General features: G+C 38.1%; 10 protein-coding genes across 12 annotated transcripts; 4 read left to right on the forward strand and 6 right to left on the reverse strand.

Annotated features, from left to right (window-relative positions):
* Positions 1 to 17,132: 17,132 nt before the first annotated feature.
* Positions 17,133 to 20,717, reverse strand: LOC106925652 (cis-aconitate decarboxylase-like). The gene is made up of 6 exons (XM_015000094.2): positions 20,598 to 20,717; positions 20,109 to 20,163; positions 19,799 to 19,986; positions 19,534 to 19,626; positions 18,973 to 19,178; positions 17,133 to 18,514 (listed from the first exon to the last, which is right to left on the reverse strand). The coding sequence occupies exons 1-6, from the start codon at positions 20,613 to 20,615 to the stop codon at positions 17,590 to 17,592; spliced, it is 1,485 nt and encodes a 494-aa protein (XP_014855580.2). The 5' UTR covers positions 20,616 to 20,717; the 3' UTR covers positions 17,133 to 17,589.
* A 69-nt stretch (positions 20,718 to 20,786) lies between these two features.
* LOC106925651 (uncharacterized) lies at positions 20,787 to 25,927 on the forward strand. The gene is made up of 10 exons (XM_015000093.2): positions 20,787 to 21,966; positions 22,053 to 23,555; positions 23,640 to 23,732; positions 23,815 to 23,919; positions 24,032 to 24,141; positions 24,236 to 24,427; positions 24,532 to 24,694; positions 24,817 to 24,982; positions 25,093 to 25,187; positions 25,276 to 25,927. The coding sequence occupies exons 1-10, from the start codon at positions 21,810 to 21,812 to the stop codon at positions 25,359 to 25,361; spliced, it is 2,670 nt and encodes an 889-aa protein (XP_014855579.2). The 5' UTR covers positions 20,787 to 21,809; the 3' UTR covers positions 25,362 to 25,927.
* Positions 25,928 to 37,801: 11,874 nt separating this feature from the next.
* LOC106911330 (uncharacterized) lies at positions 37,802 to 45,402 on the reverse strand. Its single transcript, XM_088009667.1, has 9 exons — positions 42,982 to 45,402; positions 41,404 to 41,517; positions 39,661 to 41,331; positions 39,466 to 39,565; positions 39,234 to 39,382; positions 39,021 to 39,133; positions 38,853 to 38,942; positions 38,637 to 38,759; positions 37,802 to 38,534 (listed from the first exon to the last, which is right to left on the reverse strand). Exons 1-9 carry the CDS (start codon positions 43,034 to 43,036, stop codon positions 38,451 to 38,453), a joined length of 2,499 nt encoding a protein of 832 aa, XP_087865793.1. The 5' UTR covers positions 43,037 to 45,402; the 3' UTR covers positions 37,802 to 38,450.
* Positions 45,403 to 45,507: 105 nt separating this feature from the next.
* LOC106911332 (glutamine amidotransferase-like class 1 domain-containing protein 3, mitochondrial) lies at positions 45,508 to 48,760 on the forward strand. The gene is made up of 5 exons (XM_014978113.2): positions 45,508 to 45,609; positions 47,666 to 47,778; positions 47,882 to 48,053; positions 48,153 to 48,354; positions 48,435 to 48,760. The coding sequence occupies exons 2-5, from the start codon at positions 47,671 to 47,673 to the stop codon at positions 48,625 to 48,627; spliced, it is 675 nt and encodes a 224-aa protein (XP_014833599.1). The 5' UTR covers positions 45,508 to 45,609; positions 47,666 to 47,670; the 3' UTR covers positions 48,628 to 48,760.
* A 1,469-nt stretch (positions 48,761 to 50,229) lies between these two features.
* LOC106911331 (uncharacterized) lies at positions 50,230 to 53,162 on the reverse strand. The gene is made up of 7 exons (XM_014978112.2): positions 53,132 to 53,162; positions 52,523 to 52,711; positions 51,194 to 51,446; positions 51,030 to 51,121; positions 50,794 to 50,933; positions 50,589 to 50,693; positions 50,230 to 50,493 (listed from the first exon to the last, which is right to left on the reverse strand). The coding sequence occupies exons 2-7, from the start codon at positions 52,650 to 52,652 to the stop codon at positions 50,407 to 50,409; spliced, it is 807 nt and encodes a 268-aa protein (XP_014833598.1). The 5' UTR covers positions 52,653 to 52,711; positions 53,132 to 53,162; the 3' UTR covers positions 50,230 to 50,406.
* Positions 53,163 to 58,042: 4,880 nt separating this feature from the next.
* On the reverse strand, positions 58,043 to 61,674 carry LOC106925655 (cis-aconitate decarboxylase-like). The gene is made up of 6 exons (XM_015000096.2): positions 61,508 to 61,674; positions 61,170 to 61,224; positions 60,594 to 60,781; positions 60,260 to 60,352; positions 59,760 to 59,965; positions 58,043 to 59,039 (listed from the first exon to the last, which is right to left on the reverse strand). The coding sequence occupies exons 1-6, from the start codon at positions 61,520 to 61,522 to the stop codon at positions 58,115 to 58,117; spliced, it is 1,482 nt and encodes a 493-aa protein (XP_014855582.2). The 5' UTR covers positions 61,523 to 61,674; the 3' UTR covers positions 58,043 to 58,114.
* Positions 61,675 to 62,558: 884 nt separating this feature from the next.
* On the forward strand, positions 62,559 to 66,711 carry LOC148157112 (uncharacterized). Its single transcript, XM_088009668.1, has 10 exons — positions 62,559 to 62,769; positions 62,856 to 64,355; positions 64,440 to 64,532; positions 64,615 to 64,719; positions 64,832 to 64,941; positions 65,044 to 65,235; positions 65,339 to 65,501; positions 65,652 to 65,817; positions 65,927 to 66,021; positions 66,110 to 66,711. Exons 1-10 carry the CDS (start codon positions 62,613 to 62,615, stop codon positions 66,193 to 66,195), a joined length of 2,667 nt encoding a protein of 888 aa, XP_087865794.1. The 5' UTR covers positions 62,559 to 62,612; the 3' UTR covers positions 66,196 to 66,711.
* A 14,452-nt stretch (positions 66,712 to 81,163) lies between these two features.
* On the reverse strand, positions 81,164 to 85,276 carry LOC106926318 (uncharacterized). Its single transcript, XM_088009669.1, has 9 exons — positions 85,210 to 85,276; positions 84,574 to 84,687; positions 82,834 to 84,501; positions 82,639 to 82,738; positions 82,407 to 82,555; positions 82,199 to 82,311; positions 82,033 to 82,122; positions 81,826 to 81,948; positions 81,164 to 81,745 (listed from the first exon to the last, which is right to left on the reverse strand). Exons 1-9 carry the CDS (start codon positions 85,262 to 85,264, stop codon positions 81,542 to 81,544), a joined length of 2,616 nt encoding a protein of 871 aa, XP_087865795.1. The 5' UTR covers positions 85,265 to 85,276; the 3' UTR covers positions 81,164 to 81,541.
* Positions 85,277 to 85,744: 468 nt separating this feature from the next.
* Positions 85,745 to 87,374, forward strand: LOC106926320 (glutamine amidotransferase-like class 1 domain-containing protein 3, mitochondrial). 2 transcript variants are annotated; one of them, XM_015001155.2, is made up of 5 exons: positions 85,745 to 85,830; positions 86,256 to 86,368; positions 86,488 to 86,659; positions 86,759 to 86,960; positions 87,041 to 87,374. In XM_015001155.2, exons 2-5 carry the CDS (start codon positions 86,261 to 86,263, stop codon positions 87,231 to 87,233), a joined length of 675 nt encoding a protein of 224 aa, XP_014856641.2. In that variant the 5' UTR covers positions 85,745 to 85,830; positions 86,256 to 86,260; the 3' UTR covers positions 87,234 to 87,374. The 2 variants fall into 2 exon arrangements, with proteins under 2 accessions (XP_014856641.2, XP_087865796.1); XM_088009670.1 differs by having other exon boundaries at positions 85,769 to 85,830; positions 86,280 to 86,368.
* A 3,481-nt stretch (positions 87,375 to 90,855) lies between these two features.
* LOC106926319 (uncharacterized) lies at positions 90,856 to 96,904 on the reverse strand. 2 transcript variants are annotated; one of them, XM_088009671.1, is made up of 7 exons: positions 96,578 to 96,904; positions 93,466 to 93,616; positions 92,970 to 93,113; positions 92,674 to 92,802; positions 92,073 to 92,273; positions 91,740 to 91,865; positions 90,856 to 91,515 (listed from the first exon to the last, which is right to left on the reverse strand). In XM_088009671.1, exons 1-7 carry the CDS (start codon positions 96,754 to 96,756, stop codon positions 91,288 to 91,290), a joined length of 1,158 nt encoding a protein of 385 aa, XP_087865797.1. In that variant the 5' UTR covers positions 96,757 to 96,904; the 3' UTR covers positions 90,856 to 91,287. The 2 variants fall into 2 exon arrangements, with proteins under 2 accessions (XP_087865797.1, XP_014856640.2); XM_015001154.2 differs by having other exon boundaries at positions 96,593 to 96,902.
* Positions 96,905 to 143,304: the final 46,400 nt, after the last annotated feature.

A 143,304-nucleotide genomic window follows, 5' to 3' on the forward strand; every position in this document is an offset into this window, starting at 1 on the left:
CATTTCACTGTGCCGCTATTTCCTTATCAAATATTTTCTTGAGATTAGGCTCTCCTTTTTACTTAGTGATTCAAGAGATAAAAGTATCTTTATCTCATATTCCACTGTCCCTTGTGTCATTGTGGTGTCATAGTTTCCTTTGCATCTCATACTCGTTTAACAGTTTCTGGAGAAATTTATGAAAGTACCATTGCCAATTGTTTGACTGTTTTTGTGTGTGTTTATAACAGTATTCATAGTTAGAATTTTATTATTATTATTATTATTATTATTATTATTTACAAATTTTATCAATCTGATTAAGTTATGCAAATTCAAACACATCAACAAACATTTAGGGTTCAGATACATGGTGATAAATCAGACATTTCACTGCTGCTAAATTTGAATGTTCTGTGATTAACCAAAAGTTACAGATCTGTTTATTTTTTTATTTTTTGCTATTTTCTTCTTGTTACCGTCATCTGAAAATTTTACCACCACCAAACTTTTTTTAATCAATCGCAAACAATAAATACAGCATATAACCAAAGACTTCCCCACTCAATTGTTGTTGAGCAAGTTACATTAAATTAAACATGAATGTTCTGATTGCTGTCAGCTTTGACATTTAAAGTAAAAAAAAACTGAATAAAGTAAAGATGGGTGGATAAAATGTGATACTTCTTTGATCTAACCTATTGTTCACCCCGCTCTGAAACGTGTGTGTCATAATGCTGTTCCCGGTTTTCAGGGTTCAAACAGAAAATGAAAACAACTTGATATGCCATTGTTCTCCATTGCTCTGGAGACACATAGATACTCATCTATGTTTCTCAGCATGTTGGGGGGTTAAGGAGAAAATGAGATCATTAATGTCTACGTTATTGTTTAACAAGATAACAGTGGCTTCGGGTTCATTTAAGACCTGGCATTTCCCTCTACTCTGGTTTTTTTTTCTTTATAGACTTCCTTGTGATAAATCCCCCTATTAAAGTCTTGTGTTGGTCTTTATCAGTCCCATACTAATCTGTTTATAAAACGAATTTCTGTACCACTGTGTGAGCATTTTAAATATGTTTGTTAAGTCGCAAACTTTTTGTCCAACAAAATTGCATTCAGTCTATTACACTGGTTTCTCTTTTTGAGGAATGAAGCAACGCTCTTCCCAAATGTTCTCCTTTACTTTGTTTCTAAATGTTGCTACAGAGTGGTGCCTATTGTACAGGTCTGAGTGTTTAGCTGTGTTTAGCTCGAGTTAGTCAGGAGATATGAATGAATATGATCCTTTCGCACAATGAACAGCCAGATTCCCTTTTTGCGGCTCAGGTTTTGTGGCTCAGCTTTGCTTCTTCTTCAAGCCTCTTTTTGATCTCAGTGTGTAGTTTGGTGTCAGAACTGGGTGTGAAACAGTGTCCTCTCACTTTTAATGCAGTTTTAATGATAAATCTGTTTGATAATGTCCATGCAAGTCTCTTTAGGTCTATATCAAACACTTGGACAGAGTTACCAATCCAATAGTGGCTAACAAAGGCCCCATCAACAAGCCTGCCAGTAACTTGTTTAATTTCTTGATAAATATCAGAGGAATCTTGTGGGTGTGTTTTATGCTTCAGAGTTAGTATCTAAAGGAGTTGTTCTGTTTTCTAAAGGAGGGATTTATTGGAGGGTTTATTATTACATCTTTTTCTATTAGTTTCTTTTCATTTCTTAGGTAAAGATCTAAAAGTGTTATTATATATTCTACTTCCCTGTTAAGAGATTTCTGTCTTTATTGGACAAAATATGGATAGAAATATTAGTTAAATAATATGAAAAATCTTACAAATGTGATTAATTCATTTAAGTTAAAAGGGTCTAAAGATTGTGAAGTTTGTGTTGAATAATGCCCATGTGGCAATAACTGCAGCACATGGGTCATTATTTTCATGACCTCGTGGCCGTCACTGTTTTCAATTTTGATTTTCTAAGAAGTAAAAACACAGGTTTGCAGTTTATATTTAAATATTTTCTCTCAATGTTTCATTGATGTATGCATCTTTGTTCTTGACTGCACAGCATTTATTTTGGTAATAACACTTTCGGTTTCTGATCTTTTAAGTCTCCAGAAATTATTTTTGGATGTTGCGTATTCCCTTTTGACAGTTTTTAGGTTTTTACCTTTTCATAATCTGGAACCTAGCGATCAGTTTAAAGGTAAAAATGCAATAAAGCTTTTAAAGTGTAAAATTCGAGACTTCCTGAACTAACAAGTTATTTAACTTTCCCCGAAAGGTTATCTACCAACCAGTAATATATTAAGCACACATATTGGTTGTTTGTAGCAGGCTAAAATGAGAGGTTTTATAAGACTCTTTATTTTGAGACACATTTAATGAAACTAAGAGCATTTTTTTTAAAAAATGAAGATCAATTCATTTTTGTTTTTCATGATTTTGCCTGGAGGTTGCAGGACTCTGTTGTTTTCCACACAGAAAAAATGTACGTAAGAAGTTGTAAAGAAACGCATAGGGGAAAATTCTTGCCTGTTATTGACAAAGACTTTTCTTTAAGTGTTTCAACATAACACTAGTTGCACAGAGGCTTCCAGTCACTTGACAAAGCAAACCTGATCAGGTATTGTTAGGTGGAAACTCCATCTGTGTCACAGCTGCTGGCACATTGTATATTTAGATAAAACTTATGTTGCACCTCTGCTGGATTGTCACATGTGAGAGAAACATTATGTTTAGCCCTGTGATGCCCCTAATGTAATACTGGTACAAAATGAAATAAAACACCAATAACACCTTTTAATACCTGGATTTATATATATATAATATAAATCCAGGTATATATATATATATATATATATATATATATATATATATATATATATATATATATATATATATATATATATATATATATATATATATATGCTAAATGCTCCAAAATTTCATTGTTTTGAGTCATTTCCATGAGCTCCTAGCCCATTTCTTGAAATATAAAATCAGTGTTTTGAACTGAATTTACACATTTTTTTTTTTTTAAGAAGCATTGGAGTTCATTCTGCTGTGTTTCAGCACACTGTACCGTACTGTACTGTCCTAAAAGCTGTCAACTCCTGTATCATGACTTTAAAAAAAGGGTATATACTCATGTAAACAGTTTAATACGTTCATATATTTTTTTCTTGTAATCTAAAGTTTGGTTTTGAGTAAAAGTTGCATAATCAATTAAAGCTGCAAGCAGCGTTGGAGGCCTAGAAAGACATGAAACGTTCACTAGATGAACGTTTAGATTTACCCTGCTCTGCTCAGTGGCAGCACTTGCATGAATGCTGCTGTGGGAAAGTTTTTTTTTTCCTTTTTTATTTGGTTAATGATTTAATTGTTTAACTTTCTGCTTTTTCATTAGAACATTTATAGATTTTGTGAACCTAAGTCAATGCAAAACACTCATCAGTGATCAGAGGAATTAGAACCATCATAACCATCAGGAGAATGATCTATCAAGGAAGTCATAGTGGTTATCCAATCTAGTATTTCTAACATTTTAATTTACACAATAAATGCTTTCATATTTGATATTTTTATTTTAAACCAAACTTTTGCATTCAGGTTGAGTTCAAAATTGGCAATAGCAGCATTTCCCCTCCATTGGTGCATTTATCTGATTTATTCATTTAATGTTTTCCCTCCGTTAGTCATTTTGACAAAGACAAATTACTTAAAGGCTTTGCCTTGTTCTCTCCTGGAAGAACTGTATGGAATACATCGTTCCACTTTGCCATTCTTTTCTTCACTTTACTGTCTTTAGCTGAAACACTCAACCCGTTTGATACATTAATATTCAGGGTACACTGTGACAACCCCTGTAAAATTTACAGTGGACTACTGGCAACAGGAGTGCCAGCAAGTTATTGTAATATCTGCGGTGAACTCATTGCTGCTCTATGTTACTGGTAAAGCTCAAGTTTTTAAGGATTTACTGGTGATTTTTGATACATAAACCTGGATGATGTCAGCTACCAGTTTCTCGATAACTAACACACCCTGTGTGACGGCAGTCCGTGCGTAAAAGACGCATACCTTTCCTGCCCTTATCTATCAATAAATAAGTCTGCCGGCATGAGAAGAAAGCTGAATAGGAGCAATATATCTATCTTATCTTGCAGATTTGTGTCTGAGATCAACATTATTTGCTTCCCTACAAGTTCAGCATACTTTTTTCCTTATTGTCACAATTACGTTCTTCAGATAAATTTTTATTGTCAGACAAAGATGATCTACATATAAAACTCATTTCCTTAAAAGGTGATTGTTTTCCCCACAAACCAAAAAGAACAAAGAACCTTTTTACATTTTCAAAGATATTAACTTGACCATCAGGACTTTTGGAAAAACATTATTTGGGCTGAAGATAAAAAGAAATAAATAAAAAAAAGTGGAACATCTGATTTAAAATTCACAAGTAGCCTTGTCAAAGTCTTGGCTTAGATTTGAACTGGATACTGCTGTACAACCTAAAACATTCTCTTCATGTTTCAAAATCTCCTTATGTGGTTCAATAAAAATAATTTAGCTGCTACGAGAAGGCCAAAATTCTTCCATAGTGATACAAAAGTCTCATTGCCAGTTGATGCCACTTGTTACCACAATGGCATCTAGAAAAGAGGGTTAGGGAGCAATTACATGGAGCTAAGTTGGTTAAAATACTTAATTTCCCAATTGAGAACTCAGAATATAATTTTAAAACTACGTTTTGTTTTCACTCAGATTGCCTTTTTTTATTGTCTCTATTGAGCCTTACTGCTGCCAAGGAACAGACAGATTGTGATTTAAAGCAACCTGCCCTGTTAATCATGTTCTCCATTTGCTGTTTCCTTTCCTGCTGCAAAACACATCTTTATGTTATGTTTCTGTTTATGAATAGAGAAGCAACCCATTGCTTTTTAAATGATCCTCGTTTCACATTTCAAAATGTAACTTTACAATGAGCATCTTAAGTTGATTGAAAGGTGGATTTCATTTCTCCTATTGATGACTTTTCCTGGATGTTGCATGCAGAAACACAAAGGAAACTTTGTTCTCCTTGTAGTCTAGCAGTTTTCTCCAACTCAGAACCCACCCCTTGGTTTGTGTATTATTCATGCGGGGTAAAAGGTCACCACCTCTTACCCAAAGACACCTGCCTGGGTACTGTTAGATGGAAGCGAGTTGTGTCACAGCTTCAGGTACATGATATATAGAGACTCAGGTGCTTGGAAATCTGATGTTACGACGAAATCTGATGTATTGTGTTGAGTGTGTGAGAGAAACATTTGCATTAACTATGTCACAGTGACGCTTCTGGACTCCCCCTGGGCGAGGTCCCTTCTTTTGTGTCCAAGAATGTGACAAGAGATTTATTTGACAAGAGATTACTTTTTTCCTCTTTTGTCTGGAGTAAAAGTTGCCTTTAAGGCAAAAAAAAATGCTTTAGAATGATTAATGATGCTCAAAATGTGCATTAAAGAATCTTTAGTCAGTGACACAGAAGAAACTGTGAATGATCAAATTCCTTCCATGTCTAAAATAAGCAAACAGATCTCCTCTTTCCAGTCATTTCCAAAAAATGTCTCCAGTTTCTGTTGAAGGTCAACATTAAGAAGCTTCTCAGTTACAAAGGCTTTTACTGAGTCAATAAAATACTTCCTTATGATCCGAATGCCCATTGAAGTGAAACCTTGTGCAGTCAGCTGACCATTTAGTCAACACACCGATCCTTAGATCAACAGCAGTAGCCCAGCAATTTGTGGATTTATTGGAGCAATTAAATCGTTTTTTATTTTCATTTTATTTTATTTTTTATTTATTTATTTATTTTTTACAATTTCTCACCATTCATCATTTTATAGCTGGTTTTCTCTCAAAGACAAGTAACTGATTTCCCTGTGGGATGCTGGAAGTGTTTTATAAGGTCCTCGGTTTAAGTTAATATACGTAGCTTGTCTCAACGTGAATTAGGTTGAAATATCCCAAAAAGCAGCACATCGTGCTCTAAAGTAAAGATATTCAATGAGAAGCAAAGTCTGGAAGGGTTAGTAACCTATTACAAAGATGTTGGCATTTGCAGAAAGACATTGTGGAAAATAAGGAACAGAAGTGAACTTACTTACCAAAATTACTCCAAGAGCACATTAGAGACTCATCTATTAGGTCATACATTTCTTGATGAAAACGTCTTGATGAGGTCAAAAGCTTTGGGGAAATTATTCTGTGGTCTGAGGAGACAAAAATAGATCTAGTTACAAGATGTGGGCAATGTTCCATCTGTCTGAATCAGTTTTACATGATTTTCTTAAAGCAAAAACAAATATTTCAGTGTCCTGGTCAAAATCTGGACTTAAATCGGACTCAGATGCTGTGACATTATCGTTTATGCGTGGAGACAATTCAATGTGACTGAATTACACAATTCAGCAAAATGCGATTGGGCTGAAATTGTTTCACAGCCTTTTAAAAATCTCTCGGCTAGATATTGGACATCCTTAAAGGAAGTTGTGGCTCTCAGGTTGGTGGTCCATGCACATTTTCTTTTCAGGGCCAGGCTGATAGTTCAATTTGAATCATAAAGAAAAATCATCATTAGAAAACAGATTCTTGTGTTCACTGAAGTGTTTGTCTTTGTTTCATATTACATTAAAATATTTGATTGTAGTCCTTAGATGTTTAAATGTGACATCAAAAAAAAAAAAAAAAACTTAAGGGGGTTATACTTTTTCTTAGTTTTTTAAAAGCAGCGACTGTAATCAAGAAAGGTTTTACGATCGGGCATGACTGTAAAATCTGCAGATTCATTGTGTATTAAAAACGTTGGTGACCCATCAACAGTGGCATTTTAAAAATGTCTTCCTTTTAGTCATTTGACGTCTGAATGAGTAGCTTAAGCTGACTGTAAGGATGAGTTATTTTCCCTTATTCTTATTTATGACTTTTCTTGGGTGTTGCAGAACGAACCCTAAGGGAAACATCACTCATTATGTAAGAGTTTTCATGTGGAGTGGATCCTCTTTTCTTCTTTGATAATTTTGTGGTTAGTGTTGAGTCATGTTTCAATAATAGACCTGACAAAAGCAATCTGATCAGGTATTGTACTGTGAACCACTGCTGCATTGTTCTGACTCTGTGGGAGAGACTTTGTTTTAATAACTGTGTTGAAGTGTTTCTCCGTTTATTCTGTAGTGTGAAATGATAAAAGATGGGTGGATAAAATGTGATACTTCTTTGATCTAACCTATTGTTCACCCCGCTCTGAAACGTGTGTGTCATAATGCTGTTCCCGGTTTTCAGGGTTCAAACAGAAAATGAAAACAACTTGATATGCCATTGTTCTCCATTGCTCTGGAGACACATAGATACTCATCTATGTTTCTCAGCATGTTGGGGGGTTAAGGAGAAAATGAGATCATTAATGTCTACGTTATTGTTTAACAAGATAACAGTGGCTTCGGGTTCATTTAAGACCTGGCATTTCCCTCTACTCTGGTTTTTTTTTCTTTATAGACTTCCTTGTGATAAATCCCCCTATTAAAGTCTTGTGTTGGTCTTTATCAGTCCCATACTAATCTGTTTATAAAACGAATTTCTGTACCACTGTGTGAGCATTTTAAATATGTTTGTTAAGTCGCAAACTTTTTGTCCAACAAAATTGCATTCAGTCTATTACACTGGTTTCTCTTTTTGAGGAATGAAGCAACGCTCTTCCCAAATGTTCTCCTTTACTTTGTTTCTAAATGTTGCTACAGAGTGGTGCCTATTGTACAGGTCTGAGTGTTTAGCTGTGTTTAGCTCGAGTTAGTCAGGAGATATGAATGAATATGATCCTTTCGCACAATGAACAGCCAGATTCCCTTTTTGCGGCTCAGGTTTTGTGGCTCAGCTTTGCTTCTTCTTCAAGCCTCTTTTTGATCTCAGTGTGTAGTTTGGTGTCAGAACTGGGTGTGAAACAGTGTCCTCTCACTTTTAATGCAGTTTTAATGATAAATCTGTTTGATAATGTCCATGCAAGTCTCTTTAGGTCTATATCAAACACTTGGACAGAGTTACCAATCCAATAGTGGCTAACAAAGGCCCCATCAACAAGCCTGCCAGTAACTTGTTTAATTTCTTGATAAATATCAGAGGAATCTTGTGGGTGTGTTTTATGCTTCAGAGTTAGTATCTAAAGGAGTTGTTCTGTTTTCTAAAGGAGGGATTTATTGGAGGGTTTATTATTACATCTTTTTCTATTAGTTTCTTTTCATTTCTTAGGTAAAGATCTAAAAGTGTTATTATATATTCTACTTCCCTGTTAAGAGATTTCTGTCTTTATTGGACAAAATATGGATAGAAATATTAGTTAAATAATATGAAAAATCTTACAAATGTGATTAATTCATTTAAGTTAAAAGGGTCTAAAGATTGTGAAGTTTGTGTTGAATAATGCCCATGTGGCAATAACTGCAGCACATGGGTCATTATTTTCATGACCTCGTGGCCGTCACTGTTTTCAATTTTGATTTTCTAAGAAGTAAAAACACAGGTTTGCAGTTTATATTTAAATATTTTCTCTCAATGTTTCATTGATGTATGCATCTTTGTTCTTGACTGCACAGCATTTATTTTGGTAATAACACTTTCGGTTTCTGATCTTTTAAGTCTCCAGAAATTATTTTTGGATGTTGCGTATTCCCTTTTGACAGTTTTTAGGTTTTTACCTTTTCATAATCTGGAACCTAGCGATCAGTTTAAAGGTAAAAATGCAATAAAGCTTTTAAAGTGTAAAATTCGAGACTTCCTGAACTAACAAGTTATTTAACTTTCCCCGAAAGGTTATCTACCAACCAGTAATATATTAAGCACACATATTGGTTGTTTGTAGCAGGCTAAAATGAGAGGTTTTATAAGACTCTTTATTTTGAGACACATTTAATGAAACTAAGAGCATTTTTTTTAAAAAATGAAGATCAATTCATTTTTGTTTTTCATGATTTTGCCTGGAGGTTGCAGGACTCTGTTGTTTTCCACACAGAAAAAATGTACGTAAGAAGTTGTAAAGAAACGCATAGGGGAAAATTCTTGCCTGTTATTGACAAAGACTTTTCTTTAAGTGTTTCAACATAACACTAGTTGCACAGAGGCTTCCAGTCACTTGACAAAGCAAACCTGATCAGGTATTGTTAGGTGGAAACTCCATCTGTGTCACAGCTGCTGGCACATTGTATATTTAGATAAAACTTATGTTGCACCTCTGCTGGATTGTCACATGTGAGAGAAACATTATGTTTAGCCCTGTGATGCCCCTAATGTAATACTGGTACAAAATGAAATAAAACACCAATAACACCTTTTAATACCTGGATTTATATATATATAATATAAATCCAGGTATATATATATATATATATATATATATATATATATATATATATATATATATATATATATATATATATATATATATATATATATATATATGCTAAATGCTCCAAAATTTCATTGTTTTGAGTCATTTCCATGAGCTCCTAGCCCATTTCTTGAAATATAAAATCAGTGTTTTGAACTGAATTTACACATTTTTTTTTTTTTAAGAAGCATTGGAGTTCATTCTGCTGTGTTTCAGCACACTGTACCGTACTGTACTGTCCTAAAAGCTGTCAACTCCTGTATCATGACTTTAAAAAAAGGGTATATACTCATGTAAACAGTTTAATACGTTCATATATTTTTTTCTTGTAATCTAAAGTTTGGTTTTGAGTAAAAGTTGCATAATCAATTAAAGCTGCAAGCAGCGTTGGAGGCCTAGAAAGACATGAAACGTTCACTAGATGAACGTTTAGATTTACCCTGCTCTGCTCAGTGGCAGCACTTGCATGAATGCTGCTGTGGGAAAGTTTTTTTTTTCCTTTTTTATTTGGTTAATGATTTAATTGTTTAACTTTCTGCTTTTTCATTAGAACATTTATAGATTTTGTGAACCTAAGTCAATGCAAAACACTCATCAGTGATCAGAGGAATTAGAACCATCATAACCATCAGGAGAATGATCTATCAAGGAAGTCATAGTGGTTATCCAATCTAGTATTTCTAACATTTTAATTTACACAATAAATGCTTTCATATTTGATATTTTTATTTTAAACCAAACTTTTGCATTCAGGTTGAGTTCAAAATTGGCAATAGCAGCATTTCCCCTCCATTGGTGCATTTATCTGATTTATTCATTTAATGTTTTCCCTCCGTTAGTCATTTTGACAAAGACAAATTACTTAAAGGCTTTGCCTTGTTCTCTCCTGGAAGAACTGTATGGAATACATCGTTCCACTTTGCCATTCTTTTCTTCACTTTACTGTCTTTAGCTGAAACACTCAACCCGTTTGATACATTAATATTCAGGGTACACTGTGACAACCCCTGTAAAATTTACAGTGGACTACTGGCAACAGGAGTGCCAGCAAGTTATTGTAATATCTGCGGTGAACTCATTGCTGCTCTATGTTACTGGTAAAGCTCAAGTTTTTAAGGATTTACTGGTGATTTTTGATACATAAACCTGGATGATGTCAGCTACCAGTTTCTCGATAACTAACACACCCTGTGTGACGGCAGTCCGTGCGTAAAAGACGCATACCTTTCCTGCCCTTATCTATCAATAAATAAGTCTGCCGGCATGAGAAGAAAGCTGAATAGGAGCAATATATCTATCTTATCTTGCAGATTTGTGTCTGAGATCAACATTATTTGCTTCCCTACAAGTTCAGCATACTTTTTTCCTTATTGTCACAATTACGTTCTTCAGATAAATTTTTATTGTCAGACAAAGATGATCTACATATAAAACTCATTTCCTTAAAAGGTGATTGTTTTCCCCACAAACCAAAAAGAACAAAGAACCTTTTTACATTTTCAAAGATATTAACTTGACCATCAGGACTTTTGGAAAAACATTATTTGGGCTGAAGATAAAAAGAAATAAATAAAAAAAAGTGGAACATCTGATTTAAAATTCACAAGTAGCCTTGTCAAAGTCTTGGCTTAGATTTGAACTGGATACTGCTGTACAACCTAAAACATTCTCTTCATGTTTCAAAATCTCCTTATGTGGTTCAATAAAAATAATTTAGCTGCTACGAGAAGGCCAAAATTCTTCCATAGTGATACAAAAGTCTCATTGCCAGTTGATGCCACTTGTTACCACAATGGCATCTAGAAAAGAGGGTTAGGGAGCAATTACATGGAGCTAAGTTGGTTAAAATACTTAATTTCCCAATTGAGAACTCAGAATATAATTTTAAAACTACGTTTTGTTTTCACTCAGATTGCCTTTTTTTATTGTCTCTATTGAGCCTTACTGCTGCCAAGGAACAGACAGATTGTGATTTAAAGCAACCTGCCCTGTTAATCATGTTCTCCATTTGCTGTTTCCTTTCCTGCTGCAAAACACATCTTTATGTTATGTTTCTGTTTATGAATAGAGAAGCAACCCATTGCTTTTTAAATGATCCTCGTTTCACATTTCAAAATGTAACTTTACAATGAGCATCTTAAGTTGATTGAAAGGTGGATTTCATTTCTCCTATTGATGACTTTTCCTGGATGTTGCATGCAGAAACACAAAGGAAACTTTGTTCTCCTTGTAGTCTAGCAGTTTTCTCCAACTCAGAACCCACCCCTTGGTTTGTGTATTATTCATGCGGGGTAAAAGGTCACCACCTCTTACCCAAAGACACCTGCCTGGGTACTGTTAGATGGAAGCGAGTTGTGTCACAGCTTCAGGTACATGATATATAGAGACTCAGGTGCTTGGAAATCTGATGTTACGACGAAATCTGATGTATTGTGTTGAGTGTGTGAGAGAAACATTTGCATTAACTATGTCACAGTGACGCTTCTGGACTCCCCCTGGGCGAGGTCCCTTCTTTTGTGTCCAAGAATGTGACAAGAGATTTATTTGACAAGAGATTACTTTTTTCCTCTTTTGTCTGGAGTAAAAGTTGCCTTTAAGGCAAAAAAAAATGCTTTAGAATGATTAATGATGCTCAAAATGTGCATTAAAGAATCTTTAGTCAGTGACACAGAAGAAACTGTGAATGATCAAATTCCTTCCATGTCTAAAATAAGCAAACAGATCTCCTCTTTCCAGTCATTTCCAAAAAATGTCTCCAGTTTCTGTTGAAGGTCAACATTAAGAAGCTTCTCAGTTACAAAGGCTTTTACTGAGTCAATAAAATACTTCCTTATGATCCGAATGCCCATTGAAGTGAAACCTTGTGCAGTCAGCTGACCATTTAGTCAACACACCGATCCTTAGATCAACAGCAGTAGCCCAGCAATTTGTGGATTTATTGGAGCAATTAAATCGTTTTTTATTTTCATTTTATTTTATTTTTTATTTATTTATTTATTTTTTACAATTTCTCACCATTCATCATTTTATAGCTGGTTTTCTCTCAAAGACAAGTAACTGATTTCCCTGTGGGATGCTGGAAGTGTTTTATAAGGTCCTCGGTTTAAGTTAATATACGTAGCTTGTCTCAACGTGAATTAGGTTGAAATATCCCAAAAAGCAGCACATCGTGCTCTAAAGTAAAGATATTCAATGAGAAGCAAAGTCTGGAAGGGTTAGTAACCTATTACAAAGATGTTGGCATTTGCAGAAAGACATTGTGGAAAATAAGGAACAGAAGTGAACTTACTTACCAAAATTACTCCAAGAGCACATTAGAGACTCATCTATTAGGTCATACATTTCTTGATGAAAACGTCTTGATGAGGTCAAAAGCTTTGGGGAAATTATTCTGTGGTCTGAGGAGACAAAAATAGATCTAGTTACAAGATGTGGGCAATGTTCCATCTGTCTGAATCAGTTTTACATGATTTTCTTAAAGCAAAAACAAATATTTCAGTGTCCTGGTCAAAATCTGGACTTAAATCGGACTCAGATGCTGTGACATTATCGTTTATGCGTGGAGACAATTCAATGTGACTGAATTACACAATTCAGCAAAATGCGATTGGGCTGAAATTGTTTCACAGCCTTTTAAAAATCTCTCGGCTAGATATTGGACATCCTTAAAGGAAGTTGTGGCTCTCAGGTTGGTGGTCCATGCACATTTTCTTTTCAGGGCCAGGCTGATAGTTCAATTTGAATCATAAAGAAAAATCATCATTAGAAAACAGATTCTTGTGTTCACTGAAGTGTTTGTCTTTGTTTCATATTACATTAAAATATTTGATTGTAGTCCTTAGATGTTTAAATGTGACATCAAAAAAAAAAAAAAAACTTAAGGGGGTTATACTTTTTCTTAGTTTTTTAAAAGCAGCGACTGTAATCAAGAAAGGTTTTACGATCGGGCATGACTGTAAAATCTGCAGATTCATTGTGTATTAAAAACGTTGGTGACCCATCAACAGTGGCATTTTAAAAATGTCTTCCTTTTAGTCATTTGACGTCTGAATGAGTAGCTTAAGCTGACTGTAAGGATGAGTTATTTTCCCTTATTCTTATTTATGACTTTTCTTGGGTGTTGCAGAACGAACCCTAAGGGAAACATCACTCATTATGTAAGAGTTTTCATGTGGAGTGGATCCTCTTTTCTTCTTTGATAATTTTGTGGTTAGTGTTGAGTCATGTTTCAATAATAGACCTGACAAAAGCAATCTGATCAGGTATTGTACTGTGAACCACTGCTGCATTGTTCTGACTCTGTGGGAGAGACTTTGTTTTAATAACTGTGTTGAAGTGTTTCTCCGTTTATTCTGTAGTGTGAAATGATACATATTGACCTGCACAGGTTTGTAATACAAGCTGGTCCTTTTACAGCTATTCTGTGTTAATGTTATGAATGTGCCAGGTATGCTTTATGTATGAAAGATCCTACATCTACAGGGGTGCAAAGATATGCCAGGTGAAACCTCTTCATGATAAACCCACTCAGAAACTCCATCTCCAACAAACAAAAGCAACTTTTTCATCCTTTGTTGAAGGCTCCGTCTACGTCAGAGGTTTAGTTCCACGGGCGCCCACGTTTTTGTATATAATTTCACTTTTTCAACTCATTTTCTGTGTTGCATGTGGATGAAAAAAACAAAACAAAATAAAACAACAAGAACCATTCACGTGCAGCTCATTACTAACCGATAACCATTATCTCTTCTTTCCTTTTGTCCCAATGGAAATGGGTCCAGATTCTGTTACATCAGAACACAGCATATTTCTTGCTCTGTTTTCTTTTCATCAAGTATAAATACATCCTGATGTTAAAACACAATATTTGAGAACACGTGTCCCAGTCCACAGCCTGACCTCCTGGACCTCCTGACTAGTGTTTCCATGCCATTGGGTGTGTGCTCATTTTCCTCTTCGCCTGTCGTCACGTGTGATCACTCACACCCAGCCTGATTCTGACGGAGGTTTCTTCCCGTTAAAAGAAGATGATTTATTCTTTCAATTGGTAAAATGAATCATTGGGTCATTTTCTAATCGTTGTAATGAACTAAACTTGGTCACTTTGTATAATCAGACTGTATTTCATTTTCCTCAATTAAATGATCTGGGAAAAAAAAGAAAAAGAAATGAAAAACCTTGTTTCATTTTCTAATCAACATAACCTCACTCTTAGCACATTTTGTTGAGTAGAATGGGAACACAGACTACCTTTCATTTGTCTTTGGCGGTGTTTATGTTATTTTACATATTTTATCATATTTGTAGCTGCATGCTACTGGTGACTGGTTTCTCCCACAGTTAGCTGTTATAGGCCCACATTTAAATGTCCCAACACTGTCAGCTCTTCATTCACATGCATTTAGAGTATTGTGGAGTATTGTGATGTTTCTCTTCTTTCTTGTTGCCCTGAAAGTTTTTTGCAGGTATTTCTGGTTCTGGAGACGGATACCTCTCATCTGTGTTTGCTTCTGTTATTTTAGAAATTCTCCTCATGAAATTGTTCAGGAGTTATGGACGTACCCCTTAAGTCTTTACTTGTATGGATTGTACTTTTTTTAATGTCACTATTTTGCGCTCTCTTCCTCTATAAGCTCAACGGAGCAGAAATCTTCTGTTTCTGTTTTGACACAACTTTATTGTGTAAAATATCATCTACAGAAAAACTTAACATGAAGTGAATCATAGTTTCAATTGTATAATTTTCAAAGAAATTTATCATTAGCAACACTTAAGGTTTATCTCATTGATATGATAAATAATGAATACAGGAAGTAGCTAAATGTTTTGCTCACGTTAGAGTGTTTTTCTTTAATCAATAACACCCAAAAGTTAATAATTTCTAAGTTTTTTGTTTTCATTCCCCCTTACAGTTGTTTTTCTTTCAGAAAACCATAAAGAGGCTTACGTATATTTGTTCAATAGCAGCCTTTGCAAGGCTAAACTTGGCAGGTGAATGACGGAGACAAGCAGTAACTGCAAAACTCATTAACTTGAGTTTATCACAGACGGGAATTGGGAAGTTCCTTGATTTCTCTGAAATACTCGGAGCCCTATGTGGGCACTGAAAATGTACACATGCAAACAAGTCGGTCAATTCTTCAGATGGCCTGGTGATAAAACCCCAACCTGCTTCCTTTGAAATGATTTACAAAAAGCGATTAACCTACTTGACAGATCAAGGTGGTGCAATTACAAATGTCACAGGAAAAATCCCCGTCTTTTGACTTAAACAGGGAAGCTTTTTACGGCTTTTTCTGTATTTACTCAGGTTGTGTTAGACTGAGATTAAAATGTGTTTGAAGATCTGAAACATTTATATGTGACAAAAGGGCAGTGAAGAAAGAAAACTGTAAGAAGGACATAGTTTTCCCACAGCACTTTATCTCGTAGAGAACAGACATCACTAGTATATTTTAGGTCAAATAAATCCAGTTTTAATATTTTTTTGGGGAAATATCTTCAACATTTTAAAAGGTTTTAGAGGACACACAACATCAAAGCTTATTTATTCAGTCATGGTCTTTTGACTGAAGCTTAATTTTAGTCCAAAGACCAAAATAAAGTCATTGAATCATCACTTGTCATTTTTCTTTTGCAGACTAAATTTAGTAGCTGAAAGTCATAGAGGGATTTTTTTAGGTAATATTACATCTTTCAGGAAAACTACTTCCTTAACTATGGGTGAAATAATGCTTTGATGGTTAAGTTAATGCTTTGACAAACAAATTGATTACTTCCATTTTAGCCAGACGCTGCTTACTTTCTTGAAACTAATGTGAGTTTCTGCTCTGGGTCCAGTCAGCTCTTCTAGCTAGAAGCATCATTAGCCTCACCTCAATGCTGTTTACTCAGAGAATGAAAGGGCTCTTAGATGTTTGCATGCGCATTTTCCTCTTTGGGATTAAAATGAAAGAGGGTGAATCAAAACGGTGCTATTGAATTTTAAAAATGTTGACTTTATTGGACAAATGTTTTGGTTCCGAACGTCGGCTGGTCTGCCAGTCATTATTTTCCTTTTTTTTTTCCACTCTCAGGAGTCTCACACAGAAGTTAAGCAGCATTTTAGGAACTTACTTACAAGGGGAAATTGTTATACCTTCAATGATTTAGGGCAATGTTTTAAAGTCATATTACCAAAAACCTATTTCAAAATTCTAGGTCATAATAATAAAAGATGAACATCTGGTTAGGCATATGTATGTTACAGGTGAGAATTTTGGCAACACTTTATTTGACGGGGTGCAAAAGACTGACATAACACCTGTCATGAACATGAAGGAGTCTTTATGAATGTCTATGACTGTCATGAAGACGGACTGACAGAAAAACAGTTCAGTGTTTCGCCGAGAAATATTTCACTTTGATGAAAACTACGGCGTATGGCAAGTTCCCACGCCGCTCTTTGGCTTCTCATTACACAGTTTCTGGTGACGAAGTCGATGCACAGCTGCTAAACTCTGTATGGAAAAGTATGAGAGGAAGATGAAGCTCCTCACAGTCCTCTTATCGTCTCCATCCATCCATCCATTCATTGATCTGATCATTTTAATCAGATTATCAGTCTGGGATCAAGAGGCTAAACATTTTTGAAGCAGCCTTTATTATTGATGAATTGATGAACGAAAGATGTAACAAATACATGACTGGAAAGAAGATCAGAAGTTCATTTTTGACTGGAAAATTACACACCCAAACAGCAATTTAGGAATTCAGCGAGTTTATTAGGATGAAAACAAACAAATATGCTACATTCGCCAAGCACAATATGTGAGACATTGCCTTAAACAAGTATTTCAATAAACAACTGATTTAGCCATACAACATATATAAATATTAAATAGCTGCACTTTATCACACTAACACACTCACTTCAGAACCAGTCTATTCTCCTCTGATGATTTAATTACATTATTTTTTCATTCACATTATGGATTTTCTTTCTAGACTAAATATTTTCCCTTTGTAGATTCAAGAAACTCAACCTTAAACACCAGCAAGCATTTTAATGTCCTTCTTCTTTGGTAAAGGAAACTCTTTGTGATAATAAAACATTTTTAATATAAATATAAAGCTCAACATTTTTTTTTGTCGCATTTTGAGGTTACTTTGTACTAAATAGTCAGACTCTGTTATTTTGTAGCGTAGGTTTGCATATCTTCATTGCAGCTGTGAGAGCAAGTGCTGGCAGTCGTCAAGTCTGTCCAGCTCGTCCACCGCCTCGATCAGCCGCTCAACCTTCGCCGATGGAAGCACCACCTCTGCGTTGTTCCTGAACTTCTTCCTCAGGCTCTCGTTGGACAGCGGGTTGCGCCAGTGGCCGTAGAAGGTATCACAGCGTCCCTTCAGAATGTCTCCTCCCACAAGCGTCACCTGGACCTCCCCGTACATCACGTTGAAGTTTGCGGGGTTGTCGTGGGGATGCTCCAGCCGAACGCGGCTCAACAGAGCGCGGAGCTCGGGGCGGCTAATGGCGCCTGGCGTGAAGGACTGGATGGTCACCTCACCATCCAGGAGAGCGGTGCAGGCGTTAAACTGGAAGGAGTGGCGGGCCTCATGCTCCGACTCAGGAAAAGGCCTGTTGATGTATTTAGAGAGGGGAACTCTGAGCAAGATGTCCTGGACTTGATCTGGAGAGACCTTTCCAGGACCAACGCCCACTAGAAGCTTATGGACGGAAGCTGCAGCATCTGCCACCCAGTGCATCCCCAGATGGGCGGGGAAGCGCTTGAAGCCCATGTCCTGCTCCTCTAGCAGGAATGCATGGCCATCATGGGGTGAATCTAAAGCCTGTGGCATGTAATCTTCATAAAAAGCACTAAAGCCTGCCACTCCTGCAACAGCATCCAACACCAGAGGACTGGCCTCTAGGCCTCTGGATGCCAGAAGGGCAGCTTCAAGCCCAAGGCGTGAGGCGTTGCCGATGTGGAGGGGCTTAGACTGAGTGGCAGCGTTAGCCATGGGAGCTCCAGCCAGGGAAGCAGCTATCGCCAAGGCATGGCTGCACTGAGAGGAGTCCAGAGACAGGAGGCGAGCACAGGCTGCTGCACTTCCCATGGGACCGACCACAGTGGGAGGATGAAACCTGACGAAGGACAAACAGAGACCTTTTTGTAAATAAACATTCTTGTGACTAAATTAATATTTTAGATTACATATGTTAAAAACATACTAACAGAACAATCAGACCTCTAGCTAACGGACAAGGTGTTTTGTTTATTTGACTTTTTGGTATTTTATGAAGAAAACAAGTAGAGGGTGTGAAGTCATATGAGTGTGCAAATCACACAGTATTTTTCCTAGACTTGGCTTACTGTGCTAAAGCTACACAGCCCATGTTGTTCCTGAGATTAAGATCATTACGTTCCATTCTGAGCATAACAACAACTGCATATAGCACCTCAGTGACCAATAGTACACTTCTTGATCAGCACAGGAAGTCTATTAACTCATGGATAAAAGTAGAATAAGCTACATACAAGAAGGTCTGTGCTGAGTAAGTTTTATCTTGATGTAAGTTGACTCCAACTCTGAAGAACTGACCTTTTAGGAATATTGTGGGCCTCATTGGAGAACCTCATCAGGCGGCCCTGGATCTCAATGCCCACGTTAAACGCGAGTAAGAAGTCCAGACCGCTGGGCTTCCTGCTGGCCGGCATCATGTCGCTGAGTGCTAACACAGCAGGAAGGACGGCTCCTGATGGGTGCGTTGCTGGATGCCAGGTGTCGTCAAAGTCCATGGAGTGAGTCTGGAAGCAAAAAGACTTTATTCATTAGATGCTGTTGGATCAGAGTAAATCTGAAAGCATTTATAGCTCAGTTGACTCAGGTCACCTGTTTACAGTCTTAGTAAAGTGCGTCTTTGTCTGGGCCTGGTGTGTTTAAAATGTAAAATTACTTAAACTGCTTTCTGAAGAAACAAGCTTGATATTCCGGTGGCTTCTCTGGTAACAGATGCACTCATGGAAATATTTAGGGTGAGGTGGCTTGTTTTGATTTTTGTAAACCAGCCGTGTTGCTTGAGGAGCCAGACTGCAGGAACAGCTGAGTTGAAGCAGTTCCTGTAACCAGAGACCAAACTTGGCCTCTTGGTCTCATACTCACCGCCACTCCGTTGACGAAAGAAGCCAGGGTTGGGGAAAGCCGGATGTTGCTGCGGCCGTACACAGAGCTGATGAAATCAGGTGCGTACATGTGCTGAAATGAAAAGACTTTAGTAAATGAGCCATTCTTGACCAAATCATTTTTAATAGCCAGAGATCTTTTACTCCTTTGATCATTTATCTCCACACTGAATCTCCCCTGACTCAGCATTTCTGGTTATACAGAGTCACTGATTTGCACGTTGTTAATAGAGAGTTTAATTTACCTGGCAGTGCTGCAGGGCCAGATCAAAGACATCTGTTGTGCTTCCAATGAGGCCGACCCCGATGCTGTCCAGCACCATCCTTTTACTGCGCTGGAGGACAACGGGGGACAAATGCTGGGGCTTGATTTCACTGATGAACTGCCCAAAACTTGCTGTGACTGTGTCCTCTGGAGCTGGATGCTTCAGGACTGCAGCGAAGACGAGGAGAAAGAAATGTTGGTTTGTGTGAGCTCATAAATGTGGTGGAACACCAGCCAGCTTTTTTTTTTTTTTTGCAACAGAAAATGAGAAAATAAGCAGAAATCCTTACTCTTCACTGCAGACTGATGCACTCCTCTGGCAGCCTGAACTGGCCGGATGGTTTTCTATAGGTTAAAGACAAAACGTTTGCTTAGTTATACCTCAGGCACCTTAAAAACAGTCTATGTTTTGTCATTTTTTTGTTTCTAACATTTAAAGTCTTAAACAAGAAACCGAGACCGTTGCAGTTGTTTTTTTTTTTTCTTTGACCCTATGTGTCTCAGAGTGAACTTCACTCAGGTTGTAACTTCAATGAACAACAATCAAGACATTTTCCTTCTCAAAGAGCTGCTGTCTCACAGCTGTGACAAGTCTGGCTTAACAAAAACTCCTTAAAATATATTTTCTTTACCATTTACTCTCACTAAAAGGACTCAAAATAATATCATGGTTAAACATGAGAAAAGTTTAGTCATTTAGTAGATTTATGATCTCAATCAGAAGGTAAAAAAAGTTTAATCCTTCTACTTCACAAATGTAGAAACAGCTTAATTCTTACCTGTAGCACTGAGAACATGGCTTCAACTTGCTTCTGTCACAGAGATTTTCTTTCTTTTTCCTTCCAGCAGCTTTTTTTCCCCAAAGGATGCTGATGCTTCTCTGGTGGGAGGTAAATCTGCCTACCTTATATAGTCCAGGACACACAATGACCACAAAAAAAAAAAAAAAAACCGGACAGGGCAGGGCAGGTGTATCTGTGACAAGTTTTCATCGAATCAAAATGCAGTTTCCATCATTGTCCCCCATTGTCTCAGAAGGCATCATCATGGGAGGAGGAAGCAAGAGTCTAATCTTTGTACAAGGTGCAAACAGTGATGTCACCCTCCTCAGCATGAAGTCTGTGTCGTTGAGTAGGGGAATTTTCATGAACTCCTCCTACAAACTCCTCCTGAGTCTTATTTAAAACAAACTTTCACTCTTGCTGCAGCACAAATCAACACCTCATCTGTCTGAGGCACTTCACCCGGTAAGACATCACTTACTTGTTTTGATACTGACAAAAGCTAAATCTTTGTCACAGCAGGTACCCTGGAGTCTAAAATTATTAATACCACTGGCAGATTTAAATTTTGAATTATTTTCATTCAACCAAGAACTTTGTTTTTACTAGGGAATGAGTTAGTCTCCTTTCAAAATATAATAATTCAACACAAAAGAGCATAATTTAAAAAAAAGTGCAGATTTTTATTTAGATTATGATTATTTATCTTTCTTCAAGTCTTTTCAAGATTCTCTCAAATGGTTATACTACTTAAAATAAGACAAAACTTGTTGGCAAAAAAAAAAACAAAAAAAACTTTAAGCCTACTTTTGCCAGGGATAGGAATAGTTTGTTTTTCACAACAGTTTTTAACTTGCTACAACAAGAAAATGACAGCATTCACAGTTTTAAGGGGAAATGTTTTACTTTGGAGTAAATAGTTTCTGTCATTTGTAACTCTTCAACAATGGCTCTGCCCACTCACAGCTGGCCTCAGATCTATGTGATCATGCACATAATAGACAACAATAGACGGTATTATTTAGAAAGGATTCCTAGAGGACTTAAGAGAGAGTGTAAAACTATTCTGTGCCCTAATTAGTGAAACATTTTGATTCCAATTGATGCTTTTTGTGCTCTGGAAGATGTTGGTTTTATGATATTTATTGTCTGGTATTGTTTTTTTTTTGTTTTTTTAGGTTTTATTTGACTGTAGATTAAGGACAAAAGATGGCTGCATCTGATGGGTTTCCTGCCAGCTTCTACGGGGAACCGGGAGTTTTAGGCATGTTGTCAAATGGGATCAGTGCGTTCCTTGTACTTCTCCAGAACTTCAACACAGCTCACAATGGCAACGCTCCAGTTGGAGTAGAGAACATTCTCGCAGGTAAAACTGGATGTAAAATAACCAAATTAGGCACAGTTTAAACTTCTAAGAAGAGAGCTTACCCCAATTTGCAACATTTTTTCCAGGTGTACATCTCATCCTGATTGGCGGCGTTTGCCAGCTGGTGGCTGGGCTGCTCTCCTTCCGTAAATATGACCACCTGAGCGGCACCGCCTTCATTGGCTACTCTGCTCTTTGGGCTAGTTATGGTGCAACTAGAATCTACTATGGTGCCCTGCCTGAAAATCCAAATATGACATTAACAACAGATCAGATGATGAGCAATTCATCCACCAACATGATGATGAGCAACATGTCTCTTAATAACTCCACGCAGTGCTATTTATGTCTGTCCATGGAGGAGTCAGCGATTGCCGGTCTGGTCCCCTACATCATCCTGTCCTTTCTTCTTGCGTTTTGCTCTGCCACGGTCAACTACATCATGCCTTTTGTCTTTGGAGCCATCACAGCCACCTTGATCTTTGAAGCAGTAGCTTTAGCTGCATATTCCTGGGCTCTGATTGTCTCTGGGGTTCTGGAGTTGCTCATTTTGATCTTTGCTATCTATGGTTCAGCGGCTCTTCTCATCAAAGGTCTGACTCAACGTCTGGCCCTGAAAGGTTTTGGTACCCCACTCTTTAATGTTCTCTTACTAGGAACCCCCAACTCAGGAAAAGCTCAGAGTGGAGGCCAGGAGAAGAAGAAGAACACAAAGTATGCAGAGCCAATGGCTTTGGGTTTCTTCTGCGACTCCGTTGCTCCATTCATCTTTGCTTTCTATAGCTTTGGGTACATGAAGTCATTTGGTCTAGGTGTTGCCTGGGTATCAATCATCTCAGTTGCCCAGTTGTTCTCTAGCTACTACGCCCACCTGCGTCAAGATTGCTACCACATCACAAAGTTTGGGCTGCATGCCACATATTGGTTGATCAAAGCTTGGGAGGAGTTTGTTGTGTCTGTTTTAATAGTAGAGGATGGTAAAGTTGTCTCTGGAAGGGAAGCAATGGTAGGAGACTGGTTCTTTGTGGTGGCAGCCTTGGTGCTCTGTGTAGGGAGCCTGAATATGGACGTCCTGGAATTGATCCATAACTTGTTCTTTGTCCTGCTCACAGTCTCCACAGTCCCTCAGATCCCCCTGCAGGGTTACTACATCTTCTTTGGAGTAGCTTGTTCTCTGTTCACTGCAGTCTCCATCTATGGCACCTTCACCCGTCTCATCAACACCATTGCAGAAAAGTCTCTCATACCTGTAGGACCACAACCAGTGTCTTCTGAGAAGCTGATTAGGGCTTTGAGATGTAGAAGGTCTAAGCAGGGAGATCAGGATGTGCTTCCCCCAGGAGATCAGACCTCAGACGCTCTGTTCTATCTTTCAAATGGGGTTGCAGCTTTGTCAGCTCTTCATTCAAGGAGCATGAGTACAAACCCTTCTCTCCTGCACCTGACCATCCCCTGGGTCCTGATATCTGGAGCTATCATCCAGGCCTACGTCAGCAGGTTGCAAGTCACAGGAGGCGGCCGCTTTGGATCAGTCATCTCTTCCATCTATGTTGTTGTCTGGGCAACGTGGACATGGTTTAGATTTGCAGGTATGTTAGCGCTAATATATGAACATAATGACAATATCTGTTGCAATTTAGATGGGAGTATAATCTCGAATCCCTTTCATTCAGGTAACCAACTTCAGCTCTCGACTGAGGCAGGTTATGGTTTTACTGCAGGAGCCATCGCCTTCCTTGTCATCAATGCTTTCCTTATGCTGATTGGTAAGTTGTATATATGCATTTTCTGTTGTCAGTATTTCTCTTTGTTTTGATTGTTCTGGTAATCTTCTGTTAACTGGTCCAGCTGCTTATAGAAACCTGGTTCTTCTGTTCCTTACAACGCTGATGGAGGTGGTTCTTGTTTGCTTCCTTCTCTCCACCCTGAACAAGCTGCCATATGAACTTGAAAGTAAGTTATCATGAGCCACATATGATGACAAGCATTAGGTACTTAAATCTTGATGGATCTTTTCACCTTTTCACTCAATTTATTCACCTTTTGACATTATTTTTTCCCACAGTTGCCATGCTGGCATTGGTCTCTCTCATATGCATATATGGCACTTTGGCGTCACTAATAAACTACATGTTCTCACAAAGAGTGATGCCAATGGGGCCTCCTCTCTTTAAGGTAATAACTTTAATGACAAAATGTTTGATCCGCTAAGAATTTTCAACTACACATAAATTATTTTGAACATTTCCTGTATCATCTGTAATTTTAGGAAAAAATGAAGTCAGAAATATCTGAGGATCATCCCTGTCCGGTGGCCAGCTCTCGCCTCACAAGCGGCCTCTTAAAAATTGCTCAGCTTCTGGAAGAAGGAGGCGTGTGTGGTATTCCCACAGACACTGTGTACGCTCTGTCTGCCTCCTGCAAGAATCCCCAGGCTATAGAGAAAATCTACAACATTAAGGTAAGACAGGAATACCTTTCAAGCGCAATGTGACATTTATTTTTCCACTGTGTTTAATTTATGGAAAAGTCATCAACATAATGTTAAATATGTCTTTCCTCCAGGACCGGCCAGCAGAGAAGCCTATATGCATTTGCATTTCTAGTGTAGAACAGCTGGTGGCAGCCAAGCCTCCGTTCAGCCCTCTGCTGTGGGAGTTCATGAGGAACGTTTATCCAGGAGGCATCAGCTGCATCGTCAGCAAAGGAGACTGGCTATTCAAACTAGGTAAACATTGTGAAGTTGTTTTGTTAATGCTTGTGGACTGAAATTTGCCTGGTTTTAATGATAGTTTGCTCTCAGATCAACAAAATAAACCCTCACCTCCAATGTTAACTTCTCTTCTGCAGGAGTTGGAGCAGCTTATGATCGCGTTGGCACCAGGGACAGCATCATGATCCGTGTTCCTGACCACACCGTGACGTGCCACTTGTGTGACATGACTGGACCCCTCGCTATTACGTCTGCCAATCCCAGTGGAGAACCAGACAGCACCCACCACAGCATGGTCATCAAGTAAGATACTTCAAAAAAGAACTTTAATAAATGCTGGGTCACACATCATGGTACTAAAACCATTGCTTTCTCAACATATGCAATATTTTTCTACTTTCTTTGAATCGCAGTCGACTGGGGCACAAGATACAAGGGGTCCTCTGTGACGGAGACTCCAATGAAGTTGTTGCTTCAACTGTGGTCAACTGTCTGAGGATTGATGAAGGTATGTGTAAACAATCAAAGTCTCTCCCACGCTCATGTTAGTTTTACTCAGCACACTCTAACGGAAGTTGCTCTCACTTTTCATTTAGGTATCATCACCATTGTAAGAGAAGGCTGTGTCCCTGCGGTTAAAGTTCATCAGATCTTCGAAAGGCTGAAAAACACAATGTTGTGAGCGAATCCTTCCAGAGAACTTCTTCGTAGCTACATGTGTGGGTCAGCGCCAGAGCCAATATTTAATACCAAAGCTTTGTTTATATTATATATATGTAAGTGTAGCAGCCATTGCAGATGTTTAAACTCAAGTTTAAACATTTCTAGGGTCAAGACACTTGACCCTAGAACACACCCTTATGTGGAACACACATAAAATGAAATCACAAAGCCTTTTTTTCAGTCATTTCATTCATATTATATGAGTGACAAGAGTGTTCTTGGCCTGTACATGCTGCTACATGCATTCAGGGTCAAGACACTTGACCCTAGAAATGCAATGTTTACTTTGACTTGAAGAATTTCCCCTAAGATATCCTAACTTATTAAAAATAATGTTTCTCTGTCATGCTATTCTGAAACTGTTTTATTATTGTTTGAAATAATATCAAAATATATTTAAAAATACTTTGTAAATATTTATTCATGTATTTAAAATATTCCATGGTGGCTTTTTGGGCTATAAAGAACAAATGTATGTAATAAGATCCATTGTGTGTTGTTGCAATAAAGTATTTAACTACTGCAGTATCATAGTTGTGTCCAGTGTTGTGTTAAAGACCACCTAACCCGAGACCAAGACAAGACCAAGACCAGAGTGCAGTGTTGTGTTCAAGACCACCTAACCCGAGACCAAGACAAGACCAAAACCAGAGTGTATCGAGACCGAGACAAGACCAAGACTTTTAGGGTACAAGACCAAGTCAAGACCAAGACCGAGGGAAGTCGAGACCGAGTCAAGACCAAGACCAGCGGCCCGTGCTACATGACACAATAAAATGTAAAATATGATCAAAATTGCTTTTCAAAATAATCTGAAAGATCCATATTCCCATAAGAACACCTAGATATTAAATACTTAATACATTTTACCAATAATAAATATTCCATTTCTGTGCTACAATGTGTGATGGTCTCGTGCCATCCCTAAAAACATAACATCCTGGGCATTTGCCCATATTGCTCATGTAAGAAACCACCACTGTCTGCACCATTAAACATAGCAATTGAGGCAATGCCCTGACGGTAAATAACGCTCAACTACGAACACTGACCAAGGAGCAACAAGCAAGAAGTAACCAAACAGAAGGTGCTCATCGTGACTGTTTTCACTCTCTATCCCAGTACATGAAGCCAGGTAGTCTGACACCATGGCAGACATTACAGCTGCCACTTTGAACAAAAACAATCAAAGAGCATTGTGCATGCTCTGCGTGCTCTTTCGTTCTTGTGTTTTAGTTATTTGTTAATTTAAATATCAACGTACATAATTAAATAAAATAATGATGCAGTGTACACAGAGCATTACAAGAACAAAGAACGGGTGTTCTGTCAGGTCAGATCGTCATACACTTAGCACGAACTCATGGTGTTCTGTCAGATTAGCATACGTTGTCAGATAGTCGTACGCTTAGCTCAGACATGCATACGCTGTCATTACCATATGATTTTATTTAATCAGCAACATAGAATCATGACGTAGATCATTATTAACAGTTATTAACAGTTGTATGGCATCCAGCTGCATCCCGACCTGCTTTAAATACACTTTGAAACCACGACAACGTATGTATATCTATCTAGTTATCATATTATGTCATATTATAAACAATTTAATGACTTATTTTCGTCATAACTTGTTGCGTATGCTGAACTGACAACTCCACTGACCGTTGGACTTCTTACTGCGCATGCGCTGGCATGGTACTCACTGCATGTATGCTATTCTGACAGCATATGGCTATCTGATAGAACAATGGCTACATCTGTCAGACACGTCATTACCATAAGATTTCATTTAATCAACAACATAGAATCATGACGTAGATTGTCATACACTTTGTTATTAACAGTTGTATGGCATCCTGACTTAGCGGTTAAGTGAGTTTTACATGGGTGTGTGTTTTAGTTGACTCCAGCTGCAGCCAGACCCTGCTTTAAATACACTTTGAAACCATGACAACACATGTATATCTATATAGTTATCATTGAAAACTATTTAATGACTTATTTTCGTCATAACTTGCTGGGTATGGTGAACTGACAACTCCTCTGACGGTCAGACTTCTTAATGCGCAGGCATGGTACTCACTGCATGTTTGCTATTCTGACAGCGTATGGTAATCTGATAGAACAACGGCTCTCAGTGAGTGACACTCCAGTCCTATCTAATAAGTAAAGAGCCGTGGAGAAGAATCGACTGTTTCTGAATGTCACATCACTATATTGCAGACTTTTGGACATAGCGTTGTCCCATATATGCGACAAGTCAGTCAACACCTCCGCACAATAATTCAGGCAGTGAGTGACTTTTTTTCATCACAAATTCTTATGTGTCTCTGTACAGCTAGCTTTGCTAACATCACGTTATCGGAGCTAACCTTCTTTGAGCTACTTTTCTAAGTGACGAAAAAAGTTAGACGTTGTCCCCACCGTCTGTGAAAGCGAAGCGATGTTGAGTTAGCTGTGGCTATCAGATTTCTTACTATTTTTGCAGCGATATTCCATAACTGATGATTAGACAAACATTTTCTGCCGCTGAGAGAAAACCACTGCGCATGTCCTGGAGCGCCGTGCGCAAGGGGAAGGTGGGGAGGGGAAAGGAAGGGAGGGGGAGTAGCAGAAACACGAAGTTACTTGGATTTTAATCGGTGTGTTTTGCATCCATTGAAAACAAAGATGTTAACAAATAAACTGGACAGTATGCTGTACGTTTAGTGGTATTTTCACAGTTGCAGTCTCGACTGGTCTTGAAATAAAATGCCGAGTCCTCAGAACCCGAGACCAAGACAAGACCGAGACCAAATGCGGTCGAGTCCGAGACCATCAAAAAATGGTCTTAAGACCGGTCTCGAGACCAAGACCAACTTCGAGTACCACAACACTGGTTGTGTCATGATTGATCTTGAATATTTGAGGATGAGGATATGTTGGACATGTGTCAAAAATAAATACATTTAGAAAAATGGTGGAAATGTTGTGGAACACACATAAAATGAAATCACAAAGCCCTTTTTTCAGTCATTTCATTCATATTATATGAGTGACAAGAGTGTTCTTGGCCTATTCATGTTGCTACATGCATTCAGTCTCATTTCAGTCTCCTTGGAGGCTGGTAGACATTTGCCCTGCTTACAAAGAACACCACTTTGGTTGTTTGAAACTATTTCCAGTGGCATAAAACACAGACATATTGCAGAAACTAAAGGAGTGAACCACTGTCACTATGATTAAGGTCAAACTATTTCTAAACTACCATTTGCAAAGCATGAGTGGCATGTCACTGCAGCAAGGCATTTTGGTTATCAGGGCAGATGTCATGACTACTTAAGCCCTTAAGTCCTAAGGGTGGAAAGGTAAATTTCCACCCTTAGGGTGGAAATTTACGTTTTGCCTACAAATTATTTTTTGTGGGCAAAAACATACAAAAAATAAATCACTAATAGCCTCACAGTTATCAGATTAAAGTGCAAACTTTTGGTACCTCTGTAAAGGTAAGACATCAAAGAATGGTTTCCTGCTGTCAGCACTATTGTAGCTTTTACCCTGCCTGAATTAAATACAACAAATTTTGCATTTTTTTAACCTCACCAAAATGTTTTTATAAAATTAAAGTTCACCAAATTTGGACTCAATCAGTTGAAAAATATAGTTTTTATAAATGTTTTACTGAGAAATGTCCCAGGTGGAGAGGTCATTTCCAAATAATGTTTTGGAAATGTAAGGATGCTAAGGTGCAGGCTCCCAGTTGCAACATTTTTTTTTAAATTACATTTTTAATCGACCTGACCCAGAACTTTGTCATTATCATCTGACAAAAATAAATATAAAATATTTTTAATGACCCTATTAGTGATATTTTACTCATTTTTACAGACAAATGCTTCTCAAGAAACAAAATAAAGATATTATTTAAAACAAAAAACAACAAAAAGTCCATCTGGCGGAGTTGACTGCATGACGGAGTTGACACGGAGCTGAAGGTTGTGACAAACTAGTGAGTAAAATGAAAAACTTGATACATATGAAGTAATGCAATTTATGTAAAATACATTAAAATTAATTAATTGCACATTTAAGTGAGATTTGTCAACAATTTCACTGAAAGAGTCACAAAAACTCTGATGGAGCTGACAAAATGCCAAACTACCTCAATTTATATGATGTTATTCTGAAGGAGGCCATATTGTAGCTTATCAGGTCCATAAAATCTTCACAGTTTACCAAAATTAAGCATTTACTTCACAAAATTTCATCAAAGTTTTGTAAATTGTCAGTTATGGAGTTGACACATCATGGTTGTGACGAGCAACTTAGGAATAAAACAGAAGAAAAAACTAAAAACTAACCAGAGCTAACTAGCCCTCTTAGCAAAGGAAGAGAAAAGTCGACGTCATGGGGTCCTCAGAAGTTCTGGTGCCCCTCAATAATGCCTGATTTTTTTTTACATTCTGTTTATATCTGACGGTGTTGACAAAAACTAGGGACAAATTTCAATGGAGTTGGAAAATATATAAAAATGATTTTTAATTCGATTTATTGATACTTTTATAATTATTTATGTGACTACTTATACTTAATTGTCATAATATATAATTTTCGTATTTCTTTAATTGTTTTAAACTATTATAATGTATTGAGTTCTGCTCATGGATAATGGATTTTAAAGACACCAGCCACCTATTACAAAAAAAAAAAAAAAATTCAGCAAACACTAGGAAAATATACATTGTTGTGCTCACATGACCCAGGTTAGTTTAGTCAGATATTTGAAACAATTACATTTTGTGTATATTTTATTCAAATTGTGTGCTTTATTCATAGGGCCTGTTTTGTCCCTATTCTCAAGAATCACTGAAATAAATAAATAAATAAATAAATAAATAAATAAATAAATAAATAAAACCAAAACATCAAATATTTCGTGTGAAGTTGCTGGGAAAAAAATTACACATCACCGCAGGGTCCCAACTACATATTATTCAGGTGGATGCGAACACATAAATCGGCGACCCCCCACCCCCCGAAGGAAGGTAAGTGAGGGTGAAGGAGCACACGCTCTACATTTCTCAGGTCGATGTGTACACAACATAGGCTCGCTCTACATCCCCCCCCCCCACCCCACCGAAGGAAGGTACGTGAGGGTGAAGGAGCACACGCTCTACATTTCTCAGGTCGATGTGTACACAACATAGGCTCGCTCTACCCCCCCCCCCCCCACCGAAGGAAGGTACGTGAGGGTGAAGGAGCACGCGCTCTACATTTCTCAGGTCGATGTGTACACAACATAGGCTCGCTCTACATCCCCCCCCCCCACCGAAGGAAGGTACGTGAGGGTGAAGGAGCACGCGCTCTACATTTCTCAGGTGGATGTGTACACAACATACCCTCGCTCCACATTCCCCGTCCCCCAACCCCACCCCACGAAGGAAGGTACGTGAGGATGTGTACACAACATACGCTCGCTCTACATTCCTCCCCCTCAACCCCCCACTCCCCGAAGGAAGGTACGTGAGGGTGAAGGAGCACACCCTCTACATTTCTCAAGTGGATGTGTACACAACATACGCTCGCTCTACCCCTTTTCTCACTAAATGACAAAAACTTAAAGCGTGGGTGGCTTGTATCATCCGCTTCCGTTCCTTGAATAGTATTTTCCTCATCGTAAAAAAAGCAAGGTCTAAAAAAAACAAACATACATAAAAAAGATATGTGACTCATTAGATCACATCCCAGAAGATGTCTCATACTTTAAAAGGTGTCATGTACGTAATATATTCATAACGTCTCAAATTAGCTGTGAGGACTAACACTGCTGGTCACTGCTTTGATTTTAGCTGCAAAGTCTTGAAATCATACAATTTTTATATTTGATCAAAAAACTCATTATTCGATCAAAATTGAATTATTTTAACATACTGTTTCTTTTAAGATCAATCTCATCTTTATTATTTGGATCACCATTGCATGTATTTGTCAAATGCTTAAGATTTTGTAAGCTTGTTTTAAAGCATTGAAAATATTCAACAATTATTCAACAGGCATGACATAGCAAATAAACAAACAAACAAAAAAACGGATATGTCTGTGTTTAATATTTGCAGAAGTATTAACTTTTTCGGTAACACTTTATTTGAAGGGGGGAGAATAAGACTGACATGACACTGTCATAAACACCTGTCGTGAACATGAAAAAGCCTTCATGAATATTTATTACTGTTGTCATAAAGTGTCATTTGGTAAATAATGACACTTTTAATACAAAGTTGACATTATTCAAAATGTCTTTGTTGTGACAACTTGACATTAACCAAGAAATAATTACTGATATAAATTTGTTATAAAAGTATTACTGATTGTACTTTAAAAATGAGGTAACTTTATGTTATTAAAGGTAAAGTTTAAACAGTAATGATTTCTTGGTTAATGTCAAGTTGTCATGACAAAGACATTTTGAATCATGTCAACTTTGTATTAAAAGTGTCATAATTTACCGAATGACGCTTTATGACAACAGTCATAAATATTCATGAACGCTTATTCATGTTCATGACAGGTGTTATGTCATGTTTATGAAAGTGTCATGACAGTCTTATTCACCCCCTTCAAATAAAGTGTTACCACTTTTTCACATTCACAACCACAAACTTTGATCTGTTTTATGCAACAGACCAACAAGTAGTCTATAAATGTGAACTGGAAGAAATCTCTATTAAGTCCACTTGTGTGTGATTCCATCTCAGTGTAAACCCACTTTTTCTATTTAGGCCTCATATATTACACATATTAATGAAGTACCTGGTTCTTATTGATGCCAAAATAAATTGACTGAGCTTAAAGATAATGATATTAGCTTTTGGTAACAGCTTTTGTATACAAAAACTGTTTCTTGTTATCATTTCTTGTTACCAAACAAGAAATAAGACTTTTATATTATAGTATAAAAATAAGTCTTATTTCTATCTTTTTCCTAAGGCACCTTTTATTCCCAAATAGTTAGATAAGTCCTTTTAAATCACAGCAGTTTTTTTTTCTTTAAATATTGCTTTAAAATCTCAAGTCTCTGACACACACTCCTCCCTCTTTAGCTTTGTTAACAAGTACTAGGTAGTCTCTCATTTGAGGAGGTTAGATGACGCCACCTTGTTTCCTTGAACATTTGATTTGTATGTTCAAAAAATCAATAAACAGAAGAAAAAAGAAAGAGCGTAGAGTTAGAGAATAAATAAAAATGATTGTCTGATTGGTTAATGAAAGATGGCCTCACACATACCTCATGAAAGACAGTGATGTTATAAGGTCAAACTTTTCACTACTTCCTCTAAACAGCTTCACAGAAAAACAGCTTAATAGACGGGGTTTATTATGTTCAGAGTACATCATGTCATATAGAAATTAGGCTTTGCTTTCAGGAGCATTCAGTTTGATCACCACATAGATCCCAATAAATGCAAAAACAATCTAACCTAAACTGCACAGGTCACATGGCATCGATGCTACAACAAATCAAACGGTGCAGCCAATGATAAATGAAGACAGTTCCCTCACCTGGAGTACCAGGATGCATCAACCTAAAAGTGAAGCTTATGCAGTCACTAGGAAAAAGGCGTGTAAGAAAATAGATGGATGAATAGTCACATTCTTCTTTTGTTTACCCAAATGTGTGATATTGTGGATTAGTTACTAAACTAATTTAGTAACAGGATTTTCCCACGGAAAGTTTTCTTAAAATAGAAAAATAACTGATGATGTATGGGAGATTTTCTCTGCCATAATTCAAGAGCACACATTTTCAGTCTCAAAACAGGATTTCATGTGTTTTGTTCTCAAAACTTTTAATACTTTTGCTTACATTTTTATTTGGAAAGTAGGACTTCATATCTTTCTTCTCAAAACTTTAATGCTTGTACTCAAAACTTCTCCTTCTTCTCACACTTAGTCGCTGCTCGGACTCTGCTCACTTTTGGAAACGACTTTTGGCTGAGAGGTTGTCATCAGTCACTCCTGCTAGAAGGAAACAAACACACCCAGTACAACGCTTTCATCCTGTTGGCAGGGAGGTTGCGTGGCGACTCTGCCAAAAGGTGGTTCCATTTTTGTAAGTGCACAGAGAAAAATTCCACCAAGCGAGCGGAGAGTTTTGCAAGCGAAGATTTGCTCCGAGCAGAGGCTAAGTGTGAGCGCGAGGAGAAGCTTGAGTGCAATCATTACAAGTTTTGAGAAGAAATCATATTTTCTTCACATATTTTCAGACTGAAAATATGTGCTCTTGGATTATGGCAGAAAAATTCCCCCTTAATGATGTAGTATATATGAGTGCATGTGGTGTGTGTATTACACAGAAGAATTAAGGGAAATAAGGACATTTTTTTCAATATAATCAAAACAGTTATCTATTTTAGTATAGAGATGAGTGGGAGGTTGCAATGAATCAAAGTTTGCTAATTAAAACAGGATGTCTAAATATAATGTAGGTGAAAATCCCCTAACACGTGGACTTTTAACATCTCAGTGTTATAAGTTCACACAATAGGTTGGATATTGAAAATCTACATTGTGATATACTTCTTTTGGCTAAAACAGATAAGGATCAAACTAACAAAAAGAAAAACATCCACAGTTATACAACAATATAACCTCTTCCTCATCTGCCAACATGGGCAAATACATTCAGTGGAATTTCCCTGTTTAGATCATTCATACTTTTAATCTGCCCATGTATTCTCTACAGATCTTTTGTCCTTGTAATGTGAAGAGCTTTCTAAATAAAACTGGACTGGTTTCGTTTTGCTTAGAAAACGTGGTTACGTTTTTCATATTAATTTATTTGCTCTTTATGTTCAATCTGTTCAGTCGAATAACGATGAGCTAATGAATACTTTTCCAGGCTCAAGTATATTTTGACTGACTTTCTGAAAGAAATTAAAGCTAAAAGAAGAAAGAGAAAGAAAACCTCTGCAAAAAGTGGAACAGGAAGAAATGAACCTATTGCTCTCAGATTCTCCAGAACTTATTTCTTGGGTACTAAAGTTTGTGTCATTGGGTGTGGACCTCTTTATCCTTCTGCTCTAAAAGTAATAAGAAACCACATGTGGGTCAGTTTACAAAGCACATCTTTCAGTCTAACATACACCGTCGGTTTTTTCAAAGCTTCGGGTGGAAGGGAACAATTTTCTGAAAGTAAACAGCAAAGCTGACCGTAAAGGTGCCTAGTTTTTCAGTTTCCTTCCTGGTAATTGCTCACTTATATGTTAGGTAGGACAGCTGAACACAAAACGTTAACACTCAAGGAGTGTTTTTCAGACTGATACTCACATAATCATGAAGCATGTTTTTATGGCGTTGCCTGAGTAAAAAGTTTAGGTTTCGGTTTGCTTAATGCCACCTAAAGCTGAAACTCTGTGAAATTTTACTACAGCTGATAAAACACTGTGTTTCCTTTTGATTCTTTAAACATCAATAGAGGCCTCCTCCACCCTGTCTAAAGTCATGCATCTATTAGGAATAATCCAGAGGTTTCTCAAGTGATGAAGTATTCCAGCAACTTGAAGTAATTATTATCAAAAATACATTTTCCAACTCAAACTGTTTGGATGGTTTCAACAATCCTAAAACAACCTGTACCATAAATTTATGGTATTTTATCTATTTCATATCACACTTAAGCCAACAAAAGCCTCTGCCACCCAGTTGTTAGTTGTTGTTAATCTAATCATTTAGTTGACATGCTGGTGAATGATCATGCACATTAATAATACTGATGATTAGTAAGGCAAAAAAAATTGGATCTGGCTGAGTTTCGCTTAATTGTGTGTGTCGTGCAGTAAACACCTCAGAGCCAAGTCGCCATTAGCCAAATTGGCCTGAACCTCTCACAGGTGGGTTGTCAAGTGAGCGAGTTTATTTTTGTGGAGCATTCTGACATTCTTGCATGAGCTAAGAAAACATGACATTTGTTGAGTTATCTGTCAGTAAAGAATAATGTGTTGAATAATGTGATTGTTCTGTTACAAAGCTTTAACCAGTAGGTATTTATGATTTTTTTTTCATTGAAGCCACATCAGATCTTGCATTCTGCTTTGCTGTGTTACCTTTCTGGCAGGTGGCTTCGGTTGATATAATGCTGTCAACAACTCAATGTTCTCTTTATTCTGCTATTAACTTTCTGGTTTTCATTAACAGAGAAAGTACTCAGTATGAGGGATCGCTGTAAAGTCACTGACTCAATGCAATCTGCTGGGATTGCTTGGACAGAAAAAGTTTGTTAAACTAATTTGAAAAATCAACTGAACTTGATGCATTGTTTCATAACTAGAATGAATTGGAATCTAGGATTGGATTTAAATAATTTTTTTTCCGAGTGTCTTGAAATGACATTTGTTGTGAGTTGGCAACATATACATAAAAAATGAGTTGAATTGAATGTAAGATGTGAATACAGGTTTGTGAAGAATTGTTTCCCATCTTACATATTTCTTTTGTTTTTGTAGCATTTTCAGATTATTAAACAAATTTTACTTTGGATAAAAATGACCCAAGTAAACAGAAAAGCAGTTTTTAAATGAGAATTTTATTCTGTAAGGTATCCAAACAGACCTGGCCCTGAAAATAAAGTCATTCCCCTCATAGCTAAATCATAAATTAACTGTGGTTAAAATTTAGATTTTGGAAAGCTGAGCTCAGTTTTACATAACGTGCAGCAGTGATGAGCCTTCCAGCGTGGTCAACCAAATTTACTCCTGAAGCACAATGACAATTCAACCAGGAAACATCCCAGAACAGAGACCTCATTTGCACAGTTTTGGTCAGAGTTTAAGATTTAACAATAAGAAACTGTGACCTGAACTCACCAATTGTGATGTTAAAGTCTCATCAGTTATTGGTCAATAGGTTGAATGAGATCATTTTGTCAAAAAGCAATGACTGACAGCTGGTTATTATTTACCGACATGTATTTATAAAACTGAGTTCAAATACAAATATAGCATCAGACTATAATTATGGTAATACAACAATCAAACTATGAAGATGATTCTTTGCACCTTTACAAAGTAAACTTTGTAAAGGTGCCAGTTAAATTTTACATTTAAATCTTTTCATTTATCTATGCTGAAACTATTAAATCAGGCTTAATAGCATTGTCATTATCATTTAATTAATGTTAAAATTCTAGATCCATGGTATGGGCTAAAACTCATGCATTTATAGTTTTGGGGGCCTTAAGCAGCTAATACTTTTACCTTTGCTTTTGGCCAGCTTTGTCGTCATCTCATTCCTTCTTGGAACATTACCTGTCAATCACTGACACTATAAGCAACACTTACTTATTTGCAAATAATAATAAACAATATTATTTGCAAAAGAAAACTACAAAACCAAAAGTTGCTGCTAAAATATTGAGAAATAAAATTGAAAGCCCTCCAGAAAAATGTAGCAACAACTGTGACCGTTTCTGTTTGGTGGTCTTAGGCCTGCTCTCTCCACCAAACATGGTTGATGTTGCTCATTGCAGATTTGGCGAGGTCAGCATTGTTTTATTTTTCTAGCTTCAAAATGTTTTTGTTGTTATGGGTCTCACATATTATTGCACACCAATAATATGCTGTGGGGAGGTGAGAATGCTAACATGAACCCTGCACAGAATATGGAAAAAATTCTTCTTCCATATTCTATTCAAGGACAATTGGCAATTCTTGCATAGAAAATGGGAGACAATGACCTAGACTAGTCAATAGACAGACAGAGGACAGAAAGCTCAGATAGTAGTTTTACAGTTAGATTCTTAAATTATACTGGCCACTTTATACACACACACACACACACACACGCACACACACACACACACACACCCCCACACGCACACACACACACACACACACGCACACACACACACACACACACACACACACACGTGCAGTCTGTCAGGAACTTTTCTACCCAGTCCGCCCCCATACATGATACAACCTTCTCATATTACATGACATTGCAGCTGTTTTTTTTTTTTTTTTTGTCTAAAGGTTTTGAACTAAATGCCGTTTTTACAGGAATGAAACTTTTTTGTTTATCCCAAAAATATAGTCTCTTTCTGTCTTTTCTTATGTAATATTTTATGGTGATGGAAATCACACAACAGATATAGTTTAAGGACCTGGTTATCTCCTCAAGCACCTGATAATCTGAAGATGGGTGAAGGTTTTCTGGAATAATCTGATATAGTGGATCAAAGCTACAATTATGAACAATGTGATATTTTGTCTACATTTATGCAAATGTAGACAATGTAGTTGGTATATCTAGTTTAGTTTAGATATACCAACTACTCACTATTGGCTTTTAATTTTTTTTATGGAAATATGGTACAAAATGAATTCTTAAAAATGTGTTACAATAAATGATCACTCAAACATTACATGCTCATTTACTGAAACATTAAATGATCACTCACTCAAACATAAAAAATGTTATAACATGCATTTACAGTGTTACTACTGTGCTTATTGGGAAGCACCAGTGTTGTTTTTTTTTTGTTTGTTTTTTTTTGTTGTTTTTTTTGCTTAATTTATTTGCAGTTATTTTAGCAACTATAAATCCAATCAAGCATATTTCACAGCATACAAAATGTTTGAACAATGTTTTCAACAACTGAGTAAAGTACATATGTATAGTTTAAAGCAACAAAACCTGAATTATTTAAATATACTGTATATATATAATATAACAGACATTTTATCTATACATCACAACACCTAAACAGTTAAAAATGTCATAAAAAGCATAAAAATTTACATTCAGTACAAACAAATAAATTACTTATGTTGTCTGTTAATATTATACATCATTGGACACTATACAACATTTCTTTGGGTAATTTAGCAGCTATTTCTGTTTATCAGAGTCTTGATCAGTAGCCACCACTATGAGCAACACTAAAAGGGGCTATTATGAGGCATTTCCTGACTTCTTGACTGTGGTTGTATAACTATACTTTTAAGTTTCCTGGTCCTCTTTTTGACACTGTTGTGCCTGTTGGACTTTGATGTCTTTGCATGTCTTAAAGGGGAACATCGTATTCAAATCCTGGATTGGTATGCCCTTGTCTGTGCCGATTTCGAACCTCTTCAAATATTTGGAGAACCTAAGGGTTAGAGGAAAATGAAAGACATCAGCATTAGAAAACATAATAAATAAAACAGTTTCATCTACATTAAGAGGACAGGAGCAATGGTATATTTATTACCTTGGATTTTGGAATGAGGCCCACTCTGAAGAAACCAATTTGTCCAGTTTCAATCTTGGTGCAGTCAACCACAGTAGATGCAATATTTTCTGGGGAGGCTCCATCACACAACACTCCTTCAACCTTAACAAAAAATCCAATATTTAGTAGATAAACACAAAAAATGTTTTTTTTTTAAAGCTGAAGTTCTTCTTAACACTAAACCATGGTTATTACCTTTTTTCCCAGTTTTGCATAAACTTGGTTATGGTGAGTTGTATCTGCCTCGCCTGTTGGGTTGGCTGAGGTTACTGCAATTGGACCCACCTTTTAGAAATAGAACATGATCAATCAATGAGGAGTATGTAACATTATTTTTTTTAATCACAGTAAAATGGAAATTACCAAATTAATAAGATGTGTAGCTACTGCACAGTCTGGGCTTCTGATGGCAATGCTTTGTGGAGTCCCGATGTGTTTGGCAGCGTCTCCCAAACCAAATATGTCCAACCACGGTCCTATCAAAGTCAGCCAACAATACCCATTAGATATTCACATGAAGCACATCATGAACTCAGTTTTCACACAGTTTTCCCATGAAAATAAGAAATCACTCACCTCTGGGGATGACCATGCTGATAGAGGAAGGCCATGCAGCCTCCATGAAGTCCAGGAGCAGGGGACTCAGCAGGTGTCTAACAGGCTCCAGCTGCTTGACAGAAGAGATCCACATGGACATGGGTCGGTCCTCAGCCTGCTTCTTAACCCTGCAGCCAAACAGTAATAATCAGTGACAGAAAAACAAATAAAAAAGTTGCTAAGAGAAGGTTTTTACAACAATGAAGCCTACTTGTAAGCTTTGATTACTGCATCTGGTCTGTTGCAGGCAGCCACCAGCACATAGACAGTGTCAGTTGGCATTCCACATATGCCTCCATTTTTCATGATTTCTACATCATAGAAATACAGAGCAGAAAACAAATATGGACATCAGGCCATTCATGTAAACAGATCACACTAAAAACTATCTACATGATCTTCTCACCTGCAATCTGCTGAACTGATGTTGCTTTGCGAGCTGGTACATGCGGACAGACCCCTTCCCCTCCTGCGACCCCACCCAGATTGACTAAAGGTCTTCCTAAGGGGATTTGAGGAGACTGGAAGGTGCTGTTGAAAATGTGCGCCAAGAAACAGTAAAAACTAACAAGACCAAAGATGATTGTGACGCCAATATCATAACCATAGGGCAGTGCACCAATTGCATCCAGCAGGAAGCTGATGAGGATGAGCTGGAAGGTGAATGCGTAGACAAACCAGGCAACATTAAGAAATATTGCTGCAATTGTCAACAGGAGGTTAAACATCATAAAGCTAATAATCCCAACAGCGACATTGAAGCCTCTGGTCTCACTGTAAAGACCACCAAATCGTGTCAACCCCCACACCGTCCACATCAACCCGTAGAGAATAAAGGCGGTGCTCTCAAGAGTTTTACCCCGAGCAAACGCCACCGAACCGCACAGGAGCTGCAACACTCCACCAGCCACCACTGCCCAGGGCAAAACCAGCACAGTCAGAGGATTCCTGTCCCCAATCGTGGCTGTGATGGCAAAAGCTGCCAGAACATTGCAGGCATGGCCCAACACTTCTGCATCTGCATATTTGGAGTATCCAAGGTGAGGTGTATGCCGGTCTTTATCCAGAGCCCTGAGAGTAAGACTGCTAATTCTGGTTACTAAAGCTTTGAAGTGTCCCTGCCCAGTAGGAATTTTGGTACTGGAGACCATGTTGAATGTTGTAACAAAAAGCACTCCAGCAGAAGCTACAAAGATAGCTCCTTGTACACCCTGAGTGCCACCTTGGAAGAAGCCTTGAGGTTGGGCTGCGATGGAAATACAATAGGCTACAAAGAATAACTGGTAGAGGCCATCCAACAAGCTCTTCTGACAGCTGAACAGTGCCAGGACAGAGAAAAGAACCGCAAAGACAACAGGGAAGGGAACCGGGGAGAACGGCTGAATGGAGTACAAAGATAACAGAGCGCTGTAACCCTCAGCAAATTTTAGCAGAGATGTAAAACCATAGAAAGTTGCAGCTAATGTGTCCATTGCTCGGTAACAGAGGACACACATGCCAAGCTGGAAGACTCCAGCTGTCCAGAGCCAGGGGACATGGCCAACAGAGAGTTGGGGGACCACGCCTACCAGGGGACAGGCTAATACAGAGGCAGATAACAAGTTCATCACCAAACCTACACTCATTACATCACTGCAGCTCTGGTTTTGCTCTGTTTTCAGTTCAGATTTCATGATTGTTCCTGGGGGTTTCACTTTACCCTGTGTGATGGTGTACAGCAAACGCCCAAAGCCGAAATAGGCACACACAAGACAAACAAGGAGGTAGTTTGCAGCAGTGGCAGACTGACCGAAGTCTGAATCTGACAGAGCAGCGATTTGATGAGCACAGGCTAAAGAAATGCTGATAGCTATGACCAGGAGAACTGGTGTCTTCACAAAGAGGGCTGCAGTGCCAATGATGAACAGGGCTAAGGTAAATGCTGCCAGCCCAGGAATCAAAGAGGATTTTAGCTCTGTGAGTGGCACCACTCTCTGTCCTACCAGGATGTAGACCAGACCCAACCCACACCACAGCGCAGAGATGGTCAGACACAGAGTGGAAAACAGCCGGGAGTGGGACAGACTGTGACGGACACCTAGAAAGATACAGGACAGAGTCAGGAGGCTGGAAAAAAACAGGGAATTCAAATCTGTGAGGTGAAACAAACCTGTGTAAGCTATCAGGGCAGCAATGATGAGGAGTAAGATTCCCAGCGCATTGTGGGGGATGAAGTCTTTTTCAGGAGTGCTGGCATAGCTGTTCACCAGCAGCAGGAGAGAGCCTGAAAACGAAATCCACAGCTATTATTTGGAACTAACTTAATCAAAGCAATGCTCCCAATTAAAAGAAGAAGTAAAAACTTTATTTTCTCCTAGAATAAAGACAAAGGCTTATCCACCATAACAGCAAAAGTATTGATGTCCACAAACTGTGTTTAAACGAAGCACCAATAGACCAAAATTTTTTAATCATAAAGTTGAAGTGACACATTTGTCTAAGTGTTTTGAATTTTCAGTATTTATGGTGATAAAAATACAAAAAGTAAATAGATTTTTGATTTTCCATATCACATTTGAACACACCTTTACAATAAATAAAGTAATAAAGTCACTTTTATGATTTAATTTGTGTATTTCTGGTGGACTGGTAATGCTGTGATAGACTGTGAATCTTTCCAGGGTGTACCCTGCCTTTCGCCCAATGATTGCTGCTCACCAGCCCCCCGCTCGCGAACCTGCAATAAGCAGGTAGACGATGGATGGATGGAGGGATGGATTTATGAGATGCTTTCTCGTCATGTGAAATTCTAAAACAACGCCATAGATTTATTCAGATATTAAATATCTATTTTTGAATCACAATGCAAAGTCACTTTTGCATTTAAATTATATAATTATTTGTGTAACTATTTAATAAGTAACTTTGAAGAATCACATCTTCAAAGATAATTTGAAAAGTGAGACATCTCACGCCAAAATATAAAGAAAGAAAGAAAGAAAGAAAGAAAGAGAGAAAGAAAGAAAGAAAGAAAGAAAGAAAGAAAGAAAGAAAGAAAGAAAGAAAGAAAGAAAGAAAGAAAGAAAGAAAGAAAGAAAAACCCGACAATCACCCAGTCAAAGCCTTTTCTTTGTTCCCTCCTCCTGGGTCCAGAAAATACTAAAAAGAAGTTCTATTGAAAACAACCATAAATATATCAAAATACCATTTTTATACGAATAACATTATCAGTGTTATAAGTTTTTACATAATGAATTTTAAAAAACCGCTAAAACACCAGTTTCAGCTTTTGAAATGTATTTTTTCTCGGAAAACCAATTTATATGTTTATTAAAAAAATGGCACACAGTCATTCTTTTTTTATTTTCATTAAAAACTCTCGTCATCGAGCTGAAAAGGGACTGAACCTCCAAGGGTCCCAGGCCAACAGAGGAGGACTCACAGGAGCCACTGGGTCCAAACACCATCACCTCTGTTTTCTTTTCATTAAAATTTAAAAAGTTCAAGGCCAACCAAGCTTTAATATCACCTAGACATGCCAGGAGATGTTTGATGGAATGGAACATCTGCTTCAGGGGTAAATAAATCTGGCAATCATTAGCATAACAATGAAAAATCCCTATATATATATATATATATATATATATATATATATATATATATATATATATATATATATATATATATATATATATATATGTGCCATGTTGCGTACAGTAACGGACGTGATATAAACTTGAAGGCTTACCTCCTAAAATGCCCAGGATGCCGACGGACACATAAGCTGAGTTGAACTGAGCCATAGCAGCAGTAGTGCTGCTCTGACGACGTGAGGAGGACTTTTATACGTAACACTCCCCGGACGGTGAATAGTAGAGCTGCGCCTACCTGGGAAAAACCCACAGCCCCACTAAAAAAAAAAAAAAAAAAAAAAAAAAGCGGTGGGACGACAAGAGGCTGTTCTCCAGTGTCAGGTAGCCCGTTTTCCCGTCAAATAAGCCGACTGAAAAATGTGATACTAGTATTTGGGTATAGTATCACATTTTTCACTACTACTACTACTACTACTACTACTACTACTACTACTACTACTAATAATAATAATAATAATAATAATAATAATAATAATAATGTTATGAAATCTTTTGCTGATTTCCTCTTGAATGGCAGAACACATGCTCCTAAAATTAGAAGTTTTGTAATTTTGTGACGCTTCTTGATTCATTTCCTCTTTACTAAATCATTTCCTTATTACTAAACCCTTGCGTCCAGATGGATGAGATTAATGTCTTTTTATAGCATCACCACAACTGGGAGTTCATAACGGACAATGATTCGGCATTTTTTAGGTACAAGGCAAGGGCGTAGGAACGAGTCTGTCATTGGGGGGGACGCATATCGGAAACCTGACAGATCAGTAAATATCTTAAGCAGAAATGTCAAACTATTTATGCCATCAACATATCAGTAACGCGTTACTCTAATCTGACCCTTGTTTCAGTAACAAGTATTCTAACATGTTACTATTTACAATCCAATAATCAGATTAAAGTTATGCAGTATAATGACCGTCATTCCAGGATGAACACTCACTTTAGCATTTGCCTCACAACTAGCAAGCTAAATACTCTGGTAGCACAGACAGGCTAACAGATTTGATATAAATTGACTGGTAATTGAACTGGTTCTAGCTCTTTCTAAAACCAAAGTAGAAAACAGCTCATAAAATAGGACTCAGCAGTTTTAAACTCAATACAGCAGTTTGACCAACAAAAATAAAATCTAAACAAGTTTTGTTCTTCTTGAACATCTCTCTACATCAGTGCAACAGTTTGATCTACAAAATAAATAAAAATTATACTTTTCACGTCTAACAGACACCTTAGCTCCTCACTGTTAACTCAGTCTCACTTTCCATCCCTGCATTCAGTAACTTACCAAAGATCCATTAAAAACACTGAGGCAAAAAGCCTAAATGTTTATTTCCCTGTCATATTCACCCGCAAACATTTAACTAAAATATCTACAGATATGTGTTTCTGTCTCTGCCTCCCTCTGACTCTCTGCAGCCTGATGTTCCTGCATGGATTCATGGATTTATAACAGACACTACAGTAATGTACAGTGTCAGAATGTGAACTAAATATAAAAAGTATGTTTTTATCATACAGAATGAGAATTTACACAACTTAATTTTCAGATGTATACATTATTATTCATCTCAACTCTATTTACTGTGTAGCACAAATTTTCATTAATTTATTTTTAAATCTCTCCTCAAGCACTTTTTTATTGTCTCCTAACCATTAACCTATGGTGTGGAAATAATGAAAAAAATATTGAAACTTTGAAAGAAATCAACCTGACATCAGTCTCCTCCTGTTCTCCTTTCTGGTTTTATTGAAATTAATATAAGTTTTATATCTTCACACTCTGAAACTCCAACTGGCTCTCCTATGTCTTCCCTGACCTGCTCCTCTCATAATAAAACAGTTTATTTAAAAATTAAAAACAGTTAATACATATTTCAATAAACTAAATGAAGACCTCACCAGAGCTTCTTCACCTTTCAACATCATTCTATCACTGCTGTTCTCCTAAATATCTAAATAATATAATATAATATAATATAATATAATATAATATAATATATAAATACATGTTAATTGGTAGAGTATGATCAGATGTTGCTCACTTTAAATAATAAAAAGGCTAATTTCGCTGCTGTTTCAGTCTCATTCTGATTAAATAAATCATTGTAACTAGACTAGCTAACTGTTAAACAAAGTTAGCAGTAAAATTTTGGACATGTGACTATTCCAGAATTAAAACGGCTTAACCAAAAAGATTTAGTTCTATATATGAAAGTAAACTGACAACAAGACGTTATAAACGAGCGATATTCATGGCAACATTCCTGACAGACAGTTTACCTCCTTCAAACGGAGTTTCTCTGCTGTTGCCTTTACTCTGAGCCGTTCAGAGGGGGGAGGGGCAGGAAGCGCTCCGCTGAATGTGCTGTTGTGCGCCTTCAAAATAAAAGCACGCGAGTGGAAGATTTTAAAATTCTTCGCAACTGCGGTGAAATTATTGGGGGGGACGAATGTGACTCTCTCCAATATTGGGGGGGACATGTCCCCCCCGTCCCCCCCGCTTCCTACGCCTATGGTACAAGGATTAACTATTGACACTGATTTTGGTAACTTGATGCTTGTGACGTCAGCGTCTTGAGCAGCGTGTTGGTTGGACGGAAAAACCCAGCGAGCAGGAGGGGATTATAAAGCCGCTCTGCTCGGAGCTCAGCCTTCAAACCAACCCTGAGGAGCTCCGCTGCACGCCGTGTTCAACAGGAGAAATACGACAAAAGCTGAATAAGGTGAGTAATATATTCTCTTGATCCGTTTGCCTTCAATGCATGTTAAAAAAAAAGTACACGCAGTAGATTACAGGTTTAAACCAATTAGTTTGTATTTTTTTTAACAGCAAACTGAATTAAAAACGATTAATGTCTAACTCTGTGGCTTCCTAATAGTAGCTTAAAAATATCACATAAACTGTCAGAGAGTTAATATTTGTGCTAAAACTACTTATTTAGTGTAATCAATGATCAGATAAAAAAACACATTAGTAGACATTTATCAACAAATCGATTATAGGAATATTTTTTCCTAAGTCCAATAAGTCCCGTGATAGGTAATTTCCAAACCTACATAAAAGAACCACAGACGACGTATATGAATTTTATGGTTGAACTTTTGCAAAAGGAGAAGACTCAGCAAATTGCTCCTCCAGGCCGTTCACAGAGCGTTCTGCCCTCTCTCTGCTAGAGCAGGCCTTTTATTTGGGAAAACGATAGTGAGAAAAGATAAACAGCAAAAACAGATGGCAAGCTCTATCTACACACACAGGTCATCTAGCCCTTTCCCTTGAGAGCGATGTCTCCCAAGGGTGGAGGGAACAATCAGTTCCAAAAGTATTCAACACAGCAAAAAGTCTTCACACAGACAAGAAAATCACGTCAATGCTGATTAATATAAAACTGATTAATGAACTAAAGTAATAATCAAACTGATAACATAGAAAATCCCCAACATCCTGTTTCTATTGACCTAATACTGCCTGCCTACATGTGATTGCTTGCTCAGGTTAGTATTTGAAAATCCAACATCATTCTGTTAACACCCTCTACTGACATGTACTACAAAGGAACAGTAGAAATATATATTTTTCTATTTTAAATCCAACCTCCTTCACCTCTGATTTGCTTGTATTTTATTGGTCGCTCTTTCATGATCTGTTGAATATCAACAGATCATGAAAGAGCGACCAATAAAATAGAGTTTATTTTAGATGCACTTATAAAGAGACAGAGTAATGTGTTCCTTTGATTTGATAGGGTATTTTTCTAGGCACTGTGAGGCTGACAGTGTGATGGGATGGCCGGAAGAATTGCGTAAGAGCACAGAAATTAAAAGTGACTTCCCCATTAGATGGTGAATGGGTTACAAAACCTAAAAGCAGGAGGGGCATCCTGCATGGTTCTCCTCTGCATTTTTTATGAAGGGAGTCTGTCATTAACCTGCTCCTAAGATTATCTGTTGTATGTTTTTTTTTTTGTTTTTGTTTTTTTTTTCCTTGATACCTGCATACCACAGTGCTACAGCAAAAAAGATGGTGCATCTCACAGGCAGGTTGTAACATACAACAAATAACCTGAGTCGAGCCGGCTCAGATCCTTCTTGTACATGGCGTCCATCTTGGCTGACCAGTCTAGCTGATTCTTCAATTATTCTCCTAAATATTTGTAATATTGATTAACATTGGAGAGGGTGGGGAATTGTTCCTTCTCAAATCTATCTCCAGAGATTTCCAGATGAGCCTCCTCACACCATTTCACAAAGTAGACTCACCAAATTCGTCCTCTCTTCCATTCGCCACACATAAAACTTGACTTCTAGTCCTTGAATCCGAATCACCCCTCATACCTTTAGAGCTGGACTCTAAGCCGAGTTAAAAATGTTTGTTTTTTGGAGACCTCACCCCTGAATAAAGACAGGAAAATGTCTACTTAATATGTACGGTAACATCAGAGAACATATATCACATTTTTGTTCTCGTCAGAGCATCTTTGGTTTACACTGCAACACTGAAATAAGTGTTGAAAGAAATATTTATTTGGACAAAAACCACATTTATTGCTGCCAGGTTCTGCTGCTACCTGCAAGCAGCAGCTGCACTCCTGAGACTTGTTTCTCACCTGGCTTTGTAAATGTTTTATGTGAACATGCAACAGGTGCCAAGTGGCTATCACCAGTCTGACTGTACTGCCAATGGGGAAACAGAAATTCAAACCTCACCATGAATGATTAAGAACCAACTTGGCACCTTAAAGAGTCTCCTTCTGACTGAACATGTCTTTGTGCATTTCTTAGCAATCATGGTGAAGCGTGTTGCAGTAATTCTGTCCGGCTGTGGCGTCTATGACGGCACAGAGATCCACGAGGCCTCGGCCGTCCTGGTCCATCTGAGTCGCGCTGGAGCAGAAGTAAGAACAACAAAAAATTATTTTTCTGTCAAAAACATTGTGTTGATAGAAAACCAGCAGGAGTCAATGATTTTTAGTGACCATATTGGCCGTTTGATCTCAGGTGCAGATGTTTGCCCCAGACGGTGACCAGATGCATGTTGTAAATCACTGCGTGGGGAAACCTACTGAGGAGAAGAGGAACATCCTGCAGGAAAGCGCTCGTATCGCTAGGGGCAACGTGACAGATCTGGCCAAGCTGGACGTCTCAGCGTTTGATGCTGCCATCATTCCAGGTGAGTTCATCTTGCATAAACTCAGAGGAACCTGTGTGAAGCTCCTCTGTTTAATGTTTCAATGTAGGTTTCTGAACAAACCCCTATTTTCTCCATCAGGAGGGTTTGGTGTGGCTAAGAACCTGAGTGACTGGGCTGTAAAGAACAAGAGCTGCACCGTCCAGCCACATCTGGAGAAGATCATCAAGGATTTCCACAAAGCAGGAAAGCCTCTGGGCATGTGCTGCATTTCGCCTGTCCTGGCTGCAAAGCTGCTGCCCGGCTGTGAGCTCACCGTGGGGCAGGACAAAGAGTGTGAAAAGTGTGTAAATCTCTGTTCACGTTAGGAAAATGTTAGTTTAATGGATTTTGTGTGATCATTCACTTGGTTTTTATCTTCAGGTGGCCGTTTGCTGGGACAGCTGGAGCTTTGAAGGAGATGGGCTGCAAACACGTGAACAAAAACGTGGATGAAGCTCACGTTGATGTCAAGAACAAGCTGGTCACCACCTCTGCCTTCATGTGCAACGCTCCCTTTCACCAAGTGTTTGATGGAATCGGCGTCATGGTTCAAGAAACGCTGAAACTTGCCTAAGAAGATTGTTATATGTAATCAGTTCTATTTATTTTCACCAGGAAATCATGAGAGATGCTGCAATATTTAATCAGAAACTCTAATTAAACAAATGTCAGAGTGAAATTTTAAATAAAGCATTTTGTGGAACTTACAGCTTTGGACATAATTTTCTTCATACATACAATGACGCAACAAATTTTGTATGAGACAGCAATCTTTCATTGCTCTTCAATGTGTGAAGTGAGTGATTATTCAGATAATTTAGCTTTTTATAATAAATTTTGTTTTATTTTTTGCATATATGAACATAGAAAAAAGCTTATAGATAGCGTTGTTAATTGATGTTTGAGTGTCACTGCAAAGCTCAGAGACTTGTTAAACCCTCCACTAGTTTTTCTTAAAGTTAATGACTTGTGTTTAAAGAAGATGCAGTTAATTTTAAAGATTTTTCTTTTTGCAAAATCATTGGTGCCAGACCTATTGAGATCCCTATAAATTAATAGTTGTGGAAACATTTCTTTACATTACATTGCAGCTTACTTTCTCAGTGTCTAGGATCTTTAAATCAATAATCCATGACTTCCTGTTCTAGTCAGGTAGATATCTTCCACCTAGACTTACAGTCATTGGATTAGCACCAATTGAAAAGTTTAAAAAAGCTGGAAATATAACACAAGACTGGACAAGTTGATGTTGCCACTACATGCAAGGTGAGGAAAGTAAAAAGTTTCAGAGTGCCCTTTTAGATTCATCAGGTCCAAACAACCATTAGGTGACATCCGGTGGGTCTGTCATGAAATAAAAGATGAATCTGGAAAACCTCACGCCCAAAATAAACCCTTCTCAAAAAAAAAAAAAAAAAATAGCTGAGACTTGAGACTCAACAACAGCAATTCAAAGCATATGGTCAAACTGACCAAGAATTGAGTCAACTAACACACATACGTGTTCTTTCCTCACCATCTCAGTACTCAGCAGGTGTGTGGCACTGCACATCTTTGAGACATCTTTTTTTTTTTTTTTTAAAGGGGAATTAGTTATTTTCCAAGTTGTCGTCACATGCAAAATCTTTGAAAATCTGCATTGTCGTAAACATTTCCAAATTTTACCATGGATACTTTGGTGGCACAGATACTGGGGCATGAGCAGTTAGACACGAGGTGATTCTAGAACACCTTCCCTTTTCAATCTTTGCAAAAAAAAAAAAGCCCTTTTTCAAAATATTCTTACAGTGTATTGAGTGCGTTCCAAAGCATTTCTGAATTTTAAAGCCTGCTGCTACTAAATATTTTTAATAAAGTCCTGTTCAGTGAAAGTGGAGCATGTAAATTAAATTGTATTTCTATGTGTAGAAACTTGATACCATGAATAGATTTAACATGTAAATAATATATCACAATATGAACATGCAGAAGTGTAGATTCTTCTTCTTCTGTCTGGCCATATCCTGTGCTGTTGGTTTCATTTTGATGCTACCTGGAGGTTTGTACTCAAATATGTATGTTTTCAACTTCCTTTGTCTTCAAAGGTTGAGTTGCGTAAATTTACTGATTTTTAAACCACATGCAAATGTGAAGGAACAAAAATGTGATTTAAGAAAAGAAAATGAGCTTTTCAACCTTGTGTTTTTGTTCTTTTAATAATATTTAAACAGGCATTAGCAGCTTAAAAGAATAAGTTAACAGACAATGCTTTAATTTAGAGTCAGATGATTTATCATAGTTCATATACATAAATAGACATTTGATTTATCAAGCGAGATGTTAAAGCAGTTGTTGTGAAGTCTTCATTAATCCTTCATGTGCTTTTGTTGGAGAAATGGTGGAACTGGTCCACCCCACAGACTAACTCTGTTGCATGAAATTTCCTGGGACGATCAGGATCCTTAAATTAAAACAGACAAAAAAAAAAAAAGTTATTAGAAATGAAAGGTAAGTTTTCTAAAATAACCTCTGGCTAAGAAAATAGGATTATCTCACCTCAGTGGGGTGGGCACAGGTGGGAACATAACGGATCACAAATCCACAGCGCCTCCTTTGGGAAGTGTTGGCATCACTTGCATGGACAAGAAGTCCATCATGAATCTGGAAAAAAAAAAAAAAAGATATATTTGATTGAGATAAACTTGTCTTTAGAGCATTTTATAGCTGCAAGGTTTTATCACAAAAAAACAAATAAACCTACCGACATCTGTCCGGCTTTCAGAGGACAGAGCACAGCTTCGTCCACCTGCACCAGCTCCTCTGGGATCTCCTGGTTGACTGACAGTAGGTTTCCAGGGCGGGTTGCTTGGCGATGGGGCAACATGCCAGAGCAGTGACTTCCTGTAAGGGACTGACGTCAAATACGTGGAGCATACAGCTGGCTTGGACTGCCAGTGATAACTTAGAAAATGCAAATAACTAACAAATTTAGCTTACCTGGGATGACCTGAAGGACTCCGTTTTCTTTTTGTGAATCATCAAGAGCAAGCCACACAGACAGAACAGGTCCACCGGCAATACCCCAGTACCTGTGAACACCGCACTCTTAATCATGCAACACAAAAAATAAACTTTATTTTCCTCTGGTAAGTTATATTCACCTCATGTCCTGGTGCCAGGCCACATAGGGGAGCTCGTCGTCTCCATCAGGTTTGCTTTGATCTGTTTTGCTCTCCTGGAGTTTGGCGGGTTTGATTGTCGGGTATTTACAGATAAATCGAGAGTCCAGCAGAATGACGTCAGGTCCCAGGATGGCTTGGATCACTCGCAGGATGCGGGGATGCTTGGTCAGGCTCATCACCCAGGGGTACTGAAGATGAACGTTGTGGAGGCTGTACTGTGTGTACGCTGTACCTGTTTGAAACATGAAAATACACGGTTAGAAAAAAAAAAGAAAATCGGATTCATCTGCTGAAACAAAGTGTTGGATATGTCAACAGTTTTCTCAGAGTTTCTTTCGTCAAAGGAGAAGAACATTAAAATGATTGCTGGTGTGCAAAGTGAAGCTTCTTAAATCTACAGAAAGTATTTATTATGTAAGAAAATATGATGTAAATGAAAAAACAACATGATTAAACTAACAGAGGAGAACAGACTGGGTCTGAGCTGGGTGTCTCCAAGTATTACTGTAGTTATTTAATATTTGTATATGAATAGATCAGCTGTTTATTGAAACATTTGTTTAATTTAATCACTCACTCATCACACTTGGTGAATGTAGCATGCGGTATTTGCTGGTGTTTTTATCTTGATATTATTAAATTTCCTTACTGTGTAATTTTCAAGTAAAAAAAATGAAACTTTTCTTCTGTAGCACTGAACAAACATACACATTTTCCTGTGATCAGTTTGTTACATTTCTGTTGCAACACCACAAGCATCTGAAATAACAGAATAGAAGGATGTTCCAAAATGGTTTCATCCCAAACAGATCATCTGATTCGATGGATGAATCATTCTTCAGAGGAAAAGAGGAGTGATTTTCAAACAGTCAAGTGAACTCTGACCTGAAATCATACGAAGCTGCCAGAATGGCTCAGTCAGTAGCCAGTAATGGCTTTTCTACTAAATAATAAATAAATGTTATGTTCTCTATGCTGTTACAATTTTTTTTCCATATTTGATATATGAACTTATTGTTTTTGGTTTCTTTGTACATGTGAATTGCGAGGCACCTGTTGTGAAATTCATATGTCTACATCCCATTACAGCTGCTTTTACTGAGAAAAGTGTTGCTGTGCTTCTACAGAAATAAACCAGTGAAGCAGTAGCACACTGCTTCACTGTGTACTACTCTTTAGTTTAGTTGAAACTATATTAGACAGTTTAGTTTCAACTGTTTCGTCAGTTTCATTTGATCTCAGTTCTCTATATCTTGCTCAATCTCTGAATTTTTCGTCTAATTCCCCCTCCCTCTGTTTGTTACCTACCAAATTCCTCCTCCAGCTTAGCGAAGGCGTCTCTGGCCTCCCTCAGCTCTGTCTCGTCCAGCACGGGCAGCGGTGACAGGAAGCCCTCCTCATTGTAGCGCTCCTGTAGTTCAGCTGGAGACGTAGTCATCGTTGCGTTTCCCTGCTGATGTCTCTGGCTTTCTGCTTCCAAGGTTGGTGAGATGTCGACTGAAGGCGAAATTTAAAAGTTGAAAAGAGCTTAAGTTTAGTCAACGCCATTAAAGGTGTGCCTTCACACTGACCTGGCTTTAGTTATTTGCTGGTTATAAAGAACATACATTTCAAAATAAGCACACCGCAGCACTTGTGCTCAGTTTATAATTTGTTACACGCTTGAATCAAGTTAATTGGACTTGTAAATATAAGAAACTCTATTTCCGTGTGCACTAAAAACAACTCTGAGACTGCAGAGATGTAAAACTCTCCAAAAATCTTTCTGTTGTTCAACAGAAAGCTGAATAAAACACTGCTGATTTACAAATATTGATGGAACATGGTCAAATGGGGTAATGTTTTTCTTTTTGTTTAGGTAGAATATTATTCTCCAAAGTCTAAGCTTTAACTACAGCAGAAGGTGTCTCTCCATACCTGTTGTCTGCTCAGTCCCCCAGTAAGTCTGGATTCTGTCTGGCTCTTGTCTGTCAGTCATTATATACCCTTCAGCTTTGGAAACTCCTACCATTATGTCATCATTTTAAAATTCATAAACTTTAGACCTATGTCCTCATATTCCAGGGAAACCACCATCCCTGAAAAGTACAAGACAGTGACCTCATTCAGGTGTGTGGAGGCTATTTAGAAACATTTCTTTGTTTGATCTACATGCCTTTTGTGTTGTGTTATCTCTGACTTTTTACGTTCTGCTCTAGTAATGGAGAATGCATTGTGACTGATACAGTTTCTGTTGAAATCTGAAACAATAGAGGTTATTCTGTTAAAGCCTGCTAGATCCAGCTTCCCTCACCACACCCTCATAGTAAACTATTTATTTTCATGTAGAGTGAAAGAACAATTAGTGACTAATGAACCCACCAAAAAGTATAAAGATGTTTCATTATGAAACTGAGGAAAGAACCATCACGAAATGAAAGCAGAAGTAATTAAAGGAGTGTGTGATCTGGTGACTGCTGGAAATCTGGTGACATGTCACTGTTTCAATGATCAAAATAAAATGGATCGATTAACGTTGTTTTATGATGACATTCATTGTCCTTATATACGCTCATTTTAATATATCCATTCATTGAATATAGAGGGTGGGCCATAAGTTTCCATTCATAGAAAAAAATAAACATTTCATATTGTTTATATAAAATGTTTTTATTTTTGTTGGACTCTGTGTAATCGCTGCACGTCTTGGACCACTTCATGGTTGATCTGCAACACTTCCAGTTTTCTGAAACTTGGAAATACGTTTTGCCACAGTGCTGTGTGTGTGATGCTCGGTCCATGTTTTCTGCTAGTTTTGTGCATCTGTTTCCCGATCCAGCCATCGGTACAATTTCAATTCTTTGCTCTTTTGTCAAACTCGTCTTCTTAGCTATCTGAAAATATAAAAGAAATATACATTTTACATTCTCAGATGTATGGAAACTTATGGTCCGCCCTGTACATCAATTGAACATGCCTTCAGTGAGCAAGTTTAAAACTGCTGTGAGGATACCAGAGTCTTCACGAAACTGTTGTCTGACAATATGTGAGCATTTTGGGGGTTGACAGTTCAAAACACTGAAATTGATTTGCATTGTGAACAACCTTCAGTGTCTGACATCTAATTCAATGTTTTTGTTTTTTTTAATATTTGGATATAGTTGGTCACTCATATAGTTGATTCTTATTAAGACAGGTTCTGATTATTTAGATATGCTTAAATGAAAAGGAACATTTTCCTTTTTGCATATTCCAAACAAAGGTCTGTAATGCATCAGGTTCACACCAATAACACAGTTATTATTATTATTATTATTATTATTTTTTATTTTTTTGGCATTTACAGATTAATGATGCTGGATCACTTCTCTCAACAAATAAATGATGAATGACAAATTGTTAACTTTTTACTTTATTTTGCTTGTTTTATTTGTTTAAATTTTGGTCCTTCTTCAGCTAAAATAAAATCATACACAGAAGTCAGAAATTTAAGAAAATCTGGGAAAACTGTAGACCCATCTTTATTGTGCAAACCTGTTCAATATATATACAATATATGTTTGCCCAGCAAAAGTGTTTCACATGAGATGTTGAAGGGTGATATCCAGTTTCCAGTTTATTCCAGAGTTTTTCTCACACACACAATCAGGTACAAATAATCAATATGCTGAATTGGTTCTACATAGCATGACGTTAGCCTTGTTATTGTGAAAAAAAACACACAAAAAATCAGAGCCATCAATCTCCGGATGTCAAAGATGATAAAAGAGAACCAAAGTCAATGTTCGACTTGTCAAATGTGCCACCAGAGACCTTCACTTCTGTTTTTTGCTTGTTCAAGTGTAAAATGACCGGTATTTTCACAAGGAAATACTGTTGACCATAAATGCTGGTCAAAAGGAAAAGCTACGACATCTTTTACCGTCAGAACCAGGAACCTTGTGAATATTCGGAGAAAATAGTTTAAAGAAAAATTCCCCATCACCTCATTCTGCTCACCTTGATTCTTTTGCTTATTGTTTTACATATTCATGACCTGCTACCAGGAAACAATTGCAGAAATCTCTACATCAACAAAGCAAACATCAACAGCCCTTTTCAAAACTAATTACTCATCCTTTCCTCTCTGACGTTATGACATTATTCCAAACATATGTCATGAAAAAGAAAATGCAAGATCCTTTCTGAGCAATGCTTGCACAAACAGTAATTATCAACAGAATTATAATTGACCTCTGCAACAATAGGCTTAGTGTGGCTATGAATAAATATTAATGGGTGTCAAAGATACATATTAACAAAGTTAGTAATTGTGATCATAATGACCAAGTCGAGGTGGCGCCTAATTATGAGGAATTAATATCCAAAAAGCTCTCAGTTTCAGTAACTTACTGGTTTCTGAATACCTTACTAGTGACGTTTGGTCTGAAATGTCACTAGTTCTGGATTAAGTTCTGGACTGACATTCTCAAACAGCAAGCTCTGCTGTTTGAGAATGTTTGTTCTGTATTAAGAATACAGAATAAGCACACACAAATTATTTCTAAGATATCAGAATTTGTTAACAAAACACTTCAGCTTCCAGTTTTTGTGTGTTTCATGTAACTGAAACAAACAAAGACCAGCCTGGATTTAAGAGTCTCAGACGGAGCGCAAGAAACAAAAATAAAGCAATGCTGCCTTCTTGATGCAGCAGAGTCTCATATTATGCTGCCATGACATAGAGATAGTTTTAACAAACAACATATTTTTATAGAAGTCACATTAGGCATCTTGAAGAGATGCAAAAGTGAGTAAAATAACTTTAAAACTGACGTAAAAGAGGCAACCAGTGAAGTACAGTCATAATGAAGGTAATGTTTCCCAAAATAGAGCAGGTTACAGTGATCCAGCCTAGATGTAACAGTTTCACAAAGCTGCCTTGATATAATTGGCTTCATTTTGGCTAATATATGTAGTTAGTAACACATACTGTGTCAGAGAACCAAAATCTATGTTCGAGGTGTCAAATGTGCCACCAGAGACCATCACTTCTGTTTTTTGCTTGTTTAAGTGTAAAAAATTCGAAGCTATATATTTCTTTACGTCATCGAGACAGATGAACGATGAATCCAATGAGAAGCCTGTGGCTTTTTAAAGATGGAGGTAAATCTGACGAATCCATTATTCCCCAAAAGATCCTTTTTAAAATGGGCTCTTTGCTACATTTACTTTTGTCATGACTGGTTCATCTGTCTCGATGACGTAAAGTACTGGATGGCTTTGAATGTTTCTGATAAAAATGTATATGTCAGAGTTCAGTGATTTAACAAAAAATAAACAAATAAATAAATAAATAGACACAACCGTTATTTTAAAAATGGTCAGAGGCTGGTCTGAAAACAAAGCAAAAAAGCAGCTTCAGTTTAAAGGGGAACTTAAAAGACTTTCAGAAATGAATACCAAAACATTTAGAATTTAATGCTGATATTTTTAAATAGATGAATTTGCTTTATTGTTACTCAGATACATTTAAAGATACCAGCCATAAAAATAAATGTGGACCTGGAATGACTCATAGTGTGTTAAGCCTGATTTTCCACAGTTTTCTGAGAACTAAGAGGTTTGTGTTGCTTTTTCCTGCTGACTTTTCATTCTCTTGTCTCCCCCTAGATGCTGCTGCTCATTACTGCAACATAAAATATCTGTCAGCATGCTCCTCTCACTTTAGACTTCACTCCGCTGAAAAAAAATAACCCTTGAGTTATAATGAATTCTTGTTTTCTGAAAATAGCCTTCCTTTTAACATTCTTTTGCTCACATCACTTTTGCAGTTATCAACACAATTCAGAGTCCTAAACAGTAAATACTAATTTAAAAATGAAAACTTATTTAAAGACAACTACTAAAATTGTTTAAATGCATGAAGACTCATTAGTTTGAGCACAACCTGAATGCAAGCTTCATTCGGTAACAAGCAAAATGTTTTCATTTTGTGATTCCATCCGGCTCAGTTTGCTGCTGTGTGTCTTTGTGTTTTATTGCATAATTTTACTGTCTGATTTGCAGCAGTGTAACAAATTGTAGTTATATTGGAACTACATTTCCTCCTGATGGTGCAGTTCTCCGTCTTGTTGAGATTTGTTTTTAGGTAATTAATATTAATATACTGTAAGATGAAAAATATCCCTCCATCCAGCGTCTTCAATCATTTACCCTGGGGAGAATCGCTGAGATCTAATATTTCAGTTAAACAGAACAAGCTGAACTGAGTTCATGGTGTTAGAAAATATAATTTATGTCAGCTAATCTATAATGGCTTGTAAATAAGTGCAATATTTGCCACTTTTTCAACCACAGAGAATGATTCTCTTTCAAGACGTTTTGGAGAGGGGTATTTTTTTCCTGATGATCCAGCCATTAATTCATCCTCTTTGTCTCCTATCCTTGAAGGGTTTCAAAGGACTGGCGGCTTCATCAACATAAAAAGGTAGGTCCAGGAAAGCACACCAGGCCAGTTTTATGTTTACGACATATGATTTATATGATAATATTCAGAGAAGAACTGAGGCAAAATGAAAGAGACAGTTCCACATACTGCAAAGAGTGCAGAAAAAATATAAATACTATAACAAAGTGTTATGACAGCAGTTGTTTGCACACAACTCTGTGGCTTATTGATAGATTTTTGTGATACATTTATCTTTCTTATATTTGAAAAAATATTTTTTACACAGCAGTATGATGTACACAAATAGATATATCAGCTTACAAGAACTCCAGAAAAAGAACATTTTTGCAAACGTAACTCTCAAACAGAATAATTTGAAGTACAGAATATATACAATTTAAAGAAGCATGAAGATGATAAAATGTACAAATAAGTGTTTATTGGTGACAATGAAACTCATCATATATATTAAATATATTTGCAATATATCTTCATTGCAGCTGTGAGAGCAAGTGCTGGCAGTCGTCAAGTCTGTCCAGCTCGTCCACCGCCTCGATCAGCCGCTCAACCTTCGCCGATGGAAGCACCACCTCTGCGTTGTTCCTGAACTTCTTCCTCAGGCTCTCGTTGGACAGCGGGTTGCGCCAGTGGCCGTAGAAGGTGTCACAGCGTCCCTTCAGAATGTCTCCTCCCACAAGCGTCACCTGGACCTCCCCGTACATCACGTTGAAGTTTGCGGGGTTGTCGTGGGGATGCTCCAGCCGAACGCGGCTCAACAGAGCGCGGAGCTCGGGGCGGCTAATAGCGCCTGGCGTGAAGGACTGGACGGTCACCTCACCATCCAGGAGAGCGGTGCAGGCGTTAAACTGGAAGGAGTGGCGGGCCTCATGCTCCGACTCAGGAAAAGGCCTGTTGATGTATTTAGAAAGGGGAACTCTGAGCAAGATGTCCTGGACTTGATCTGGAGAGACCTTTCCAGGACCAACGCCCACTAGAAGCTTATGGACGGAAGCTGCAGCATCTGCCACCCAGTGCATCCCCAGATGGGCGGGGAAGCGCTTGAAGCCCATGTCCTGCTCCTCTAGCAGGAATGCATGGCCATCATGGGGTGAATCTAAAGGCTGTGGCATGTAATCTTCATAAAAAGCACTAAAGCCTGCCACTCCTGCAACAGCATCCAACACCAGAGGACTGGCCTCTAGGCCTCTGGATGCCAGAAGGGCAGCTTCAAGCCCAAGGCGTGAGGCGTTGCCGATGTGGAGGGGCTTAGACTGAGTGGCAGCGTTAGCCATGGGAGCTCCAGCCAGGGAAGCAGCTATCGCCAAGGCATGGCTGCACTGAGAGGAGTCCAGAGACAGGAGGCGAGCACAGGCTGCTGCACTTCCCATGGGACCGACCACAGTGGGAGGATGAAACCTGACGAAGGACAAACAGAGACCTGAATGTCTACTGAATAAACATAATTAGTATTTTAAAAGTTAGCCATATTTCAATATCAAGTGTGTCAAACATTTCTAGTTGCAGAGTTCAGAGAACCTAAAAATGTGATGATGCGAAGGAAACTTATGAATCTAATTATCCCAAAAAAGCCTCCAAGCTAAATATGAAGAGTTGTTTTCTCTGCTCGTCCAGTGTTTTTGTGTACCCAAACTGAAAGTATTGAAACTCTGTGCATCATCATAATTTTTGCTGATGAAAACCACATTTCTGTCCTGACTGAACCTGGGATGAGCTTTACCTGTTTCAGGAAGGAGCAGTGTCAACAGAAAAAGCTCCAGTTAGCCAAAGGAGCCAAAAGTACCACAGTTCAGAGACAAACCCAAGCACAAAAGTAAGCAAAACATCTCTGAGTTTCTGTGCTGAGGAGGGGAAAAACACTATGCAGCTATGAAAGGCCTCACACATTTGAAGTGTGTGAGGCCTTTGTTAGGTTCACTTTGCACAAACTACGCAGTAAAACCTTCCAAAACAATTTTTTTTCAGCATATACACTTTTAACTTTAAAAGGAAATATCATCTGCAAAGACATAAAAAAGTATATGATTCAAACCATTAACAAAAATACATATTTTGTATTTCAATTACAAATAGTCTGGAAGTTCCAGTGCGAATGCAATCCAACTCTGAAGAACTGACCTTTTAGGAATATTGTGGGCCTCGTTGGAGAACCTCATCAGGCGGCCCTGGATCTCGATGCCCACGTTAAACGCGAGTAAGAAGTCCAGACCGCTGGGCTTCCTGCTGGCCGGCATCATGTCGCTGAGCGCTAACACAGCAGGAAGGACGGCTCCGGATGGGTGAGTTGCTGGATGCCAGGTGTCGTCAAAGTCCATGGAGTGAGTCTGCAGTGTGATTGAAAAAAAAAGAAGATTTTTAATTATTTAGTAATAGAAAAAGGCATCTTTCTTAGTGGAATAAACAATGTCTAAAATGTTGTGAACTGTACTTTTTCTTTTTGATTTGGTGATACTCCTTAAATAAACAATGTTGGACACTTTTAACAAAGTTACACAAAGGATCACTTTCAAAATTTTATCCTGATTGTGCTGGTTGGGATTTTTATTTTTTTTATTTTATTTTATTACTGATGTAAAATACTAGCAGTCTATTTGTAATAGTAGCATAACAGCACTTACCGCCACTCCATTGACAAAAGCTGCCAGTGTTGGGGAGAGCCTGATGCCTCTTTTTCCGTACACTGAGCAGATGTTATCATGGCCGTACATGTGCTGGGGTTTAAAAGAATACAGTTAATTTTGGTTACAATAAAAAATTTACATGAAATATTAAGTTAGAGTTGAAAAAGAAACATTTATCTTTCATTAAGATTAGATTTTGAATATTTGAATACATGTAAAATGTAGTTTTGAATTTGTCCAATTCTACAAGTTTGCTACAAGCTGAATAAAAGAGTCAAATAGTGGGACTGTATCAACCTATATACATATTTTGACATTTTCTATTTCCTACCTTGCAGTGTTTTAGCACCATTTCAAACACCTCAGTTGTGCTACCAATGAGACCAACACCAATGCTGTCCAGTACCATTCTTTTACTGCGGTGGAGAACCACAGAGGACAGGTGCTCGGACTTGACCTTACTGACAAACTCCCCAAAACTAGCAGTGACTGTTTCCTCAGGAGTCGGGCTCCTCAGCACTGTTGAAAGGAGGAAAAAAAAGATTTCTCTTTTACCTGAGGGTTAATGAGGATGTGAAGAGTAAAGTTTAGAAAGTCTATCTAAAGTAAAATATTAACCTAAAATGGTGACAAGAGTTATACATTTACAATGTACAAATATACATACAGAATGCTGATTTTAGAATCACAAAGATTAAAAAGAAGTTTAGTGATGTTTACGTCAAACACATTAAGCCACACTAATAATCAAAAGTATTCAAATGCCACACACTGCAAAGAAAGAAAAGGAAAATAATATGATTATGAGATATGCAAAAGAAACACTTCAACAATTCAACCACAAAGAGTTACATAAAAAAAAAAAGTCTAAAAAGTAAAAACACTATAATGAGTCAGAAATTCTCACCTTCCACAGCAGAGTTGTGGATTCTTCTGGCAGCCCAGATCGGTCTGACGGTTTTCTACAAGAGAGTAAAATGTACAAATGATCTCATGCAACTGTAAAAGGCTTATCTGATCTGTTTCTGCAGGCTATCTTTGTCAGGCACGCGTGATGTGAAGCAAGTGTCTTAGAAGACAATGGTTTTATAGTAACAAAGGGTTCTGTTGACAGCGGTAGGTAGTTTCTGTAACAGTTCATGCCACAGAAATGAAAAGTATGTTTTAAGGTCATTAAAATGTCTCAAATGCAGTTATGATAGAAAACATTTTCATAGATTCTTAAATTATATGAATATTTCTTACCTGCAGCCTGAACATGACGCCTTCTGTATTTTTTCTCGTTGAAAACCAGCTTTCCCCTCAGTGCTTCTCGCATTCACTGTGCTGTTAGCTCAGAGTGTCTGAATGATGCTGCTCTAATATTGGGAAGGGTGTCGCCTTATATAGCCCAGGTACCAAAACTTGCCTCACAGGAACAAGGAACGAGGTAGGAAATTCCAGGTTCCTGTGTTGTTCATTGTTAAAAAATTTTAAGACATACTATTATGTAATTGCCAAAGCAAAGAAAACTACTAGTTGATGACTTAAGCTTGAAACTCCGCCTACAAGCAGAAAAGTCTTATACTGGATAAACCTTCATCTGTGCATCAGTAGCACTGAGCATTTCATCTTTGAAGCATCTTGACCAGGTAATGCTTCATTTTTATCTCTTATTGTTTTGAGAACAAACTTATCTCTTATTGTCTAAAAACATAAAAAGGTACATTAGTCAAAAGATTCATAGTTTTAAAACACTAGATTACACATTTAGATGTCATATCTGTTAATGTGACTAATAATTGCACTTTTCTGGGCAGGATATAAACAATTTTGATTAGGAGTGGTTAAGTTAAGTTTGTCTAAAACAGCAATAAGCAACAGGCAATAAAAGTTGTTGTAAACTGTTTTCTAACAGGGTGAAGTATATCTTAACTATCAAGTTATTTCATGTTAAAGGACTGAAACTACCCAAGAAAAACTGAATGGAATAGGTTGTGATGAATCGCTGCTTTGCATCAAATGCAATTGCTTGTTTTAGATTATACATTATATATTAAAATGTGTGAAAATATTGACAATATTTTCTCTTTATGCTAGGATATTTTTGTAATTTATGAAAATGATAAAATGCAGATATACACCTTAAAATAATGTATCTAAAATGTAGACAATAAATGTATCCAAAACATCTGTACAAGCTAATTTGTGTATTTTAAGAAATATATGGTATGGATCTTAATGGGATGGTACAAACTTAATCAATGAAACATCTTAAACAGTTGGTCAGTGTGTTGATTTATAGACTTGGTGAGGAGTATATTCTCTGTGATGTACTTCATCAGAGCAAGAGTCTGTCACTGAAACCATCATGGCTGCATCTGATGGGTTTCCTGCCAGCTTCTACGGGGAACCGGGAGTTTTAGGCATGTTGTCAAATGGGATCAGTGCGTTCCTTGTACTTCTCCAGAACTTCAACACAGCTCACAATGGCAACGCTCCAGTTGGAGTAGAGAACATTCTCGCAGGTAAAACTGGATGTAAAATAACCAAATTAGGCACAGTTTAAAGTTCTAAGAAGAGAGCTTACCCCAATTTGCAACATTTTTTCCAGGTGTACATCTCATCCTGATTGGCGGCGTTTGCCAGCTGGTGGCTGGGCTGCTCTCCTTCCGTAAATATGACCACCTGAGTGGCACCGCCTTCATTGGCTACTCTGCTCTTTGGGCTAGTTATGGTGCAACTAGAATGTACTATGGTGCCCTGCCTGAAAATCCAAATATGACATTAACAGCAGATCAGATGATGAGCAATTCATCCACCAACATGATGAGTAACATGTCTCTTAATAACTCCACGCAGTGCTATTTATGTCTGTCCATGGAGGAGTCAGCGATTGCCGGTCTGGTCCCCTACATCATCCTGTCCTTTCTTCTTGCGTTTTGCTCTGCCACAGTCAACTACATCATGCCTTTTGTCTTTGGAGCCATCACAGCCACCTTGATCTTTGAAGCAGTAGCTTTAGCTGCATATTCCTGGGCTCTGATTGTCTCTGGGGTTCTGGAGTTGCTCATTTTGATCTTTGCTATCTATGGTTCAGCAGCTCTTCTCATCAAAGGTCTGACTCAACGTCTGGCCCTGAAAGGTTTTGGTACCCCACTCTTTAATGTTCTCTTACTAGGGACCCCCAACTCAGGAAAAGCTCAGAGTGGAGGCCAGGAGAAGAAGAAGAACACAAAGTATGCAGAGCCAATGGCTTTGGGTTTCTTCTGCGACTCCGTTGCTCCATTCATCTTTGCTTTCTATAACTTTGGGTACATGAAGTCATTTGGTCTAGGTGTTGCCTGGGTATCAATCATCTCAGTTGCCCAGTTGTTCTCTAGCTACTACGCCCACCTGCGTCAAGATTGCTACCACACCACAAAGTTTGGGCTGCATGCCACATATTGGTTGATCAAAGCTTGGGAGGAGTTTGTTGTGTCTGTTTTAATAGTAGAGGACGGTAAAGTTGTCTCTGGAAGGGAAGCAATGGTAGGAGACTGGTTCTTTGTGGTGGCAGCCTTGGTGCTTTGTGTAGGGAGCCTGAACATGGACGTCCTGGAATTGATCCATAACTTGTTCTTTGTCCTGCTCACAGTCTCCACAGTCCCTCAGATCCCCCTGCAGGGTTACTACATCTTCTTTGGAGTAGCTTGTTCTCTGTTCACTGCAGTCTCCATCTATGGCACCTTCACCCGTCTCATCAACACCATTGCAGAAAAGTCTCTCATACCTGTAGGACCACAACCAGTGTCTTCTGAGCAGCTGATTAGGGCTTTGAGATGTAGAAGGTCTAGGCAGGGAGATCAGGATGTGCTTCCCCCAGGAGATCAGACCTCAGATGCTCTGTTCTATCTTTCAAATGGGGTTGCAGCTTTGTCAGCTCTTCATTCAAGAAGCATGAGTACAAACCCTTCTCTCCTGCACCTGACCATCCCCTGGGTCCTGATCTCTGGAGCTATCATCCAGGCCTACGTCAGCAGGTTGCAAGTCACAGGAGGCGGCCGCTTTGGATCAGTCATCTCTTCCATCTTTGTTGTTGTCTGGGCAACGTGGACATGGTTTAGATTTGCAGGTATGTTAGCGCTAATATATGAACATAATGACAATATCTGTTGCAATTTAGATGGGAGTATAATCTCGAATCCCTTTCATTCAGGTAACCAACTTCAGCTCTCGACTGAGGCAGGTTATGGTTTTACTGCAGGAGCCATCGCCTTCCTTGTCATCAATGCTTTCCTTATGCTGATTGGTAAGTTGTATATATGCATTTTCTGTTGTCAGTATTTCTCTTTGTTCTGATTGTTCTGGTAATCTTCTGTTAACTGGTCCAGCTGCTTATAGAAACCTGGTTCTTCTGTTCCTGACAACGCTGATGGAGGTGGTTCTTGTTTGCTTCCTTCTCTCCACCCTGAACAAACTGCCATATGAACTTGAAAGTAAGTTATCATGAGCCACATATGATGACAAGCATTAGGTACTTAAATCTTGATGGATCTTTTCACCTTCTCACTCAATTTATTCACCTTTTGACATGATTTTTTCCCACAGTTGCCATGCTGGCATTGGTCTCTCTCATATGCATATATGGCACTTTGGCGTCACTGATAAACTACATGTTCTCACAAAGAGTGATGCCAATGGGGCCTCCTCTCTTTAAGGTAATAACTTTAATGACAAAATGTTTGATCCGCTAAGAATTTTCAACTACACATAAATTATTTTGAACATTTCCTGTATCATCTGTAATTTTGTAATTTTAGGAAAAAATGAAGTCAGAACTATCTGAGGAGCATCCCTGTCCGGTGGCCAGCTCTCGCCTCACAAGCGGCCTCTTAAAAATTGCTCAGCTTCTGGAAGAAGGAGGCGTGTGTGGTATTCCCACAGACACTGTGTACGCTCTGTCTGCCTCCTGCAAGAATCCCCAGGCTATAGAGAAAATCTACAACATTAAGGTAAGACAGGAATACCTTTCAAGCGCAAAGTGACATTTATTTTCCACTGTGTTTAATTTATGGAAAAGCCATCAACATAATGTTAAATATGTCTCTCCTCCAGGACCGGCCAGCAGAGAAGCCTATATGCATTTGCATTTCTAGTGTAGAACAGCTGGTGGCAGCCAAGCCTCCATTCAGCCCTCTGCTGTGGGAGTTCATGAGGAACGTTTATCCAGGAGGCATCAGCTGCATCGTCAGCAAAGGAAACTGGCTATTTCAACTTGGTAAAATTTCCACCCAAGCTTGTAATCAATCTCTATAGTGTGTCCACTATTGTTAATCAGAAGCTATTGAAATGACTTGGAACTAAGCTAAAATAAAATGTTCACAATGTTATTATGAACAAATAAAAACAGCAACTTTTTCTTCTGCAGGAGTTGGAGCAGCTTACGACCGCGTTGGCACCAGGGACAGCATCATGATCCGTGTTCCTGACCACACCGTGACGTGCCACTTGTGTGACATGACTGGACCCCTCGCTATTACGTCTGCCAATCCCAGTGGAGAACCAGACAGCACCCACCACAGCATGGTCATCAAGTAAGATACTTCAAAAAGAACTGTAATAAATGCTGGGTCACACATCATGGTACTAAAACCATTGCTTTCTCAACATATGCAATATTTTTCTACTTTCTTTGAATTGCAGTCGACTGGGGCACAAGATACAAGGGGTCCTCTGTGACGGAGACTCCAATGAAGTTGTTGCTTCAACTGTGGTCAACTGTCTGAGGATTGATGAAGGTATGTGTAAACAATCAAAGTCTCTCCCACGCTCATGTTAGTTTTACTCAGCACACTCTAACGGAAGTTGCTCTCACTTTTCATTTAGGTATCATCACCATTGTAAGAGAAGGCTGTGTCCCTGCGGTTAAAGTTCATCAGATCTTCGAAAGGCTGAAAAACACAATGTTGTGAGCGAATCCTTCCAGAGGACTTCTTCATAGCTACATGTGTGGGTCAGCGCCAGAGCCAATATTTAATACCAAAGCTTTGTTTATATTATATATATGTAAGTGTAGCAGCCATTGCAGATGTTTAAACTCAAGAGACACTTGACCCTAGAAATGCAATGTTTACTTTGACTTGAAGAATTTCCCCTAAGATATCCTAACTTATTACAAATAATGTTTCTCTGTCATGCTATTCTGAAACTGTTTTATTATTGTTTGAAATAATATCATAATATATGTAAAAAATACTTTGTAAATACTTATTCATGTATTTAAAACATTCCATGGTGGCGTTTTGGGCTATAAAGAACAAATGTATAAGATCCATTGTGCATTGTTGCATTAACTACTGCAGTATCATAGTTGTATCATGATTGATCTTGAATATTTGAGGATGAGGATATTTTGGATGTGTCAAAAATAAATACATTTAGAAAAATGGTGGAAATGTTGTGGAACACACATAAAATGAAATCACAAAGCCCTTTTTTTCAGTCATTTCATTCCTATTATATGAGTGACAAGAGTATTCTTGGCCTGTACATGTTGCTACATGCATTCAGTCTCATTTCAGTCTCCTAGACATTTGCCCTGCTTACAAAGATCACCACTTTGGTTGTTTGAAACTATTTCCAGTGGCATAAAACACAGACATATTGCAGAAACTAAAGGAGTGAACCAATGTCACTATGATTAAGGTCAAACTATTTCTAAACTACAATTTGCAAAGCATGAGTGGCATGTCCCTGCAGTAAGGCATTTTGGTTATCAGGGCAGATGTCATGACTACTTAACCTCTGAAGCCCTAAGGGTGGAAATTTACGTTTTGCCTACAAATGATTTTTTGCAGGCAAAAACATACAAAAAATAAATCACTAATAGCCCTCACAGTTATCAGATTAAAGTGCAAACTTTTGGTACTGAATGCTATTACTTTGACTCCAACTGGAAAACTTTTATTGAAAAGCAGTAAAACAGTAAAAAACAACAACTTTTTTTTACTAACAAAGAATAATAATAATAATTAAAAAAATGTTAAAAAATTATGAGTGTTTTACTACACAGTAATGAACAAATAAATATGAAATCCTTACTATTAAAAAACATATTTTCAGTAAAACATAAATCAGTGATTCTTGAGAATAGGGACACAAAATGGGTTTTAATTTTCCCAATTTTTTTTTTTTTTTTTGTTATTTCTCAACCTTATGTATGCAAATATGACAAATAATGTTTTGGAAATGTAAGGATGCTAAGGTGCAGGCTCCCAGTTGCAACATTTTTTAAAAAATTACATTTTTATTCGACCTGACCCAGAACTTTGTCATCACCATCTGACAAAAATAAATATAAAATATTTTTAATGACCCTATTAGTGATATTTTTTCTCAGTTTAACAGACAAATGCTTCTCAAGAAACAAACAAACAAAATTATTTAAAACAAAAAACAACAAAAAGTCCATCTGACGGAGTTGACGGTGCATGACGGAGTTGACACGGAGCTGAAGGTGGTGACAAACTAGTGAGTAAAATGAAAAACTTGATACATATGAAGTAATGCAATTTATGTAAAATACATTAAAATGAATTAATTGCACATTTAAGTGAGATTTGTCAACAATTTCACTGAAATAGTCACAAAAACTCTGATGGAGTTGACATCTGACGGAGTTGACGAAATGCCAAACTACCTGAATTTATATGATGTTATTCTGAAGGAGGCCATATTGTAGCTCTCAAGTCCATTAAATCTTTACAGTTTACCAAAATTAAGCATTTATTTCACAAAATTTCATCAAAGTTTTGTAAATTGTCAGTTATGGAGTTGACACATCATGGTTGTGACGAGCAACTTAGGAATAAAACAGAAGAAAAAAATAAAGAATAACTTAAGCTAACCGGAGCTAACTAGCGCTCTTAGCAAAGGAAGAGAAAAGTCGACGTCATGGGGTCCTCAGAAGTTCTGGTGCCCCCCAATAATGCCTGATTTTTTTTTAACATTCTGTTTATATCTGACGGTGTTGACAAAAACTAGGTACAAATTTCAATGGAGTTGGAAAATATATAAAAATTATTTTTAATTCGATTTATTGATACTTTTATAATTATTTATGTGACTACTTATACTTAATTGTCATAATATATAATTTTCGTATTTCTTTAATTGTTTTAAACTATTATAATGTATTGAGTTCTGCTCCTGGATAAGGGATTTTAAAGACACCAGCCACCTACTACAATGTTTAAAATAAAAAAAATATTCAGCAAACACTAGGAAAATATACATTGTTGTGCTCACATGACCCAGGTTAGTTTAGTCAGATATTTGAAACAATTACATTTTGTGTATATTTTATTCAAATTGTGTGCTTTATCCATAGGACCTGTTTTGTCCCTATTCTCAAGAATCACTGAAATAAATAAATAAATAAATAAATAAATAAATAAATAAATAAAACATCGAATATTTCGTGTGAAGTTGCGGGGAAAAAACGTACACATCACCGCAGGGTCGCAACTACATTATTCAGGTGGATGCGAACACATAAATCGGCGCCCCCCCACCCCCCGAAGGAAGGTACGTGAGGGTGAAGGAGCACACGCTCTACATTTCTCAGGTGGATGTGTACACAACATACGCTCGCTCTACATTCCCCGCCCCCATCCCCCCACCCCCCGAAGGAAGGTACGTGAGGGTGAAGGAGCACGCGCTCTACATTTCTCAGGTGGACATACGCTCGCTCTACATCCCCTCTAACTCCCCCCGGAAGGAAGGTACGTGAGGGTGAAGGAGCACGCCCTCTGCATTTCTCAAGTGGATGCGTACACAACATACGCTCGCTCTACCCCTTTTCTCACTGAATGACAAAAACTTAAAGCGTTCCTCGAATAGTATTTTCCTCATCGTAAAAAAAGCAAGGTCTAAAAAAAAAAACATACATAAAAAAGATATGTGACTCATTAGATCACATCCCAGAAGATGTTTCATACTTCAAAAGGTGTATGAGAATATATGTAATATATTCATAACGTCTCAAATTAGCTGTGAGGACTAACACTGCTGGTCACTGCTTTGATTTTAGCTTCAAAGTCTTAAAATCATACAATTTTTATATTTGATCAAAAAACTCATTATTCGATCAAAATTGAATTATTTTAAAATACTGTTTCTTTTACGATCAATCTCATCTTTATTATTTGGATCACCATTGCATGTATTTGTCAAATGCTTAAGATTTTGTAAGCTTGTTTTAAAGCATTGAAAATATTCAACAATTATTCAACAGGCATGATGACATAGCCCACAGCACCCACCACAGCACGGTCATCAAGTAAGATACTCTTTTTAATATAGCCAGTGTGCTTTGCATTTCTAAACAACATTGACATTTCACACAAAACTTCACTTTAGTAGCTGTAGTTTAGTTTTATTTGTCTTCTTCCAGTATACTTTATTGTCGGTGTTTGGTATTAATACAGAACTCTACTAACTTTTATGTTAACATTCAACATTTTTTCCTGACTTGTGGGACATTTCAGGCAGCTTAACATGCCAGTTTTGTCACAATGTCTTGACAATTTGTAGATTATTGCTATAAGCTCTGTGTCCTTAAAAGCTTATAAGATAAGCTTAAAGAGCTTATCTTCACTGGAGTTATTCAGTGATTAATTCATTTTCTCTGTGAATCATATATATTTTTATGCAACTGAAAGTGACGGTCCATCAGACCTTTAATTGTGTGAAATACTTTTTGATGTACTGCAGTCGACTGGGGCACAAGATCCAGGGGGTTCTCTGTGATGGCGACTCAAATGAGGTTGTTGCCGCCACTGTGGTCAACTGTCTGAGGATTGATGAAGGTGAAACTCACAGCAGTTCCTAATTTATTTGTTTCAGATTAACTTTTTTCATGACTAACTCAAACTGTTTCCACAGGAATCATCGGCATTGTCAGGGAGGGCTGCGTTCCTGCAGCAAAGGTTCAGCAGATCTTTGACAGAGTGAAAGGCACTATGTTGTGATTATCAATTTCTGAAAGGTTTTACTTTACTTTTGACAAGTTTAACTGTTTTATTAGTTATGTTTTTTTTTTCATTTTCTATGTAACCTTATGTTAGTTTAGAGCATTTTACAATGAAATATTGGACAGCTGTTCTGCACTACTATTCCAAATGATGTTAAGCTATGTACAAAATATATCCAAAAATAAATAACTAAATAAAAGATGTTTGGCATTTTTCTTTTTTTTTCTTTGAATAAAAATGAATACAATTAAAATATTTTCAAAACAAATATAATAGGATTGCCAACTGTCATAAATGAATATAAGGGACCGCCAACATAGCTTCTGTGTGCTATGACAACCATGACCCGAGTTGCCCGACTCTCATCTGTATTGTATGTTTCATTTTATCCTGGTGATTTCTTTTTTTGTAAAGGCAAGATCAAGTAAGCAATCATTTATGCATAAACAGTGGAGGATGAGAGTATCCAAAAATGTAATCCAGTAAGAACAGCACTACTTCAACACATCTTTACTAAAGTACTGTAGAAGTGAAAAGTAATAGTCCAAGAATTTACTTAAAATTTAATCGAGTTAAAGTAAAAAAGGCATTTGGTTAAAAAAAAAAAAAGCAACTGTATGAAAAGAAACGTAGGATACAGCCCCCCTATCAATTCTCCAGCCTGAAAAGTTTCTCCAGGTTACCCTGATACCTGGTCATCCCTGTGACACACATGCTGGGCAGGAGTCAGCAAGCCACAGAAACACCAAAGATGTAGTTTCACAGAAGTGAAATCCTTATGGTTCCCCTATATCTCTATGAGATAATTGGTGAGAGCTAATATGACCAGTCACACCAATAAACCAGTCTCACTGCCTCCCTTCACTATCTTGACCTTCTTGGGACTTGAGAAACTCATCACACATAAACACTGTTCAGAAGAAAGCCCAGCAAAGAATGGACTTCCTGCGGCTTCTGGTCAACCTCTACATTATTCACTGTGTCTTGTGTTTGTCCGTCACTGTGTTTTGTGGCTTGACTCATCAAGAAAACAGAACAGGTCCAGAACTGCAACAAACAATTAGATCTGAAGAGAGGATCTTCAGGACTCACATCGCCTCCAGCCAGGACTGAAACAGCTTTCGGGTCAGGAAAAGGGCAATAAAAATCTGTGGTGATCCCACACATCCTGGACACAGACAATCTAGACTTTCATCATCATACCTGCCACAGAGCTATTTGCAAAAACCTGCCACCACAAAGACAGTTTCTTTCCCCAGGCTGCCTCTTTGAGGAAGAACTAACACTCAGAGTGCCAAGATCAATATGCATATTTGCACAAACTCAACCTGCACCAACTTCCTCTTCTGTCAAAACACTGTATATAGACATATTGACAAGGAATATTTATTTCCTTTTTTATTTAATTACAGTTGCCTGGTTTGTGTTCACAAACTTCCAGAAACTTGTTGAATAAAGTTGTAACTGATTCAAATATTCACTGCACTTAAAGTATTTAAAATGATGACAATCCCTGAGAGTATCAACTTTTCTTGGGGTGGAATCAGACAAAAATCACATACTTTGATGATAATAGAGAAAATGACATTTATGTTCCAATATTGTAAGAGGTAATACTAAAATTAAATAAATATACTAAAAGTTAAAACAAAGAAAACTAGGATGACCAGTATCCACTTGTCTTGTTGTTTCGCAGGCATTTATTCCATTGTTTCGGAATCATAATTTTGGTTTTGACAAATGCCATGTTTGATTTTTATTCACTGAAATAGACCTGTGTATTTTTTTAGTTGTAAGAAATAAAACCACTCAGTGGAAAATTGTTTTCAAGATGTTTTAAGAAAAACATCGGCACTCATTTGGAAATATTAATATTAATACTCATCTGGAACTCATAGGGGCTTTTGCTGTGACAAATTATTACTCACTGTTTAGCTGTGGACGCATGAGCATCGCTGCTTCTGCCATGATCTACCTCAGCCTCCTTTTCAATGTAAATCCAGCCGGAAATGGCCACCATAATACAATCTACAAATTATAAAAACATGTTCAATGTGTGTAATGTCACATTTCCACCTCAGCTTAAATAATTTCCAGTTATTTATTCTCCTATTTTTTGTCAGATAGTTCATTAGGACTCATTGAAAGACACTTCTCAAAACACATTCTGTGAATATCGACACTAACATAATTGAATAACACAGATATTTGTTAAACATTCACAACAAACACACACAAAGGAGAAAGAGAATTGCAAGAATAAAGAAATAACCCTATTTAAACATTAAAGGCCCATTATTATGCAAAATTATGCAAAATTCACTTTTTGCGTATTTCTTCTATATGGGTATCTCCTGCTTCTAGAAACAGTCCAAGAGCAAATTAAATCAAGTCGTCTGAAAACTACCAACAATACAAGGTAGGATTTACCAAAATACTTGGACTAAAGGAAGGTTTTGTTCCTAATGTTCATCATAATTTTTCAGATGTTGGTGACATAATTATATAATGAAGTTTTGTGTATTTTGTATTGTTGTTCGGCATGAACATGATTTATCACGTAGCATAAGCTAATGCTGAACGGTAGCTCTGCTAGTCCTGTGTTGGACGTCACCTTACTCACAATATCTATGCATTTACTGTTGCAATAGATGTGACAGTAAAATGGAAGTAATAGTTGAGAAGATGCAGCAGTTATGAAAACGTTGTCGACCCTCGACATTGTCTGAATTTTGCAAGTATATAGGTTGCATTTTTGGAAAATAACTGTCTTTGTGCTGAATGATACCAGCTGCTTGAGTTCACATCATGGCACACTGCCCCAAAGCGAAGCAGGATCCTCAGAGTTTGAAATAACAATGACATAAATGTGCATCATATCTGGAGCATTTAATCCTCGTTGCGGCTTGATTGTTATTCAGGAGGCTCGACTTCTTCTGCTTCTGGGTTAAAGATGCATAGTTGTACCACCATGCATCAGCACATTTGCATAACTGTGACACTGCTTTAAAACAGTGCATTCCTTAATAAGCTCAAAACAGGCGGAATTGATGAGGTGAAATCTCAATATCTGAAAATAATTGTGTATCAAATGTAAATAGATGTTTTGTATAGCCCACAGACCTATTCCTGCTTGACTCTATCCAAGCATAATAATAGGCCTCTAAGTCTCACTATGTAGACACCTGCTACATAGTCCTACACCTCCTTTGTATTGGGAGGACAGATTTAAAACATTTTCTTCTGTAGATCCTGCAGAAGAACAAAGCATAAAAAAACCCCATGCTCGTCAGAGCATAGAAAAAACAGTGTCTATTTATGACGAGGAAGAAATGCCTCAAACAACTCGTCACTGAACAGAGAGAGACAGTTTTATGTGAGGACCTGTTGGATTACAGGATTTACCAGAACAGTTAATTGATGTACAGTGAGATTAACATTGACAACAATAATCCTATTGTTCAACTTGTTCTGCCTGATCACTAATCCATGTTTTGGTATCACTTTAGATGTCCAAAGTGACTTGTTCGTCATTTTTTTTATTTGTCATTCATTCATAGTGTGTTGCAATATATTTTATTCATCTTCTCATCTACTTTGTTCCACTCTATCATGTATATTGATTTGTATCTTGAAGACCTGTCACTTAGTAAACTTTAACTTATGAGGAAAACAGCATATTTAATCTGAATCCATAGTATTTATCATAATGTTAAACCAAAAACAATGAATGAAAGAATTTGTATTTTTATCCACCATCTTCTACAAACCTTCATAATTAGCATTTTTGATAGACTTCTCTAAACTCAAATCAAGCAAAATTTTACACCCAGGTCTAGGGACCAAATATATGCCGCAAAGTGAGTAATTGACATGCCTGGTTTCAGACACATTTAGTTAGATTTAAATTAATTTTGAATTTGGTAATGATCAGATCATTTGCACATCATAATTGTCAGAAAGTGTATGTTCTTGAAACCGATTTAAAAGTAAGATAACTGCTTACAAAAGGCAGATTATGTAACATATTTAAGAAAACCCACTGGGCGTTTCTTTGTCGTCCCGTTGAACCATCATTTCCCTGAAATGCTCTGAAGTGTTTGACGTTTTCTTCCTGATCACAGGTCATGACAAAAGAACAAGTTGCTTCTTTGTTATGTTTTACCATTATTTTCCTTTGAATCGTGTAACATCCAAATTCCAGAAATACTTTTTTGATGTGTCTTTCAGCTGATGTACTTGAGTCAGCCCTCAAGTGAGCAGGAATCAGGAGTTTATTTTAGTTACTGTTTTAATTTTTTGTTCTTTGTAATGTGTGATTGTAAACATATCAATTATTCATTATCCAAATACTAACATGATCAGATGTCTGTATTTCAAGTGCCTAAAAACAAACACAATGAAAAGCAGATTATACTTATTTGTATGTGTGCTATATACACGTTTTTGGGTTTTGTTTTCTATCAATAACTTACTCTTAAAATTGTTGATTGGATGTTAAAAAGTGCACTGAGCAGTTTTAAAACAACTAGAAACTAATGAACTCAAACCGTATTCAACAAGTGCATGAAAGAAAATATGCCAAAATGTTATTTTTACTGCACTATGTGTCATGTCAGTGATAAAATCTTACTTAGATTAGCATTTCAAACACAAAGACCATGGCAAACATAAAAGAAACTAAAAGCTCAGGTTTAGGATTACTCATGTGGAAGAAATGATTAAACAAAAACTCCATTGTTCTGTTCTTGCTGTATGGCTCAACATCACTTCCTTACAACAAATCAATCAAACAGCTGCAGCTGATCCAGATCGCTGCTGCTCGCGTTCTGACTAAAAACACGAAGTTAGAGCACGTAACACCAATTTTAAAGCCCCTACACTGGCTCCCTGAAGCTCAAAGAATAAACTTTAAAATACTGTTGTTAGTTTATAAATCACTGAACAGCTTAGCACCACAATACATTAAAGACCTCCTGTTGTTCCAACCTTCCAGACCCCTCAGTTTCTGGTTCTGGTTCTGGTCCGCATCCCCAGAACCGGAACCAAACGAGGAGAAGCAGCATTCAGCTTCTATGCACCACACATTTGGACAAACTTCCAGAAAACTGTAAAACAGCTGAAACAACGAGTGCCTTTAAATCTCGACTAAAAACCCTCCCGTTTAGAGTCGTACATGAAATGTAATCAATTAGGAATTTAATGATGGCACTTGACTTAATGCAATGTTTTGATTGTTGATTCTATGTTGCATGACTGTTTTTGTGTTTGTTATGATGTAAAAAACTTTGAAATGCCTTGCTGCTGAAATATGCTATACAAATAAAATTTGATTTATTGATTTACTTTTGACCCCATCTTTTATCTTTTATCATTAGAAGTTGCTCTTCACGTTTTGTTCTTCTAATTGTGTTAGTTTACTTTAGAACTTAGTATTTGTAGTCAATAAATGCTTGTACTTTATCAATCTATTTCGACTGATAAAGTTACATTTGACTGAATTTCTAGGTTCTTTGGATTTTCCCCCGAAGTATTTTTGAATGTGTATACTATTCAATAATAAAGAAAATATATTCACATTAGACTTCTAAGTAGATTATTTAATTATTCATGAAGAAAATAATGAAACACTGATGTTGTATTTGAAGGTACAAAAAGTTGGACTCAGCTGCTTGGCGTTGCTGCTGGTTGAATCTTCCTGGCATCCAGTTTCTACTGGGTAAATTGTTGTTTTCCAGCCAGCTCCATCTGATCATCTGCTTGTATGTCTCACCCTTTAAAAAGCACATGAATTTTCTGACAAATCACGCAGTGTAAAATAACCAAAACGTTAGCTGGAGATAGGCACCAGCACCCCTCCAGACCCCACTAAGGGACAATGGTGTGCAGAAAATGGAGGGATGGATAAAATTATCAAATGACTGCAAGAAAATTTGAAGTCAGATTTTTTCTTTCAGTTCTCATCCTAAGTAGAATGAAGACTATATTTCTCCTCTTTATATTTCTAAGTTGATTTTTTATTTTTTTGTGAACATTTCCAACATGGCTTCAACTTCACTAAGTGAGTAATTGACATGCCTGGTTTCAGACACTTGTAGTTAGATTTAAATTAATTTTGAATTTGGAAATGATCAGATCATTTGCACATCATAATTGTCAGAAAGTGTACGCTCTTGAAACCGATTTAAAAGTAAGATAACTGCTTACAAAAGGCAGATTATGTAACATATTTAAGAAAACCCAATGGGCGTTTCTTTGTCGTCCCGTTGAACCATCATTTCCCTGAAACGCTCTTAAGTGTTTCACGTTTTCTTCCTGATCACAGGTCATGACAAAAGAACAAGTTGCCTCTTTGTTATGTTTTACCATTATTTTCCTTTGAATCGTGTAACATCCGAATTCCAGAAATACTTTTTTGATGTGTCTTTCAGCTGATGTACTTGAGTCAGCCCTCAAGTGAGCAGGAATCAGGAGTTTATTTTAGTCACTGTTTTAATTTTTTGTTCTTTGTAATGTGTGATTGTAAAAATATTGTCTATTCATTATCCAAATACTAACATGATCAGATGTCTGTATTTCAAGTGTCTAAAAACAAACACACTGAAAAGCAGATTATACTTATTTGTAGTTATAGTCTGGTGCTACATACACGTTTTTGGGTTTTGTTGTTTATCAATAACTTACTCTTAAAATTGTTGATTGGATGTTAAAAAGTGCAAAAGACAGATTAGTGCAAAATGTTATGTTAGAAAGAAAACTGATGCCAACAGGTGTTATGTCAGAATTTAACTGATGCCAACAGGTGTTATGTCAGAATTCAACTGATGCCAACAGGTGTTTCCTGTCAAGAACTAATGCTCAGGTATTTAGCAGAAATTCAATTGTTTAATTCAGTTCAATCAAATTAAGAAATATTTTATTGATCTCAAAGGGAAATTAAATCTTGTAACTCATATGGTTCTTCAAATAGCTCTTGTACATGCTGCTGGCTGTTTATAAATCACTGAATGGCTTACAACCAAAATAATTTACAGACCTGTTATTGTTGTATTAACCTTTCAGACTGCCCAGGTCTTCTTGTTCAAGTCTACGCTTCATCTCCAGAACCAAAACTAAACAAACTTCCTGAAATCAGCAAAATATCCAAAACACTCAGTTCCTTTAAAATCAGCAAAACTGGCATAAGAAAATGAGGCTGAATTGCATTTATCACATTTCAACCTGATTTGATTGTCTGAAACTCCAGAAGACACTGGTGGAGGCCTCACCAATCACCTCTGAGATCAATAATTACATAACAAAAAGACAAGTTTGTAAGACTGAAGAGTCATGTTTCTAACCAGGTGGTCAAAACAACACAACACATGAGCATCACAGGGGACTGTAGTCTTGCCATTACTTTTCACTCTGTACACCTCTTACTTCCAACACAGGTCTGAGTCCTGTCATCTGCAGAAATACTCAGATTGCTTTCCAATCTTCAAACAAGAAGTTGAATACAGAGCTTTATGTCATGGCGTGGACACAATTATCTCATCCTGAATGTAAAAATAAAAAACTCAAGAAGATAATTGTAGATTTCTATTGAAGTACGGTTAGGGCAAACCTTATTTCCATCATGGGAGAAGTGAAAGTGGAAAGGATGAGACAAGGATTCTTCATAACATCAAGAAAATTGTGAAAAACTCTGAGCATCCTCTTCATAACATTGTCATACAAGAAAATTGTCTTCAGTCAGAAGCTTCTTTGGATTTACTGTAATACAGTATTAATCAAAGGTAACTCAAGGCAATCTTTAGCGTTGATTTAATAGATCTATAATGGATCTAAAAGGAATACATGCCAAATAAGATAGATCTTTAGGGAATAGATGCTAAAAGTAATGAAAAGAGACAATTTGTAATTTCATCTCTAATCTATCTTTTCTCATGAATAAAATTTGGATGTTCATTTTTCATTCAGGTACCACAATTAAGAACTTTGAGATGTTGGTTTAATTCTGAATTAGTTCTAATCTGTTTTAAGAACTGAATTAACTCGCATTTTTAGAAACAATATGTGGACAATGACTCTATTGTACTAAGAGAATCCAACGTCACTGTTGGACGTCAACCCACACAAGTAAGGGAAAATATATCACCACACTAAGGAAATTGCCAAATCAAAATGTTATGTACTTGTTACGTCAGTGTGGACGACACATTGAACAAATATCCTTGGAACTTTGCTTTGTAAATGATGGACAAAGAAACAAAAACTTGTGACAATCAAATAAGAAGTGTAAACAGTTACCGAAAACCGTGCTAACAAGGTTCATCACCAGGAAGAAGAGATTTAATCAGCTCATGGGATTTCAGAGGAACAGTGTTTAAACATGAAGGTGTGACAGAGTTTATTACATCCGTAGGGTTTAAAGAAGACAGTCATTGACCTGACTAGTTCATTCATTCAGTGTTATTTGTGTGATTTTAACATACCTATAAAATAACTAAATGCAAACTTTCAATAAATTACCTCCACAATTGGCATGTATTTTATAGCTCTGTTTAAAGATCTTTATGTATATACATTCATGGATAATATATATGTAAAAACTGAAAAACTACTGACTCAGAATTCACTCATTTTACAGTGACCTTCAGTATAAAAACATTTAATTTGTATAATCAGTTCACATCTCTGACACATTTCTTTTACATACTAAGATACACTAATGAGTTACTCTTTACTCTTTTTGTGTTTTTTTTAACCGTGCCAAATATTTCTGGATCTAAATTTTACTGTAGGTATGAGGTAGCAACGCCCAAAATGCTTCTGAGAAGCCATGGATCAACGGAAACAATGTGACAGAAACTTCTGATGAGAGGTGTCATCACACTGGACAAAGGAAATATTTGGACATCACATCATTGTATAGACAGTTTCCGAGAAAGAGTATTTAAACAACAGGTATGAATGAATTTCTAAACCCGTAGGGTTTAAGAAACATGATTTGTGGCTTTACCAGTTTCTTTAACTTGACATTATTTGTGTCATCTTCAACACGGCTCAAAATAACAAATTTACTTGCATGCACATTTTGCAGATATTCTGTAGCTCTATTACATGTTTCTCTGTATAATAATTTATGGCCAGTATAAAGTATAAAAAGTAAATTTACTGACCCAAGTTGACTCAGCATCATGGATCAATGTATAATTGCTAATTAATAAGTTAATTAATTGATACATTTCTCACAAGCAAATTTAAATTATTTAAATATAATTTAAATTCAAAGATAACATGTCATAATCTTGGGAGCTTGGGTTTTGACATGTTTCTGTGTTTGCACTTTTCACAAGGCACAGGCAATGACAATTTTATATCAGTTTATAATAAATTTGACCCATTCTATAATTATTTTTAATTCTGTCACCGTGGAGAGGTTCTTTTTTGTGTAGGGACCGCTTATTTAAGGTTATGCCATGACACTGTATTTAGATTTTATCTGGACTTTGACTACTCTGCTCCAGAATCTTAAGTTTGAAGAGGAAGGTTTTCGGTGGAACCATTCAGTGTTTCATAGCTGGTGTGCCTCAGCTCACAATCACAAAGTTATGACAGTGACGGTGACAACCTAGTGAATCCCCGTTCCTTTAAGCAGGTTAAAACAACTGAAAAAACTGAACATTATTTCTTATTCTGGATCCAATTTTTTGTGAGATGGAAAATTTGGCACAGTCTATGGGACTGGCATGAAAGCAATCTAATAGGCTACAATGACAAGCAATGGTACACTGAGTGTTGTCTTTTCTCGTCTATTATCCCTTGTACATGCGAGGACTGAGGCAAACGTAGAAGACTGTGGAAAATGATACATGTTTTACGTGTGTGGGATCGGTTGGACCCCATTTCTAGACACAAGGGTTAAGGAATGACTGAAGGGAACAGCTTATACACTTGTTTGCAAGTTGTGTTGTCTGAGGGCAATATTTGCTTTTTTTGTTTTTGCATCGTTAGTGTTTTGCAAACAAAATGTGTCATTTTGACCACAAGTGCTGTTGCTTAACCCTGTGTGTTTGAGTTGACAGCTGCATGAAAGCAATCAAGAAACACCGTAATGCATTTTCAGGAATATTTGGTGTTTGAATTACTAAAATAGGCAATTTCGTGTTTTTATTAGAGGTCTCATGTATTCATGGATTTTAGCAATATGTGGATGACTGTGGTTCCTAAGCCCTGTGAATACTGGTTACCAAATATATAAAGAACTACTCATTTTAAAGTATCTCAAAGTCTCACAACACATTATCGAAAAGGAAAATTTTAAGTGTCTGTAAACACACACACACATCCATTCCTGTTAATATACTTCAGGGGGCCCGGAAGTAGCTTGGTGAGTTGAGGGGCCCACCCTTTCTAGATGTCCTAGATTTATGGAAAAAAAATAGGCAAGCCCCCCAAAACATCTTGATACTAAAAATCACCTTCAATAAACAAAATTTGAAACTTTATTTTGCATGTTAGTTTTTCAGTCACACGTGGGGCCTGTTTATAAGATTTATGCTTTGCAGAGCCCACCTTTACAAATAATTCAAAAATTTATGCTTTGCAGGGCCCACCTTCACACACGTGTTTTTTAGTTCGTTATGGGGCTTGCTTTTAACATTTAACTATTATTAGGTATGCCTTTAAGATTCCCTTTGTACACACACACAAATACTTATATATATATATATATATATACATGCAGATATATACCCTTAAGAGACTAATGTAATTCTAAACTCAGATCTGAATGACAAAATTGCATTTTCCCTTCCCATCAGAGACAAAAATATACTTTGAAAGTATCTTAGATTCCTCTGTTCTATTTGTTACACAACCTGCTTATGTTTTACAGCATTTACTTTTATGGAAAAAGAGGCACCGTGGTTTGAAACATTTTAATGCAAACAATCTACTTCATAGATCAGATTGTGTTTATGTAAAGTGATATCTTTTGTAATATTCTTTAAATACACATAGTGCACATATGTCATTTTGAATATTGTTATTCTTATCCAGCCACAAAGAGAATATAAAAAGATGACAGCAGAAAATGTAAATATTAACATTCAAAGTTTTGTTTTCTAACACAATTTATGATATACATGATGTTGCTCTCTGACAAAACAAAATGTAAATTTACTACGTGAATGTAAATTCTGATATTTATTATTTATATCTATATTTTCTATATTTATTTATTTATTAGAGATGAGTACATATTTTAGAAGGCAACACAAATGTTCAAATATAAATACTAGGAGTCGCTATTGAGATCTGTGCTTTGCTCATGTGTTGTGGAGAGTGTTGAGTTTTCAGTTTCTCTTCCGGATTCTGATGTTTCATCCTGTCCCAAACTCTCCTCAGTTTGGGTGTCTGGAGGAGCCAAATCATGTTCAAAAGCAGGATTTATTTGCCCTTGACTATGCCGGTTCTTAACTTCCTCAAAAATCTGGAAGACCTAAAAACAACAAAAACAAAGTTCAAATAGTCAAAAGCTTTTATAGACAAATGGGCAAAAATTGGCCTTGCTTGTTTTACCTTGGATTTTGGAATGAGGCCCACTCTGAAGAAACCAATTTGTCCAGTTTCAATCTTGGTGCAGTCAACCACAGTAGATGCAATATTCTCAGGGGAGGGTCCATCACACAACACCCCTTCAACCTTACAAAAAAATCATATTCACTACATGAACAACATTTTTATTTATTTCAGCTGAACTTGTTAATATTGTATCATGGTTATTACCTTTTTTCCCAGTTTAGCATAAACTTGGTTATGGTGAGTTGTATCTGCCTCGCCTGTTGGGTTGGCTGAGGTTACTGCAATTGGACCCACCTTTTAGAAATAGAACATGGTAAATCAATGAGGAGTATGTAACATTATTTTTTAATCACAGTAAAATGGAAATTACCAAATTAATAAGATGTGTAGCTACTGCACAGTCTGGGCTTCTGATGGCAATGCTTTGTGGAGTCCCGATGTGTTTGGCAGCGTCTCCCAAACCAAATATGTCCAACCACGGTCCTATCAAAGTCAGCCAACAATACCCATTAGATATTCACATGAGCACATCATGAACTCAGTTTTCAGTTTTCCCATGAAAATAAGAAATCACTCACCTCTGGGGATGACCATGCTGATAGAGGAAGGCCATGCAGCCTCCATGAAGTCCAGGAGCAGGGGACTCAGCAGGTGTCTAACAGGCTCCAGCTGCTTGATAGAAGAGATCCACATGGACATGGGTCGGTCCTCAGCCTGCTTCTTAACCCTGAAGCCAAACAGTAATGATCAGTGACAGAAAAACAAATAAAAAAGTTGCTAAAAGAAGGTTTTTACAACAATGAAGCCTACTTGTAAGCTTTGATTACTGCATCTGGTCTGTTGCAGGCAGCCACCAGCACATAGACAGTGTCAGTTGGCATTCCACATATGCCTCCATTTTTCATGATTTCTACATCATAGAAATACAGAGCAGAAAACAAATATGGACATCAGGTCATGCATGTAAACAGATCACACTAAAACCTATCGACATGATCTTCTCACCTGCAATCTGCTGAACTGATGTTGCTTTGCGAGCTGGTACATGCGGACAGACCCCTTCCCCTCCTCCGACCCCACCCAGATTGACTAAAGGTCTTCCTAAGGGGATTTGAGGAGACTGGAAGGTGCTGTTGAAAATGTGCGCCAAGAAACAATAAAAACTAACAAGACCAAAGATGATTGTGACGCCAATATCATAACCATAGGGCAGTGCACCAATTGCATCCAGCAGGAAGCTGATGAGGATGAGCTGGAAGGTGAATGCATAGACAAACCAGGCAACATTAAGAAATATTGCTGCAATTGTCAACAGGAGGTTAAACATCATAAAGCTAATAATCCCAACAGCGACATTGAAGCCTCTGGTCTCACTGTAAAGACCACCAAATCGTGTCAACCCCCACACCGTCCACATCAACCCGTAGAGAATAAAGGCGGTGCTCTCAAGAGTTTTACCTCGAGCAAACGCCACCGAACCGCACAGGAGCTGCAACACTCCACCAGCCATCACTGCCCAGGGCAAAACCAGCACAGTCAGAGGATTCCTGTCCCCAATCGTGGCTGTGATGGCAAAAGCCGCCAGAACATTGCAGGCGTGGCCCAACACTTCTGCATCTGCATATTTGGAGTATCCGAGGTGAGGTATATGCCGGTCTTTATCCAGAGCCCTGAGAGTAAGACTGCTAATTCTGGATACTAAAGCTTTGAAGTGTCCCTGCCCAGTAGGAATTTTGGTACTGGAGACCATGTTGAATGTTGTAACAAAAAGCACTCCAGCAGAAGCTACAAAGATAGCTCCTTGTACACCCTGAGTGCCACCTTGGAAGAAGCCTTGAGGTTGGGCTGCGATGGAAATACAATAGGCTACAAAGAATAACTGGTAGAGGCCATCCAGCAAGGTCTTCTGACAGCTGAACAGCGCCAGGACAGAGAAAAGAACCGCAAAGACAACAGGGAAGGGAACCGGGGAGAACGGCTGAATGGAGTACAAAGATAACAAAGCACTGTAACCCTCAGCAAATTTTAGCAGAGATGTAAAACCATAGAAAGTTGCAGCTAATGTGTCCATTGCTCGGTAACAGAGGACACACATGCCAAGCTGGAAGACTCCAGCTGTCCAGAGCCAGGGGACATGGCCAACAGAGAGTTGGGGGACCACGCCTACCAGGGGACAGGCTAATACAGAGGCAGATAAGTTCATCACCAAACCTACACTCATTACATCACTGCAGCTCTGGTTTTGCTCTGTTTTCAATTCAGATTTCATGATTGTTCCTGGGGGTTTCACTTTACCCTGCGTGATGGTGTACAGCAAACGCCCAAAGCCGAAATAGGCACACACAAGACAAACAAGGAGGTAGTTTGCAGCTGTGGCAGACTGACCGAAGTCTGAATCTGACAGAGCAGCGATTTGATGAGCACAGGCTAAAGAAATGCTGATAGCTATGACCAGGAGAACTGGTGTCTTCACAAAGAGGGCTGCAGTGCCAATGATGAACAGGGCTAAGGTAAATGCTGCCAGCCCAGGAATCAAAGAGGATTTTAGCTCTGTGAGTGGCACCACTCTCTGTCCTATCAGGATGTAGACCAGACCCGACCCACACCACAGCGCAGAGACGGTCAGACACAGAGTGGAAAACAGCCGGGAGTGGGACAGACTGTGACGGACACCTAGAAAGATACAGGACAGAGTCAGGAGGCTGGAAAAAAGCAGGGAATTCAAATCTGTGAGGTGAAACAAACCTGTGTAAGCTATCAGGGCAGCAATGATGAGGAGTAAGATCCCCAGCGCAGTGTGGGGGATGAAGTCTTTTTCAGGAGTGCTGGCATAGCTGTTCACCAGCAGCAGGAGAGAGCCTGAAAGTCAAAAAACTGTTATCCAGAGCTGCCAGTAAACATCAGCCCTTTCTTACTTTTTCCACAAAAAACTTTGATTAGAGTGCTGAACTGTCAATTCAGCACTCTATTCCAAGATTTTATGGGCCAAAATGTAACATTTCTTTATTAATAATCATTTGTCATTAAAAAAAATGCCATGTAACATTACAATTTTTTCTGGGAAACGTAATTTGGGGTTTTCATTTGCTGTTTAAGTAGCTGTGCACTATAAATATAAGCACTTGTAAGAATGTAAATGTTATATATTGGCAATAAACCATTGTTAGAACTGCTCTGCTGTCTAATATGTATAGTTTATCTTTCCAGATTCAACCTTTCCATAATTTAACAATGAAGGAAAAACTGATCCTTTGCAAACAAGATTCAGGTTAAATCCTTTAGGATATGCTTAACACTATTGCTTAGAATAAATTAGCTGATGATTACTCCACAAAAAGCGATTACTTATGTCGGGGGAAAAACATGAAATGAATTCTTTACCTGCAGAGATGCTGAGAATGCCGACAGACTCATCCAGTGAGCTGCGCTGAGCCATGACAGCAGTGAGAGTTTGTCTGCTGCATGATGGCTTTATATAGCAGAGTGGGGAGGGTGTCACCCAGGGGGAAAAACGCACCCTGGGTCACACCCAGAGGAAAGGTGAAACCGCAGCTGAATTGAACAAAGTTGTCTATTCTATTTGATATCAAGTTCTATTCGGAAGCTAAAGCTGATATCTCTATCGGTGAACATAGTTTTAAAAAAGAAAAGTGTTAATTTTTTTTACTTATTTTATTGCATACTGAATTCAAATAAAATACTTTTCTTCCTTTTTCTTAAACTGTTCTGTAATCAGAGTAATTACAATAATCTTTTCTGTAATCAAGCCGTTTTACCATCACATTACTTTGCCGTTGAGAAATATGAGTCGGCAGTTTCATCTCTAACACAGCAGGTCTTCCTGGTTACCTGGATGTAGATGATGTCACTGACTTAAACAAAGGACAATGGGAGGAGACAGGGCTATAAAGGTGTTGCTCTGCGACACTCTTGTCAAACCTGCGCTGAGAAGCTCCGTTGGTTACTGTGCATACTGCACGTCACCTACCACACCTACTTAAGGTAAGACATCTGCTTCCATGTATTATCTGCCAATGTTAAGGTTTTTTAAATTCCCTAGATTAAACCTAAGGTTGTTGGTTTTAGGTACTAAAATGAGACATAGTAATGAAGAAGTTTAAAATAAATAACAGCAGACATTACACATTTTTGAATCGACTTTAGGTGCTTTGTTTATTTAAGGCTCCAATACAACAACAGGCTCTCTGTTAGGTAGCTTATCTAAGATTAGCAGTGTTGGCAGCAGCAATGCTCCAGTGACTCATTTTTTGACTGGCTATGTAAATAATTATCTAAACTCTTGCAGGCTCTTAGTCACTTATACTGGTTATTCTGCATATATTGATGGAAAAAAAAAAAAAAAAAAAACTTTTAAAAAAGGTTAAAGTTTCTCTGCATCTTTAAAAATGATAAAGTGTGTTTTTCAGTAATCATGGCAAAGCATGTTGCAGTTATTCTGTCCGGCTGTGGCGTCTATGATGGCACCGAGATCCACGAGGCCTCGGCCGTCCTGGTCCATCTGAGTCGCGCTGGAGCAGAAGTAAGGACAAGAAAGGGCAAAAAAAATATTTCTAAATTGTTAATTTTCTGAAAACAACAACTTTATTAAAAATAATAGCATTTTGGAAAGGTTAAAATTTTCAAAATGTTTGGTCTCAGGTGCAGATGTTTGCCCCAGACGGTGACCAGATGCACGTTGTAAATCACTGCGTGGGGAAACCTACTGAGGAGAAGAGGAACATCCTGCAGGAAAGCGCTCGTATCGCTAGGGGCGACGTGACAGATCTGGCCAAGCTGGACGTCTCAGCGTTTGATGCTGCCATCATTCCAGGTGAGTTCATCTTGTATAAACTCAGAGGAACCTGTGTGAAGCTCCTCTGTTTAATGTTTCAATGTAGGTTTCTGAACAAACCCTTATTTTCTCTATCAGGAGGGTTTGGTGTGGCTAAGAACCTGAGTGACTGGGCTGTAAAGAACAAGAGCTGCACCGTCCAGCCACATCTGGAGAAGATCATCAAGGATTTCCACAAAGCAGGAAAGCCTCTGGGCATGTGCTGCATTTCCCCTGTCCTGGCTGCAAAGCTGCTGCCCGGCTGTGAGCTCACCGTGGGGCAGGACAAAGAGTGTGAAAAGTGTGTAAATCTCTGTTCACGTTAGGAAAATGTTAGTTTAATGGATTTTGTGTGATCATTCACTTGGTTTTTATCTTCAGGTGGCCGTTTGCTGGGACAGCTGGAGCTTTGAAGGAGATGGGCTGCAAACACGTGAACAAAAACGTGGATGAAGCTCACGTTGATGTCAAGAACAAGCTGGTCACCACCTCTGCCTTCATGTGCAACGCTCCCTTTCACCAAGTGTTTGATGGAATCGGCGTCATGGTTCAAGAAACACTAAAACTTGCCTAAAGAGTTTCATTACATATCTGATTGCACATACCTGTTTAAAACATGCATCAAATGTGTTCATGAGGATGTTGTTCAAATACAGCTTTAATGTAGTTGTTGCAGTGTGGATTGTTTTAAATGTTCAATAAAATGCTTTCTGAATATTGTCATTTTTTATTATTTACACTTATGAAATCTTTCAGCTGTATACACAATCAACTGAAAAGACTCCACACCCTTTTTTTGATTGAAGACGTTTTCTAAACCAGATTTTCTTCTGTAGTTATAAATCACGCACAACATTTAAAATAAAATTTGTGCTTAGCATTTTAGAAGCTTTACAGTATGCAAAGCAATTGTAAACTTATATGTAGTAAAATACTTTTTCCATGTCATATTTCACATGGACTGACTTCTCTAAACAAAATACATACATGGATATCAAAACAAAAGAGTTTGCATAAAAATGTATTAGAAATTCAGCAATTTTAAATTAAGTGATTCAGCAGCTTCTTGTGGCTTTACTAGCCATGTCAAGTTGGTAAGTAATAAACTTACCATTTCTCATTGGATGTCAATGCCAGGGTCCACCTTGACACTCCACCACCGATTCCTGAATCCTTGGGTGAACTGCACATCAACCCCACTGCCTGTATTATTGTAATAAGAAACATATATAAATATATAAAAAATATATTATTTTATTTTCACTTTATATCGCACCAATTCATTTCAAATGTATTCTTAGAGGAAATTAAAATAAACAAAAAAAAAGTAAAATACAGAAATACAAAATAAAATCACAATTTTTTTTCTGTCAAGCTGATTCTATTTTAAGTGTCAGGATTGTCAAGTTGGATGTAGCCCATACAAAATATGTAAATGTATGTATTTGCTATGAAAATTTGTGAAATTATAAATAGAGACAACTGTGAACCATAGAGTGGTTGCAAAGTGCTTCCAAAGTGTAAAACAGCGGTGACTAACTTTAGTTAGTCAGGGCATAGTTTAAACGTGTGTCTGCCCCAGGACACCTGATTCAGATGATTGCATCTTGTCCATTTATCAGCAATTTCTGCAAAACCCTGATAGTGACCCATTCATTCAAATAAGGTACGGAAAACAGGAAAACCTACAAAACAAGGACGATGTGCTGTGAAGGGAAGGTCTGGGGTTCACTGGTGTTTCAGGAATCTTTCTGGTCAAAGGAATTTTTATGAATCGCTTACAACAAAATGTATATAATGCAGTACTCTACTTTTTAAAGAAACAGTAGATCAATTAATACATAATAAACAATATGTTCAGTTATAATAAGCAGCCATTTAGATGTGTTCCAGTTTGTTTCTGATGATGCTTCCCCAATAGATTTTTCTAATGGGAAAACTTCATGCAATTGACTTAAAATATGCAATAAAAAGTATTTCTGTTGAATGACTTAAAACTGCTTTTGAAAATGACGCAAGTCTGGTGAGTAATTAAATGTTATGACTTACAGTAGCCCGAGTAACTTCTTTTTAGGAAATAAAGGCTAATTTAGGCATTTTAAGTGTGTCTTTATGAGTCACTGCACTTTCTAAGGAATCATGACTATGTCAACGTAAATATTCTGCTCCTGTTTAAAGGATCCACAAATAAAACAATGATCAGATTTATTTGTGATTAGCGTGTAATCCTGAATCAGGATTCAAATGGAGTAAGGACTATACTGTACTACAGCAAATAATTTCATTCAACGTTACTGCCTTTTAGTCATTATTGTTTTATATTTTTGCAAGTGATAAACAATTATGTTTTTCATTTTCCTCAGTCAGTTTTTACATTGGTAGCTTTTTAAATACTATGAGTAATGGAGTTAGCATTATCTTATATTCTGTTGGTTGTTGCTGAATGACCGGATGATGGACAAGGTCCTGAAGATACATTAGCTGTTCTTTCTATTTGTAAAATGTGTGGATATTTTGTTTGTTTTAAATAAACAGATTCAATTGGAGAACAAAATAAAAAGGTGAATTAAAATAAGTTTTTTCCCCCGTAAATAACTGAAGTTGAGCATTACTGTCAATAAAGAAACCGGAGCATTCAAGTGTTGACACAATGCTTCCCAATGCTGCCCTCTACTGTCCATAACTTCTACCTGCATTTACATATTGACAACGCTTTTTAAATGGTTCTTCTGCCCCCTGGTGCCCATGGCTTGCACCTGCACTCAGATCATGTCTCCGTATTTTGTAAAAGTATTCATACATGAACCTGGAAAGTTTTAAAATTTGTTCAGATTACAACCACACACTGCTGTATGTTTTATCTGGATTTTATGTGGAAAACCAACATAAGGGTATAGTGAAGTTTCTGATGAAGTGGAAAGAAATTATACATGATGCAACTTTGTAGCATCAATTTATGTTCAGCCTGATTAACTTTGAAATCCCTCAGTAAAATCTAATTTCACAAACTGACTTTAGAAGTCATGTATCAACATCTGTGTAAATAAATAAATCAGTTCAGTGTTATGAATTTGTTATTTCTCGCTGCCCAAACAGCTGCATGATAATGAAGGGAATAATATAGCACAATGTAAAGTGAAAGACCAGGAGAGAGAAAAGAGAGCAGAGAAGCAGTCGAGAGGCCCATGGTAACTTTGGAGGAGATACAGAGATCCACAGCATAAGTGGAAAAGTCATTTAACAGAGTAAAGTTGTAAACTCCAGAAATCTTCCCTTCATGGAACTAGCATACATGGTGGCAGTCTAATCCTGCAGCAAAGCTCTTTCTCACCAGAGACGGCGAAGATGCAGATTTAATAGATGGAGCTAAACACAGAACAGTTTATGAAGAAAATACTTTATAAAGTTTAAATGGATATTTTAGATTGGATTATATTTGTGTGTTAAATGGCCCATTCAAAGTCCAGACCTAAATCCACTTGTGTACCTGTGACAAGACTTCACAAATGCTTTCTGTTCAATCTCTACATTTGAGCAATTTGGAAAGACGAATAAGTATTGATTCAAGGGAGCAAAATATAAATGCACACCAGATTGGAAAAAATTCTGAAACGTTATCATTTCTTTCAACTTTCCAATCATGCACTACTTTGTAATGGTCCATCAGACAAATTCTAAAAGATAAAAGTCTGAAATTTGTGGTTGTCTTAATTAGGGATGCACCGATTTATCGGTGTCAATTTCCCTAATTTTGGAAAATCGGTGATCGGCCGATTTTTACATGTGAAGCCGATCTTATCTCCTGATCTTATCTATCTCTGCAAAGGTATTTAAATCAACTTCTATCTTCTTCTGCTCTGATGTGAGAGAGGTTTGACTAGCAGACAGGCCCATCAGATCAAGTTTATATGTTTGCAGTTAACAATAATCATCTCACTGCTGGCAACTCATCAACTTTCTTGGTATATTCAGCAACATTTTAGACAAAAAAATTTGGTATCGGCCAAAATCGGAATTGGCAGGTCAGTATATTTAATAGATTGGTAATCGGTGATTGGCTAGAAAACTGGAATCGGTGCACCCCGGGTCTTAAATTATATTGTAGGAACCATGTGCGGTAAAATTTGCAAAGCGGTCACTTCAGCTGGAGAAAAACAAGCAGGAAACAACTGGATTAAATCGTTCAAAAACAGAGCATCATTTAACAGATTTAATTTACGACTACTGAACTACGTTTATAATGCCATTACAAAGTTTAGTGCCCTCCCTCTGTACCATGAAAGTATTGTGTGGGGGTTTGAAGAAAACCTGAATCACAATGCAAGTAAATAATTTAAACTAAACTTACAGACATTGTTTGGTAGAACATTCTCTCAAAGAGCTACTCTGATAATTAACTAAGAACGTCAAAAAATTGTTACCAGACACATGTTAAAGTACTTCAAAAATATATATAAGAAAATAGATGGATGCATTAAATAAGGTACAAAAATACACTATTTTTTCAATGAAAGTCAATACAAATTCATACTTTCGTTTTCTACATTTGTCTAAAACGAACGCTGGTTATGAAAAACCAATCAATAGTTTTCGTTGACAAGCCCACAGTTGTATCCTTTGCTGGTGTTTTAGCTGGACTCTTTGTCCCTGTTGGGATGCTTGGGGCAGAGTGGGTGGTGCTGCTTTTTTTTCTCCCCGCTTTGCGCTCTCTTCTCTCCCTCCAGGAGCTGCTCCTCGTTATTGCAGCGGTGGACAAGCACGGCGTCCTTGTTTTGGGAGGTTTTCTGCGACAACAGTCGCTGCAGCATCTGTTTATCGGACCGCTCCCGCCTGAAGTCGTCCTCGTAGATCTTGAGCTAAAAGGATTTCGCAGAAATGAACGAGATTATTATTTTAAAACAATTTCTAAAAGCAGTCAGAAAGAAAAAAAAATCTATTCCTGTCACTCCTTATTTCTCATCAGCCCGACATACATTAGAACATACATGTTTGTTTGTAGTTAGAGGCTAGAGTATTCACAGTCTCTGCATATCTATGCATGTGTCACTGCATACATGTAAAAAGGCAATGAATGCACTACCTGTTCCTGCAGTAGTGCAACCTGTTGGCGCATCTCCTCCCTCTTCTTCCTGAGCCTTCGGTTCTCCTGCAGCGTGTGCTTGTGGTCGTTGTGCTCTGTCTGATATTCTGCTTCATAAATTTCAGTCTGCAGACACAAGACAGCAACATGGCAGTGAGCCAGTGTTAGACCTACAACTTGTGACACCACTGGGTGGTGCAGTTGACCCTCTTATTGAAGACTCTGCTTGAACATTAAGTAAAAGTTTACCCAGCAACAGAGATTTGACATCAGCCATGTTTTTCTCTTTTTTCCCCCCCACTTTTTGAAGTTGCTCTGAAGAGAGAGACCCACCTGGCATCTAAGTGCGTCCAGCTGCTCCTTTAAATCTTTTACTTCTTGCTGTGAGTTTCCCAGAGTTCCCAGTGAGGTAATTGTTGGCCCCTTTGCCTTGTATCCCGCCTCCGAGAAGGGAGAAGCTAGGAAAGAGGAGGTTGATGGGATGTATCTGGAAATGTGACCACTGGAGGGACATGACGCAGCACTAAAGGCTCCCTTCAGTGGAAATAAAAGAAGAGGTGACGGGCAACAGATTAGTCACAAATGAAATCAATTGCAGGGCCTTGCAAAAGTATTTCTGCCCTTTCAACTTTTCTTGATTTTATCACTTTGCAGCCACAAACCTCAATATATTTTTTACTGGGATTCTGGCTTCTCTTTTTAAAAGTTTCACTCATTAAAAAAAAAAAAAAAAAAAATCTGAAAAACTCTGCACCACTTTTCATTCTCTTGACAACTATGCACATCTTTGTGCTGGTTCCATTACCTAAAATCCTAATGAAATGCATTGACATTTATGGTTGCAACATGACTACACCTAAAACCTCCGGGAACACAAATACATTTGCAAGACAGTGAAGAATAAATAACATTTCCAAACAGATAAAACAAAAACCTGCTTGACAGATGAAATGTCTTTCTGTGGGCGGTGCATTTTGTTCTCCAACAACCTGACATATTCTTGCAACTCCTGGTTTTTCTTCAGCTCTGTCATAAGCGATTGTTCGTAATACTCCTTCGCACTCTGCAATGGAAAAGGCAGCTTTAGACATCACAACGGGTAAACCTCATTTACTGCCATCGTTATAGATTCCCCGGTGTGCACCCTTCCACACCCGCTCTCACTGGAGTGTGAGAGCCAGTGAGGTGAGCTCATGGTTGTGTGTGTGCTCGAAGTTTTGCTGTGTTTACTTGTTGTTGTTCAACTTTGAGGAGCAGTTGGCTGTTCAGCTGTTTAATGGCAGCGTTTTCCTGCTCCAAAGCTTCCAGTCTCCGCTGCAGACCCAGAGTGGCGCTCCGGTAAACCTGGTCCCAGTCCTCGTTAAGCTTCATCAGCTGTGGGATATTACCATCATCATCATCAGCATCCTCGTATAACCACAGCAAAAACCTTCACTGCAGTAATCAATAACATCATTCACTTCGTCATCACTGCTCTCGTTTCCGTTTCGTCACCACGACAACACGGGGAGCAGGAAGTACGGCGAGCAATATTTTAAATCTCAAAGGAGTTTGGTATTAAAAGTAGGAGGCAACTTTTCACTACAGCTCTTTCCACGTAGCGCCTACAAGCTACGAAGCGCCTCTTCCAGCTTTCAGAGGGAACTAGATATAATTGCCAACATCAGTAATAATTTGTTGACCTGCAGAGTTTCCGGTCAGCTGCTGTTTTGGGGAGACGCTTTACCTCTTTGTTCACTCTGCGGAGCTCGGTGTTCTTGTTGAGCAGCAGCAATTTCTCCTGGTCAGTGGAGGTGACTGTCAGACTCTCAGTGATCAAAGTGACCTGTTCATCCGTGGACAACAGTCTGTCACCCATCGGGCTTGCATTTTCTGACCTGTATATGGGGAGGAAAAAATAAATAAATAAAAACACAGAATGAGGATATCATAATGTGCCATAAAAAAAGCACCAGGATGAACATTAGGAAAGGATTTCTATTATTAAGCAAAAGCATGTATGCACAAAAGAACGTCAGGTACTTTTGAACACCCACTCACACAGAGTGCACTTCCAGAGAATCAAATAGCAGCTATTATGCATACCCACGCAGACACACACACACACACACACACACACACACACACACACACACACACACACACACACACACACACACACACACACGCATAGTCACATTATGCACACAAGACACTCACAACTGTGCAAATTGTGATGTATTCCTCTGTATCAGACAATTAAAAGTGTCTGTTTACAGTCACAGATAAAGAATTTGCATATTCATAACATGAGGAAGCAGTGCCTCTTATAATCCCTGGAAAAAATTTTGATTTCTAGAGAACCTCTTAGAGAAATGGAGAATAAAAAATTGCATTCATTAATTAATCCAACAAGCCTCCCTCCTATGCCAGATCTGTGGTGTGGTCTTGCTTTAGCAGTAAAATGCTGTCAGGGAGGCAGAGGAGATGTACGCCCAGAGGGAATCTGTTCATGGAGGAGCTCAAAACGCTGCATAAAACTCCCCTCCGGGCTTCTTGACGCGAGCATACAGTTGGGCTACTGTAACCATCCGGGGCAGAGTACTACAAAGAGTCTTTATCTGAAATCCCCTCTCATCGGCTTTAGGGCAAAACACCTCCACAAATACATGCTCTCATCCACTTATGTACAGTGTCCCACTGCGCAGAAAACCAAAGTTATGCAATTTCACGGAGCTGCCTTGCAAAGCAAAATAAATGGAGGTAGCAACATGTGGGCTAAGTCTGATTAATGCCAAAATAACACAAAATGCGTTCAGCTAAGCCAATCACAAAGTTTGTTTTTTTTTGTACACTAAGCAATCCAAATCTAAATGCCAAGTGATCGATCATAATATGATATTTTGTCATTTTTGTAGACAAAATTACACTTTCTGAAAAAAAAAAAAAAAACTTAATTCAGTGGCCTATTCAAGCTGCTGAAGACATTTGGGTAAGATGAGCTGAAGCCAAGACAGAAAGGACAGGGCCCCAAAGAACCAAGGTTGAGAACTGCGTGGGGTATCGTTTGTAAAGCTACATGGTGAAAAATTAACAGCAATAATTTAGCTTATGTAACCTTTCCTGAAAGAAACAAATGGGGGTTTATTTTTAAAAGTAATATTTCCTCCCTGTTCATTCATTTATATAAATGTCAGTGCTTCAAACTAAATATTTAGTTGACAATATAATCTTAACTTGGCAAAGCAAATGTCAAGACGAATTGCAAAACGGTTGAGATACACAGATGAACTCAAAGTGTCCATTTAATTTCAATACAATGACAACAAATGGCAAGTACATTGTTGTGTGAGGGGAACTTTTAATAAGCCTGAGCTGTTCACATCATGTTCACTGGTTCATCAACAAACAGATGGACAGTTTTTCTTTTCTGTTAGGTTTTTTTTTTTAGACCTACCTTTAAGTGGCAAGCACAGAAACAAATACTACAGATGTCATTTCCTTCTTATTGTATATCTCTAGTTGGTGTCAGCCGAGTAGGCTGATACGTTCTCAAAACTGAAGAATGAGTAGAGAATGCTCGTCCCATTGAAACTTGCGTAAGAGCTGGCTGAAACAACGCTGTTCGGTCTATTTACTAAAACACTAAGCCACAGTTGTTAGGAAACTTTCCAAAATGGACAGAAACACTAAAGGCCTTCTGTAAACAATAGCACTTCCCCTTTTATATCGAAACTACATTTTCTAATATGTGTGGTGCTTTTTTTTAAAACTGATATAACGTGGTCTGTGTGAAAAACTGTATTAGTGAAGTGACGTATCTGAAAGTAAAAAAACCCAGAAAAATATTTCTGTAAGTGTACGATCCATTTCCTCTGTCACTCCACTGTATTCAACAAGACAGATCATGTGAATCACTCAAATCACCAGTTATACAATATGGGAAATTTAGGGAAAAAGGCAAAGTTCAAATTCAATAGAAAGAAAATGTAGCGAGGATGTCTTAAGATTATAACCAATCCATGTCCAAAAGTCTGTTCTGACAACTCAGTATAGCTTATTCAGATGTACTATTGGTGCTGCAGTTAATGATGACGGTGTGAGAATTATTTTTTTGTTTTTCTGATTTCCTGAAGTCCCGTGAGCACTGTGACGCAGTTTCATAAAGTTTTTAAGCATGGGGATAGAGGCCACTGTTCTGCAGCCATGGTAATTAAGTTACATGTTACAGAAGTAGAGGGAGCGACGGCTTCAGCTGAAACTCCTAAAAGGGAACCGAGTTTTGGCGTTTCACTATTTTGCCGTGGTTATTTTTAAACAATCTCAGCACTTCGTCAAGCAGTGAAGCTGTGCCTTTTACCCAGCGTGATCCCATAAAGACTCATCTTTACGATGTTAAATACAAACCATTTCAGATTTAAAGGTACGACATTTTCAAAACGTATTCTTATTTTCACAGCATTGTCAGGTGGGATTCGTGAAATGGTGAACTGAAGCCTACATTGTTGTGACCTCATGGGAAAGTCCAAAGTCCCCAAACATCCCCGCCTCTCACGGAGGTGAACTTTTACTCAACTGTCTGAGCATCTATCCTGATCTTTTTTAATATTTTATCTGTAAAATAATGTAGAGATAACAGAAAAGTCTGAAAATGAAAGTCAGTCTATAATCTTAGACTATTTTACTATTGGAGTTCAATAATAATTAAAGAAAACAGCTTCTACAAAATATTGTTTTTTTTTGTTTTTTTTTAAACAGCTTGAAAGGGGAGATTTTATCTCATCCTTTAGAATAAGTCAGGCCGTTTTGTAAGAAGTTAAGTTTTTCTGTGTTCCTTCTAGCGTGTAGGAAATTAATACCTGTTGTATACAAACCATAGCTCTTTAGTTGATATGTGTTCTTCTGGGCTTCGAGAAAGACTGCCGTCATCCTTAGCTGAATCATCGTGCTGCGTTCCTGCCACTGCTGCTGCTGATGAGGTTGGAAATGACGAAGAAGATGAGAATGACAACACGTCTCCGTCCATGACCGACGACATTTCTAAAATCCTTGCGCAAGTCTTCGTTGAAGCCCTTCTTTCATCAACTCCTGGCTCGGCATGCGATGAAAAAGCATAAACACTGCTGTCAGTATTGATGTAAAGCAAAAGAGGAAGCTGCCGCGACCATGAGCCACATGACGCAAGGAAAAGGAAGTGACACGGACTTGTTGTTTCAGCTCGATGTGAAGGAGGGCCTGTCCCTCTGTGGGTACTTATTCAAGTGTTGTACCTCTTGCTCACTACGTGAGCTGACGGTCCTCGAAATGTTTAGACAATTGACTGTACATCATTTAGAGAGTTTGGGGAAGTCCACTCAGGGTGATTTTTTTTTTTTTTAAATTATTATTATTTGTCCCAGCTCAGCTCTCGTGTACTGTTTTCTACTGAGTGATTTAAAACACCACAAATGGTTTGGAAACATAATTAAATATGTAGAGTTTCTCCAAAATATGATGATAACAGTGACAATAATCACAATGCACACATTTATTCATGCCACTTAATGATAGGGTCAGGACTACATCCACTCGTCTGCTCATTACTGTGAGGCGGAGAGGATGGCAAACTGCAGCAGGTTAATTACTGAAGCAGAGCTCCCTTCCGAGGGACAAACAAATGAATTAAAAGATTTTTGTTAATTATGTTCCTCTTAGCCTGGCTAAGCAGTCTTTTACTTACACGAAGGAAATTAAAATGCCAACTTTGCTTGGAGGACACTCTAACCTTCTTAGTCTTGCAACTTAAATCTAAAGAGATTCAAGGCCTCTTAGGGTAAAGGAGGAGTGTTAAGGAACCACTCAGCCTACTAAACAGTAAAGGTACAGTAGATGCAACGTGGTGTCTAACATAAAAATAGGCTGCTTTAAAGCCGACGAAGCTCTCTCTAAAACTCCTGTTGCATAAACATGAGCTGGATTCCACTTAGGTTCACACACTGATTTATGAAAAATTTAGAATTTTATTTTTATTTTATTTTTTACAATTAATCAAATTTAACCTGATGAACACACAGTGAGAGATATTATTCCTGGTCAAGGACCAAGCTGATTGTGTAATTAAAGCAATTATTTCTATTTAAAAGTAATGGAGATTAGGGCTGAAACGATTCCTCGAATGATTCGAGTACCTCGATTACTAAAATTCCTCGAGGAAAATTTACCTGCCTCGAAGCTTCGTTAATTTATGTTTTATTAGTTAGCGCACCGTGTTCCGGCCGGGACTTCATTTGCGTTGCGCGGAGTTCTCACTTCCGCCTCTGAGTTGTTGACAAAAGCTAAGTCTCAGCGGCATAAAGTCCAATCTTCAAGATTGGCCCGTGGGGATTTTGATTGATGATAATGCCCGACTTTTTATCGTTTTTGGGGAACCAATAAGCATCCTTAAAATGACTGGGGGAATGCCTGGAGTACGGCAGCATTTCTCCTCCGGGGCTGCTGGTTGAAAGCGAACGGCGGGAAGAGCGCTGAGGTGAGCGGATAGACTGAACAGGGCGGGCGGCTGAGTAGCTGATGCTTACCGTGTAAATGTAGCTTTACCGACGAACCGCACAATAAATTTCATATCCCGGTCTGAAGAAACGGGTGGCGGAGCGCATCGTACATGGCTGGTAGATGAGTTTCTGAGTGTGACCAGTGAAGGTGTCGTAAATATCCCGTATTGCTTCCCCCCGTGTTCGTCCCCCGGTCTAACGGTTCGTCAGTCCGCTGGTCTATTTCCTCCCCTCCACCCCATGTTCGTTCATTCGCCCTCTCCTCCCACTCCAGGCGGCATTTCCCGTATTTTCAAACCCAAAGCGTGACAGGTTAGGTGGCAAGGTGAGTTTAATTAATCTATTAAACTCACTGAAGATGAATACATAAACTAAAAGCTGGATTGTAGACATTTTTATAAGCATATTTGTGAGCCTGCCTCTTTGTTATTAAATTCAATATAATTTCAGATTTTTCTATAACTTTTCTTCTGGTTAACTTAGAAAGTGAGCTATTATTGTTACAGGTTAGTTTTCTAAACTACAAAAAAGCAACTGTTAGGGATGCTCAAATATGAAAAATTGGACTGATATTGATATCTGATAGTAACACCGGTATTATGCCAGATTTACCAATATTTCATTTTATTTTTTTTTATCCGATTACTCGATTAATCGTAAGAATGATCGATAGATTACTCGATTACTAAAATATTCGTTTACAACAGCCCTAATGGAGATGATGGCTGGTTAGGCAAAGACCATGCAAGCAGGTCCAAACAAAACCCTAGAATTGAAGAAGTGTGAGCTATTTTATTATGACTGAATTTACAAGCATCTGTTTGTATTAACTACATTCCAAGATACAGATTTTATATATTACCACATATGCAAATAACTAATGTAAAGGAACCACTCAGCAGCAACACACTTTCTTAAAAGTAGAACAACCAACACAGAGCAAATTCCTAAAGCTGCAAAGGATTTCTAAATAGCAATCCTTGATTTTCTCTTATGCTAGAGAAAAGTAAGATATGATATCGTGATCGTGGAATAAGGTTAGAAAAAAAAATCTACATTATTCCTCACAAGCTTCCTCTATGTGACATAAAAAAATATATTTTAGCTAAAGAATGTCAGCATGAAACATTGTAGTTTAAAATGTTGGATGATGTTGTAATGCTAGCATATAGAGCTTCCTTCACCAAAACCTTGATTCCTTAATTAAGTTGACAAGAGATTAATGTTAACTAGGATAGACTAGAAAGTGAAAAAACACTAGAAAACATTACTCAATCGAAGTTGCAAGCGTGTTACCATTTGGTGCATTATCACTAGATAAAAGCAGAAGATGCAACAAAAATATTTCAGTGCTGCCCAGTCCAACTCTGACTTGCTTCAGTGATCCCATTCACATGTCTGTGCCATCTATCATGCACGCCCGTCGCAGAATTGCTTTGCCAAGCACAGGCTTTGGTGGGAGGGAGTAGCGATGCACTGCCTTTATTGACCCAAGCCTCTGTCAAAGCCAAGAACAAATGGGTCGCTACTCAATGGAGGGATTGATTTTTGGTCTAACAAGAGATCGTAGAGAGGAATCGAGAGTGTCCCATGGAGTGAGGACGACTGAGTGGTGGACGGTTTGCCTTCTTTACGATTTCTCCCATGTGTCTGAGTGAAATTCTTCATTAGCTTTAAGGGGAAAGGAACTGGATCTTCAAATGCTCATGGGAATAACAGCAATCAGTGTTTTAGATTTTTATTTCCAGGCAATGCTACCTTGACAGAGTCGTCTTGGGTCAATGACTCAGTACTCAGCATTTACATCTCTTTCTGTTGGAAAAATAACACAGACCTATTGTGCTTCGTATGGGCATTACTGTGGTTGAGAATAAACTGTTTAGACGCTATGATCTTTTTTCATAACTCGGTGTATTAGCATGCTCAGTCCTGCAAATGACAGAGAAGTCAAGCATGGGGCAGAAAACAGGTCAAGCTGCACCCCCACCCACATGCAGGCTAACACACTCACTCCCTCTCTTTAGAGCACAAAGCATGTGCTACTGGTGATTTGGGAACAGCACAGGAGAACTACTGAATATCAAATGAAGGAAGTACTTAGATGAAATCCCACAGAGCAACAATAAGGAGCTCTGAAGAACAAAAAAGGTATTTCATATGCATGTGATGGTGTAAATGTGAGATACAGTTTGAACACTTGAAGTTGATTAGCATGCAGACATAAAGACGACGGAGAGCGTTATTAGGCATAAACCCCAGGTGACCTTTAAAAACAATGTAAATATGTGAGACAAAAACTATTTCAGGTAACAAGTTGTCCACAAAATTTTTAGTTATCGTGAAAGCATCATCATCATCAAGCACGCAGCTTGTACACACAAGTAAAAGTTCATTTGTTTATACTTGAGCAGATTCATATTTAGATTTTATATACCCTTTGACAAGCACAATGTATTCCTTCTACTATTTGACACAAGTTAACATAGAGGGCATAAAAATGTGCATGCAATTAACGTGTCTCTAATGTGTAATGTGCGTGTTTCTAGATTGTGAGATGAACCCATAATATCCAGAGATAGCCCACACTTGAATAAAATATTGTGTAAACACACAAGGCTCAGGCCAGAATTCAAACCTTTTGATTCAAGGCAAAACAACTCCAGAAGATTGCCTGTTTGAAATTGTACAAATGTGCTCAAATAATTTGGTTCTAATTGGAATTAAGAGCACAGAGATAATCAAGTAGTAGTCTGTGAATGTCCTTGTGTACAAGCAACTAACTGGAATCTAAAAGTCCTGTTTGTAGCAATCGAAGAGTTATCTTAAGAACTAGAAGAGGGAAGCCTGTTTCTTCTTAGGGTTCTTTTTCCCCCCCTCACTAAACAGAAAACTGTATGTGTGTGTGAACAAGAGGTGGAAAGGAAGCAGAGAATCTAGATTTTGCAAAATAACCGTATCACTGTGGATTTGACCTTGGAAGTTTGCCTGTTCCAGCTGACATGATTCCACTGACTGCATTTGCTTCTCAGCATCCCAACAAGTTCTGCTGAAACCTGTTAGTAAGCCTTTTATTTAAATCAGTTGTTTGATGTCAGACACATGTCTAGAGCTTGCAGGATGATAGACCCTGGGAAACAAGATTAGAGACCTCTGCTATGCACCATTCAGTGTCTGTTGTGTAATGGACTTGAGGGAGTAGCAGTATAAGAAGACAAGATAGAAACTAAAGCATAATCATTTGCTGGCGTGCCTTGGGGGAGTATATATATATATATATATATCTACCTATCTCTGTTTTAGGTGTTTGCATATCCCAATTCTTTTTTGCTCTAATTAAATCTGAAAATAGATTCATTTTGGTGAGGTCAATTGTTATCAGTTCTGGTATAATGCGTACATGTGGGTGAATTGTTGACTGTTTAAAACTGCAGGACAATAAAATGTAAGATGAATATCACCAGTTTCTGGTTGGCTGTATCAATTCTAACTTGTTTTTGTGACTTTTTAAAGGATGAAGGTTGGGTAAATGAAAAGCCTTGCAGTTAGTAAATGTCAACAAAAGAACATTCTTCAGTCCTTCCCATGAAGTTCTGTCAATGCATTCTAAAACTATTTATTTTTGTGCTGCAATTCTCCATCTTTTGTTGTATGCAATTAAATGTATCACTGAACCATGCCATGGTATTTGCTAATGGGTGTCTTTAGTCTGTTTTAGGTAATTTGCAACTGTTGAAAATCCACTGCTGTGCAATTTCAGCTAAGCACCGAATTTGTAACAACCCCCAGTGAGAAAACAGAAATACTTGAGATTGTGTTGCAGTCTGTGAAAATTGGCTGAATGAAATAAAACCTCTTGAGGTAACAGGAGGAATCTAAGAATTGTGGCAATAGACTTTTGCTTTTGGTCTTTTCACTGATTAAAAAAAATCCTTACCTATTCTGTTAGGTGTTGGAAACTTGTTTTTGTTTCTCTGCATAACTTAACTTGTGTTTTAATTGAATTTCAGTTGCTCAGAGCTCCAGAGAGACAGAGTTCAGCAATGGTTTAACCTGACACTTGTTATTAATTTACCCAGTTAATCACAAATCCTAAGTCTATTCCATGAGCTTTTCATACTCCCATTGAAGACTCAATACAACCCCACTTCACATTTTACCTTGGGTGAGCTAATTACAGACGTACAATCTTTGAAGAGAGTTCATTCCTGGTCAGGCATTGCACAATATATCTGTAGAGGCTAAGCCAAATCTTTAAGCCCCTGAGGTGGTACACCGGGGTAAAGTTGACACGCCGATCACTTATCCGCTGATTGAAATGAGAGCCGTCCTTGATGTTAGTCCAGATAATCCATTTATTTCCATGACTCGGCAATCATCTTATTTCCTTTGTACAACAAGTCATTCCTCTAACATGTTGTCAATAACACCTCTAACATAGTTCCAGCGATCCACACAGCATTCATTCAATAGCATTGCGTCACGTTAATATTGCGTTGCGTTGTGTTGCGGTCAAAAATTGTTTCCCCCTTTCGGGTGGAACACACCTGTCCTCATCAACACCGCATGCTACCTAAATAGACAGCTGACAGATCATGTGACCCAAACCATTTAGAATACAGAAATGCATAATCTGCTCCTACACACCGGCCCCTAATTGTTATGGCAGGCATACATAACAATTATACAATAACAATAGGAGCAAGTGAATACATATCTGTTGATTTACACCCCTTGTATCAAACAAAGTTTGGTAACAGGTCTTTCAATAATATTGTTCTTTGTCTGCAGTTTTACAGATCGCACCATGCCTTTTTTATCACAGAAAACCGATATTACTTTAGCAAGAGGCCAGGAGCCACGTGGGGCAGATGAATCCATGATGACAACGACATCTCCAGATTTCAAATTTTGTTTCTGTTGATTCCACTTCTGTCTTTCTTGCAATAGGGGCAAATACTCCTTGATCCAGCGTTTCCAAAATAAATCTGAGATGTATTGAACTTGTCTCCAACGACGCTTCCAACAGATCCTTGGGCTTTAAGGTGATGGCTTTTGAGGTCACTTTAGCCTTTTGTCTTTTCACTAGCCCATTATTAAGATCAGGGTCTTTCAGCTGAGCCTTTTGTCGAATGAGTTGCAGCAAATGGGTTTTCAGTCTGAGAAACCAGGCAACGGAAATCTTGAGTTTCCTCCATTCAGAAAAGTAGTTAATGAGAAAATCAGTAGGTTTAATTGAACAAGCGGCAGCACAGTTCACAAGAGCATCCCTTTTGAGCTCTGGATCATTGGGGTCCATCTTATCATCAATAGGATTCTCTGGCCAGAATTCTTCAGGCTTCCAAAGAAAGCTAGGGCCCTCAATCCAACTGCGATTAGTCAGAAAACGGGTCACTTTTATTCCCCTTGATGCAGCATCGGCTGGGTTGTCTTTGGAACCAACATGCCTCCATTGGGAAGGGCCTGAAATCTCTCTTATTATTGAGATCCGATTTGCCACAAAGGTTTGGAAACGTTTATCCTCATTGTTGATGTATTTCAGAACTGATGTACTGTCCGTCCAAAACACAGATTCATCCAGCTGCATTTGAAGCTCTGCTTTTAGCATTACGTCCACTCTGGCAGCCAAAACTGCAGCTGTAAGTTCCAATCTTGGGATTGTCACAGTTTTTAAAGGCGCCACTCTGGCTTTCCCTAATAAGAAAGCTATGTTAATATGGTCTTTGTTGTCTTTCAACCGGATGTATGTTACAGTCCCATAGCCATCTTTACTGGCATCAGCAAAATGATGTAATTGGCAGTATATGAGGTTCCCAAAATCCCTTGCTTTCATACATCTTGCTACTTTGAATGAAGCAAGTAACTTGACCTCCTCCAACCACTGTTCCCACCGTTTCAAAATATCCAGTGGGATGACATCATCCCATCCACAACTCCTCCTACAAAGCTCTTGCTGCATCATCTTAGCAGGTAGGATGGCTGGTGACAGAAAACCCAAAGGATCGTATACTGAACTGGTGATGGACAGCATGCCACGTCTGGTTGGAGACTGATGTTTCATCTCAATCTTAAATTTGAAGGAGTCTGACTCGACACACCACAGTAGACCTAAAACTCTTTCAGCTGGGAGGTCATCTTGATCCAAGTTGAGCTCTTTTAAATCCTTTGCCCAGTGTTCTTCTGGGATAGACTGCAACACTGCTCGACTGTTACTGATCCATTTCTCCAACTGAAAGCCACCTCTTTTACAGAGAGCATTTAATTCATTCACCATTTTTATGGCCTCTTCCTCTGAACCCAAACTCATCAGGCAGTCATCAACATAAAAGTTTTGTTTGACAGCAAGAACAACTTGATCAGAAAAATCATCTTTGTTGTCATCTGCAGTTTGCTTTAGTGCATAACTAGCACAGCTTGGAGATGAAACGGCTCCGAACAAGTGCACAGTCATTCTGTAGACTTTCAGTTCTCTGCTGAGGTCTCCTTCTGGCCACCAGAGAAAGCGCAGAAAATCCCTGTCTTGTTCTGCAACCTTCACCTGATGGAACATGGCCTGAATGTCACCCATGAATGCTACAGGCTCCTGCCTGAAGCGAAGGAGTACTCCAAGTAAGGAACTGGTAAGGTTCGGACCTTGTAGTAGTTCTTTATTTAATGATGTTCCTTGATAAGTGGCTCCACAATCAAACACCACTCGTAACGAACCCTTTTTTGGGTGAAAAACACCATGGTGAGGAATGTACCATACTTTCCCAACTGTACCTTTCAACTGTTGATCTGGTACTTGCTCGGCATAACCTTTTTCAATAACATCCTGGAGGCAACTTGAATATTCCTTATGAAATCGAGGGTCATTTACGAACCTCCTTCTTAATCCAAGTATCCTCTGCTTGGCTACAGAGTAGCTATTTGGTAGCGTAGCATCTGTGTTCTTAAAGGGTAGTTTCAGACAATATCTCTTATCCTGTAAAATTGAAGAGGATTCCATGATTTCCATAAAACGAATGTCTTCCCTTGACATTTCAGTTTTCTCTGAGGTTTTCTCATTGAAGTCATGGTCATACTGTTTGTTGAGCAGGAACTCCAAGTTAGATACAGAGATCTTGTTTACTAGAGCAGAACGTGGCTTCACTTCAGTACTGCTGTTATTTCCATCTTCATTCAATAGACCATTGATCACCCAGCCCAACACTGTCCTTGTAGCATATGGGCCATCTCCACAGCTGTTGACCACTTCCCAAGGCTCTAGTATCTTGGGAGCGTTGGTTCCTATCAACAAGTCAACATTAGCTTTTATGGTGGGGATTTGAACCTTTGACAAATAAGGCCATCTTTCTATTTCTGCAGCAGTAACAATATTATCTGAAGTAACTGGCATTTGCTTCTGTGTAAGGACTTCTGGCAGAGGATGAAAGTTGTTTCCATTCAACCCTGATACCTCAATGCCAGACAATGAATAAGCAGTAACAACCCTTTCCTGCCCCATTGTTTTTAAGAGAAAGTTAGTCCTTTTCCCTGAGATGTTTAATCTTTGCATAAGATGTTCTGAACAAAATGTAGCTGTACTACCAGGATCTAAAAAAGCGTATGTCTGTATGACATCCACTCCCTTGGTAGATTTTACTTGTACTGGAATAATGGACAGAATACAGCGACTCTTTCCGGCCCCTGTATGTCCACATGTCTGGGGAAGAGATGATGGTTTAACTCCTGTTGGCTCTTTTACTGGTTCAGGTTCAGAATTTGCCTTTGGAATATGCAACACAGTTGGGTGTCGTTGATCACAAATTTCACAGATTAAACGTTTATTACAATCTCTGCTGATGTGACCAGTACACAAGCATCCAAAACAAATCCCTTTGTCCTTCAAAAGACGGATTTTTTCTCTGTGTTTCTTGTTTTTAAACTGTTGGCATTTATCCATAAAGTGAGCACATGAACAACAATGACAGTATGGACTTTGTGTCTTTGATCCATCTTCAGAGTAATCCACTGATGTTGCTGTGGTAGCAAAACTACTCCCTTTACTTCTGATTCTTGGCTGTAGCTTGAAGCTGCTGGAAGACCTCAGGCCAGCTGTATGTTGTGGTGCATACACTTCAATGTCACCAAAAATTGGATCAGACAAGATCCTCACATGTTTCTCCAGAAATACAACCAGATCAATAAAATGAGCTCTGTGGTCGTATGACTCCAAAATATCATGAGCAACAGCCCTCCATCTCTCTCTGAGTTTGTATGGCAGCTTAGAAATGACCATTTTCATGTTACTTGGCATATCCAACTCCTGCATATAATGAAGTTCTTCCATCACATTGCAACATCCTCGTAGAAACAAAGCATAAGCTTGTAGAGCTTTAACGTCCTCTGGTTTTATTGATGGCCAGTTCAGAGCTTTGTTTATATAAGCAGTTACTATTTTGTATTCATTTCCAAAATGTTCCTGCAGAAGACCCTTTGCTACAATGTAGCCACGTTCAGGATCCATATGCTGGCAGCTGCGGACCAGTTCCTTAGGCTGTCCTGCAGTGAACTGCTCCAAATAATACAGACAGTCAGCTTTACTGGCTTTGTTTTCTACTCCTTGTTCAAACGCTTTAATGAAAGCTTTATATTGAAATGGATCTCCTTCAAACACAGGAATGTCTCGTGGTGGTAAAGACAGTAGACGCTGTTGATGCACAAGTGCAGCAGTTATTTCATTTTGCTTATGCATAATAGTGACAACATCTCCATTTTGAACTTGATCAGTTTGATGATTTATCCTTTGTCTGGTTTGATTTCCACAAACAGTTGTTACATCATGTTGCAAAACATGTGATTTTTGTAAGTCCATTTGATCATGTGCATCAAAATACTGCTTGCTCATAGAACTTTTCATTTCAGTCTGTTTTGGTCGCACATCCATTGTTTGCAGTTTGGTTTGTGTTGGTACTGCATTTCTTTGCTGCGTTACTTTACATGCTGCAGGATAGTAATCCTTTGCCATGACATTAAGAGTTTTATCTGATGTCAGTTTCCTTTTCTCCCCTTCAAAATAAGAGTTCATTCCGTCAGTTGGTGCACGGGAAAGACACTGTTGATCAGAAGCCTGCAGAACTGCCAACTTTGCAGTAGACGCAGCTAGCTCAGTTTCTAGCTCAAGCTGTTCCTTTTTCCTTTTTATCAGTTGCTCCTGTTCCTCCAGTGCATGACGTTCCTTCAAAACAGCCATTCTTGCAACCAGTGCAGCTCGCTCTGCTGCAGCTTTTATTTGTGCAGAGGAAGTTGTACTTGACCGATTGCTGGTAACACTTTTGTTGTAATGTTTACTCACATTGGAAACACTATCATTAGGCCTAATATCATCGTTATCCAACCCATGATTAATATCAGCACCACTAATTAAATGACCAGCACTTTCATTTTTAAGTTCATCATTTTCTTTTGATTTAACCCACCTTTTCACATTTTCAGCAAATTCATCAGTGAACAACATTTTTGCTTTAAACCATATTTCATGTTTTTCTTTCTCCTCAACCGGCAATAAATTCATTAATGAATCATGCATGCATCTTATTTCAACACACAAGTCAATGTACCCATCAAGAGACGTTTGAACTTCTGAAACCAAACCATTTTGCATCAACTCTTGTATCTTTTTCTTTAAACTGCTAGCTTTATTTAGCTTAGCCTTTCTACCAGCTTGCAATCGATCTAACCGATCAGCAATTGCTTTAGCAGAAAGTTTAACCACTCGTTTGCCCGTTTGTGTGTCACAACTGCTGGTCAGAAAGTCCTGGTTGTCAGCAGTAGATGGCGCACTAGCACCCGCTGGTAAATCCACGTCCGCTATGCAATCCTCCATAATAAAAGTCCGTCAGTCAATAGATTGCAACCAGTTAATTGATACAAAGTTAATTGTTCCTCCACTTCAGCAACCAATGCATTGGATTTATGCCATTATGTGTGCACACGTTTAGATTTAGATTCAGATGGCCATCTTACTAAGTGTAGCGCTACACATACCTATTCGATGCATGCATTTCAAATCCAGCAACAAGGAAATCCAGGTGTCCTCCTGAACGCCGATCCTGTCCGACGTCACCCCAGGCTGCAGATGAGCTGATGCCAATCAGCTGACGCTCCGTTCCCAACAAACAGGCTCCGTCTGCGTCCCTCGTCGTAGACAAACGCCATCCAAAGTTCCTTTCCCACGATCAGTTCTTGTCATAAACAATTTTTGACTTTTATGTAGAGGCTAAGCCAAATCTTTAAGCCCCTGAGGTGGTACACCGGGGTAAAGTTGACACGCCGATCACTTATCCGCTGATTGAAATGAGAGCCGTCCTTGATGTTAGTCCAGATAATCCATTTATTTCCATGACTCGGCAATCATCTTATTTCCTTTGTACAACAAGTCATTCCTCTAACATGTTGTCAATAACACCTCTAACATAGTTCCAGCGATCCACACAGCATTCATTCAATAGCATTGCGTCACGTTAATATTGCGTTGCGTTGTGTTGCGGTCAAAAATTGTTTCCCCCTTTCGGGTGGAACACACCTGTCCTCATCAACACCGCATGCTACCTAAATAGACAGCTGACAGATCATGTGACCCAAACCATTTAGAATACAGAAATGCATAATCTGCTCCTACAATATCAAAGGCCTTGTTCACTGTCTACATGAGGTTGTTGCAGGCGGTAAACTTAATCTGATTCATTTAATAAAGTTCATCAGTATCCCTCTTGTGATTTTAATTATACCCATTCCTTGCTACTCCTCTTTGTTCCTCCATTTTTGGGTGTTCATTTTGTTATTTTTCTTCAGAGTCAGAAAGACGATACAGATGTCATCTAGTCATCTGGACTACGCCCTAATGTGGATTTATTGACAATAGCATGTAGCAAACAGAAGCAACAGAGAGAAAGAACCGTCATGTGGCTCTGCCTTTTAAACTCTGAATCAAAATCACAGTGTGATGGAACATTGCAGTGAAATGCCGCTTGGATCCTTTCCAATTAATTAGGAATGGTGCTGAGATGAAGTAGCTCTGCCTATATCACTGCCTTGCACAGGAACATAAAAGGGAGGGAGTCTCTAGTTACGCAAAAATCTGTCAGGCAAGTTTCTGTAAATAATGAAAATATCCCTTGCAAAAGAGGGAGTGCAGGCACTGAGGCTGTAAGAGCTTGAAATATCACAGAAGGCTGCATCCAGAAGATTTCATTTTTAACCGCTTTTCGCAACAATGTCTGTGGTCACATGGGGCTGGAGATTTGAATTTAATGAGATAGGGTGAGATTGAAAGGAACATGAAGGGCAGCCCAGTTCCTGGAAGGATGTCAGGAGAAAGAATCAACTAAAAATAACATTTAGCAGCTCAAGCTCTTTTAGACCCTGGGGTTCATTTTTTCTCTACTTTACCATTCAATTACTGAAGTACCGTTTTTCTTTCTGACACACAGATGCAATTTAGCAGATTAGAATATCAGAAAAGGGTAATTTATCATGAACATTAAACTTCAACAGATTCATTACAAACAGAGTGACATGTTTCCAGTGTCTATTTCCGTCCTTCAAGATTACGGCTCGCAGTCAGTCAACAGCTCTAAATAAAAGGGATGTTTTAATACAGAAGTGTTATCTTAATACAAAATATACTTAATGTGCAGTGTATGTCCTGTGCAACCAGCCTGAGCTCCTTTTGAATGAATCACTGCATAAATGCAGCATGGCATAGAGGTGTTTTTTGCTGAGGTGTCAGAAAAGCCCAGGTTGGTGTAATAGCAGCCTTCATCTTGTTTGCACGGTTGAGTTCGTCTCGTCATTCTCTTGATCATAATCCATGTGTTCTCTGGGGCTTTTAGGTAAGCAGGGCTTGCAATGAAGCACTGTGATACCATGGCAATTGGGTACTGGTGCTACTGGTATTGTGGTGCTACTGGTATTGTAAAATGACCAATGAACCTCCTTCAGTATTGCCACCCTTTTTTAGGAGTTCATCAGGTGTGGCACCTTCACTGTAGCAACCCAGCACACCACTGCGCTGAAGACAGAAACAGACATTCAGGACTAATAGAGCATCGGGAGCATCCTGCTGCAAATATCGAAGGACCTAAGCTTGCATGGGAAAAGAAAAAAAAGAGTCTGCTCATGCCCTTTTTAAAAAAAAAAAAAAAAAAAAAAAAAACTGTTTGTGGTCTGCACCAAGTCAAATAATTAGGTCATTAGTAGGACTAGCCAGAACATAATTGAATACTGAGGAAGTTCACCCATTTGACTAAGCTGTATTGAACCAGCAACACATCTAAAAGTTGCAAGACATCAGACATCAACTCCTGGCTTTGAGGAACTCCACTACAGATATTACCTTCTGTAACTTTCACCAGTTTCCACAGTGTGTGTTAATGCAAAATAAGATATTTTACTGTGCGTGGCCCCTAACTCTCCTGAGTACCGTGGGGTCCACTGTATATAAACATGTAATGAATATTGGTTTCACTTTTTTTATTGATTAACCCCATCACTGACATTCTAACTTAATCAGATACATCTCTATGTAAGGCAATCAAAAAAGGTCAACTCATCCCAAGTAATTTGACATGAAGACATCAGAGGTGATCAAAAATAGTCAAATCACATATTTGATTTCCAGCTGCCTCTGAACAACAGAGCCAGTTGTCTGCCCTCACCTGAAGACTTCGAATTCACTGTGGTAATAAGTCCCTGCTGGTTCACTGCAAATTTCTAAAGCAGCTCTCTAACACGCCACACTTCCAGGCCACACCATTATTGCGTGACAATAGCTCACCCATGTGAATGAATAGAGAGAGCTGAAGAGTCTTGCTGATATGAGAACTTTCCATTTTAGTAATTTGGGAGCAGCATGCAGTCATTACAGGACAGAAGTAATGTGAAAAGGAATTTCCTGATGTGTGAAATATGTTTGTACACTCAGTTTTGGTTTTACGAAACGCTGTGTGCGCGCGTGCGTGTGTGCCTTGTATTTGATACAATGTAAGGACCATTTTCCCAACAAATACTACGTTCTGAGGACTGACTGCTCCTTATGGGGCCCAAAGCCTGAGCCCCATAACAAGAGGTGCTGTTTTTGAGTTATTGGTTAGGTTTAGAACTAAGGTGTGAATTGAGTTTAGGTTAGACTTAGGGTTAGGCATGTACAGGTGATGTTTAGTTTTAGAGTAAGGGTCAGGTTAAGGCTATAGAAATGAATGGAAGTCATTGATAAGTCCCTGCGAAGATAGAAAGACAGACTGTGTGTGTGCTGACTGAGGGGTATTAACTGAGATATGTGATGGTATGAGGCTGGAGCCAATAAAGGATGTCAGGGGGGCAAGTGTGGTACATTGTGACTGCTCAAAGGCAGACATAAAAGTTATATTCTGTTTTTGAAACCATACATCCTCTTCCTAGTCTGAACAACATGAGCTTCACAGCAAGGCTCCAAGTTACACTGCTTTGTTGATGTCTAGCAGGCTATTTTTGCTCTATTTTACCTAGTGACTTCCTATTATGTGGGGGAAAAAAGAAAGCCAAAAGTAATTTTTTTTTAGTACAGGACTTTCTTTTTCCAAAGATATGTCCACTAGTTATACATAGTAATGCAAAAAACATATGAAAAATGAAGCCATTTTGCAGAATATTACTAAACTTTAATTAAATAATTTCATAAGATGTGTTTGTCTTGTGTTTTAATACTCAGTTTTTTTTTTTTGTTTTTTTTTACCAGTTATCAGTTTTTTATGTAGAAGAAATGTGCGTCTCTCTGACCGACAGGTGTGTTATCCAGCTGGAACTCATCATGCCTAATCAGGTAGAGCTTAAAGAGGAGCAGATTCCCTGCTCCTTTTTAAGGAGACACCAGATTTATTTTCCCCTTTCACGTCTGCCAGACATAAACTCAGCATTTTTCTCCTAGTATGAACCCAAACCTTTACCTCTGTTCCAGCAATTTCAACCTGTGTTCCTCAAATCTTTGAATCTGTTCCTTGGTGTTCATAATTGTTGCCAGCATTAAAGTCTCAATTACTAACCACTAGATTTCCTCAAATGTTCAAGTGATAGCCTATCACAATCATTCCAGATTTTTTTATTTTTGTTGCTTTTCCAAGCACATTTCTTCCTCACTATCCTTCCAGATTTTAGTAATGTGTTTAAGTCTTAAACTACTTCTGGTGTTTTCAGTTGTGATCATGAATGTTTTCTTAGCTTGACGCATGTCAAAGATGTGACTCCTCTGAGACAGAGCGATGCGTCTTCCCACATGGTCATTTAAGAAATGAGAAGCTGCTCTGTGTTAATTAGGGTCAAATAACTTGTTGCCAGATGAAATATGATCATCCATGCAGTGATTACCTAAATATCGACTCTTAGCTATTTGCTTGTTAAATCCATTTGATTTTTTTTAAATAAAATAAACTCAATTCAAGAAACTTCTCTGTAATTTTCATAAGTTCCCATTTCAAAAGTATAAAGTTTTACATATTCTTTAAAGCAAATGATCTTATACTGATCTGAACCTTAAAATGTTAAGTAACATTGCTTTAAATTGGCATCAATTTTAACCGACTTACTGGATTTTGTCACAGTATTGTGACCCAGAAGAGAATAAAACTGATAAGTACTGTAATGTGCTTTTTTCTGGCGTTGGTATGCAAGCTTAAACATAATTTACTCCTTCAAAAAGTGCTGCAAGGTAATGGCTTTTAGATGCAAGTTAGAGTTAAGCATCTTGTGCAAGAACACATTGACCTATAAGTCACAAAAACAATTATTTCTTGTAGGGGTAAAAATATACCTGTTAGCGAATAAAGAAGGATGTATAACTTTCACTGAATTAAATATTTTGTGGGGAAAACTCTTTAGCAGAGATTCAGGCTAATATCTGAGACAGATGCCTACTGTGGGTTAAATATATGGAGTTATTTTTACCAACTTCCTGAAAGAGAGCCCCACCTTTTATTTGCTCAGAGCCAATATTCCTGTTTATGATGAGAGGCAAGAAATGATAAATGACGCTACGCTGCCTAATAAATATGAAATCCCCGGATCATTAACTGGATTAGACTGGAGAGAAAATTGCATAATCAGCCAAAAGAATCACTGGAGTCGGTTACTCATCAATAAGATCACATAAGCTTACCAGAGATAGTTAAAGAAATGAGGGGAACATTGGATAGTCTCTAAGGATTAAATCGGTGATAGACAAATAGCAGTCTGAAGCAATCAAGAAAAAATGACCTGCTATTTAGCATTTAAATAGGATTGTTATTGCTTTGGATAGTCATCTTGTTTAGTTTTTAACCTTCAAACGGCAAGACTCAGAGGTAAAAAGATTAAATTTTACTTCCAGCTGGGTGGCAAAGGGGACTAAGGATATGTGGAGATTAAGATATGGTTGGTGTCCTTGTCTTAGTTTGTCAAATAGTACTGATCATACCCATCACAAGGATTGCTTTTACCTTTTAGCCTCCAGCAAAGATCACTTATGAGCTGGAGGAGAAGAGGTGGAACAGACTGCTGTGAAGAGCCATCCCTCCAGCTTGCTGACAGGGCCAGTCAATGTGTCCAATCAACCGAAGACTTGCTGTAAAGATACAGAGTCTGAGTCAAGGCAGTGCTGACGCTGTGATTCACCTCGTCTCTAGCCAAGCAACCTATATGTTTCACCTGACCCCAGCAGCTCTCTGACCCCTTAAACACGCAGTCATGTAGCACAGGGACAGAGAACATAAGAGATAATGAGCATAAGACGTAGGATTTGATTGAGTGCTGAGTGTCATTAATAAGTTTAGCATTAGGTTATAACAGCATCCATGTTGGTCCACAAGTTTCATAATTCTCACTAACTCAATTTCCTGTATGGGTTGGGGAGATTTGGAAGTGGGAGTTCCGGTTAAAAACCCATGTCTACATCTTGTGTGTCCATCCATCACAGGGCCAACAAAAAGACAATCATACTCACTCACATTTAAGGACCACTTAGTGTCACCTGTCAACAGGCAAGTGTTACAGATCAAGGACAGAAGTGGAATACCAAGAGAAAACGTACGCATACAAATTATGACCATGCAAGCTCCTCATAGTAAAAGCCACACTATGATTTGAACAGTTAACTGAATTTATTGCCAGATCCTGAACTGTTCATTGTTCATTTGTCTTCTGCTCATCTGTGATCAGGTAACTCATCTGTCGCAGCTTACAAAGAGTGAAGCTCCTGAGGTATCCTGAACAGATGTCACAACATAAAAAAAGTGAGCCACATAGCCTTAATTGCTATGCTTAGTAGTGCAGACAGTGGTGGTTTCTGACATGGGCAGTATGGGCTACTGCCCAGGGTGTTATCTTTTTAGGGATGGCACAAGACCTAAGCGGATTGTGGCACAGAGATGGAAGCAAAGCAGTAATAGGTGTTTTTTTTTTTTTTTATAGGAATGTGAATCTTTCAGATCAATTTAAGAAGCAATTTTGATCATATTTCACATTTTATTGTGTCATGTAGTGCGGGGCGCTGGTCTTGGTCTTCATTCGGTCTCGACCTCTCTCGATCTTGGTCTTGGTCTCGATACATTCTGGTCTTGACTTGACATTAATTCTCATAAATCCCACTTCTTGTGTGGGAGGAAAATATTGTTGGGGTCAAACTTGCCTCTCTTCAAATCTTATATTATAACATCTTCTCAAAAGACAAACACTTTTTCATCTGACATAAGTGAATCACAATAAATACCCAATTCACTTCAAATGTATTTTTTAAGATATACCTTCCAGTTACATATTTCTTATCCTTCTGCTCCATGTCCCTCTACTCCCAGAAAAAAAAAGAGTTGATGGAAGCACTTTGTAGGCCCTCTTGCTTTCCTTGCTCATGTGACAGACCCTTCCTCAGCATCGTTAGTTCGCTGCAGGTTCACTGCAGGCTTAATTGGGCTGTGTCTAATAACAGCAGTCCCAAGGGTGTGTGCTAATGAATAGAGAATATAATTAATGCCAGAGTGACGGATTTTGGCTCGCGGCCTTCAGGCGGGACCTGAACACCATTCAGCTTCTCCACCAACTTTTCTTCCTCTGTGTCTTCATCCAGTCCGCTGGGTCTGGTCGCTCAGTCCAGCACTGGATATTCACTCGTGCTTCACCAGGTGGCTTCTCTCATATTTCACAGAGAAAGCTTCAGATGCACAGACTTCCTTTTCGGGTAGCTGCCAGGGTGAAACCCTAAAACAGTCCAGTGTGACAACAGCATCAATCCTGTTTTAAACAATGTTGTGGTCGTCTGCACTGCTGCCTGGTCCTCCCATTACCCTCCCATTCATGGAGCATGCTGTGAATTTTAAACAAGATTTTTCACGGATGTGATTAGCCAAGGGTGGCTGAGGGTGATCGAAAGTGTGCGGGGCGTCCACGTGAATCCAACAAAAGATGGCGGCGTCAACAGCCAGCTGCTCTGCCACTCAGCAGGCACACCTAAAGGCATCCATCTATCTGTCCTGCGCTCTGTCACGCCTCACAGGAAGGGGCTGATGGATTCACCCCCAATCCTGCCCTTTCTCCTCTCTTGCAACGTTTTTCTTCTCTTCCCTCCCTTCTCCATCTGTTTACCATCTGTTTCATCCTTTGCTCCCTCGTTACGTCAAGTGAAGTTGGATTTTGCTCCTCACAGCTTCCTCCTTCACTTTATCTCAACTGCTCCTAATGTTTCTACGTGGACATATTTTCTGCTCCGTTTTTAAGAAATAATAGGTCTATAAGGGCAATGCTTTGTGGCACACCATCGCCCCTTGGTGGTAGCTCCACTTAACTACAATCCACCTGTCCACCTCGTTTGGCAGTATCTCAAGCCAGGCATTTGTCCAGGGTAAGCCCTTAATGAGTCTCCAGCAAGGAACAAAATGAGATGGGGTGGTGTCGGGGAGCTGAGAGAGTCAGAGAGGTTGATAGGCTATAGATCTGCATAAGGTGAGCGTGAAAACAAAAGGCAACACTGAAGTGCTGCTGTGTTACTTTATTGTGCCATTTATAAAGCTGGTGTGGTGTATCAGGCTTTGGCAAGATTAGATAAACAACATCTGCTGCCGAAAGGCTCTGTGCATGAGGTGCCTTGATGTACAACCAAAGAATTACTGCACATGCCCTTGTGTTTTTCTTACACTGTATATCTTCATAATGAGGACGGGGTGTCATTGAACAGTCTCAGAAGTTTTAAAACTATCATTGTCATCATGTGTGTCATATTAATTTGAAACATTCAGTTTCAAATTTGAGCTGTTAACAGATGGTACAGCTAAAATATACTGTATTATTGCTGGGTTTCAGTCATGTGGATGGCGTAAAAAATTAAGATGGCGGTCCAGAAGTGGATTTCTCCAGTTCAAAACAAAGTAAAATTTATCATAACGCGTAGCTAATGCCCTAAATAGGCTCAAACAGACGAGGCATCTTGAAAAAAAATACTCGTATATTTAGGATATGATCCGTATCATCTCAGTAAAAAAGACTTATCTTATAATCTTGAGGATGTACCCGGAAAAAAGGCGATAGACATAACTATCTGGAGCTGCAGAGATCATATGATACAACAACGAACCAGAAGAAGGTTTTCAAAAGCCTGGAGAATACAATCATTTAGTTTCAGTTTGGGTCAAACATTTAGGATCAAAAGAAGCAGTAAATGGCTGTCAACTTGTTTCCGCCAGGTGAGTAGTGAATTGTGCTGTCTGTGATAACGATGCTATCGCTAACAACGAACTAACCCATGTTATTTCTATGAGCTTAGCTCTCCTGGTAAATAATTTATTTAGCTTCTGTAAACCCAAATTCATGCCGGAGTTGTACGTTAATGTTGAGTCGCTGTAGGACGCTGGATTCAGGTCCAATGTAGGTCAACCACAGAAAACCTCCATGTTTGTGTCTGGCCACGAATTATATTCGTGCCAGACACGAATGTCGGAGAATAGTCACAGCTCACTCTGACTGCATGGCTGGGTAGGTTATATTTGATTTATTTAGCTTATTTTTAGCATGAAAGTCCGGTTGAATAAACATATTTTCTGTCTGTGACTCGGCACTGAATTAGCTGCTAACAACATTAGCACTCTGAGGACAACCAAACCAGGGCGTAGAAATAATATATCTTACCTTACACATGAATGCTTGTCGTTCTAAGTAACTGTCCAATAAAATATCTGAAAATACAATTTAAACAATGCGATCGTTTCCTGTTACAAAGTGGCGCTGAAAACTCTGGCATTGTTAGTTTCCACACCTCCTGTTTTTAGCTGTAGGTTGTTGATCCACTTTTCTCCTTTTTCTGTAATTTTTTTAAAATTAACTCCCTTGTGACCAACTACCTTCGAGACACGAAAATAACGTTCATCTTTCTCTCTATTAGAACGGTTGGAACAACCGTACAGGAAACAGACTTTAGGCATTTTAATGCTGGATCAACAAACATAAATCGGCTGCATTTACTTCTGGCCCTCCATGCTCATTGGGTGACGTTGGTGCTACGTCATCTGAAACCCAGCAATACTATGCTATTTATGTGTTTGCTGTATCATCGCAAGAAAAAGATGGGATTTAAAAAGGAAATATTACTTATGAGTTTATGCAAATGTATGATTAAAAGTGAATGTTTTCCGAGGTTGGTGTGATTCCACTACTCCTTGATAGTCCAGGAGTTATTGCACTGGTAGACTCAAATATCTGTTGGAAATAGTAAAAGCAAATAATTATGTTAAAACCATTAGGAAGAGGCTCCCATGGCAGCTGACTGATACAGCTGTAAAAGGATTAAATTAAAAGTGCGCACATCCTGACTGACAGGGACAAATCGCTGCGTTACAGCTGTGATTTCAAAGAGGCTTTTTGGCCTCAGCGGTGCAGTTCTTTTGAATAATAATTTCTTTGTTTTAAAGAAATGAAGATTGTACTTCCCCTTTTCCTGTGTGTGCAAATAGAACATCAAAGAGCCGTGTTCAACATCCTAACATCACAGCACTCGCCACTGCACTGACCTTGGCTGTAATTGCCACTGGACCTTTTCTTACTCGTTGGTCACAAGAATAAAGAAATTAAATGTCAACCAAGCCTGTAGGGAAAAGAAAGGCATTGAAAACTATCCAAATGCCCGACATTAAAGAGGTGGTATTATGTATTTTCTAGGTACATAGTGCCATTTTATAGCACAATCAAGTAACTATGTTACCATCAGTTATGTTCAAAATCAAATATGACTTACAATAAATACGACTTTTCAATTTCTCTCCTTTAAATTTGCCTCGGTCTCTTTAAGAAGCTCCTACTCTGCCTGACACTATAAAAAACAAAAAAAAAAAAAACATGTTTTTTTTAATAAGTTACATACTTCAGCTTTAAGTCTATTCTCTTCAAACTAAACCTCCTGCCTCGCTGTGTACAAACACAGGCACAGACAAATGCTCTACTTGGAGGGATCTCAGATGGAGTAAAAATATTTGCTAAAACATAGGCTATTGCATTTCTGAGAAAGCCTATTTAATTTTACAGCACACAGACTCACATCCACTCATTCATGCAGAACAGCAGAGATCAGGTAAACAAGTACATAAACCCGCTGCACACTCAGACAGAACATAACCTGTCACTAAATGATACAGAGGGGGATACGGAGGGATAGAGTGTATTCACATTTGTAAGCGAAATAGAGCGTGGGGGGACGACAGAGTGGCTAGAGTGTCCAGTGGGAGACTGTGATGTGCAGCAGAGAGGAACTGTTCTGAGTCAAGGTTGCCCCAAGTCACAGACAGAGGGACACAGTACAAGGCTTTCTGAAGTATCTATCTTCTCACAGTTAAATCTTTGAACTTTAAATGCAACAGGAAACAAAACTGAAAAAAAAAAAAAAAATATATGTATATATATATATAAAAATGTGGTCATACTTAGTACACATGCTGACGTTTCACAATTTAATATACTTAATGAATGTGTGGGACATATTTTGTCTTTCTGGTTGGCCACACATGTGCAGTGGAAGTGTGCAGGGTGAGACAGGAAGTACCGTAATGTACCGATAGTGAGCTGTGCTTAGCCCCATAGCAACAATGGATAACATCTGCATGTTGCTGGATGGTCTTCTTCCATGCATTGAAAAGACTGAAAGCATACAGTCAGAAAAGAACCAACCCAGGACGACTCTGCTCCTTGGCGATTATCTCTGCTGAAACAGCCACACATTAAAAAATGAGGACAGACATTGATTTTTACACCAAAGTACGGGGGATCTACACAAAGGAGGACAGGAGAAGAGTATAGAGTTCAAATAGAAATAAAGATATCATAGACAATTTGCCATTTTAATAAAAGTAGAGAGAAAATCAGTCAAAACATATTTTAAATGTAATTTTTACTTGCATCAAATATTCCTTTTTTTCATATTATATTGTTAAACCCCTTTAATAGCCATTAAAACATTAAGTTTCAACTAAAGTCAAAACTGAAATATAACTTTAACCACAGATTTTGTATATTTGTACATCCGACTCCAGAGGAGTCAGTTCTTCACTGCACCTCAACGCACATTAACGATACAAGCCGTACCCAGGCGTTACTGATACTTCCCACAACTTTTCAATATTCTGTAAGGACAGGTGAGGAAAAAGCAGAAGAGCTTTGGGATCGGGGTGAAGGAGTTGAGTCAAGGTGGAATGGTGTGCCGGAGATAAGGCACAAATGGAGACCGCCATATAGCTCTATAAATCAGCTCTGTGCAGAGGTGGTGAGCAACTCTAGACTTCAGAGTCAGAATTAACACAAAATTAGCACATATTATCATAATTCCCTCTTCCGTTTAATGTTATGTACTTTCTGCCTGGATCTTGTTCTTTTTGTATTTAATTCTTTTATTATTGCTATCCAGTGTTATAATAACATTTTTCTGCCCAAGCAAAGACCTGCTGCATCTGTGATTGAAATGGTAAAACAGCACATATGATTTCTGCAGAAACTTAGGAATTATTACAGAGATAAAGCTATTAAGGAATGAGAGGTTTATGGGGAAAAGACTAATGCTTCTTAGTAAAAGGTGACTCACAAACACTTGAGTAACTGATGGTTTTAGCTCATCCAGAAAGTCTGAGTCATTGAAAATAATGTCTGAATTACTGTTGAGGTTGTTGAGGCTATGTTTAACCATGTGCATCCAGGTGGCAACAAAAGCTGCAAACACCTGTCTTCCTGTGTGCAGCTGAAAATCTTTGAGAGCAGGTGCAAACATCAAGCATTTGGAGAAACATTTTTAATCATGTTTGGGTGTCTTTGAATTATCTACTATATTCTACAAAATGACTAAATTAATTATTTTGTTAATTAATCTATTTTATGGTCCAAAAATTGACTACAAATGAGACATTTAGAAAAAGCAGAGGTAACCTGAAAATAAGACTTTGAGATCAGGTATTTGAAAAACACACCTAACATAAATTAACATATATAACAAATATATATTATATAACAACATTAAATCTTGATATCTGCTCTGTTATGTGGGAGGTTTGTATCTAATGGGTACTATTGTCTTAATCTTCACTTTTTTTCTTTGTGCAGAACTCATAGTGCTCACAATGCCCTGTCGAAATGGCAGGCGTTTTTATGTAAATACAGCAACCTGGAACGATTCACAATGCAACAAACTTGAGATGGCATGAGGAATTATTACCAAAAACTGCAGGGATTTGGCTCCTTGCCAGGGTCCGGAACTTCTTCAGGTTCTGTTTTGATATTGCCTGTTGAATTTAGGCTTTTTTTTTTATTTTTATCTGTCTCAGAATCACCCAGAGCAGAACACATCTCTGTAGACACTAAATGCCGCTAAAAACTGGCCGACTGAGAGGTCTTTCAAGAGACGTGGATCTGATGATTTGAGAATGGCAGAAAAATGTTGGGCTGATGCAACACGTAAATCAACTTCAGGGGAGGGTAGAAGAAGAGATGTGATATTTATATGCTGCCCCTGCAGGATTTTTGCCCGGAGCCTGGGTGAGATGTTCGCGTGTACAGGCATATAAGCCGCACCTAATAAGGGAGGGAGGAGAACTAATGAGCTGAATGAAAATGAGAAGGAAGAGAACAAAAAAAAAAGAAAAAAGATACTCTTACCTATAGTGGGCACAGAGCAGGTGTTGCCGAGGGTGAAAGTCATGGGAGGCGGCTGAAGGGCGCCTCCCATAATGACTGGTGTGGATGCACCAGTCATCCCCCCGCAGCTGAGGGATGACTGGTGCAGAAGTGAAGGGAGGTGTAGATGTGGCGATGGCACCTGTGGCGGTACTTTGCACGCGAGTTGAGAGGGAGGTTATGGAACGATGAAGGGAGTCCATGGAGGCGAGATGAGTTCGTGCACAGGTGGAAGAGCGCTGTCCTGAAGGAGGGCTGGGCCCTTCTGCGCATGACTGAGGAGGGCTTGGAGCTGGATGAGAAGAAGACCCGAGGAAGTGCGGATGAGGGGCAGCCCCTGGAAAAAGCGGAGGATTTGCTGAATCACATGCCTTGGACCTGGGCAGGAGGGGAAGAAGCCAGTGGAGGTAGAGACAGGGACGGGTAGCCAGGTGAGTGCTGCAGCGGGCGGGAGAGGAGGTAGGAGGACTGGGGTCCCCAAGGGAGATAACCGGTGTACCGGCTGCGTTATCGCACTCAAAGTCTGACATGCAAGCGTATCAACTGTTGAGCACGGCTGGAGAGCGGGTGCCAACATGGATGAAGGTCCTTATGGTCTGAAGCTGATAGGCTGACAGCAAATGACGCGGCGATTGGATGATGCAAGTGAGGCTGGAGAGTCTTCCAATTTGAATTTACGCCTAGGCTTCATTTTTCTGCTTTTTCTTATACCATGATAATTTGTGCTCGACTTAAGAAGAATCCTAAAATATAAAAAAAAGGGGAAAGAAATAATATAATTGTACTATTAAAACTCAAATTCTAAAGCAGGAGTTCTGAATGGTCAAAGAATAAACCATTATAGCCAGACAGTTTACAGAACCAGTAAAAGAGTTTCACGGTCACATTTTCTGACATAAATGCGTCAATGCCTTCGTGATCGAGTGAAAACCTGCATAGTGGGCACATTTATTAGAAAGTCTACTTTCTGCTGATGGTGCAGGTGCACATGGGTATGCGTGTCCGTATTTGGCAACAATTTGAACAGATTTGTTTTAGCCTCACTCCTGCAAGCTGTCATTGTATAATCTCTAGAAGCCTCCAGCATAAAATGTGGAACCCAGAGACATGTCGACAGCAAAAAAAAAAAAAAATCACCTCTAGAAGGTATGTCTCTGAAGGGAAAGAGGATTCCATTTTCGGAGATATTAAAGGTAACCATGACTAGTTATAAAAATAGACCTTATTTGGGAAATATTTATCTTGGATGTAAAAACAATCCAGTAATAATACTGTTTATTTAGTTTTTATAAATTTTAATCAAAATATTTTCACAGGAATGTCATGTTGTTCACACTGCAATGCATTCTGGGTAAATGACGTGTAATGATCCAACTGCCTGGCTCCTCCAGCCAAAACGGTGATGAGTAACTTTATTAAGCCTTTTTAATTTGAACTGTAGGATCTGGTGTTTTGCTGCTGCCTTCAGTTTTGTAAATGAAATAATGAATGACACGTACCTCTGGTCGGACTGCGTGATCCGGTAAGTACTTCTGTAGCTCAGTGTCCAGTTAGGCAACAGCGGTTTAGGGTTCGAACTTTGTGTCATTGTGGTTTTACAATGACACAAAGTACATTGACACAACTTTGTGTCATTGTGGTAACTCCATTAGCATTTCCAGCAGCGCTAATGGAGCTAATAGCTCCATTAGCGCTGCTTGTCTTTGACGTTTCTCCCAGCGTCTGTAGCGCTGTGTACAGTTCGGCATCAGCTGTACTGTGTAGAGTCTGGTGTGGTGGTACCGGACTTTATTAACACCAATACCAGACATCCATGGGTCCTGTTGGATCGGTGATGGCAGTACCGCAGGCAGTATAGCTCCTTTTAGCAATTCAAAGAGCTTCCAGCTCAGACTGTCTCAGCGGCAGCACGACATTTATCTTTAGCTTGATCACCTGTTAGAGCCTTCATTGGTCCTTCTGGTACAAATGAGAGTTCTGGAGAAATGTTCAGGGTCCAGATTAGGTCCTTCGGATATTGTGTTCCACTCCGGCTCTCGCACTACGCTCTCCTCTTTCGCGTGGGAAATTATCCAGATTTGCCTCAATTTTAATTAATTAATTTATTTTTTATCACAACCAATAGTGACACAGCGTGGCATTAACTAAAATTGCACCAGTCAAACACAATATGATAACCAACTATTTGGGAAAACTTAGCCTTCCTATCTTTACTCTGTAGGCTCCAGTACAGAATGGACAAACCATGACTCCATAGGTGAAAAATATAACAAAAGATGTACATTTTTGAAGTAATTATGAGTTGTGGCGTATCACAAACAGCAATTTTTTAGGTTATAGGAAAATTACAACATATTTAGACCAACATGTTCAACTAGTCACAGATCCTTTTAAGAGATGATTGAAATGTCTTCAGTATTATTTATTGGTGTAATGTTACTGAACAGTCAGTACAGCTGTCAGTTTGGTGCCTGCAGTCAGATAAAAAAAAATATGCTGCTTACAAATGATGACCATTCTCATGTTTAAAGACCAGGAACACTGTTTTTGCTTTGGAGCAAGGGCCTTATAGAAATGAGCAGAAGAAAAGCACTGCCAAAATATCTGGTAATGATGACCCACAGGAGCTTGAAGATCTGCCTGCTTGTTTTTAATTAGTAAGAAAGATTCTGGGCTCTTATTCTTCTACATCAGTAATGGAGAGACCAGAGGCTAGATACAGTCATAGTAACAAGGCAGTACACTCTGTCCATTCAAAGCTTGGGTGAATACAGTACAAACATTGTACCCACACTTGAGAAGTGATTCTTAAAGTCTAAATGGCACAGTTTTTATAGCAACCTCAGCTGAGGCTCAACCGAAAGAAGACCTGAGCGCCGTTTTACTATTTTCTATGTTCCCTCTGTTCCTCCTTTTGTTGAGACTTGGTGCCAAATTTCAGCGTTCAGTGAAAAATAAAAATAAAAACACCTGTTGAAGTTCACCAGCCAATCACAGGCCCCAACACACAGGACAAATAACCACCTAAGCAAATTAGTGTAACCTCTGCTGACATTGAAAGTCAACCAAACTGCACATTTTGATTATTATGTGGGAATAGAGATATTTTGTATCCCCTATACAAGTATAAGAGCCCTGAAAGGAGTGATGTAATACAAATAGTAAACAGTTTCTCCAAGAATTTGCTAAAAGATTGATTTCTAAAAGTTTTTGCAACAGGATTGAGATGTATATTCACACATTCAATCACTTAATATTCACATGTTTTCACAAAATCCTTCTTCCAAAACCACATTCAATCTTCTCCACGGTGAAGCAAGGTAGAAAGGAAAAGGTAACAACGTCATGCCACTGCTGCCTGGCAACGGCACTTCACTGGAGGATGGAAAGTGCTTCATTGTTTTTCTGCCATTTACCACAGCCGTCTCAAGGTCCCTGCCTCTGAGGAGGAAGAATACATTTTTTTCCCTGTGTACATCTGTGCTTCTGTGAATCTGTGTGCATGCGAGATCAGACAGCATCGGTGGAATTAAACAAACACTGGAGGCTCTCAGGAAAAGGATCGTCCAAGGTCTCAGTGAAAGGGCATAATGGCTCCCCTCATCAATTTTTATCTCTTGCTTCACTGGAGACTTTTAGACAAATATTTCAACTACAGCGGGAGGGAGAGGCAGAGAAAGAATAAGAGACACAAACAGCTGAAGAAATTAAAACAATAAGAATATATATTCTTCAAATAAATTCAGTATCTGGTCATGCAATGCTGCATCATTCAAAAACAAACCTGTTACATAACACAGAAGTGGATCAATGAAATGTCACCTATCACCAGAGGCATGGACTTGAATAGCAAATCCGATGACAGAATCTTCTGACTGTATACTGGGATGTTTTTTAAAGTATAAAAGCAGTTCATATGATTCTCTTACACTCCAGTGGTTTGTGAAATGATCCATTTTGACCCACTTTACTGTCTTCGCTGTCCAATCACAAGCCATTGTTCCATATAGCTTTGTAATGCTCAGTAATAAAAATTATCTAGGGAGTGAAGGTGCATCAAGGAGTGCATGCACACACACATATTATCTGATGAAAGTAAAGCAATGAAGTGAGGGGCACAGACACTTGAGTACTTGAAGCAAATTGCACCATGAGGATCAAAGCAGATAAAAGGAGGTCAAGGGAAAAGAAACGAAAGCACCATTCCATTTTTAAGCCCTTTAAAATAAGAACCAGGGCCTCCTTTTGATTGTCAAGGTCTGTACATTGGAGAGGTGGTAAGAATATCCCTTATCTTCACTTGGCACCCAGTCGCTCTTTTGTGCTTGTTTAGTTGCCTTCCAAAAGAAACCAATGTTTTGGTCCTCTGTGGCTAAATCTTAATGCCTTTTAAAATAGCAGTGCTACAAATGTATTTGCAAAGAGCCTCAAAAATACAATTGGTCAATAATGCACAGTTTGTGAAATTTTATTAAGTGTTCATTATGAGTTTGAAATCCCTAAAAATGATGCAAGCGTTGGAAGAAACATTTCTAAGTTCAACCATGATTTTAAAACAATAGAATGTTGTGTATATATATATATATATATATATATATATATATATATATATATATATATATATATATATATATACTGCTCAAAAAAAATAAAGGGAACATTTCACTTTAATTTTGTGTGTGGCTCCAAATCCAGGCCTCCATTGGTTAATAAATTTGATTTCCATTGATGATTTTTGTGTGATTTTGTTGTCAGCACATTCAACTTTGTACAGAACAAAGTATTCAATGAGAATATTTCATTCATTCAGATCTAGGATGTGTTATTTGAGTGTTCCTTTATTTTTTTGAGCAGTGTATATATATATATATATATATATATATATATATATATATATATATATATATATATATATATATATATATATATATATATATATACTCTATTTTTTCAACAAACAAAGCTATTAGGTAAGTTGGGATAAAAAAAAAAATATCCAAAGCTACACAGACTTCTTACATCACGAAACCTCACCAACAGAAGGAAACCATCATAACTTTCTTTTACATGACAATAAATTGATAGCATTTTAACCTTTTGAAACTACAGCAATTTAGTTAAAACCTATGCAGGTGAAAACATTAGAAACATATACATTTTCCCTCAAACATACTTGTGACATCTCTGAGAAATTAGCTTTATCTAGGGTGTATCCTGGCTGCTGGAGACCTTGCAATACAAGGGGAAGTGTGTTGGATAACAGATGGAGAAACAAGTACAATAAAAAATCAGTTTAAGAAAATTGCTTAGTATACATGGGAAATAGATTACTGACTTTTGTATTTTTCTTGAGCTGGTAAAAAAAAAAAACCTGTTAAACCTGTTTGGTCCATGTTGCCACTGACCTTAGCCCTTCCACCACGGGAAATATCTGTTCATTTGGCTGCTTCCTGTTTTTCCCCCCCTTACATTATCCAACTCCACTCATCTCTCGCTCCTTTCTGTATAACATATTGGCTAATTTAACCCAATACCTCCTTTTTACTTTCTTTTTAAAATTGAGAGGGACTGCTCATATCTCCCTTAATCAAGGTAAAGGTAATTTTATTTATATAGCACATTTTCAGCAACAAGACAATACAAAGTGCTAGTATGCAAACTATCAGACTGACCCAGCTAACCTGCAGCTCTGAGGGTAACACTGCTGCTGCATTTTACGGGGTACAAAAACATTTACCAACTACCAGCTGGTTCAATCTGGAACAAACTGGCCGATCGAGAAACATCTAACCCGCCCATGCTAGAAGTGCAGAAAACAATCCACAGACAATATCAAGGCATGAGTAAAAATAACATTCTCATTTATATTCTCATGTTACACTCAAATGGAAAGCGAACTGACGTTTATGACTCACATCTAATGATTTCCTACAGCACATTCTTGATTTATTCAATGTAGAAAACTGTGGAACCTCAAAATATGAACAGACACAAAAAAACAAATTTTTGGTGTGTAGCAGAGCATCTCAAAGATTTTTCTCCACAGTCGGCAACACTTCTGTGGCTCTCACACAAGCCAGCTTGCTTTCTTGCAATTCTTGCTTTATTGCCACATGTTGCTGCTGTAAGTGTGTGGCTATAACAGCATGGGATCTTACCAGTATAAAGGTGCAGATTTTAAGAAAACTCTGGCTTGAAAATTGCTACTATTGCAAGTGCCGATAAACTTATCGCTTTTTGAGCTAATTTTCTCAGCTTGTTGGCTTTATCTCAATTTGTAAAGAGCAGAACAGATTAGATTTGAGTACCAGCATCAAAATAACAATAAAATATTTATAACTGATAATAGGAAACATTATTCCAGCATATGAGTGCTTAGATACTTAGATTCTTGTGCAAATATGGCAGTACTGTGGCAATTTTATTCAATGTTATTACATGGTGAGACTCGCCTTTTAGAGGTCTGCCCCTGCTGACATCCGTGTTTTTCCTCCTTTCCATTTCTGCCACTATTTTTCCCAGCAGAAAAGCAGGTAGTGGTGGAGGAAGTGCTTGCTTCCAGAAGCATCAAAGCGGTGGGTGGATGTGTGAGCTGTTGTCTGACACCGCATAACTGTGCAATGAGAATGTTGTGGCGTATTTACTGGCAGTTTTGAATCATATTTGGGGAAAAGCGTTAATGGACTTATTTCTTCATAAATGAAAGCCTTCAGGTAAAAGTGGTAAACGTATTAACGGTGCTTCTGAAGACCAAATGCCACTAAACTGGGTGAGAGTTATGATGGGAGTGCATCATGACAGGGTTTCTTCCTTCAAAAACAGGTGGGTTTGTGTTTAATATTCATATAGTTTTCCAGTAATATTTCACTAAGTAATGGTTTAGCAATGTTATTAAATATGAGTAAAAGCTCCACTGTGCAAATAATAACTGGGCACATTTTGCATGGATGTGGACATAAAGTTGGAGTAAATTAATTTAGCTTGCTTTATTTTTAAGGAATTGGGAGAGGGTAATGCTTACATACTTAGATTTTAAAGGCACAAATAGTCAGCATGAACAAATTAAATTTATATTTATAGATTCCTCTTGCACAATCAGTGGAGCTGGTGTGTTCAAAATTTAAAAACCAAAATCAGATATCTTCATCTTTAATCTAGGCCTCTTATTAGTATTCCAAAGTCGTCTCCAGGAGCTGTAAATAGTTTTAGCACATTGTTTAATGATCAAAGGTTGCAGTCTTTGCTCATGTCGTCTGGGTTAATTGACCGAAGCTTTTAACCACAGCATGAATTTCTACCGAGATACCCAATTATAACGATGCAAAGCCAAGACCAAACAGTCCAAAATGGGTTAGAAATTTGCTCCATTATCTTTACTAATGATTACAATATGATATGCCGAGGGGTTTAAAGCCTGGTAGTCATTTATTTTCAGTGAATGGCACTCAATAAGGTCATTTATTTTTAGATCAATGTTACAATTAGAGTGAAGGATTATTTTTTGGCACAGATCAATGACTGAATGATTATTGATACAGAGAGAAAGTCATAAGTTGAAGCGTAGTATTTAAATGTACTATTTAAAAACAAACAACATTGAAGAAAGCATGAACAGGAATCCTAAACTCAATGTTTGGGAGTGGGGAGGTAAAAATCAAGGCTAAATAAAACCGGCAGACTGGCAGAGATCTGAAGATCATAAAGTTCAATCTCAGAATTAATTAAATGCTTTTTTTTTTTTTTTTTTGGCCTGATTCTCAAGCTTGTTTTTGAATTTGAGACAAATGAAAGAAAGACTGAGTCATGTTAAACCCCACAAACAAGATTCAGCTGACATCTTTGCACAGTGGAGGTTTGTCTTTATGACGGTTTGACATGTTTTAGTCATCTATTATTAAACCGTACATTGGGAGGGAACAAAACGCCTCTTATTTATTGGCTGACTGTAAGCCACAAACATCTTATTTGTTGAAAGCAGAAAAAGTTATCCAAAATAAACTGCAAGTAAAAATGCAATCAACATGTGAATAAGCTATAACATATTGATCTAACATGAGGGGTTGCCTTTGAAATGTCAGTCTTTTCCTCATTTCTGTTCATTGCCACTGGCAAAGAAAGTCCTTAAAGGATAGCAACTTTTTTGAAAAAAGAAAAAGACAAAAGACCCTATGCACCCTGAATATTTATTTTTGCTTGGAGTGCCAAGTTGACAATAAAACTGAACTCCAATGATGAATAACACCTCGACCCCACAATGAAACACAAAAAGCTTTTCACTGATTTATAGGAGCAGTTAAAAGCATCCTTTTAGCCTTCCATCACAGAGCATCGTTCTGAATATTAATAAATGTGAATTTTACCCATTGTGCTACATCAGAATCAGATAAATGGTAAAGTAAACAACAAAACGACACTTACAGTGTACATTAATTTGCTTTTATGGTCACCGTTTCGTTTATTTATAAAACAATGCAGGGTTTGGTGGACCGCCATAGTTGCCAAAAGTCAGAAGAAATGTCAAGATTGATTTAGAAACCTCTAGTGGCTGTATTGTTGACCTGGTCTGTTCACTTTCTTTAAATTACATTTGTACAAAAACTTCCTGTTTGGGGTTTTAAAGCGATGTGATTAAAAATAAAGTGTTTAGGGAGGCATTTAGCAGCTATTTACATCAGCTAGAAATCAGTAAATGGCGGGAAATACAAACAAAGCTTAATCTCCGTCTATTAAGACACTTCAATTACTCTGCATTTTCTCTTCAAGTAGGTGGTTCATCAATGACAATCACTACACCAAGCATCAATAAACTGACTTGAAATCTCCACAAACTGTTAGTAATAAAAACAGCACTGTAAGGATGTCTGTAGATCAGGCCAAAACACTTAACCAGAAGAGAATGAGCTATGTGTTTGGAAAAACATTTTTGTGCTTTTCCAAAGATGAATGGTAATTTTGGGCCCTGAGAATCTCAGAGCAACAGACGTATATTAGTATGTTCTCTGTGGTAAAATCAGTAAAGCTTAAAAGTCCGATGCCGTTTGCAAAAGCTTTAAAAAAGCTTGGAGAGGTACTCTCTACGAGGCATTTGGCATCTGTGTTACTATTTTGTGACAGACCACTTATCTGTCCAGTCAAGTGCAGCAGGTGTATTATGACAGATAACAGTTTCTGAATAAACAATTATAAATCAGACTTACTCATTCTCTGCTTCGGAGCTCAATTCAGTTTTATAAGAGAAAACATTTTCCGTGGTTCTTTTGGTTTACATCAAACTGAACATACACTTGACCTTTTCTATGAGTTGTTAAAATTTTTTAGCGCAGTGTTTTGTATGTCACGGAGGTTTTTACTAATCTAATGCCACCTTCAAATCCTTGTTATATCGCAAAGAAATATGCAGACTGTCCAAGTTAAAAAGGCTTCAGTATTTCCCTTCTACAGACATCTAATGTTGTAACATTCATAATTTGATCATGACATTTAAAGTAATTGAATTTTATTTCAAAAGCAACATTTAGTGTCCCTTGGCAGGAGTTCATCTTACATCTTGGCTTGATGAATTAACATCGTTTTCTAGGTGTTGCCACATTGACTTCACCCCTTTATGTTGCCAGTCTTAGTTACTTCTTCTGTTTTGTTCTCCATGTATTTTAGTTTTCTTTCTTTAAGAAAACTTTGTTCCCATTCTTGCTTGATAAGTTGCAAAATATCAAATGTTCCAGCCGTCCTTTCTTGCCCTTTTGAATTTTTCTTTTTGGATTTCTTTTTGTGTGTAGATGACAGGCATTTACAGCAGAAAGGTCAATTTGCCATTTTTATTTTCTGTTTGGACAGAAAAAATGAAAGGGGCTGGAAAACCAACAATGTTCCTGTTCCAGAAATACAGTAAATTCCAAAAAGAAGGGCAGAGGGAGGAAATAAATGAAAAATAATAAAACATTGGTCCACCAGTAAACAAAGGACTATATGAAAAGACAACCAACTAACAAGCCAAACAGGAAACAACTCATTTAATCTCTTCACATCTTTAGAGTTTAGGTAATCTTGGAATACTTTTTTTTTGGGGGGGGGGGTGTAAATAAAATGTACCATGGGATGTTTCATGCAAATCAGCCATTAATTTATACCCTCCTAAAACCATTTTATACATGAGTATGAATATATCACATGGTTCCCTTTTGCCTGCTAAAATCTTCACATTTACCCTACTGCCTCCAAGAGAAATACTTTTAATTCAAAAGTTAAATGTTTTAATACAGCGCTAATGATTAAGAAACTAAATGTGAGATTCAGACATAAACAAGGCCGTCATGAAATCAAAAAGCTGCATGATTGGCAACATATATAGCTCCAACATGGCTGTTACTCAAGCATTCAAGTTTTTTGCAGGGCATCCTGATTGAGAAGCTGAATATTTTTTCCAGGACTAAAGTTGGTTTATTTCTAAGTGACAGCAGAGAAGAGTCTCCAAACTGCACCAGTTGTCAAAGGTGAGCTGATGAGAGCCTCGGGTGACTGTTCATCTTGGAGACAATCTCACTGTGGCAGCTGTTGTGTGTTTCAACAACTGATGGAAAGTCACTCTTCTTTGAGGCCTTTCTCTTTAAGTACTGCACAATCACAATCCTCCACAGTGGGTCATAAAAACAAAACAAAACAAAAAAGTCCCGACTCTACTTTGGAGTTTTCAGCTCCAGGGAAAATGGAGAAACAAAAGCTATTTTCAAAATGGCCAGTGAATTTAAAGCATATTTATCTTACTCTATGTTGTTTTGGCATAATGCAGTGTAATTTTTAATACCAGGGAGTCGGTTTTTCTGCCTTCTGTTCGTGTAACAAGCTTTGAAAAGAAAAGCTTTGTAGATTAAATGTTAAATACATCTTATTTTCATATCATCTTTGTTTTATTCACATAGCATGAAAGAGTAATTCATTTTCAATGTCTATTGAAACAGAAAACAAAGATATATGTGACCATTAAATGCAAACAATCTGGAGACAGATCCCCCTCTGAGGTGTTATCTTTGCTCCCTATGAAAACTAAGAAAATCTAATCAGTATTTACATTTCATGTCGTAAAGCATCGCTGCATCAAAAAACAAATATGCAAATTTGTAGACTGCTTTGTATTATGCACACATTCAACAACAAGGCCATCATTTTCACATTTTACTTTGCTTTAAAGGTTAAATGATATTTTAAAAGCCAATGCAGCAGCAAACCACTGTCTGTAAGGTGCATACAAATGTATTTAATGCCACTGTTTTAGAAATATAATATTAGTGTCCTTTGGGATGAGCTGCTTTACTGTGCTTTAATGTGACTGCATGTTTGAGTGGGAGAAAATGTTTCTTCTTTAGCAAATACTCTTATCTGACAAGCTAATAAGATGGAGAGGAAGACAACAGCTATTTTTTCCCAGTTGCAGAGGGATGAACACACACCGACACACCTGAAGCAAATGGCAGAATTAACCCCTCAGCGTGTCATCACGTTCTGCAGAGGCTCGGTAATGAGCTATTTATTTCATTCACGTGTTACTGCATGCAGGTTGGCTACGTTTTTCCTCAGAAATACAATAAGGAGTTCCATCATCTACTGAGGAGAACCAACGAGACTCACTGCTCATCCACATTCAAAGGGAGATGAGCCTTTACATCATGTTATAAGATTATGGTGGTAAGTTGGATGGAGCAGGCTTGTCTGGTTTGTTTTTTGAACACAAGTCACTGGAGCAAGGAAAGCATAATTACTTTAGCAACTAGGAGAAAACACTCAAAAGGTTTGCTTAGGATTGACTCCGTTATAAATGGTTGATTATCAGTCAGTGAATGGTTGGTTGTAAAAAACAAAAAAAACAAAAAACAAAAAACAACTTAATCAAAGGCACAACAAAAAGGGAAGACTGCACCAGGTGGACCACACCCTCCAGCAAAGACCCTCTGTTCAGGACTGAATTCACACAACTACATGAAGCCCCAAACAAAAAGAGCATTTAAATACCCACATATGTATAAAAAAACAAAAACATATAGCTATCAATGAAACTCAGTGCTTTGATCTCATCCCGTAAATGAAGGACACTTATTATCAAGCTTATTCTGCTCAGCTTCCTGTGTGACATTTACAAGTGATCCAGTTTTATAGTGTGTACTTATGTATATGAAACACCAATTGAGTCAGCAAATTTGCACAGTGGCTTTGCATTTCAATTTTAATTTAAAATCCAAACATTTATTTTTCAGCCCAGAGTATATTGATCATAAAATCTTACCGTAGCAACGTGTGCGCGAATCACATCACTTGTGTGCCCCGATTTAAATATGTTTAAATATTCAGCAGCAAAATATGCTTTAGCCTTTTGAAACATAACTCTTGCTGCAAATTTACACAGTTTAAATCAATGTGGATCATTTTAGGAAAGTATCCAATCCGTGGCGTTTGTTTGATAGCTCCTAATAGCTCAAGAGGCATGTGGGAGCACGTGCTCCCTTTTCTTCACATGTGGTATCAAAGGAATACAGTGTAAATTACTTCTCTGCATAGTAATGTAATGCAATTAGTCTGCTGGAGTGAGTTGCTCCTCTTGGGGGATAAAGCAGGACAAGCTCATTTTGGCCGCCAGTTTGCTTGGTTAAATATTGATGCCCTCAGAGCTTTCTCAGACCATTGTTTTGACTGAATGTGATGTTGCCATAGTTGGGCTACATGTAGCATCTAGAGCTTTGCAAGCAGTCAGTCCCTGGTGCTCTGGCTAACCTGTGATTGGTGTCAGTCAGTCTAATCAGATATTATAGCCTTTTTGTTCATCATAATGCAGAGCCAACTGATGGGGCCTGTTTGACTGATAAAGGCTTAGTGCACTTGTCAGTCAAAGAGCCTGTATGAGCCTCTCTGTCAAATCATCTGGTTCCCCTTCTCAGTTTCTAGATCTTTTGGTATGTGTTTTTCAGACTTCTCAGTCTCCTTCAGGAGCGAAGCAAGGGCTAAAACGCACATTTATTGTTACAAATCAGATACCTTGCGTAGAAAATTTTCTTAACAAGAGTAACATCATTTTGAGACGATGACATGGAAATCTGCACAATCTTTTCCATTTTTAAACTCCAATTACCCTGGTTAAAGGTTTCCTTGGAGAACATTTAGTCTCAAAAGCATTCAACCCAAAACGATGAAACATTTCTACTCCATCATTTCATGTGACACAAAAAAGGAAGAAAGAAATCCCATTACATCTGTTGGGTGGATGCATCCTTCTTTCTACTTAGGATTTCCATATCTTCTTTTAGTTTCACTGCCACAGAAAGCCCCGGCATCACCACTACATCTGACACTGTAGCATAAAGAAATTGTACACCTCACTTCACATTGAGAAAAATCTGAAAATTAATTTTAAAAATGTTGTGGAAAAACTAGCAATTCACTTCCTAATGCAGCAGAAAACATAAGAATTCAACACACTTCATCCCTGTATGTACTACATACAGCCAGAGTTCTTCAAAAGTGACACATATGCCACTATAATATCCCCTTCATTTACTTTATGTGTAGCTATATATAATGCAAGATATTTAAGATGTGTAACATATGTCGGATGCTTTTCAATGCTCTAAAATGGAAATGAGTGTGACAGGAGTGTTAGTGGCCAAGATAGAAAAACTTGCATGGCTCTCCTTGTTCTGAAAATCTTTACCATAGTGAATAAAGCTTGCTGATATTAAAGGATAAGATCATTAGCTGAAATAATAGGTCTCTGCTCTTATCTTAAAGTTTGAGTAACACATTTCAAGAAGATGATCTGGAAAAACCATTAGTCTAAAACTTAATTTTCCCCCTCAGATCGCAGTCATCATAATTACACTTTTCATACAGGAACTAAAATTATCTCCACCATTACAGCATACATCTGAATTCCACGTGTAGATGGAAAGAGGATGAATGATGAAACATCTGACACTCCGATTATTTCTACGTCGGGATAATGGCAAGGTGGGTCATGCATTCTGCAAGCTGTGATGTAGCTATGAAAATTAGGTTTTACTCAGTTTGTCACAGTGTGTGTGACGTTGGGGTGGGGGGGGGGTGGAAATCTGCAGAAGGAACAGTAGCTTCTCTGTGCGCTAATGTGAAAGGTGTGATCGCAGAGAATGTCAAAAAATGAGACGGATATTAAAAAAAAGACAAGGTCACTTCCTGAGGAAGACGCAGCTTAGCTGAATAAATAAAAAGCTGAGAAAGCTGTTCAGTCAAACCATGAAGGTGTGTGCTGACAGGCTACATGTCTTACTATGTCCTAAAGCTGAGCACCTATGTCCCCCTGAATGACTTCTTCCTGTTTTCTGCATTCACAAACACGAAGTTGCCATAGCTGTAAATGCAATCCTGCGTCTAATAATTTTCAAACTTGACAAAAGGGGTAGTGTGAAAACTCTTGAGAGCAATGGTTATGTGAACGCCTCTATGTGTTAGTATTTAAAGTGGGAAATTATATAAATCTTAAAAGTATGAAACTAGTAAATCAAACTCAACTTTCTCTTTTTGAAGCTGATAATTAATCCAAATAGTTTTTTGTGTCATTCCTCTGAAACAAAGAGGCTGTAAGTGACACCTAAAAAATATGAGTAACAAATTAGCATCTTTTACCGTTCACGTTCACGGGGCGACCACAGGCTCAGCAGGTAGGGGTTCAAACCCGACTCCATCCGTCTCAGCCATTTTGCTGTTGTGTCTTTGAGCAAGAAACTTCACCCGCCTTGCCTGCCGGTGGTGGTCGTAGGGCCCGAATGGCAGCTTCGCCTCCGTCAGTCTGCTCCAGGGCTTACCACCATCAGTGTGTAAATGTGTCTATGACTGATTGTAGCTTTTGGAGTCTTTTGTCTTAAGTGCTGTACAAATACAGGCCATTCACTGCACCATCTGACAATCTCCAAACTCAATCATTGATTGTTTCCTTGACAAAGAAGGTTGTTTGTTTTTTTCGTGGGAAAAGTGTTGATTAAGCATGTGGCAACACAAAACATGCAAGGAGGAAAGATAAATAGACTGAACTTACAAAATTCTGACTGCAAGATGACTACTCTTCCCATTGAGCCACATTCTTTTAATTCAGGTATTACTGTCTTTACACATGTCATTAAAGTTGTGTCTGTTTATATTATTAGATGTATGTGATGTATGTTTTAATATAAATCAATTCTGGAAAGACATAATGCCAATACAAGTGATTCATGGGTTTTCTCTCCTGTTTCTCTTTCACCTCTTCTGTCTCTTCCACTTCTTCCTGTCCCTCTGCATCCATCCCTAACTCCTCAAACTCACTCCTGCTCTGACTGGTATTTTATCCTGTCGCTGTTTTACAACTCCCTGACCACGGCTGAGACTGTTGTTTGATACTTAACAGCAACAGTAATACTAAACCTTTACAGCACTTTTGCAAATAATTTATGTTAGATAACAAATACAATATAAAACAACCTTTAAAGTGCATGAATAAAAAACTGATTCATTTTTTGTTTTTCCTGAGTTGGTTTAAAATAAAACCATAGATAAAAAAAAAACAAAAAAAAAAACAACATGGCAGGACAAGTAGAAGTGTAGCTTGTATATTCTGACAGTATTTTTTCCCTTCGCACGAAGGAAATGTGTCCCTTTTTTTCTGGTCAGCAAGTATGGATTGACTTTAATCGCCCAAGCAGATTCATTATTTCTGCACCTATGATGTAACATTGTTGATAGGATGCTTTTAATTTTCCATATTCTCCAAATTGAAGAATGTGAATTATTTTGAGTTACAATATTTAATCCATTTCCCTTTGGGATCAATAAAGGATTTTTGAATTCGAATCCATAAGCACAAACACATCAAAGGTCTGGGACCAACTTGCTTTAGCCGTGCTGCTTAGTCTTGTGTCGTCTCTGACCTTGGCTCCTCAAATACGGAAAATATACGTTAAATAATTCATGTGTGATGCATCTGTGCATAATTACATTCATTTCGTATGTACTTATTATTCCTCACTAATTATGGATTATTTAATTTACGCAGCCAGTAACAGAAGATCACAATGAGACCAAATGATAGCAGGGCCGTGCTTCTGAGTTACTTGAGGGTATTTCTTTAAAATCTATGATAAATACATAAGTTTGGGCAGAGACTTTTTTCAAGCATACAACAAGGCTCTTCTACAAATTACCCTTTTTGGTGATTTATGAGAAATATAGGTAGCTTTCATGGTATTTATCGTATTCCACTCATAAATCCCAGCCTGTCTATGGTTGTGCCTGAGAGAATGTTCCCATTTACAGCCTCTTGCAATGTGCAGCGTGTTTAATAATACATTATTTTTCAGGTAAGAAACAATCAATCAACATGAAACAGTAAAAAAAGTTACATCCTTATACCTTACGATAAAAATGAGAAACACAGCAGACTAAACAGTGATAAGAGAATATTTTCCCTCATACGTTACACTGGGAGTCAACACGTTACATAACAGCACACGTTAAAGACAACCTGCTGCTGTTATGCCTGAATAAAGTAGTGACCGCTCAAAGCATCAAGGGTAAGCAGACTTCGCAGCACCACAGTCTGAATTAGCAGCGACCGGCAGTCAATGGGACCCTCCGTCCACAGGATGTAGGCTGAAACCACCCTGAGATTGTGCTCTTCTGATGCACATCGTTTCACATCATTAGCAAACATTGGATGGGTCATAATGAAGACTGCTGAGACAGAACAGATCACTGGACTTTCCCCGAGAGCGGTTTTTATAGCAGGAGTGACAATGAAAAATGTCCAACAAATTTTATAGCAGTGTATTTCAACAGTGATGAGTTATACTCCACACCCATTGAGGTTCTCTACTGCTGCTGCTGGCTTCATCTATCTTAAAGGTGGGCTTTGCTGTTACAGGCTTGTTGTTGTTTCTCATTTTTAGCAAACAACCATGAAACTGTTGTGGCCCTACTTAGTAGGCCGTTTCAACAATGAAGACATGAAAGTAAAAGATTAGCAAGGAAGTAAAAACCTTTGAAGATATCTCCTTTGTGGCAAAATCTTAAGTTTTCAGATAAATAAGGACACAAAACGACTTAAGCTCTCCTTTGAAACTAAACCAAATGAACCAGTTGTGTATCATTTCAATCAAATGTTGAACAACTTAATGCTTTTAGACAGCTGAATAAAATATACAAACAGGAGGATATAAAAACTGCTAAAGAACCGCAAAGAATCAATACATCTTTACCCGAGGGGGAGAGACTGAAAACAAAACAAAACAAAAAATAAAATATATATGGTGTACATCAGCTTAACTGAAAATGGATTTAACAAAAGCATCTGTAAACAAGTAAACTTTATCTCCTTAAGCAAACATTTGATCAAAGTAGTGCCAACATGGGGTTCAAATGTCAATACACAGGCTCAGCCAATAAATGCAAAGACACAGCAGTAACTCCTCAAGGAAGTGACAGGCTGCCTTGACTAATACATTATTTGCACTTCTATGACATGACTGCAACTCCCTCTACAGTTTGATTGGTGCATGTGGCAGAGACACCAGGCAATCAATCATATTAGTAATTGGGATGAAAGAGCATTAATCCTTGATGAGTTGACAACTGGGAAAGGCAGTCTTTAGGGGAAAAAATGTATGACATAAAAGCAGAAGAATTCAAGGAGTCTGTCAAAATACTTTTGGTCAAAATTGCTTGTCTTAGTCAACAATGCTATATAGCTTCAATGAATAATAGCAGGAAACAGTACAAGGTAACTGCAAGTTTGTAAGGAAACTGTCATCTGTCAACTTTGAATCTTCCTCGTAAAGTGTTGTGAGGTAAAAGGAAAGCAAAAATAATATTCTTTGAGAATGCAGTACACTAGTAAAGTCAAGTCAGATTTATTTGGGTAATACATTTCAGCAACAAGGCAGAGGCAAAAAATTCTGTCCTACAGCCAATGTAGATATTCAAGGTTATAAAATAGTAATTACCAGGTAATTATAGGGTTGGCAAGAAGGATCAGGGGAAAGTCAATTTCATAAAGAAAGGCATAGAGAGAAAGAATTAGACATTGGATAACCACATCAAATGTTTCTAAATATTGATTAAATTAATAAATTTGAAGGTCTGTTTGAAGGTCTTTTAAAAGAAACTAAAATCTATGATTGCAAGCTCTGAATTCTTACCAAGGAATACAAATCGCAGCAAGAAAATGCTAGAAACCTCTCTTAATGGGCGAAGATTTCTTTTCAATATCCATGTTTTCAACAACCACTGTCAGTGACTGTCATAGTCAGGATTTTTGAGAGGATTCTTTCCCAATTGTCAAAGAGTGAGAGGCAGAAAACATGACAGACTTCTTGTCCATCACAGGGTGTAAAGACAGAGACAGACACATATAGAAAGAAAAACCAAGGGCCAACTTAGAATCAACACACAACCAAAATTTTGAAGTGCTAAAACAGTGGGAGGGAACTCAGGCACGTGGAAATACAGCATGACATTGATTTAGTCGTTTTAATTGCTAAAGATTTTCTAAATTATGTACCAGAAATGACCACGGATAATTCTGGCTCCAACACGTCTGTGATGACATTCTTTGTTTCACGCCATCCAAACACCGGTCATATCTGGAGTGCTTCAGTCACTGTGAAGCATTTATTTCCTTTAGCTCACTTCACACTGACAGGTGAGGACAATATTATTTGAACTTAGTCATGGAGTAAACAAGCCACATGCCTGAAAATGTGGCACTTGTTCTTTGTTGAGAGAAGAGATAGGCAGCTAAATGAGAGGGAATGAAGTCTATTGCAGACATTTGGAAATGCATTTGTCTTGAACAACATCCCTTTTTGTTGTCTAAATAATAAGACAAGATACACTACGGGCTGGAAAATAGAAACACTTTTTATCCTGAGTGAGAAAAACTGTGATTTCGGTTTGATATCAGAGATGTTGACCTCGACCCAAAACCCAGAATCAGATCTGAATCCTGACCACCTCATTTTAAGTGACTGATGAGACTTAACCTAATCCTTAAATGAATTGTTCCATGCCAAAAACTCAATATCCTGTTTGGGACATTTAAGTTATTATACACTGCTTGGTAATTTTATTATGCAAAACTGCATATCGATGTGGTAAAGATTGTTTGCTGCTGTTTAAGCTGAGCATTAGAATAGGAAAAAATTGAATTTAAGTGCATTTGAAAGTGGCACACTTATTTGATAACCGGCTGGTCTGAGCATTTCCCTATCTGATGTGCGGGATTTTTACACACAACCATTTCTCGAGTTCACAGAGAACAGTCGGTAGAAGAGAAAACATCCAGTTGAGTTGCACTTGTGTTTACAAAAACTATCCTCTTCAGGGGTCAAAGAAGAAGGGGCACACGTACCTGAGATAATAGAAAAATAACAGTACTCAAATAACCACTCAGTACAAGAGAGATATGAGAAATGTCATCTCTGGATGTACAACTTGTCAAAACATAAGGATATATAGCAGGAAACCAGTGTACAAGGTGCCACTTTTGTCAGCAGGAAACCCAAGAACACCCAAGAACCAAGAACTGCATCTACAATCCACACAGGCTCACCAAAATGGAACAATAATAATAAATAGTGCACAACAAAACCATTTATCACCAGACTGGTATTTATACTTCACCGGAGGCATGAGCAAAGAAACCAAACCGGGAAGGATAGGGTGAATTATGTAACAAGAGAATTTCTAAATGTCATTTAGCTTTTAGATCTGGCTGTGATGCACATGTTGATGAATGCTAATTTGTAATCATTAAACACTGCACCAGACCGGGTAGAAAACCTGTCGTACTCCTTAAAAACACACAATCAAACACACAATCCATCTGGTTGCGATGCACAAAGAGACCAGAGCGATGGGGAAATAAATACTGGACAGAACAGAAGCGTCTCTTCATGAGGAGAATCGACACGACAGCTTCTTGGGGCTCTCGAAGTTGCCACATCATTCTAAACACACTCAACATAAATAAGAGTCGTTATCGACATGCCTGGCTTTTAAATTCCCGGTCACCTCGTCTGGTTTATTGCGTTTTGTGGTTTTAAGCCAATGACATCATGTCTGGATGTTGTAACAATTTACTCTGCCGCCTAAATGGCAGCTGTCACTTTGAGTTTTTTTATTGGCTTCAAATACTCCCTCGAACCCTCAAGCTAAATACATTTACATGCTGCTGAATAAATGTCAGAGGGTATCTCTTTCTGCATAACATTTACACATGTTTATCTATGCATTTGCTACACAGCTTTGTAGGTGTCCAGACATGCATCATTTAGTACCAACAGGGAGGTGTCTCTGATTCCAAATGTTATTCTCCAGCATGACGGCGACATGACAGCAGAGAGACTTGAAAGCAACTGCAGGACTCCTATAGAGCCTTGATCTCAAGTGTTTTGGGTTACATGCAGAGAAGCCAAGGAAAGTTAAACAGGAAAAACTGTTTTTTGTCCCCCACTTTATATGCCAGTTCATTTGATAAGCTGTTCAGAAATGTAAAAATCAGACCAGGAGAAAATATTCAATGTAGATTTCCAGATGCAATTATTTGAGCTTAATGTGCTAATTCTAAACAAATATATCTTCTGTTTTAATGTCTGAGGACATTTGAACAATATGAGTTTAAAACTGTTTTCTCAGTCGTTGCACCCCTTTCCTGTTGTATAACATCAAATGCCATCTCTTGAATCTTCTTGAGACTGAATTTCTAGCACAGCTGTTGCTACACAACAAGACCCGGTCTGTCAACAAATTGCTGTACAAACAGTAGAAGCGTAAATGCGAGTCTTGCCATTGATTTCCCACAATTACAACTTACAATAACTGTCATCAAAACTTTATCCATAGTTTTCAACAGAACATCCCGCCAGAGTTATATTGACAGCATGATTAAGAAACCTACTCGTCTTATCCATACACAATGCAGCAAGGCCGTTTGTCACCCATTACTAAGACGCTGTGGAATAATTTTCAGATCAGTCTTTAAATGCAATGTCTTGAGTGTACACATTAACATCGGTTTTACATCTGTGGGTCAGAGAGGAAAGATATGCTGCCGAGTAGTTCTGGTTTAGAGTCATAGCAGCAAAACATCCAGAGCCAGCAAAATGCTAAAAACTGCAGTTTTTCCCAAACAAACCGTGCCAGCTGAGTAATGCTGTTAGATGCAGACAATGTTAGCTAAAGGATGATTAATTAATCCCTGCCAATCACGTTAAGCTTGCTCATAAGAATACCAATGTTGTTGTCTATGCTGAGAGGGAGACAACAACTAGTGACATTTGCTTACTTACATTTACACGAGTATATATATTTTTTTGATATAATGTACTTTAAGAGTAGTTTTACTGTCTGAACTTGTTTTTAACTTGAGTAATAAACTGTGTGATAAGAAAATTTTGTTTAAAAATCTAAATTTAAGGCTCTACAAAGCTCGGCGGTAGAGCAGACGCGCCACATGCCGAGGCTGCAGACTTCAACACAGTTGACTGGTTTGATTCCTGGCTGCAGGCCATTTACTACAATGTCTTTGCTTTCTCTCTCTTCCCTTGTTCCTGTCCAGCTACTAATGAGTAAAAAAAACACTAGAGAAAAACAATCTAAATGTTGGTCTACAAAGAACATAAAGACTTGAAAAGAAAAATCAATAAAATACTTTCCAATAATAACGACCTGCCATTTTAAATAACTATTTTGACTGATAGCTGTGTTTTTCTGTTGCTCAGTTTCATGATTTCACAGTTGAACAAATATCTGGATAATAAATGCAAAGATTATACAGCTACAACAGCTATATGCTCATAAATCAATGTTGATGATGTTGTCTGCATGAGCTTCAGATATAATTAGTTGAAAAC

Source organism: Poecilia mexicana, unplaced genomic scaffold (assembly GCF_051168715.1).
Source record: "Poecilia mexicana isolate PSO_F unplaced genomic scaffold, ASM5116871v1 scaffold_10, whole genome shotgun sequence".
Lineage (NCBI taxonomy): Eukaryota > Metazoa > Chordata > Actinopteri > Cyprinodontiformes > Poeciliidae > Poecilia > Poecilia mexicana.

Coding starts and splice junctions, on each gene's coding strand:
- LOC106925652 (XM_015000094.2), bottom strand. Junction 19,987..20,108: donor GCATCAGTCTGCAGTGAAGA/GTAAGGATTTCT, acceptor TCTTCGCTGCAG/TCCTGAAGCATCCAGCTCCA. Junction 18,515..18,972: donor GCCCACAATATTCCTAAAAG/GTCAGTTCTTCA, acceptor GTCCTTCGTCAG/GTTTCATCCTCCCACTGTGG.
- LOC106911332 (XM_014978113.2), top strand. CDS start 47,671: ATGGTGAAGCGTGTTGCAGTAATTCTGTCCGGCTGTGGCGTCTATGAC. Junction 47,779..47,881: donor TGAGTCGCGCTGGAGCAGAA/GTAAGAACAACA, acceptor GTTTGATCTCAG/GTGCAGATGTTTGCCCCAGA. Junction 48,355..48,434: donor CAGGACAAAGAGTGTGAAAA/GTGTGTAAATCT, acceptor TTTTATCTTCAG/GTGGCCGTTTGCTGGGACAG.
- LOC106911330 (XM_088009667.1), bottom strand. CDS start 43,036: ATGGCTCAGTTCAACTCAGCTTATGTGTCCGTCGGCATCCTGGGCATT. Junction 39,566..39,660: donor ATCAGTTCAGCAGATTGCAG/GTGAGAAGATCA, acceptor TCTATGATGTAG/AAATCATGAAAAATGGAGGC. Junction 39,134..39,233: donor CAGCATGGTCATCCCCAGAG/GTGAGTGATTTC, acceptor TGACTTTGATAG/GACCGTGGTTGGACATATTT.
- LOC106925651 (XM_015000093.2), top strand. CDS start 21,810: ATGGCTGCATCTGATGGGTTTCCTGCCAGCTTCTACGGGGAACCGGGA. Junction 23,733..23,814: donor TGCTTTCCTTATGCTGATTG/GTAAGTTGTATA, acceptor TAACTGGTCCAG/CTGCTTATAGAAACCTGGTT. Junction 24,142..24,235: donor TGGGGCCTCCTCTCTTTAAG/GTAATAACTTTA, acceptor CTGTAATTTTAG/GAAAAAATGAAGTCAGAAAT.
- LOC106911331 (XM_014978112.2), bottom strand. CDS start 52,652: ATGACTACGTCTCCAGCTGAACTACAGGAGCGCTACAATGAGGAGGGC. Junction 51,447..52,522: donor TAAGCTGGAGGAGGAATTTG/GTAGGTAACAAA, acceptor TGTTTCAAACAG/GTACAGCGTACACACAGTAC. Junction 50,694..50,793: donor TGAAAGCCGGACAGATGTCG/GTAGGTTTATTT, acceptor TTTTTTTTCCAG/ATTCATGATGGACTTCTTGT.
- LOC106925655 (XM_015000096.2), bottom strand. Junction 60,782..61,169: donor CCACAACTCTGCTGTGGAAG/GTGAGAATTTCT, acceptor TCCTTTCAACAG/TGCTGAGGAGCCCGACTCCT. Junction 60,353..60,593: donor TGGTGCTAAAACACTGCAAG/GTAGGAAATAGA, acceptor TTTAAACCCCAG/CACATGTACGGCCATGATAA.
- LOC106926318 (XM_088009669.1), bottom strand. CDS start 85,264: ATGGCTCAGCGCAGCTCACTGGATGAGTCTGTCGGCATTCTCAGCATC. Junction 82,312..82,406: donor CAGCATGGTCATCCCCAGAG/GTGAGTGATTTC, acceptor TGACTTTGATAG/GACCGTGGTTGGACATATTT. Junction 81,746..81,825: donor GCCTCATTCCAAAATCCAAG/GTAAAACAAGCA, acceptor TGTTGTTTTTAG/GTCTTCCAGATTTTTGAGGA.
- LOC148157112 (XM_088009668.1), top strand. CDS start 62,613: ATGGCTGCATCTGATGGGTTTCCTGCCAGCTTCTACGGGGAACCGGGA. Junction 62,770..62,855: donor AGTAGAGAACATTCTCGCAG/GTAAAACTGGAT, acceptor CATTTTTTCCAG/GTGTACATCTCATCCTGATT. Junction 64,533..64,614: donor TGCTTTCCTTATGCTGATTG/GTAAGTTGTATA, acceptor TAACTGGTCCAG/CTGCTTATAGAAACCTGGTT.
- LOC106926319 (XM_088009671.1), bottom strand. CDS start 96,756: ATGTCGTCGGTCATGGACGGAGACGTGTTGTCATTCTCATCTTCTTCG. Junction 93,617..96,577: donor CTATGGTTTGTATACAACAG/GTATTAATTTCC, acceptor CCCCATATACAG/GTCAGAAAATGCAAGCCCGA. Junction 92,803..92,969: donor TCAAAGTTGAACAACAACAA/GTAAACACAGCA, acceptor TTTCCATTGCAG/AGTGCGAAGGAGTATTACGA.
- LOC106926320 (XM_015001155.2), top strand. CDS start 86,261: ATGGCAAAGCATGTTGCAGTTATTCTGTCCGGCTGTGGCGTCTATGAT. Junction 86,369..86,487: donor TGAGTCGCGCTGGAGCAGAA/GTAAGGACAAGA, acceptor GTTTGGTCTCAG/GTGCAGATGTTTGCCCCAGA. Junction 86,961..87,040: donor CAGGACAAAGAGTGTGAAAA/GTGTGTAAATCT, acceptor TTTTATCTTCAG/GTGGCCGTTTGCTGGGACAG.